At 40.9% G+C, this 144,179-nt stretch overlaps 2 protein-coding genes and 1 pseudogene across 17 annotated transcripts in view; 1 reads left to right on the top strand and 2 right to left on the bottom strand.

Moving 5' to 3' along the window:
• The window catches only part of LARP1B (La ribonucleoprotein 1B), a 157,665-nt gene extending 104,214 nt beyond the window's left edge, over window positions 1–53,451 (bottom strand). For 2 of the 12 annotated variants that reach the window (XR_010126134.1, XM_054485086.2), the window contains exons 1-10: window positions 52,039–52,974; window positions 38,853–38,911; window positions 38,378–38,437; window positions 35,422–35,596; window positions 31,073–31,213; window positions 24,113–24,256; window positions 23,745–23,910; window positions 16,929–17,073; window positions 7,676–7,850; window positions 489–661 (exon numbers count right to left, since the gene is read on the bottom strand). Coding sequence is in view for 11 of the 12 variants with exons in the window: in XM_054485086.2 (XP_054341061.1) it covers window positions 489–661; window positions 7,676–7,850; window positions 16,929–17,073; window positions 23,745–23,910; window positions 24,113–24,256; window positions 31,073–31,213; window positions 35,422–35,596; window positions 38,378–38,437; window positions 38,853–38,911; window positions 52,039–52,567 (1,767 nt within the window). In the remaining variant the exon portion in view is untranslated. Of the gene's footprint in view, window positions 1–488; window positions 662–6,070; window positions 7,102–7,675; window positions 7,851–16,928; window positions 17,074–22,220; window positions 22,459–23,744; window positions 23,911–24,112; window positions 24,257–31,072; window positions 31,214–35,421; window positions 35,597–38,377; window positions 38,438–38,852; window positions 38,912–41,802; window positions 41,854–52,038; window positions 53,010–53,035 lie in introns of those variants that run through there. The other 10 variants (XM_054485091.2, XM_063664118.1, XM_054485092.2 and 7 more) reach the window with 10 other exon arrangements.
• LOC129035287 (large ribosomal subunit protein eL15-like) lies at window positions 42,290–45,138 on the top strand (annotated as a pseudogene).
• Window positions 53,452–73,250: 19,799 nt separating the features above from the next.
• ABHD18 (abhydrolase domain containing 18) lies at window positions 73,251–140,577 on the bottom strand. Of its 5 annotated transcripts, XM_054485085.2 has the most exons (14): window positions 140,441–140,577; window positions 130,629–130,737; window positions 129,231–129,315; window positions 122,240–122,340; window positions 110,310–110,354; window positions 103,120–103,198; window positions 102,927–103,011; window positions 100,430–100,457; window positions 94,648–94,786; window positions 91,973–92,062; window positions 90,897–90,998; window positions 83,311–83,689; window positions 82,280–82,442; window positions 73,251–77,169 (listed from the first exon to the last, which is right to left on the bottom strand). In XM_054485085.2, the coding sequence occupies exons 2-14, from the start codon at window positions 130,718–130,720 to the stop codon at window positions 77,118–77,120; spliced, it is 1,440 nt and encodes a 479-aa protein (XP_054341060.1). In that variant the 5' UTR covers window positions 130,721–130,737; window positions 140,441–140,577; the 3' UTR covers window positions 73,251–77,117. The 5 variants fall into 5 exon arrangements, with proteins under 5 accessions (XP_054341060.1, XP_054341058.1, XP_054341056.1 ...); XM_054485083.2 differs by lacking the exons at window positions 102,927–103,011; window positions 103,120–103,198; window positions 110,310–110,354; ... (2 more) ...; window positions 130,629–130,737; window positions 140,441–140,577 and adding an exon at window positions 102,497–102,559 and having other exon boundaries at window positions 100,430–100,447; XM_054485081.2 differs by lacking the exons at window positions 102,927–103,011; window positions 103,120–103,198; window positions 110,310–110,354; ... (2 more) ...; window positions 130,629–130,737; window positions 140,441–140,577 and adding an exon at window positions 97,817–97,923 and having other exon boundaries at window positions 100,430–100,447.
• Window positions 140,578–144,179: the final 3,602 nt, after the last annotated feature.

Genomic DNA, 144,179 nt, shown 5'->3' with positions numbered 1-144,179 from the left:
GCAGTGGTTCACGCCTCTAATCCCAGCACTTTGGGAGGCTGAGGCGGGCAGAACATGAGGTCAGGAGTTCGAGACCAGCCTGACCAACACGGTGAAACCCCGTCTCTACTACAAATACAAAAATTAGCCGGGCATGGTGGCTCACGCCTATAATCCCAGCTACTCGGGAGGCCAGGGCAGGAGAATCGCTTGAACCTGGGAGGCAGAGGTGGCAGTGAGCCAAGATCGCGCCACTGCACTCCAGCCTAGGCGATAGGGCAAGACTCCATCTCAAAAAAAAAAAAAAAAAAAAAAACACTTTAAAAATTGATACAACTTATTTTCCTCATAGAATAACCCATAAGTGTCTACTGAAGGCCAACAATTACAAATTTAAAATTGTGCTAAACTTTTCCAAATTTTACATATGTACCTAACAAACATAAAATGCACTGACCTTATACTCCACCCAGGGTATGTCACACTTTACTCAGTCTGTAACAACTTACCCTCAATTTCACTGGGGCTGGCTGATGTCTTTTTTTAACTTCTATCCAAGGTTCTGAGTCCAGGTCAGGCAAACTGGTAGACAAACCTCTAGACATTGCTTGAAGAATACTTGTTTCACTGTTTTTCTTTGGGCTCAATGGGCTTCCAATTCTTGGAGAATTTGGGGCAGACTCTAAAATTTTAAGTTAGTTCTATAGTTAAAATGATAATGGCTTTTCTTACTTATAAAATACATTTCATTTTTTCCTTAACTGGGGCTTGATATTTTTTCACAAAAACATGATCAGTCTCAACTGTAAGCTTTCCAGTGATTTTCAAACCTGAAGGGCTCATAAGATTTTACTCAAAAGTGAAGCCACTGAATAATTAAAGAATGTCACCAACTCTTACACAGACAACTACATTCATGTAAACTTCTCAAAAATATCAATGAGTCACTTCCTAATTATGACAGTACAACTATTAGGAAGTCAAGTTCTCTGAAAAATCTTAGATTAAAATCTATAAATTATAAGGAAATTATGGAATCTCAGTTGCTATTAAGCCATAGTTAAGCTAAATGCACATCTTATTCAAGGTAAAATTAGTCTCTTGTTCTACTAGGGTCTATACTAAAGCCATTATTACTCCTACTTTTCACATTTCCTTGGTTCAGCAAGGTTTGCCTACTGCAATAAATGCAGTGTAGTCATTTACTACTTTGGCTCATACTGAAATACTTTAAAAAGTGAAATGTCGACCGGCCTGACCAACATGGAGAAACCCTATCTCTACTAAAAATACAAAATTAGCCAGGCGTGGTGGCGCATGCCTGTAATCCCAGCTACTCAGGAGGCTGACACAGGAGAATCGCTTGAACCTGGGAGGTGGAGGTTGCAGTGAGCCGAGATGGCGCTATTGCACTCCGGCCTGGGCAACAAAAGCGAAACTCCATCTCAAAAAAAAAAAAAAAAAAAAAGAGTAAACGTCACATCACTAACGCACACGGCCCTGGCAATAACATTAAAAGCATTTAAAAATTGCTGGAACTTAAAAGGTCTTTCTATACAGTACACTTCTGTAGGTTTATTTTTAATCAAAATGATAAAATTCAAATTGCAGCCAGGCGCAGTGGCTCACACCTGTAATCCCAGCAGTTTGGGAGGCTGAGCTGAGTGGATCACAAGGTCAGGAGTTCAAGACCAGCCTGGCCAAGATGGTGAAACTCCGTGTCTACTAAAAACACAAAAAAATTAGCCACTCCTAGTGGTGAGCGCCTGAAATCCCCACTACTCAGAAGGATGAGGCAGAGAATTGCTTGAATCCGCGAGGCGGAGGTTGCAGTGAGCTGAGATCCGCGCTCCAGCCTGGGCGACAGAGCAACTCTCTGTCTCAAAAAAAAAAAGAAAAAGAAAAAAAAATCAAATGGCTTCTTTTATAAATATTTTTTCAAAAGTCAAAGATATTTAAATATTTTAAGTTATATTCATATTTAGATCTGAAGATGCAATAATATGAACTTGCTTTGGACACAACGTGTCTTTTAAAAATGTACTCTGTAACATTATGTTGTAAGCCTCAAATATACACAATAAAATTTATTTTTCAAAAATGTATACCATAAAATTCTTAACATCATTAACTCCTCTAAGTCAATTCATTGAAAATATTGAGAAGTTAAATGTTAAATGCAGAAAGCTGAAATAAAATAACACTAGCAATCTTTTTTTTAATATTTACTAAATGAAAGGCACATTTCAAGAATGGGTTTAAGAAGAGTATTTCCAGATTTTACATTCATCTACATGCTAGACATAGATGAGAGTAAAATCAGATAGCTTTAATATCTTCCCCTTGGACACATGGACTCAACCAGGACTCAACTACTAGATTACTGTATTATTTATAAAAGACTATATATTGTTTCATAACAGGAAAAGCTCTAGAACTGTGCTGTTCAATACAGTAGGCACAGCCGGTCGTGGTGGCTCATGCCTGTAATCCCAGCACTTTGGGAGGCCGAGGTGGGCGGATCACCTAAGGTCAGGAGTTGCAGACCAGCCTGACCAACATGGTGAAACCCCATCCCTACTAAAAATACAAAAACTAGCTGGGCGTGGTGGTGGGTGCCTGTAATCCCAACTACTTGGGAGGCTGAGACAGGAGAATCCCTTGAACCAAGGAGGCAGAGGTTGCAGTGAGCTGAGATCTCGCCATTGTACTCCAGCCTGGGAGACACAGCAAGACTCCATCTCAAAAAAAAAAAAAAAAAAAAAAAATAGAGTAGGCATTAGCTATATGCAGTTATCTATCACTTCAAATGTGGCTAGTCCTGAAACATGCTCAGGACAAGAGTAAAATACACACCAGGTATTAAAGACCAGGTACTCCCAACCCTGCTAAAAAAAAAAATAGTGCCATTAATTTTTACATTGAGCATATAACATTTGGATCTACTAAGTTAAATTAAAATATCTATTTAAAATATTAAAATTAATTTCATGTTTTATAATTTTAAGAATACTAAAATTTTTAGAGTTATATATATGGCTCACATTTTTATCGGACACTGGTGCTCTGTAACTTTATTAACAGCACATACATCACCAATTCATTCACAAAAAAAGTACAAGTGAAATACAAGCTTTGGATGAACATTAATAGTCTAGTTATAGGAATGGGAAAAATATTAACTCCAGAGAACACTTTTTTTTTCTCTTTAATGAACCATACATGAAACTTTTTTTTTAAGAGACAGAGGATGGGCACGGTGGCTCTCACGCCTATAATCCCAGCACTTTGGGAGGCCGAGGCGGGCGGATCATCTGAGGGGTCAGGAGTTCAAGACCAGCCTGGCCAACTGGTGAGACCCCGTCTCTACTACAAAAAAAAAAAATACAAAAATTAGCCAGGCGTGGTGGTAGGCACCTGTAATCCCAGCTACTTGGGAGGATGAGGCACGAAAATCACTTGAACCTGGGAGGCGGAGGTTACAGTGACCCACTGCGCTCCAGCCTGGGGGACAAGAACAAGACTTTGTCTCAAAAAAAAAAAGAGGGCCTCTTACAGCTGTACAGTGCCATGATCATAGCTCACTACAGCCTCAAACTCCTGGGCTCAAGCAATCCTCCCAACTCAGCCTGCTGAATAACTAGTACTACACGTACACACCACCACACCCAGCCAATTTAAAAATATATATATTTTGTAGACTGGGTCTCACTTTGTTACCCAGGCTGGTCTTGAACTCCTGGCCACAAGCAATCCTCTCACCTCAATCTCTAAATCGTTGCGATTATAGGCATGAGCTACTGCACCTGGCCCAGAGAACTCTATTTCTAATACTATGAATTATCAATGTTCATACTAAATAAAGCCTTAAAAGTAGATGAAGAGCTGGGCTCGGTGGCTCACGTCTATAATCCCAGCACTTTGGGAGGCCGAGGCAGGTGGATCACCTGAGGTCAGGAGTTCGAGACCAGCCTGACCAACATGGTGAAACCCCATCTCTACTAAAAATACAAAAAAATAGCTGGGCGTGGCAGCACACACCTGTAGTCCCAGCTACCCAGGAGGCGGAGGCAGGAGAATTGCTTGAACCTGGGAGGCGGAGTCTGCAGTGAGCAGAGATTGTGCCATTGCACTCCAGCTTGGGCGACAGAAGCAAGACACCGTCTCTTAAAAAAAAAAAAAAAAAAAAAAAAAAATTATGAGTTTTTGGTATGTCACCCAGTCTGGCCTCGGAACTCCTGGGCTCAAGCATCCTCCAAACTTTGCCTCCCAAGTAGCTGGGACTACAGGTGTACACCCCCACACTCAGATGTTTCTTATAAAATTATCTCTAAATGTTATTTAAGCTTGAATTATGCTTCTACTGGGAAGTAAAGCATTTCAATATATTCGCCAACACATATGCTTAGAAATGAAATGACATTAAAACACTAAAGAATTTGGGTAAGACAAGAAAACATACAATTCTTAGAATAAGACTCGTAAAGGTGTTAACCTCATAATTAATTTATATATATGCTCTGTGTGGTCTGCTGCATCTTTTTTTTTTAATAATGAAAAGATTTCAAACTATACATCTGAACGGATTAAGGGTAATAGTAAACCCCTAATCTTCCAAGACAAAATGAGTTTAAATGACTTAGATTACCTGATATTAAACTTACTTAGATGACTTAGATTACCTGATATTAAACTTACTTAGAAACAAAAAAAAATTTAGATACATATATTTAATACTTGTTTTAATTTGTAAGAACACAGAAAATTTGTCTTTGCTGCTTTTATTAACCGAAAATTATCAGTGGCCGGGCACAGTGGCTCATGCCTGTAATCCCACCATTTTAGGAGGCTGAGGTGGGCTGATCACAAGGTTAGGAGTTTGAGACAAGCCTGACCAACATGGTGAAACCCCATCTCTACTAAAAATACAAAAATTAGCCAAGCCTGGTAGCGCACACCTGTAATCTCAGCTACTCGGAAGGCTGAGGCAAGAGAATCGCTTGAATCTAGGAGGCAGAGGTTGCGGTGAGCTGAGACTGCACCACTGTACTCCAGCCTGAGCGACGGAGCGAGACTCCGTCTCAACAACAACAAAAAAAGAAAATTATCAACTAAACTCTCCAAAGATAAATCACCATATACATTTCATCTCTGGTGTGATTTTTTTTTTCTACCTTGGGAGGATCACAGTTCTGGGTAATTAAAAAGGTTTCCTGAAAAAAGGATTACATATTTTATGTGTGGCAATTTTTAAAATTCTCATTGAGTGGTGCTAAGAGTCAAGGGAAAAAAAAAAAAAAAGAAAGAAAAACCTACATTACAGTGCCCTTGTGAAGATTACTAAAATTTAAAAAAAGAAAGAAACCCAACATTGTCAGGTAACTGACCTTTCAATTCTGATGAATGAAATCCTTTAAGAGTTAATAGTAAAATACTAACAATATCCATAAAACTGCAAAACCTATGTTTCAGAAGTAATCTTACCATTCCCATAATCAATGTTTTCTGGTGCATAAAGGTAGATATCTGCTCAGTTCAACCCCTATTAGAAAATTCAACCTCCAGATAGGAAAAAAAATAGAAATTTTAATCTCTTTGATGAAGAAGACCAATTATGTTAGAATATTTTACCATACAAATCCCTCAGAAATCATAAAGAGTTATGTTGTTAAAATTTTAAGGTCTTCAAATTTGAGATTAAAATGATATATAGTTTCACTACTTTTCTCTACTCATAGATACATATAAGCACAGTCTATGCTTCTTATCCCTATTTCCACTTCAAATTTTTGGTGACATACTACTCTCCACTGACTTAAAGAAACTAGGATTTCTTATCACTAGGAAATTATTAAGGTCAGAAATTTGGGAATTCATGGAAAGAGGTGATTTACACATTTATTCCTATGACCTAATGTGAATCAGCATAATTCTAAGAACCCTCCATCTTCCTATATTTCTTCATTAACCATCTAGTTTCTGATATATAATCTAAATAACCTAAAATTTATGACATTTTAATATATACTGGCTTGTTTCAGGCAATATGTATGTGCATGCATCTGAGTGTATATTAAAAAACACAAAAATGTACAAGACATTATGATTTTATTCTTATAATTTTATTAGCATGCATAAATGGTTAATGGACAGGCATTACCAATTTGACTGACCTATCTTGCCTACCCTGCAGAGAAAGTATATGCTATTTTATCTAACTTACCCAATGCCTTGTGAACCCAATGTTCACAAGCTAGCTAAAACTATCATCTTGGACCCAAGTTGATACCATAAATAAATCTAACTTATATAATCACCCACTATATCTTAACAAAAAATAAATTAAAAACCACTAGCTAAAATAATGTCACTTTTCTTCAGCTTTTAAAATGCCTGTCCAAGTTGCTTACTGGGATTAGAAGCAGAAGGCTGACAAAGAAATATAAGATAAAAATACTGTGAGACTGTCCATCGTCAATGCTTTGTTGATGGGACGTTCTCTCATACTGATGTATCAAAAATATATTTTGAAGAGTAAAGGAAGAAATAACCTCATCCAGTTCTTAAATTCCTTACCCCTTAAGTGTCCACATTAATACGTCTTATGTCCAAGTGAAACATCATGACAATATCTGAGTTTTACAATGTACACTACACTGAAAGGCAAATCAAATAGCGAAGTACTTAAGAATCTGGGAAATGCTACTCAATCCCCTCTTTTTCTGCTTTATTCATCTGGACACAAGTACATAACCCTGGAAACAGAAAACATAATCTTGCGGTATTTCCAGAATAACAATAATTAACTTTCCCACCATGAATATAAGCAACTCATGCAGCCCAGGCCAATTACACAGAAAAAGGCAGCTCCTATAAAAAGAGTAGCAGTCCTCTGGTCTGTCTCTCATTATCGCAAAGGTGGTTATCTCCACTGCAGTGCTGGCCCAACTTCCTCCACCAAGAGGTGGGAATAGACATTCTTGAACAGAAGACAGTCTGATCACTTTCATTTTTGCAGCAGGATTTGTTCCAGTATTTATAATGGCATTTCAGTGAGTCACCTATTCCACTGCATATTCCGATCAAATGACATCCAAGAGCTTCAGAAGATCATCACCCTGACTGAAAAAAGTTTAAGCACACATTTTTTCCCAAGAGGGAATGTCTTAAAAATGATCCAGGAAAAAATTATTAACATTAAATCTTTTGGAAATTCTAAACACAACCAAATTAAACAGAACCCCAATTCTGATTTAGAATGTAGGTCATCTTATCTTTCCAAGACAAGATTAAAGCATATTGGTAACAAAATTAAAGGAAGACTACCCCACTCTTGAGTATAAGACCTTTTTGGAATAATCCAATCATACTATTCCAATTTTACAGGGGAAAACGATACATATCTATAGTTATTTAGTAAAAATAAAAGATAGTTAGAAACTCCATACATGACAAAGTACACATATAATTTAAGAACAAGAAACATAAGACAGCTTTCCTCATAATTCTTAAATCCTTATTTAATTTATACCTCTGTGAGTGAGGCAATATGAATACAAAATGGGACATCAAAAGTCTTTCAGTTAGCTTTAATTTTCCTATCAAATCTAAATAAACTAAAAATAAATAAATAAGTAAGTAAATTGGACCAAATAACCCACTGTTAAATCGTTTGCTCTAGAAGAAAAAATGTTACCTGTATGTGAGCAAAAGGCTTGGCCTGGTACAAACTCTGGACAATCAATCAGTTGAGAGAAGTCTGTTGGTGGCACACTGCGTGGAGGAGGGCCTGGAATTGGCCATTTTTCTGGTTCTATCTTTTTTCTCATTTTCTCATCCACAATTTCTACTTCTGTGCTATCCTTCAGTGCCTATTAACAGAAATTGAGCTATTAAAATTATGAGCTATTTCACTGCCTGTGCCATACTTCTAAGAACCTAAAAATCTGAAAATCTGAAATTAGCAAACTAATTTGCAGTTAATGATTCTAAAAAATCCATAAGTTAACCACATAGAACACAAGTTTTAAAATCATTTGCACCTGTAAAGTAACAAATATCCTGATCTCCCACTTATTTAACTTCAGATGATCTATTTTTCACAACTAGAACAGTCATTTAAGGAATACTGAATCAGCTAGAAGCAAATTGACTTTTACTATTTTCTTCTCTCTCTCATATTTCCTTGTCCTCCATTAAAATATTACCAAATAAAATTTAGGCATTTTATTATTGTAATAATCACCACAATTTATTGAATAATAAGTACTACATGTACTCATGATTCCTCACAATACCTCATAAAGAAGGTATCACCCCTACATATAGATGAGGAAACTGAGGCTCAAAGAAATAAACTTTATCAAAGATCATAGATCTAGTATGAGACAACACCAGGACTCAAACCACTATCTATCTGCAACTAAAAGTCTTAGCCATTAGGAAAAGATGCCTCCCCAATATATACTATAAGGATAAAACAAAACTAGGCCAAAATTTCTTCAGGATACAAACTAAAGCCTTATTGATTTAACTTCTCACTGAAATACAGGAGTACTCACCTTTTAGAAATTAGGATAAATACAAAATGTATAATATAAAAACAATATAAAGTTATATGTACATTAACTTATAAAAATTAAAGCCCACTACACTTTAGCTGGAGAACATGCTGTATATAATTAACAACATTAACCGGGCCAGGTGCTCATGCCTGTAATCCCAACACTTTGGGAGGCCGGGGCGGGTGGATCACAAGGTCAGGAGATTGAGACCATCTTGGCCAATATGGTGAAACCTCATCTCTTACTAAAAATACAGAAATTAGCTGGGCATGGTGGCATGTGCCTGTAATCTCAGCTACTTGGGAGGCAGAGGCAGGAGAATCACTTGAACCAGGGAGTTGGAGGTTGCAGTGAGCCAAGATGGCGCCACTGGACTCCAGCCTGAAGACAGAGCAAAATTCCATCTCAAATAAAAAAAAAAAAAAAAGAACATTATCCATTCAGAAATGAACAGATTTTGAAAAAAGAACCTACTCTTGCTCTTAATATCAGTATGGTACTTAACTCTCAAGTTATATTTTCCATAACTGGGCATTTATTATTAGTATTATTATTATTATTTTTTGAGACGGAGTCTCGCTCTGTCACCCAGGCTACAGTGCAGTGATGTGAACTTGGCTCACTGCAACCTCCGCCTCCCAAGTTCAAGCAATTCTCTGCCTCAACCTTGGGAGTAGCTGGGATTAAAGGCGCCCGCTGCCACACCCGGCTAATTTTTTTGTACTTTTAGTAGAGATGGGGTTTCACCAAGTTGGCCAGGCTGGTCTTGAACTCCTGACCTCATGATCCACCCGCCTCGGCCTCCCAAAGTGCTGGGATTACAGGTGTGAGCCACCGTGCCTGGCCATAATTGGGCATTCCTTTAAATTACAATTAGGACTTATTTTAAATGAAACTCCTTTGAGAAGGGAGTCTGAAATATAAAATGGAAAAAGATAGGAAAGAATCCTACAGTGAAAGCTTTAAATGAGTAAAGTCAGTATATTTTTCCCAACATATATTTTCCTCATTTTGTCCACTGAAAGACCTAGAAGCAATGACGCCCCAGTAGCAAACAGTATGCCCAGCATCCAGACCATGCAACAACATGGATGAATGTCAAAAACTACCAATGAAAAGAACTCAGAGACAGAAGAAATCAATTTACACAAATGCCAGAACAGACTAATCTAATCTATCATATGAAAATCAGAAAAGTTGTTGGAGAGGCTGTTTGACTAGAAAGAGCCATGAAGGAAGTTTTTAGAATAATGAAAGTATTCTACATCTTGCTTGGGGTAATGCTTATGTTTAATTTTCAAAACTCACAGTGAACATCTAAGATCGCTGTATTTTACCATATGTTATCTATCCATGAATGTAAAAAAAAACAAAAACAAAACTCCTTGACTTTCCCATATGTTTAAATTTTCCAAAGTAAAGTTGTGGAAAAAGACTGCCAGTAGTGTTGGTTAGAATGTGAAGCAAGTCAAACTCCCAATAGTGGTGGTTTTGATTGGTTCAATACTTTAAAAAAATGTTTAGCAGTATCTACAAAAGGTAATCACACATTTATGCCCTGTTACCCACCAATTTCCCAGGAAAATAAATGCTTATGTTCACCCAGAAATATCTATGACAATGTTCACAGTAGCATCAAAGACCCAAAGTGGAAATAACCCAAATATGTCTATCAATAGGAGCATAGAAAAATTAACTGTTGCCAGGCATGGTGGCTCAAGCCTGTAATCCCAGCACTTTGGGAGGCCGAGGCGGGTGGATCACCTGAGATCAGGAGTTTGAGACCAGCCTGGCCAACATGGTGAAACCCTGTCTCTACTAAAAATACAAAAACTTAGCCAGGCTTGGTGGTGGGTGCCTGTAATCCCAACCACTCGGGAGGCTGAGGCAGGAGAATCACTTGAAACTGGGAGGTGGAAGTTGCGGTGAGCTGAGATCAGGTCAGTACAACTCCAGCCTGGGCCACAGAGTGAGATCGGTCCCAAAAAAAAAAAAAAAAAAAAAGGAAGAAAGAAAGAAAAGAAAGATTGATTAACTGTTATATTCATACAATGGAAAAACTACCAAAAAACAAAGTAAACAATTGCTATACACCAATATGAATAAATCTCACAGAAATAACTTCAGAAATAAATCAGATATAAAAGTCATAACACCATTTATGTGAAGTTCAAGAACAGGAGAGAGGCCTCTTAAAAGGGAGAGCAGTGGTATTGACTAGGAGGGTACAGAAAGCAGCTTGCTTGGGTCTTGAAAATGTTCTGTATCTTAATCTGGATGGCAGTTACCTGACCGTATACGTAGGAAAAAAAATCATCTCTAATCTTATGAGTTACAATATATAATGTATAAAGGCCAGGCGTGGTGGCTCACACCTGTAATCCCAGCACTTTGGGAGGCTGAGGCAGGTGGATCATGAGACTCCATCTCAAAATAAATAAATAAATAAAATAATAATAATGTATAAATTATGCCTCAATTTAAAAGAAAATATTTAAAGAAAAACTTGTGGGATGAAAAGCTCAAAGTTCTTTATGTACAGCTACTAAAGCCTCTTCCAATACATGCTTTTTATAAAAAATAAAAAAAAGAGGAGGCTGGGCATGGTGGCTCACACCTGTAATCCCAGCACTTTGGGAGGCTAAGGCGGACGGATCACCTGAGGTGAGGAGTTCCAGACCAGCCTGGCCAACATGGCAAAAACCCGTCTCTACCAAAATACAAAAATTAGCCAGGCGTGGTGGCAGGCGCTTGTAATCCCAGCTACTCAGGAGGCTGAGGCGGAAGAATCGCTCGAACCTGGGAGGCAGAGGTGGTAGTGAGCCAAGATCATGCCACTGCACTCCAACCTGGGTGAGAGAGGCTCTGTCTTAAAAAAAAAAAAAAAAAAAAAAAGAGGAAGGGGCATAACAAACATTGTATGTAGTAAGGTATCATAGTATTCTCTTACATAAACAAACTATCTCAGGAGGAAGACACAAGAAAGAAGTAACACTGACCACTACCAAGGCAGGCAATTCATTCATTGTTGGTGAAAAATGGGAAAAAAAATTTTTTTACCATATACCTTTTTCTTCCTTGGACAATCACTGGAAGATAACCATATAACCTTTTCAGTTTTGAATTTTGTGTAATTTATTTCCTATTTAGAAATAATAAATTTAAAAGGGAAATGAAGAACACAGAAAGTGAAACATTCATCACTCAGGCCATAAAAGGATCATATAAAAATTACACCATGCACAAAATTAAGGTAAAGACCTAGAAGAAACAGAGTTACACATATTTTTATTAAAAACCAAGCCTTGGTAATCCTGAACTCCTAAACAATGAGTTACTGGGTACATCAGTATTTTCCACTATCTGAGGTTTTAACTGACTTAGCTATTAATTTTGGTTCTTTTCTTAATGATACAGACCTACTACTATGAATAACTACCAATGCCGGAATACATAGATGTTGCATTCTTACTGCCTGGTAGTAAGAGAGACTTGAATGTGCGAAGACTTGGAGATAAAAAGAAAAGAGCACAAGTTTTGAGGAACCACAAGTTCAGACAATTTAGAAAACAAAGTTTGAGATGAAAGTAGCAGGCACAGTTCTGAGGCTGATATTATATTAATTATTCCTCTAAATCCTCATACTCTATTATAGCTTAAGTATTATTTGCTATATTTTAACAAGAAAATTGAAGCATGAAGATATTACGTTAATTGCTTAGTTATACAACTGGTAAGCTATAGAACCAGGATCAATTTGCTCTAACAAATGGAAGACACAAAAAGCTTTCAATTATGGGGAAGACATCAAGAATGCCGTAAGCTAAAAAATAAATGAGTGGAGAAGAATCAGATTCAACAAGTTTGGTTTGCGTTTGCATACTCAACCAGGGCAGACACGGGTATCAGCTAAAGTATTTTGCTTCTCCTGAGAGTTTTTCAAGAAAGGAAAAACTTGAGCATATTCAAATACATATGAGAAGAAGCTGGCAAAAATGAAATGCATGAAGATAAAGGAGTTATCAATAGAAAGACATCGTTTAAGACTAACAATAATAGCAAATGTTTACTTATTTAGAGCTTACTACATTTGCCAGATACTTTCATTAACACAATTCATCCTCATGACAACCCTAGGAAATATATATTACTGTCTCCAGACACTGACCATAGTCACAGAGCTACAAAGGACATATTCACAGGTCCATGATCTTGATATGTTAACACTGCAATGCCTAATGAAGCCTTACTTTCTCAACAGAAAAAGAACACCTTTCCTACTATTACAAATGGTAGGTGCATAATGAATGTTAAGTGAATGCAGACTTATGTTCTTCTAAATTGCTATGCTTATGTGTTTCTGCTTTTCAATAGTGGTATTATTTTGTAGTGTATCATTAGCTACTGTATCAGTGCTAACCATAACAGTAGCTCAAAGCTTCCTTTTAAAAATCCTTCCTTACTGCTGTAGCTTGTAAAAACAAAATGTCAATGATCTTAAAATTGTGCTTGAGGATTTAATGGGACTACAAACAGACCAAAAAGGCATACAATAATAAAATTACAATGACATTCGTACAGAAGTAGACAAGGAAAAAATGGCAACCATTTCATAAAAAACGGCAGCTGAGTTGGCTACAGCACTTTGCTATAGCACAATGGCAGCAGTTAATAAACTCATTCTAATGCCGGGGGCGGTAGCTCATGCCTGTATTCCCAGCACTTTGGGAAGCTGAGGCAGGAAGATCACTTGAGGCCAGGAGTTCGAGACCAGCCTGGCCAACATGGTGGAGCTCTATCTCTACTAAAAAATGAAAATAAATAAATAAGTAAATAAATAAACAAACTCATTTTACTATGAATCATAATATTTGCTCTAGAGCAAATTTTGCAAAAAAAAAAAAAAAAACTAATTTTCTCCGTTAATTACAATATATAGAAAACTTATATACTTATCTATAAACAAATGCAATAATGACATTGCTTACAGTATTTTCATGAAACCAAGAACCATTAATTATACACCAACAAATCATTATTTTACATTGTTTTCAAAACATGGATTTTACTATAGTAAAATCAATTCTCCTGTCTCAGCCTCCCAAATAGCTGGGATTACAGGCATGTCACCATGTCCAGCTAATTTTTGTATTTTAGTAGAGACAGAGTTTGACCATGTTGATTCCAAGCTGGTGTCAAACTCCTGACCTCAAGTGATCCACCCGCCTTGGCCTCCCAAAGTGCTGGGATTACAGGCATGAACCACCGCGCCCAGCTCTGTAGTTGATTTTTAAAACACGAAGCACATATGTGTTCAACAACTTGCTATTCAAAGAAGCCTGTTAAGAAATGAAGCCAGGCGTGGTGGCTCATTCCTGTAATCCCAGCACTTTGGGAGGCCAACGCAGGTGGATCACCTGAGGTAGAAGTTCGAGACCAGCCTGACCAACATGGTGAAACCCTGTCTCTACTAAAAAATACAAAAATTAGCCGGGCATGGTGGCAGGTGCCTGTAATCCCAGCTACTCGGAAGGCTCAGGCAGGAGACTCGCCTGAACCCAGGAAACGCAGGTTGCAGTGAGCCGAGATCACGCCATTACACTCTCCGATCTGGGTGACAGAGCAAGACTCTGTCTCAAAAAAAAAAGAAAATGAAAAGACGAAAACTAGGAAAAAATATTTGCAAAATACATAATGGACTGGTATCCAGAATGAAGAACTCATACAATTATCTTTTAAAAAACATTTCAATAATAACGAACAAAAAATCTGAACAGACATTTCCACTAATAAGGTATGCAGACAAAAAAAGCACATGAAAAACTGCTAATAACTTTAATCACTAGTGAAATGCAAATTAAAACCACAATGAGTCCAGGCATAGTGGCTCACGCCTGTAATTCCAGCACTTTGGGAGGCTGAGGAGGGCAGATCACAAGGTCAAGAGATCAAGACCATCCTGGCCAACATGGTGAAACCCCCATCCCTACTAAAAACACAAAAGTTAGATAGGCGTGGTGGCATGCGCCTGTAGTACCAGCTGCTTGGGAGGCTGAGGCAGGAGAATCACTTGAACCCAGGAGGCGGAGGTTGCAGTGAGCCAAGATCGCACCACAGCACTCCAGCATGGGTGACAGAGAGAGACTCTGTCTCCAAAAACAAACAAACAAACAAAACACAATGAGGCCAGGCGCGCGGTAGCTCACGCCTGTATTTCCAGCAATTTGGGAGGCCAAGGCGGATGGATCACCTGAAAGTCAGGAGTTCGAGACCAGCCTGGCCAACATGGTGAAATCTCGTCTCTATTAAAAATATAAAATAATTAGCTGAGCGTGGTGGCAGGCGCCTGTAATCCCAGATACTTGGGAGGCTGAGGCAGGAGAATTGCTTGAATCTGGGAGGCGGAGGTTGCAGTGAGCCAAGATCATGGCATTGCACTCCACTCCAGCCTCGGCAACAAGAGCAAAACTGAAGCTTTGTCCCAAAAAAACAAAAAATCCACAATGAGAAACCACTACATATCTATTATTCAAAAAACTGACAATATCAGCAATGATAAGGCTGAGGAATAAGTCCCATACAACATCATGGGAATGCAAAATGGTAAAGCCACTTTGGACAACAGGTTGGCATTTCCTTATAAAGATAAGCATATACTTACTATACTTTCCAGCAATCACAATACTAGATATTTATCCAACAGAAATATATGAATATACGTGTGTGTATATATATATATGCCTATAAAAATCTTCATGCTTTACTCATACTCTCCAAAACCATAAACAATCTGAATGTCCACCAACAAATGAATGGATAAACTGTGGTATATCCATACCATGGAATACTAGTCAGCAATATGAAACAACTACTGCTACATGCAACATAGGTGAATCTCAAAAGCACAATACTAAGTGAAAAATCAGAAACAAAAGGCTACAACTTTTAAAATTTTATGATAGTCTGGAAAATGCAAAACTACAGGGATAAAAAGCAGACTAGTGGCCAGGTGTGGTGGCTCATACCTATAACCCCAACACTTTGGGAAGCCAAGTGGGGGTGGATCACCTGAGGTCAGAAATTCAAGACCAGCCTGGCCAACATTGGGAAACCCTGTCTCTACTAAAAATACAAAAATTAGCTGGGTATGGTGGTGCACTCCAGTTATCCCAGCTACTTGGGAGGCTGAGGCAGGAAAATCCTTGAACCTGGGAGGCAGAAGTTGCATCGAGCCAAGATTGTGCCACTGCACTCCATACTGGGCAACAGAATGAGACTCTGTCTCAAAAAAAAAAAACAAAAAAAAACAGACTAGTGATTGTGGTTACCAAGGGCTGTGTGTAGGGAAACAAATTGGCTAGAAAAAAAGGATGTTGAAAGCATTTCTAGAAACAGGCCAGATGACAGATTTTTTTCCCCCCAAAGTGCTGGGATTACAGGCATGAGCCACCATGCCCAGCCAGAAGGACTATTTTAAATTAGCCTTTCAATAAGTGGGAATGGCTGGGAGTGCTGGCTCACACCTGTAATCCCAGCATTTTGGGAGGCAGAGGTGGGCGGATCGCGAGGTCGGGAGTTCGAGACCAGCCTGGCCAAGACAGTGAAGCCAAGTCTCTACTAAAAATACAAAAATTAGCCGGGCATGATGGTGTGTGCTTGTAGTCCCAGCTACTCAGGAGGCTGAGGCAGGAGAATTGCTTGAACCCGGGAGGCCGGAGGTTGTGGTGAGCCGAGATCGTGCCACTGCACTCCAGCCTGGGCAACAGAGAGAGACACTGTCTTAAAAAATACATATATATACGTATATATACACACACATATATACGTAGATATATACACACATATATATACGTAGATATACACATATGTATATACATATATGTGTGTATATATATACATATATGTGTGTATATACATATATGTGTGTATATCTACGTATATATATGTGTGTGTATATATACGTATATGCGTGTATATATATATACAGGAACACATGCTTTTTTACAGTAACCTGAAGAAATTTTTGTTTGATTGCGCCGTTGCACTCTACCACCCAGGTGTGAGCCGCCGCGCCCAGCCCTGAAGAAGTTTTAAGGACCAGGGATGTTCAAAAGGGTTAAAGTTTGAAGGATCAGGTTTAAAATAGGTTGACTAACTGAGGGGGAGGGGAAGGAGAAAATACATAGTAACATTATTAGCAATACTTTCAGGGGTTTCCAAGGTTAGACATTTATGAAGGTTTTACAAAATAGAAAAACATCATGGAATGCTGTCTGAGCCTCAAGCAACTACAGATTGTTTTTAATACTTTGTTTTTTAGAGAAGTTTTAGGTACAAAGGAAATTTGAGCGGAAAGTACAAATTGTTCTTCAAATGAGCAATTACCTCTAAGATGAGATTAAGGTTTGTAGTGAGAGCCTGAACACGCTGAAAACCAGCAATCAGGGAAATAGGCAAGAAACCTTGTTCATCCATCTTTCCCCGAAGAAAGAAGTCTCGTTCCAAATTTTCTACACTGAAGTAGTATTCACTGAAAAGAGAAATCAGAATTTCATCCATTTATTTAGTAGGAAATAAATATTTCTACTGCTCCCACATTAACTGTGAAAACCAATCATTAACATGAAAATATTGTAATTTGGTTAACAATATGTATAGCTCTAATACAACATAGATAGGGTAAACATATAAGATAGCAAAAAACCCTACTGAATTAATAATTTCTCTTATACTTAAAATACTGATTATTTTCCAAAAAATTAATAACTTCTATTTAGATCAGCTTCACTAAATATAAAGAATTAAGCTGCTCATTTTACCTTAAAATAGTTCAATAATTGATTTTAATGAGTTAATTACATGAAAATCTTTACAAAGCCACTTCTACTTGTTTCATTTAAGCATTAGATAACAAAGCTAATCCCATGTTAGCATAACGCCTTCCACCTTTTTCCCAGTCGCTGAGAAGAGTGGTATACTGGAAGTATCCCTTGTCAAATTCGCACACAGAAAAGTAGTTCATTTTGTTTTCTAAATTGACAAAGTATTGACATGTTTAATACTTCTGAAGCCTAGTAACCAGCACAATTCTTAGTTAAAAACTCAGTGAACATGGCCAGGCGCGGTGGCTGACGCCTGTAATCCCAGCACTTGGGGAGGCTGAGACGGGTGGATCACCTGAGGTCGGCAGTTCAAGACCAGTCTGACCAACATGGAGAAAACCTGTCTCTACTAAAAACACAAAATTATCCGGGTGTGGTAGCGCATGCCTATAATCCCAGCTACTCGGGAGGCTGAGGCAGGAGAATCCCTTGAACCCGGGCAGCAAACATTGCAGTGAGCCAAGATTGCGTCATTGCACTCCAGCCTGGGCAACAAGCGCAAAACTCCATCTCAAATAAAAAAAAAAAAAACTTAGTGAACACACAGGCATATGTGCACATATATATTTTGAATGATTCAAATTCTCCATGCTTCTTTCTTTGATAGACTATAAGACGTTAAGGGTGGCCCGGTGAGGTGGCTCACGCCTGTAATCCCAGCACCTTCGGAGGCCGAGGTGGGTGGATCGCTTGAGGTCAGCAGTTTAAGACCAGCCTAACCAATATGGGGAAACCCCATCTCTACTAAAACACAAAAACTAGCTGGGCATGGTGGCGGGTGCCTGTAATCCCAGCTACTTGGGAGGCTGAGGCAGGAGAATCGATTGCACCCGGGAGGCAGAGGTTGTAGTAAACAGGGACCGTGCCACTATACTCCAGCCTGGGTGAAAGAGCAAGACTGTCTAAAAACAATAATAAGAGACATCAGCCGGGCGTGGTGGCTCACGCCTGTAATCCCAACACTTTGGGAGGCCAAGGCGGGCAGATCACGAGGTCAGGAGATCGAGACCATCCTGGCCAACATGGTGAAACTCCGTCTCTACTAAAACTACAAAAAATTAGCCGGGCGTGGTGGCGGGCGCCTGTAGTCCCAGCTACTCGGGAGGCTGAGGCAGGAGAATGGCGTGAACCTGGGAGGCGGAGCTTGCAGTGAGCCAAGATTACACCACTGCACTCCAGCCTGGGTGATGGAGCGAGACTCCATCTCAAACAGAAAAAAAAAAAAGAAAGACATTAAGGGTGAACAGAATATAGCTAAAGAAGGAATATCCTTGACACCATGAGGCACATGGAGGCAAAAATATAGAAGATGATTAAATGTTTTATCTTCTCTTGAAAAACACAAACCCACTTAACCTTTGCGAGAGAAGTGTAAATGGATGAACTGTCAGTATGATCAGTAACTACAAATCCCAAGATATAAAGATAATATTCACAATACATTTAATAATAGCCTTTGAGAAATACATGTTTATCCACACCACAGGAAAGGTTAAAGAGAGAGAGAGAAATACATGTTTAACTAATAGCCTTCATAGGCTGGGTGCGGTGGCTCACACCTGTAATCCCAGCACTTTGGGAGGCCGAGGCAGGCGGATCACGAGGTCAGAAGATCGAGACCATCCTGGCTAACACAGTGAAACCCCGTCTCTACTAAAAATACAAAAAATTAGCCGGGCGAGGTGGCGGGCGCCTGTAGTGCCAGCTAGGTGGGAGGCTGAGGCAGGAGAATGGCGTGAACCCGGGAGGCGGAGCTTGCAGTGAGCTGAGATTGCGCCACTGCACTCCAGCCTGGGCAACAGAGCGAGACTCCATCTCAAAAAAAAAATTATAGCCTCCATATATATAAATGAGAGTATGAGGATTTTAAAGACAGAGAAGAAGACAAATGGGGAAAATATAGAGAAGAATGATATAAAAGAAATACATAACATCAATGATGATGGGGCCTACAGTTTAATAATCCCACACTATTTCCAAATCACAGATAAAGTTTTCAAACATGGAATACAGGTTATGAGAAAACAAACCAGCTCACATTTTGGGGTATAAAACTCAGTGACTAAAGATGCCCTTCAAGTATATGGGCCAAATTCTATCTTTGAAAAAAAGGCACCTATAACTGGAAACTGGTTTTCAGCTACCTTTTACTGAAGGGGAAGAAAATAAATCAGCTTATTTTAAGAATGTAAATATCCTAATTTTCCTTTAATAGTTTGATATTTACCCAATTGTCAGAGTGCAAAGCTCTCTCAAAGACTACTGAAATACTACTGATATCTCAGTAACACTAGTAAATCATTTACTCTTTTTTTTTTTTTTTTTTTTTTTTTGAGATGGAGTTTCACTCTTATTGCACAGGCTGGAGTGGGATGGCATGATCTCAGCTCACTGCAACCTCCGCCTCACAGGTTCAAGCGATTCTCCTGCCTCACCCTCCTGAGTAGCTGGGACTACAGGTGTGTGCCACCATGCCCGGCTAATTTTTGTATTCTTAGTAGAGACGGGGTTTCACTATGTTGGCCAGCCTGGTCTCAAACTCCTGACCTCAGATGATCCACCGGCCTCTCAAAGTGCTGGGATTACAGGAGTGAGCCACCATGCCCTGGCCTCATTTACTCTTTTTAAACACTGAAGGAAAAAATCTAAGTCTTAAAGAAATGAAGATTCTGATGGTTGTTATACCTCAAAAGCCTTATTCATAGTGTCTGGCATGCGGTAGATACATAATACATGTGTTAAAATTCTAAAATTTCATGCAGGGCGCGGTGGCTCACGTCTGTCATTTCCACACGTTGAGAGGCCATGGCGGGCAGATCACCTGAGGTCAGGAATCCGAGACCAGCCTGACCAACATGGTGAAACCCCGACTTTACTGAAAACACAAAATTAGTCAGGCATGGTGTTGCATGCCTGTAATCCCAGCTACTGGGGAGGCTGAGGCAGGAGAATCGCTTGGACTCGGGAGGCGGAGGTTGCAGTGAGCCGAGATTGCACCACTGCACTCCAGCCTGGGTGACAACAGCAAAACTCCATCTCAAAAGAAAAAAAAAAATTCTAAAATTTCAGACATTAAGACATTTGATTTAGTCACAAGTTACAACTGTTCTTAGCTGTGAGATGTGAACTTCCCTAAATCAATAATAAACTGTCCTGGCCAGGCACTTTGAGCTCAGGCATTCGAGACCAGACGGGGCAACATGGCAAAACCCCATCTCTACTAAAAATACAAAAATTAGCTGGGCGCAGTGTCACGCACCTCTAATCCCAGCTATTCGAGAGGCTAAGGCAGGAGAATTGCTTGAACCCGAACCCGGGAGGCAGAGGTTGAGGTGAGCCGAGATTGCGCCACTGTACTCCATCCTGGGCGACAGAGTGAGACAATGTCTCAAAAAAAAAAAAAGAAAAAGAAAAAAGGAAAAAATCTCTAAAGATCTGCAAATCTGTAAGAGTGCTGTCATCTGAGTGCCAAGAGAGATTATCACAGCTAGAAATAATCAAGATCTTTACATTTTAATGCTGACATCACAAACAATTAATACAAATTTTCACTTAAAATGTTAAAAACAAGTAGGCCGGGCGTGGTGGCTCACGCCTGTAATCCCAGCACTTTGGGAGGCCGAGGAGGGCGGATCACGAGGTCAGGAGTTCGAGACCAGCCTGACCAACATGGTGAAACCTTGTCTCTAATAAAAATACAAAAATTAGCATCTCAAAAAATTTTTTTAAAAAGTTAAAAACAAGTAGAGTGCAATAAAAATTTTTTAAATGTTTTAAAAAAAAAAGGTCAGGCACGGTGGTTCACACCTGTAATCCCAGCACTCTGGGAAGCCGATGTGGGTGGATCACCTGAGGACAGGAGTTTGAGACCAGCCTGACCAACAAGATGAAACCCCGTCTCTACTAAAAATACAAAAATTAGCCAGGCATGGTGGCATATGCCTGTAATCACAGCCACTCAGGAGGCTGAGGCAGGAGAATTGCTTGAACCCGAGAGACAGACGTTGCGGTGAGCCGAGATCGTGCCATTGCACTCCAGCCTGCACAACAAGAGCGAAACTCCATCTCAAAAAAAAAAAAAAAAAAAAAGTTTAAAAAAAAAACAAAACCCTCAACCATTTTGAATACGTTTAGGCCTCATACTTTACAATACATTTTGCATCATTTTTCCACGGGTGTCAGGAAAACTTTTTTTTTTTCTTTTCTTTTCTTTTTTTTTTTTTTTTTTGAGACGGAGTCTGGCTCTTTTGCCCAGGCCGGACTGCAGTGGCACTATCTCAGCTCACTGCACGCTCTGCCTCCAGGGTTCACACCATTCTCCTGCCTCAGCCTCCAGAGTAGCTGGGACTACAGGCGCCCGCCACCACACCCGGCTAATTTTTTGTATTTTTAGTAGAGTCGGGGTTTCACTGTGTTAGCCAAGATGGTCTCGATCTCCTGACCTCGTGATCTGCCCGCCTCGGCCTCCCAAAGTGCTGGGATTACAGGCGTGAGCCACCGCACCTGACCAGGAAAACTTTCAGTGACTTCTTAAAAGGAAAATCAAAATCTCAATCAATCTGCCTATCTATATATTAGAAACCAAATAATACAAAGTAAGAAGCAGGACTCCTTAATCAAAAGCCACATCTCCACTAATCAAAGAATGGTATAAAAATAACAAGCCACACTAAAGCTAGTGCTCTACTAACATTTGCCAAAATCCCTACTGCTAGAACAACAACAAAAAAAGAGGCATGACCAATGCCATGTCTGACATTTTGCTCAGTGTCCTAGGGACATCATCAAGTCCTACCTTAGAGGCTCTGGATTCTACACTGCATGATCAGAAATTTTGTCAACACTGAAGTAGCTCTGCTCCTCCCTCACTTGTATGAGCACACTGGAGGCCGATTATCCTGACATGGAGTTGCATGTCCACTGTCAGGTCTCAGAAGGGACTTGGCAGCAAAAGTTACAAAAAAGACAGTAATAATGGTATGAAGTTGACAGCCACATGTCAAGCACTTTCTGCCCATAAAAAGGCCCTTTTCTTCAGTGTTTGCATCAACTGTAACAAAAGAAGCAAGAACAATATAAACAAGTTGCTCCACACTGTAAGCAAATTGGATCCACCATGAAGGCAACCCAGGAAGGTGCCTGACTGATGATGATAAAGAAATTTTCTAGTAACAGAGTAGAGTCTATTTTATTTTGGAAAAATAGATGATTTTAAAATGCTTATGCCCTTTCAAAAATAGCCCTTTTCCTTCACCTTGTAAGGAGAGAAAAATTTCAAGTTTTAACAAATTGGTTAAACCAACTGCTTGGCAACATTTTTCTCTTGCCTCTATAAAAACATACTATATAAATACGCAAAATATCCTATACAATACTAATATGCATAGGGTTTGTTTTTTCTTTCAGAAAATAGAACTAATATTCTCCTGACTTCACATTCAGTACCCAGAAAGCAACTACTATGAGAACTAGAGTAAGAAATCTGAACTAAAATATAAGGTAGTCCCCATTTAATTGTGTCACAAAGAAAAACTTAGAAGATAAAAAAAAAACTTAAGAATTCAGAAGTCAATTGCTAAGAGGAAATCAAAAGATACCACCATTTTTTATTTATGTTCATTTGCAAATTCTAATATAAACACCTATTGGCAAATAATAAGCCAAATTTTACTTGTTCAATTTCAAGTATATATAGAGAAGCTTTACAGTCTCATATTTATTCATATTTTGCAATAACATTTTACTTAATCTCCTTTAAGGAGAAAAATATCTAAATAATACAGAAGCCAGGAGACTTATATAAACAACATAAACCAAATATAAAATTTTTAAAATACCTATTTTAATCACATTCCCTAAAAATATGTAATCAAAATAATTTTTAACATTTTCCAACCTTTACAAATAAGTAGCTTTAAAAATGTTATAAACAGGCCAGGCACGGTGGCTCACGCCTATAATCCCAGCACTTTGAGAGGCCAAGGTGGGCAGATCAGCTGAGGCAAGGAGTTCGATACCAGCCTGTTCAACATGGCGAAACCCGTTCTCCACCAAAACTACAAAAATTAGCCAGGTGTGGTGGCATGTGCCTGTAATCCCAACTACCCAGGAGGCTGAGGCAGAACAATCACTTGAACCCAGGAGGCAGAGGTTGCAGTGAGCCAAGATCGTACCACTACACTCCAGCCTGGGCAACAGAGTGAGACTCTGTCTCAAAAAAAAAAAAAAAAATTATAACATATTCATTATCAATGACATTAAAGTTTGATATTGCAACAGATTTTGCTATCCCATCTGCTTACATCAAACATCCACTTACATTTGACGCTTAATATACTCTTTAAGCAATGCTTCTTCCACAGGATACACCTGTACACCTGTACCATCATCATAGTAATACATCATACTGGTATTAAGTTCTGTTTGAAATGGTTGATCAGTCCTTTCACCATGTTCTTGATAACCATATGAATAATCAAAGTTCACTTGATGTGAATAAAGAAAAAGAAAGGTAATCACATATTAGAAAAAAATAGTTACTACGGATAAAGTGAAGAACTTCAAAGGTTAACAAACATAAAACCATCTATTATCAGACAAAGAAAATTAGTTAAAACCTAATAGAGGATAGTTGCTCTGTTTTTTTCAAAGTTTATCTAATTTAACAAAACAAAAATTATGTCATACATCGAGGATTTCCTCTGCCTCGTCCTCTTCCCCGTCCTCGGCCTCTTCCTCGACCTCTAAAGGAACCTCGGATATTACCACCCTCACTTCTCACACTGGAAACGTCATCTTGATCGTCTCTTTTTTCTCTATCTCGCTTCCAACCTTTTAAAAATAAAAATATTTTTATATACTTCGATTTGCCAAGTAAAATAACATGATTGTCTTTATGAAAACATAGTCGCCACCTTCTTCCACTTTGTAACTAATTAACAGTAGCCAGGCATTTTTCAGATGGATACAAACTGAAGAGATCCAATAAGAATTTCTCAAAAATATCTCTAGCATAAAACAGAGCCTAAAAGGTACTGACACATGAAGAATACATTCTAACAAGTAAAATAACATACTAGAAAGGTAAAGAGATAGTTTTATTAAGATTGTGCTGTCAAAGATTCAAGAAGTTCCAAGACTACTAAGTTTGTACTACATAAAACTGCTAAAAAACATTTCTCACGAAATATTTAAGGATGGTTCTATTTAAGTAAATGACATTCCTTATAAAGTAAAAATGAAATTAAAACACAAAACAAATTGAAAAAGATATCTGAAGGGAAATATAGAAATTCTATCTAGAGTACATGTAAGAACTCATACCACTCTCTCTCATGCAACACACACAGACACAACCACTCAATGGGAAAAGTGTCTAAAATACAAGCAGGGTAAAAAAATGCAACTGGACAACAAATACAGAAAACGGTGCCTACCAATGGGTCAATAATCATACAAGGCCGGGCGTGGTGGCTCAGGCCGGTAATCCCAGCACTTTGGGAGGCCAAGGCAGGCGGATCAACTGAGGTCAGGAGCTGGAGACCAGCCTGGCTGACATACTGAAATACCGCCTCTACTAAAAATACAAAAATTATCCGGGTGCCATAGCACACACCTGTAATCCCAGCTACTCAGGAGGCTGAGGGAGGAGAATCACTTGAACCCAGGAGGCAGAGGTTGCATTGAGCCAATATTGCACACTGCACTCCAGCCTGGGCTACAGAGCGAGATTCCCTCTCAAAAAAAAAAAAAAAAAAAAGAAATCATAAAAAGAGGCGTGGTGTGGTGGCTCACACTTGTAATACCAGCACTTTGGTAGGCTGAGACAGGCAAATTGCTTGAACTCAGGAGTTCAAGACCAGCCTGGGAAACATGGCGAAACCCTGTCTCTACCAAAAATACAAAAAATTAGCCGGGCTTGGTGGTGGAGTGCCTATAATCCCAGCTACTTGGTAGGCTGAGGCAGAAAAATTGTTTGGACCTGGGAGGCGGAGGTTGCAGTGAGCCAAGACCCTGCCACTGCACTCCAGCCTGGGCAACAGAACGAGACTCTGTCTCAGCATAAAAAAAAAGAAAAACGAAAACAGTGCTCAGCCTTATTGACTGTAAGAAATGCAAATTCAGACAATGAAAGGCTCTTTACCCCAGTACAACAAATATTTTAATGTCTCTAATATGAAATGTTGACAAAGTTTAAAAAGGTAGAACATTAGCCAGGTGCGGTGGCTCACACCTGTAATCCCAGCACTTTGGGAGGCTGAGGTGGGTGGATCACTTGAGGTCAGGAGTTCGAGACCAGCCTGGCTGACATGGCAAAACCCCGTCTCTACTAAAAATACAAAAATTAGCCAGACATAGTGGTGGGCACCTGTAATCCCAGCTACTCGGGAGGCTGGGGCAGGAGAATCACCTGAACCTGGGAGGCAGAGGTTGCAGTGAGCTGAGATCTCACCACTGCACTCCAGCCTGGCTAACAGAGTGAGACTCTGTCTCAAAAAACAGAACATTCATGTATTGCTAATGAGGCTGAAAATAGGTATATCTACTTTGAAAATCAACTTGGAATAATCTAATTAATGTGAAGATATGCAAATCCTAGAGACAAGGTTTTACAACCTCAGCACTTTAGACTCTGGTGTGGTGGCCTGTTCTGTGGACTACAGGATGTTTGGCATCATCCATGACCACCACCCACTAGCTGCCAGTAGCACCCACTCAATCCCTCAGTTGTGACAACCAGTAACAAATATCTCCAGACAATGCCAAATGACTCTTTGGGGAAAAAAAAAATCACCCTCACTGAGAACATTACCCTAGATCCCATAGTTCCATCCTCAATGCTTAGACCTAAAACAGTCTTTTTCAAACATTTTCTTTTTTTTTTAATAGAGATGAGTTCTCACTATGTTGCCCAGGCTGGTCTCAAACTTCTGAGCTCAAGCGATCCAGCCACCTCCCGCTCCCAAAGTGTTGGGATTACAGGTGTGCACCACTGCACCCAGCCACTTTTTCAAACATTTCTGCCTTAATCTGTAAGTAAGCCTTATTTATTTCACACACAAGTACGCTTACAAAAAATTTTATAATTTAAACACATAACATTTAAAAATTTACTATGTGAAGCACTCTAGGTTTTTAAAAACCTGATCATGAACCAATATACTGATTTCATAACCCACTCACAGACTGTAGTCTGCAGTCTGAAAAAATTACCCTAGAGAGCCTCTTGTACTTGTGTGCTGGAAAACATGCATTAAAATGTTCGTGGTAGTACTTTAATATCAAAAAAAAAAACTGGAAACAATCCAAATACCCACCGTTAGTACAGATTTTATCAAATAGTGAAACAGCCTTTCAGCAGGAAAAGAAGACTTACAGTAATACAACCAACATGCATTAATCTAAAGAAAAGTAGGCTGAATTTAAAAAAACAAAAATTCCTGCCAAAGAATGTTGATAAAGTCACATTGCATGGCGATTTCAAAACATGCAAGAAACCAATGCACTTAAGCTCATTTTTTCCGAGACAATGGGATGAAACTGCAGAGTGCACAAAGCGAAGTTTAAAAGTAATAGTAACATACATTTCTTAAACAGGGTGAGTTTCCACTGTTCTTCATCATCATCATCATCATCATCATCATTATTGATTTTAGAGATGGGGTCTCACTCTGTCACCCAGGCTGCAGTGGCATGATCATAGCTCACTGCAGCCTCGAACTCCTGGGCTCTCAAGCAATCCTCCTTACCTCAGCCTACCAAGTAGCTAGGACTACAGGTGAGTGCCACCATACTCAGCTCATTATATTGTTGTTCGGTATAACTTTGTCTATTTTCTTATATATTCAATATTTAATAAGAAAAAAATTAATGAAATTATGAGAATCAATTACTTTTAGAATAAAAACTTAAAATGACATTTTGAAAAACAATAGGAAAAAAGGTCCATTTTTCTATAGACAAGTTTTATACATACATACATATATATCTATGCTCTCCCCCACACATGTATGATCATTGGGCACTACAGCCCCGAATTCCCAGGCTCAAGCAATCCTCCTGCCTCAGCCTCCCAAGTAGCTGGGACTACAGGCTTGCACCACTGCATTTAGCTAAAGTTTTATAATTTAAAAGTCATATTTTGTGGACAACTGAGAAAAATTAACTATTGACTAGATTTTAGATGGTACTAGGAAACTAGTGTGATTTTCTTAGATGATGCATTTTCTTAGGACATTAGTGATAAAGCGTCAACATCTCCAAGTTACTTTCAAGGGATTCAGCAGACGAATGAATTAAATACAGAGAAATTATTAATCTAGATGGTGGCTAGACAGGTATTCACTGAACAATTCTTTTAATTTTTTGTATGTTTAAAGTTTTTCATAATATATTGGAAATTTTTTTAATCAAAATATATTTACCTCTACATAGGTATATTTAAAATTTTTGAATGCTAATATTAAGTCTGTAAAATTTCCTTAGGCCTTCTTATCCATTCACAGGACATGCCTTATCAGATTTCAGCAGAAAACTATAAAAACAAATGCTCATCCTATTGTTTCCACATATCCTTTCCTCTGCTTTCTGAAAATCTGAGCAAACCCTGTGGAAAAATGTATCTGGGCCGGATGCGGTGGATCACACCTGTAATCCTAGCACTTTGGGAGGCCGAGGGAGGCAGATCACTTGAGGTCAGGAGTTCGTGACCAGCCTGGCCCAACAAGGTGAAACTCTGCCTCTACTAAAACTACAAAAATTAGCCAGACATGGTGGCCCATGCCTGTAATCCCAGCTACTTGGGAGGCTGAGGCAGGAGAATCCAGCCTGGGCAATAGTGCGAGACTCTGTCTCAAAAAAAAGTATCTGGCCAATGATTTTAATGAAAGTAAAACCATTCAGTAAAGACTAATGGGCCGGAGTGCAGTGGCTCATACCTGTAATCCCAGCACTTTGGAAGGCAGTGAGCCAAGATCGCGCCACTGCACTCCAGCCTGGGCGACAGAGTGAGGCGTCTCAAAAAAAAAAAAAAAAAAAAAAAAGACTAATGGAATACTTTATAATGGACTGATCAACCTAACACCTGGGCTAACTCAATATTAACACAACTGAAAGTGAAACACACACAGCAGTATTCCAAGCAAAAAAATAACCCTGAACCTAATCAACCTAGCTCTTTCTTATTGCCAGTTATAAAGAGAAAAGACAAAAGGAACAGGCAGGCCAGGTACAGTGGCTCTCACACCTCTAGTCCCAGCACTTTGGGAGGCTGATGCTGGAAGATCGCTTGGGCCCAAGAGTTTCAGACCAGCCTGGGCAACATGGGGAAACCCCATCTCTACAAAAAAATACAAAATTAGCCAGGTACGGTTGTGCATGCCTGTAGTCCCAGCTACTGAGGCGGCTAAGACGGGAGAATCGCTTGAGCCTAGGAAGTGAAGGTTGCAGTGAGCCGAGATCATGCCATTGCACTTAGCCTGGGAGACAGAGTGAGATCCTGTCTCAAGAAAAGGAACATGCAAATGCCAAAGAATACCATGACAAAGCGGCTGGGCGAGGTGGCTCATGCCTGTAATCCTAGCACTTTGGGAGGCCAAAGAGGGCGGATCATGAGGTCAGGAGATCAAGACCATCCTGGCTAATATGGTGAAACTCCCTCTCTACTAAAAACTACAAAAAAATTAGCCGGGCGTGCTGGCAGATGCCTGTAGTCCCAGCTACTCGGGTGGCTACGGTGGGTGAATGGCGTGAACCCGGGAGACGGAACTTGCAGTGAGCCGAGATCGCGCCACTGCACTCCAGCCTGGGTGACAGAGCGAGACTCCGTCTCAAAAAAAAAAAAAAAAAAAAAAAAGAATACCATGACAAAGCAATCAGCCAAATCCAAAATACAGGAATTTCACTAGACATGGGACTTAACACAGCAAAAAGAAAAACAGTTGCTGATGAAAATGTAAAATGCTACAAGTGGCAGTTTCTTATAATGTTAAATATACAGCTACTATATGACCAATCAATTCACTCACAGGCACTTGAGAAATACATACATTCCACACAAAGCCTTGTGAACAACTATTCATCAGCGTTATTCATGAAGACTAAAAACTATAAACGAGCCACTTATCCATCAACAGATGAAAAGACAAAGGGCTATATGCCTTCAACAGAATATTATTTGGCAATAAAGAGGGAGAAGCTAAGTGCGGTGGCTCACGCTTGTAATCCCAACACTTCGGGAGGCCGAGGCAGGAGAATCGCTTGAGGCTAGGAGTTCAAGACCAGCCCAGGCAACGTAGCAAGACTGTCTCTAAATAAAACTTTTTTTTAAATTAGCCAGGCATGGTGGCATGCACCTGTCATCATAGCTACTTGGGAAGCTGAGGTGGGAGGATTGCTTGAGCCCAAGAGTTCAAGACTGCAGTGAGCTATGACTGTCCCACTGCACTCCAGCCTGGGCAACAGAATGAGACCCCATCACTTAAATTAAAAAAAAAAAAAAGAAAGCTAAGGCTTGTTTGAAAAGTCTGAGAAAATTATTATCTCCACAGTCTCAAAGCCTCTCTCCACAAATTACACAGTAATTACAAAGGGAGAAAAGAAATTAAACAAAAAAACTGAAGAAACTTAAAAATTTTTAAAAAGTCTAGAGTACACTACCTCAACCAAGTAATCAAGGTTAATAATCATTGTGGCCAGTTGCAGTGGCTCAAGCCTATAATCCCGGCACTTTGGGACGTCGAGGTGGGTGGATCACCTGCGGTCAAGAGTTCGAGCCCAGCCTGACCAATATGGTGAAACCCCATCTCTACTAAAAATAAAAAATTAGCCAGGTGTGGTGGCATGCGCCTGTAGTCCCAGCTACTTGGGAGGCTGAAACAGAAGAATTGCTTGAACCCGGGAGGCAGAGGTGAGCCCAGATCACACACCACTGCACTCCAGCCTGGGCAACAGGATGAGACTCCATCTCAAACAAAAAACATAAATAATAATAATAATAATCAATGTTGTAATCTAATAAATAAAGTTACAGGGGTAATCAAAGTTAGTATTAATGTTGTAATCAAACTAATAATCAAAGTTACAGGGGTAATCAAAGTTAGTATCTTCAATAATGGGACAAACCAAGGTCATACTCCCATGTGATTCACTAAAAAGAAAATGATATATTTTCTTATACAGTACTCCTGACAAAAATTCACAACCCCAATCCAATCATAAGGAAACATTAGAAAACCCAAAGTAAGGGATACCTACAATACAATTATCCTACAACCTTCAAAAAGATCAACGTCATGAAAGACAAAAGCAAGAACTGTTAGACTAATGGAGCCTAAAGAGAAAAAAAAAATTAAATTAAATGGGTGATCCCAGAATGGATCCTTGGAGCAGGGGAGGGGACGACTATAAAGGACTGTATTGAGAAAAATCTGCCTGTGGACAATCACATTGTATTAATGTTAGTTTCATTGTTGTTAATTGCATTACGGTTATATTGTTCTTATGAAATATACCCTGAAGGTATTTGGGGTTAAAGGGACATGATGTCTTCAACTTATTCTCAAATGGTTTATACATGTGGTTACTAAAATAATGAGCATTAAGACTAAGTCTTTCCTTAGTCATTTTTGTCTTAGAATGGTAACTTACTTCGTGTATCATTTCTCCTATTGTTATGTGTTGGTTTATTTGCTTCAGGTTGACATCTTGAGCTGTTCCGGGATCCAGGTCTTTCTTGACTCTCTGATCTTACAACATCTAAGTGGAGTGGTATCCACTTGTGCTTATTAGCTTGAAGAAAACAAAATAAAATCATTTAAGGACAAATGTACAATTTTCACTAAACCCTTGCAATCTGAAAGCACTCTGAACTTTAATCAAATAAGTGAAACACATAATGTGTATTTTAAGATTATTTGTAAAGAGGCCAGACATGGTGGCTCATGCCTGTAATCCCAGCACTTTGAGGCCACGGTGGGCGGATGACTTCAGGCCAGGAGTTCAAGACCAGCCTGACCAACATGGAGAAACCCTGTCTCTACTAAAAAATACAAAAATTAGCCAGGTGTAGTGGCACACGCCAGTAATCCCAGCTACTCGGGAGGCTGAGGCATGAATAGCTTGAGCCTGGGAAGTGGAGCTTGCAGTGAGCCGAGATCGTGCCATTGCACTCCAGCCTGGGTGATAGCTGGTTGTCCAAGACAGAATCTTAGTTCAACTTTAAATTTGCCTACAGAACCCCCAATCCCCTTGTAAATTTAACTGTTAGTCTAAAGAGGGACAGCTCTTTAGACACTAGGAAAAAACCTTGTAAAGAGAGTAAAAAGTACAATCCCCATAGTTGGCCTAAAAGCAGCCATCAATTAAGAAAGCGTTCAAGCTCGAAGCCCAGCCGCCCAAAAATCCCAAACACACAACTGAACTCCTTACATCACATTGGACCAATCTATCATTTCATAGAAGAAACAATGTCAATATAAGTAACATGAAAACATTCTCCTCTGCATAAGCCTACATCAGACCAAAATACTTCACTGACAATTAACAGTCCAATATCTAGATCTCAAAAAAAAAAAAGGCTGGGCGCAGTGGCTCACGCCTGTAATCCTAGCACTTTGGGAGGCTGAGGTGGGCAGATAACCTAAGGTCAGGAGTTCAAAACCAGCCTGGCCAACATGGTGAAACCCCATCTCTACTAAAAATACAAAAATTAGCCGGGCATGGTGGCACACGCCTGTAGTCGCAGCTACTCGGGAAGCTGAGACAGGAGAATTCCTTGAACCTGGGAGGCAGAGGTTGCAGTGAGCCGAGATCGTGCCACTGCACTCTAGCCTGAGTGACAGAGATGAGAGTCTGTCTCAAAAAAAAAAAAAAGTACATATACATACTATTCCTGTTTAGTACTTGATTCTTAGGCTTTTTAAAAAAAAATCAGTTTAATTTAAAATTCTTAGGCTTTAGAATGGGATATATCTGATAAAACGCTATAATGTATACTTTGGAAAGTTAGGCTTCAGGTTTGCAGCACTTTTAGTTCCAGATCACTGCCTAAAATATTAATTTACCCAGGATTTTTACTAATGAATGAGGTTTCTCAAAATATAAGAGGGAAGAGGGATAAGTATAAAATTTTTTTAACCTGACAGAACTTTTTACAGCTATTACGCATCTTCCTAAGGAAAAAAAAAACACAAGCAGTTTAACTTTTCTTGATGACTAAATGACAATGTAACTAATTATTTATGGTTATTCTATAGTGAAATTCTGAAGACCATCTATTCATGAATGCCATAGCTCAGGTTTCAAAATGTTCAGTATTCTGCCCAATCTATATTTTCTACCAAAATAAAGACTCATGGCAATGAAAAAACTGCCAAGGTAATTTAAAAATAAATATTAGTGTGCAACTACAATATTGATATCCTATAAATCCTGCAAACTATGGATCAAATGAGGAAAAGTGAATATAAATGCATCTAAAAAGGCTTTTAATCTTATACTATAAATTGTCAGTGAGATTCCTTGACATAAAGAAGCCCTTCTTTTAAAGTCAAAAATCTGTACTCTAGATCAATTAATAGCTTGATTATATGAATTGTTCTAACTACAAAACACCTGGGTTTTACTGTTGACTGACCAGTTTTAATTGAAGCAATTAAAGACAAATTGCCAGGTGCGGTGGGTCACGCCTGTAATCCCAACACTTTGGGAAGCCAAGGCGGGCGGATCACCTGAGGTTGGGAGCTCGAGACCACCCTGACCAAAATGGAGAAAACCGTCTGTACTAAAAAAAAAAAAAAAAAAAAAAAAAATACAAAATTAGCTGGGTGTGGTGCCTGTAATCCCAGCTGCTCGGGAGGCTGAGGCAGGAGAATCGCTTCAACCCAGGAGGCAGAGGTTGCAGTGAGCTGGAGATCACGCCATTGCACTCCAGCCTGGGCAACAAGAGTGAAACTCCATCTCAAAAAAAAAAAAAAAAAAGACAAATTTTAGATCAGGATAACAAATCTGTCATCTGTATGGATTCTAGACAGTCAAGAACACTACTTACGTATGTAGGAAGCAGGAAAAAGTTAAGTGACGAAGTAGTTAAGAAATGAGGAGGCCAGGCATGGTGGCGCACACTTCTAATCCCAGCACTTTGGGAGGCTGAGGCAGGTGGATCACTTGAGCCCAGGAGTTCAAGACCAGCCTGGCCAACATGGCGAAACCCTGTCTCTACAAAAAAATACAAAAATTAGCCAGGCGTGGTGGCACATGCCTGTAGTCCCAGCTACTCAGGAGGCTGAGGTGGGAGAATCTCTTGACCCCAGGTCATCGAGGCTGCAGTGGGCCATGAGCATGCCACTGAACTCCAGCCTGGGTGACAGAGCAAGACCCTGTCTCAAAATTTTAAAAACATTTTTAAATTTAAAAATTAAAAAAAAGAAACAGGAAGAAATTTTTCTAACAACCACTTGTCTTGTTGTCACTGTTTTTGAGCAATTAGCCTTTATTCATTGTATCAAGTGAATATAATGCTTATCCTGCACTAAAGATTAGTTATTTATTAAAAAGACAAACTATTCGGCCAGGCCCGGTGGCTCATGCCTGTAATCCTAGCACTTTGGGAGGCCGAGGCAGGTGGATCGCCTGAGCTCAGGAGTTCAAGACCAGCCTGGGCAACACAGTGAAACCCCGTCTCTACTAAAATACAAAAAGTTAGCCAGGAATGGCAGTGTGCGCCTGTAATCCCAGGTACTCAGGAGGCTGAGGTAGAAGAATTGCTAGAACCCAGGAGACGGAGGTTGCAGTGAGTCGAGATTGGGCCACTGCACTCCAGCCTGGGTGACAGAGCAAGACTCTGTCTCTTAAAAAAAAAAAGACAAACTATTCAAGTAAGTGATCAGTCTATGGTAAAAGTTAAAGTGTTAAAGAAGTTGGCAACAACTTTACCATTAAATGTTCCCTCCCATGCCATATCACCTCCAGAGAATCTTGGTTCAATGGTTTCCCATGGCACTCAAAATAGAATTGTAACTCCAAGGCCCTGTATACCATGGACGTTGTCTATCTATGTCTCTAACCTCATCTGCTCCCAGAAAATCACCTTGCTTCAGTCACTGACAACTTAACAGTTTAAAGCCCTTTTCTGCCTAGAAGTGCCTGAAGACACTTTTACCAAGACTCCGACCACTGAATGAGTATACGCTTTTACAAAGCAGGTAAATCATAAACTGTCCCTAGACACACGAAAAGTTCAGAAAAGAAAATGGAAAAGGGTATGAAGACAATATTTTCATTCCTTCAAAGTGTAATTTTGACAGGGGAATGCTATGAGGGAAAAGGTTGACTAAAATTATTCTCACTTTTTTTTTTTTTTTTGAGACAGTCTCGCACTGTCGCCCAGGCTGGAGTGCAATGGCGCGACCTCGGCTCACTGCAACCTCCACCTCCTGGGTTCAAGCAATTCTCCTGCCTCAGCTTCCCGAGCAGCTGGGACTACAAGCGCACACCACGATGTTCGGCTAATTTTTTTTTGTATTTTTAGTGGAGACAGGGTTTCACCATTTCTCCTGACCTCGAGTGGTCCACCTGCCTCGGCCTCCCAGGGTGCTAGGATTACAGGCGTGAGCCACTGCGCCCGGCCTATTCTCACTTTTCTCTTAGGAAAAAAATGTATTTAATTTTCACAGTACTCCCTAAATATAGGGAGCAGTTCCAATGCAGATCTAAAAGAACAATAATTGTCACACAACTTTCCAAGAATGTATCTACAACTGTACCTCTAAGTGGAACTCCATTCCATTTTCTTGCATAGAATACAAGTTACATACAAAAAGGAAAGTCTAATAGTTCAGAAATGTTACAAAAGCAAATGAGTTACCACTGCAGATTGTTTGCCTGAAGAAACACAAACTATACATTTTTGACGACCAGAGATCAGTTAATGAAATACAATTCCTCATTACAACTTTCTTCAAACATTAAAATCAAAATAAAGATATGGACAAACTGACCTCTCTTTCGTTGATTACTTGACTGAGCCTCATCCTCACTGACGTTTTCACCAGGACCATTTAATTTTGTTTCCCGGTTTTCTTTGCTCTCACTGTTACTTCTCTTTTCAACCTTTTCTTCTTTTTCTTTTCTATTTTGTGGCTTTTTATTTCCTTGGCTGAGGACGCTCTGAAACTACAAAAAGGTTTTCAGAATGAAATGATTTCCATTAATATTTTCACTAACATACCCAAAAATTCGTGGCAATATACCTAACCTAAAATTGCAAAACAAATGACAAAAACTGTTATCAAAAGCAAAAAATTACTTTTCAAAAGACAGTTAAAAGTAAAGCTGCAGACTAGGAGAAAGTATTTGCTAAGTATTTGATAAAGAACTTTTACCTAAAATACATATGAACTTTCAAAACTCAGTAACAAGAAATCAATACCACTTTTTTTTTTTTTTTGCGGGGCGGGGGTGGGGGGACAGAGTCTCACTTTGTTGCCCAGGCTGGAGTGCAGTGGCACGATCTCGGCTCACTGCAGCCTCCACCTCCTGGGTTCAAGCAATTATCCTACCTCAGCCTCCCTAGTAGCTGGTATTACAGGCACATGTCACCACACCTGGCTAATTTTTTTTTTTTAGTAGAGAGGGGGTTTCGCCATGTTGGTCAGGCTGGTCTCAAACTCCTAACCCCAAATGATTCACCCTCCTCAGCCTCCCAAAGTGCTGCGATACACGCATGAGCCATTGCACCCAGCCTTCCATTTTTTTAAATGGGCAGATTGATCGGATACTTCATCAAAAAGATATACTGATGGCAAATCTATGAAAAGATTATTGCATTCATTCATCAGAAAAATGCAAATTAAAACTGCAATGGGATACCACTCCACATTTATTAGAATGGCTAAAATATTTTTTGAAACTTGACCATATTATGGGTGAGCAAAGATGGGTTCGGTGGCTCACACCTGTAATCCTAGCACTTTGGGAAGCCAAGGCAGGTAGATTACTTGAGCTCAGGAGTTTGAGACCAGCCTGGGCACATGGCAAAACCCCATCTCTACAAAAAATACAAAAAAATTAGCCAGGCATGGTGGTGCATGCCTATAGTCCCAGCTACTTGTGGGGCTGAAGTAGGGAGGGTCACTTGAGCCCAGGAGGTCAAGGCTGCAATGAGCTGAGATCATGCCACTGTACTCCAGCCTGGGTGACAAAGTGAGACCCCGTCTCAGAAAAAAAAAAAGAGAGAGTGAGTGAAGATGTGGAGTAACTGGAATTCACGTACACTGCTGATAGAAGTGCAAATTCGGCAGTTTCTTAAAAAGCTAAAACAGGTAGCTACTATATGATCCAACCTAGTTACATATCCAAGAAAAAATGAAAAATTTTCTACACAAACGTTCATATAGCAGTTTTATTTGTATCAACCAAAATGTAAAATTAATCCAAATGTCCATTAACAATAGGTGAATGGACAAACTGTGTTACATCCATACTACTCAGTAAGAAAAAGGAATGAACTGCTGACACACAAGTAAATCTCAAAATAATGCTGAGTAGAAGCCAGGAAAAAAAAGGGTACCTACTAAATGCTTCCACATATATAAAATTCTAGAAAATGCAAATCTCAAATATAAGATTACCTCTTAAGAATACAACCAGATGAGGCCGGGCGCAGTGGCTCACGCCTGTAATCCTAGCACTTTGGGAGGCCAAGGCGGGTGGATCACCTGAGGTCAGGAGTTCGAGACCAACATGGCAAAACCCTATCTCTACTAAAAATACAAAAATTAGCCAGATGTGGTGGTGCGTGCCTGTAATACCAGCTACTCAGGAGGCTGAGGCAGGAGAATCACTTAAATCCGGGAGGCGGAGGTTGCAGTGAGCTGAAATCCCACCACTGCACTCCAGCCTGGGCGACAGAGCAAGACTCCGTCTCAAAAAAATAATACAACCAGATGAGGGAAATGTGATGAATTAAATTAGGTGATCTGAAAAGCGGGTAAACTATCAAAAGGATAGCCGCCACGTTTTCAGTGCCTCTTTATCAATATATGTGATTTTATACAAATATAAAAATTTGATTACAATTTATAATATGTCTTCATTATTAAAGAAATAATAGGCGAGGTATGGTGGCTAACGCCTATAATCTCAGCACTTTGGGAGGCTGAGGCCAGCCAATTGCTTGAGCTCAGGAGTTTGATACCAGCCTGGGCAACATGACCCATCTCTATAAAAAGTTTAAAAATCTGCCAGTGTGGTGGCACACACCTGTAGTCCCAGTCACTTGGGAGGCAAAGGTGGAGGATCACCTGAGCCTGGAAGGCCAAGGCTGCAGTGAGCTGTGATCACATCACTGCACTCCAGCCTGGGTAATGGAGTGAGACCCTGTCTCAAAGAAAAAAAAAAAAAAAAAAAAAAAAAAGAAATAAATAATAGGTTAGGTTAAGCTTACCATGAGTAAAGCTTAAGACAAGTTCATTACTAATATTACTGGCAGCAAAGAATAACTGCAAATTAAACTAATAAAATGTAATCTTCTTGATGAATCAAGTTTTTAAATCTGTTCCTCAGCCAGAATGGTAGCTCATACTGTAATCTCAACATTTTGGGAGGCTGAGGCAGGAGGATCACTTGAGCTCAGGAGCTGGAGACCAGCAAAATCCTGTCTCTATGAAAAATACAAAAATTAGCTGTGCACAGTAGTGCGTGCCTATAGTCCCAGCTACTGTGGAGATCGAGGTAGGAAGATCACCTGAGCCTAGGAGTTTGGGGCTACAATGAGCTGTGATCACACCAACTGCACTCCAGCCTGGAGACAGAGCAAGACCCTTTCTCAAACAAATAAAAAAAATCTGTCCCCCAGTATGACAATTCTTTACATTTTAAGTAAAATAAAATTCTGCATGTTGAAATAAATACATTTTCCTTTCTTTAAAAAAAAAACTTTAAAATAATACTCACTCCAGTGTTCACTAATTCACTTGGTGTTGGCCAATTCTCCATATCACTGAAATCACTAGCCTAAGAAGTAACAAATAAGTGTTAGGTCTGCAAATTAGTTTTAGAAATTTTAAGCAGGAAAAAAACATTTTCTAAAAGTGAAAGGAGTTTTAATAATCATTTATAATCAGTTATATGCAGGCATCTGCCAAATTAATCAAAAAGTTTCTGCAAACAATAGAACATTTTGAAATAAGAATGGCTTAATCTTATGATAAAACTTTCACCACTATTTAATAACATTAAATTGAGTTATACATGATAACAAAGGCATATATAGAGATTTGGATAAAGGTTATGATTTTCCATAATATTAACTTTAATCTAATACCAATAATACAATTAGAAGAAAAATACACTTATAATAACCTAAGAGTTCTTAGCCACAATTTTCAAAAATCAATACAGTTAAGAACTATTTCCTATGAAGACATACCTTGTTGGATTTCTTTGTCTTGAGCTTTCCTGCTTTTATAATTTTGAGGGAACCGAACTCTAAAGAAAATATATAGAATTGTTTTTACAACTACTTCATTCAATAAATTCAACAAAATAACTATTATGTCAATTTCAGTAAATCAGTATAATCATCATTTCCAACCAAAATCCAAGGTTCTGAGACTCAAATTCCTAGCAAAAAATCAACTCCATTTGACACATAGATTCAAGGTGATCTTCAGTCTCCAAATCAAGAAGTAAGAAATATTAACAGTGTTGTCGGGCGCGGTGGCTCACGCCTGTAATCCCAGCACTTTGGGAGGCCGAGGTGGGTGGATCACCTGAGGTCAGGAGTTCGAGACCAGCCTGACCAACACGGAGAAACCCCGTCTCTACTAAAAATACAAAATCAGTCAGGCACAGTGGCGCATGCCTGTAATCCCAGCTACTTGGGAGGCTGAGGCAGGAGAATTGCTTGAACCTGGGAGGCACAGGATGCGGTAAGCTGAGATCTTGCCATTGCACTCCAGCCTGGGCAACAAGAGCAAAACTCCGCCTCAAAAACAAAAAAAAAACCACAGTGTATTACACTGAACGGACGGAACAATCCTTTCATTAACAGAATATAGGCTGGGCCTGGTGGCTCACACCTGTAATCCCAGCACTTCGGGAGGCCAAGACGGGCGGATCACTGGAGTCAGGAGTTTGAGACCAGCCTGGCCAACATGGTGAAACCCCATCTCTACTAAAAATAGAAAAATTAGCCCGGTGTGGTAGCACATGCCCATAGTCCCAGCTACTCAGAAGGCTGAGGCAGGAGAATCACTTGAACCTGGGAGGTGGAGGTTGCAGTGAGCCTAGATTGCACCACTGCACTCCAGCTGGGGCGACAGAGCTAGATTCTGTCAAAAATATATATATGTAACAGGAGAAAATTACAAATATAACTCTTTTTTTTTTTTTGAGACAGAGTCTCTTTATTTCTCTCATGCTGTTGGTAAGAGTATGAGGTAGTATTTCTTTCTTTTTTTTTTTTTTTGAGACAGAATCTTCTCACTCTGTCGCCCAGGCTGGAGTGCAGTGGCGCAATCTTTGCTCACTGCAACCTCCCCCTCCCGGATTCAAGCCATTCTCCTGCCTCAGCCTCCCAAGCAGCTGGGATTACAGGCGCCTACCACCACGCCTGGCTAATTTTTTTGTATTTTTAGGAGAGACAGGGTTTCACCATGTTAGCCAGGCTGGTCTCAAACTCTTGACCTCAAGTAATCCGCCCACCTCGGCCTCCCAAAGTGCCGGGATTACAGGCATGAGCCACGGCGCCCAGCCAAGGTAGTATATCTTTCAAGGGTAATCTGTCATCTAAAATGTATATAACTTTTAATAAAAGAATTCCATTTTCAGGAAATTATCTAGGAATCAAGAAAAGGTACAAAGATGTCCATATAGGATGTTCAGTGCAACTTTGTTGATAATCCTATTTAAACAGCCTCTACGTAATAATACACAAAATACTATATAACTTTTAGAAATCAGACAAAGCTGTATATGTATTGACATGGAAAGAAGTCCACCAGGTTTTAAATATAATTTTATATATACAGGCCAGACTCAGTGGCTCACACCTGTAATCCAAACAGCTTTGGGAGGCCAAGGCAGGCAGATCTCTTGAGGCCAGGAGTTCAAGACCAGCCTGGCCAAAATGACGAAACCCCATCTCTACTAAAAAAACAAAAATTAACCAGGTGTGGTGGCGCATGCCTATAATCCCAGCTACTTAGGAGGCTGAGGCAGGAGAATCACTTGAATCCAGGAGATGAAAATTGCAGTGAGCCGAGATTGCACCACTGCACTCCGGCCGGGGCAACAGAATGAGACTCTGATTCAAAAAAAAAAAAATTATATATACGTACAGATTACAGGTAAAAGAAGCCTAAGAAAGGAAATTTTTCATTTTCTCATGTTTTAACATGGAGGAAATCACGCTGCATGTCATTAGAGAACACCTAAGACTGAAATAGCAAGCCAGTTTAGTAAATTGTTTTAAATTTAAAATTTTTTCACATTAAAAAACATGTATATTCTTTTTTTTTTTTTTTTTTTTGAGACGGAGTCTCACTCTGTCACCCAGGCTAGAGTGCAGTGGTGCTCTCTTGGCTCACTGCAACCTCCGCCTCCCGGGTTCAAGCGAATTCTCCTGCCTTAGCCTCCTGAGTAGCTGGGACGACAGGCGTATGCCACCACACCCAGCTAATTTTTTGTATTTTTAGTAGAAATGGGGTTTCACTGTGTTAGCCAGGATGGTCTGGATCTCTGACCTTGTGATCCGCCCGCCTCAGCCTCCCAAAGTACTGGGATTACAGGAGTGAGCCACCGCACCCAGCCTAAAACATGTATATTCAAACAGATGAAACCTGTTTTTTGTTTCTAAGTAAGAAACAAGCCAGGCACAGTGGCTCAAGCCTGTAATCCCAGCACTCTGGGAGGCCAAGGTGGGAGAATCACTTGAGCCCAAGAGTTCAAGAGCAGCCCTGGCGACATAAGTGAAACCCTGTCTTTACAAAAAAAAAAAAATTAGTTGGGCATGGTGGTGTGCACCTGTAGTCCCAGCTACTCAGGAGGCTGAGATAGGAGGACTGCTGGAGCCCAGGAGTTCGAGGCTACAGTGAGCTATGATCATGCCACTGCACTCCAGCCTGGACAACAGAGCGAGATCCTTTCTCACAAACAAATAAAACACCCTGCAAATTTAAGCTACTATAAATATACATGAACAAGCACGGTATCTACATATCTCCATTTTTCAAACATCATTAGTAAGACAGAAACTATATACCAGTACATCTTTTTTGAGCATTATTTCACTATCTTTAAAATGTTATTCTTAGGCTGGGCACAGTGGCTCACACCTATAATCCCACCACTTTGGGAGGCCAACGCGGGCAGATTACCTGAGGTCAGGAGTTCGAGAGCAGCCTGGCCAACATTGCAAAACCCCGTCTCTACGAAAAAACACAAAAATTAGCCAGGCATAGCGGCAGGTGCCTGTTATCCTAGCTACTCTGGAGGCTGAGGGACGAGAATCGCTTGAACCCAGGAGGCAGAGGTTGCAGTGAGCCAAGATTGCACCACCACACTCCAGCCTGAGGAACAGAGAGAGACTCCATCTCAAAAAATAAATAAATAAATAAAATAAAAATAAATAAATAATAAAATGTTATCCTTAAACCCTGGGACCTACAAGGAAATAACTGTAAACAGATAAAGAAAATAATATATTTTTAAGGGCTAGGATACTTTAAACAAAAGCTACAACACAATAAATAGAGCCTATTTCACTCAGCTTAATTCTTATGACCATAATCTTTTGGCAATATTTTAATTAAGAAAATGCACTGATTATATCAATATTTCACATTTTATCGTATTTAAGGGAAAATGTGGTAAAAATTAGTGCTTTTTAAAATGTGAAAGAATGGCTGGGCGCGGTGGCTCATGCCTGTAATCCCAGCACTTTGGGAGGCTGAGGCGGGCAGATCACCTGAGGTCAGGAGTTCAAGACCAGCCTGGCCAACATGGTGAAACCCTGCCTCTACTAAAAATATAAAAACTAACTGGGCATGGTGGTAGACGCCTGTAATTCCAGCTACTCGGGAGGCTGAGGCAGAAGAATTGCTTGAACCCAGGAGACAGAGGTTGCACTGAGCCGACACAGTGCCACTGCACTCCAGCCTTGGCGACAGAGTGAAACGGTCTCAAAAAAAAAAAAAAAAAATGAAAGAAGACAATTCTCAAACTCTAATAGTGGGAGTATCAATTTATACAGTTACTTTAAAAAGCAACTTGTAAAGGCCAGCGCGGTGGCTCACGCCTGTAATCCCAGCACTTTGGGAGGCCAAGGTGGCGGATCACGAGGTCAGGAGATCGAGACCATCCTGGCTAACACAGTGAAACTCCGTCTCTATTAAAAATACAAAAAATTAGCTGGGCGTGGTGGCGGGCGCCTGTAGTCCCAGCTACTCAGGAGGCTGAGGCAGGAGAATGGCATGAACCCAGGAGGCGGAGCTTGCAGTGAGCCGAGATCACGCCACTGCACTCCAGCCTGGGCGACAGAGCGAGACTCTGTCTCAAAATATTTAAAAAAAAAAAAAAATTAAAAAATAAGTAAATAAATAAAAAGCAACTCATAAACTAAAAAAATGCCCTATAACCTAACAATTCTACTTCTCAGCATCTACCCTAGAGAAAGGCACACATGGATATAAGACATATGTATAAAAATGTTGTTTCTTCTAGATACAAAAATGAAAAAATCAAGATAATAGGTAAATCTCTAAATCAACTATGTCAGCCATATTTAGGACCACTCCTTAGCTATTTTTTTTTTTTTAATTGAGATGGGGTTTCACTATAATGCCCAGGCTGATCTCAAATTCCTGTCCTCAAACCCTGGTCACCTTGGTCTCCCAGAGTGTTAGCATTACAGGTATGAGCCACTACAGCCGGTCATCCTCAGCCTTTTTTTTTTTTTTTTTTTTGAGACGGAATTTCACTTGTTGCCCAGGCTGAAATGCAATGGCACCATCTTGGCTCAGTGCAACCTCTGCCTCCCGGGTTCAAGCAATTCTCCCCCCTCAGCCTCCCGAGTAGCTGGGATTACAGGTGCCGGCCACCACACTCGGCTGATTTTTGTATTTTCAGTAGAGATAGGGTTTCACCATGTTGGCCAGGCTGGTATCGAACTCCTGACCTCAGGTGATCTGCCTACTTCAGCCTCCCAAAGTGCTCAGATTACAGGCATGAGCCACCATGCCCGGGCAGACCTCAGCAATTTTTAAAAGGCGTTCAGATTTAGTAAATTACCTTCTTTTTTTTTTTTTTACTGAGACGGAGTCTCGCTCTGTCACCCAGGCTGGAGTGCAGTGGTGCGATCTCTGCTCACTGCAAGCTCCGCCTCCTGGCTTCACCCCATTCTCCTGCCTCAGCCTCCCAAGTAGCTGGGACTACAGGTGCCCACCACCACGCCCAGCTAATTTTTTATGTATTTTTAGTAGAGACAGGGTTTCACCATGTTAGACAGGATGGTCTCGATCTCCTGACCTCATGATCCACCCACCTCAGCCTCCCAAAGTGCTGGGATTACGGGCGTGAGCCACTGCGCCCCACCTCAGTAAATTATCTTAAGGTGACATGAAAGTTTTTCATTTTTGTAAGGAGAATATATTTATGCATTTTTTCTATATAACTTACTTAAAATGGTATTTCATTAGGGTAACAACAGTAAGCTTACTTGAGGTTTCTAGGAACCAAACAGAAAATAGGGTTGATGAACCAAACAGTAGGAGAAAAGAGGTTGATGATGAACATATGGTTCGAGAAAAATAAGAATGAAAAAGACAGAAAAAAATCAGTATTTTTGAAACATCATATTGTTATGAGTAAAAGAATGGAAATTATACTAGAATGCTAATGTTTAATAGGCAAAAAACAACCATAACTACAAGTAAGGGATTAATAAACCCATATTGTGATTTTAATAAAAGAATCTGCGCCCCTTCCGTCTAGCGGCAGCCATCAGGTAAGCCAAGATGGGGCATACAAGTAAATCCAGGAGCTATGGAGAAAAGCAGTCTCATGCCATGCGCTTTCTTCTGAGAGTCGGTTGCTGGCAGTACCACCAGCTCTCTGCTCTCCACAGGGCTCCCCACCCCATCCGGCCTGATAAAGCGCACCAACTGGGCTACAAGGCCAAGCAAGTTTACGTTATATATAGGATTCGTGTTCGCCATGGTGGCCAAAAGCACCCAGTTCCTAAGGGTGCGACTTATGGCAAGCCTGTCCATCATGGTGTTAACCAGCTAAAGTTTGCTCAAAGTCTTCAGTCCATTGCAAAGGAGCAAGCTGGATGCCACTGTGGGGCTCTAAAAGTCCTGAATTCTCACTGGGTTGGTGAAGATTCCACATACAAGTTTTTTGAGGTTATCCTCATTGATCCATCCCATAAAGCTATCAGAAGAAATCCTGACACCCAATGGATCACCAAACCAGTCCACAAGCATAGGAAGATGCATGGGCTGCCATCTGCAGGCCGAAAGAGCCATGGCCTTGGAAAGGGCCTTAAGTGCCACCACACTATTGTTGGTTCTCACCAGGGAGCTTGGAGAAGGCGCAATACTCTCCAGCTCCACCGTTACAGCCAATATAAGTAAAGTTTGTAAAATTCATACCTAATAAACAATTTAGGACAATCATGTCTGCTTACAGGTATTATTTATCTGTTAAAACTAGTCTGCAGACTGTTTCATGAATGCTTTGTCAAATTAAGAAAAGTTAAAGTGCAATAATGCTTGAAGAGAATAAGTGATGGTGTATCTTCTTTCTAATAAGATAAACTTTTTTGTCTTTGCTTTATCTTGTTAGGGGGTTATATGTCAGTGTATAAAACATATTGTGTGATATAACAGATTTAAAATAAATTCTTTAAAAGAGGGAAAAAAAAGGAATCTGCCAGGCCAGGCTCACACCTATAATAGCAGCACTTTGGGAGGCTGAGGTGGGGAATCCTTTGAGGCTGCCAAAAGTTCAAGACTAGGCCTGGGCAATATAGTGAGACCCTATCTCAAAAAATAAAAATAAAAATAGCTTGAGTTCAAGAGTTCTGAGACCAGCCTAGGCAATGTGGCAAGATACTCTCTATTTTTAAATTTAAAAAACAAAAATAAAATAATTTGCCAGGCATGGTGGTATACGCCTATAGTCCTAGCTACTTGAGAGAATCCCTTGGGCCCAGGAGTTCTAGGCTGCCAGTGAGCTACGATTGTGCCACTGTACTCCTACTCTAGCCTGGGTGACAAAGTGAGACCCGGTCTCTTAAAAAAAAAAAAAAAAAAGCCGGGTGTGGTGGCTCACGTCTGCAATCCCAGCACTTTGGGAGGCCAAGGTGGGTCAATCATCTGGGGTCCAGAATTCAAGATCAGCCTGGCCAACATGGTGAAACCCCATCTCTACTAAATATACAAAAATTATTGGCCGGGCGCGGTGGCTCATGCCTATAATCCCAGCACTTTGGGAGGCCGAGGCGGGTGGATCACGAGGTCAGGAGATCGAGACCATCCTGGTTAACGTGGTGAAACCCCGTCTCTACTAAAAATACAAAAAAAAATTAGCCAGGCGTGGTGGCAGGTGCCTGTAGTTCCAGCTACTCGGGAGGCTGAGGCAGGAGAATGGCGTGAACCCGGGAGGCGGAGCTTACAGTGAGCTGAGATTGCACCACTGCAGTCCAGCCTGGGCAACAGAGCGAGACTCCCTCTCAAAAAAAAAAAAAAGGCCGGACACGGTGGCTCATGCCTGTAATCCCAGCACTTTGGGAGGCCAAGGCGGGTGGATCATGAGGTCAGAAGATGGAGACCATCCTGGCTACCACGGTGAAACCCTGTCTCCACTAAAAATAAAAAAATTAGCTGGGCATGGTGGCGGGTGCCTGTATTCCCAGCTACTCGGGAGGCTAAGGCAGGAGAATGGTGTGAACCAGGGAGGCAGAACTTGCAGTGAGCCGAGATTGTGCCACTGCAGTCCAGCCTGGGCAGCAAAGCGAGACTCTGTCTCAAAAAAAAAAAAAAAAAAAAAAAACTAAAACAAACATTATGCAGGCATGGTGGCGAGCGCCTGTAATCCCAGCTACTCAGAAGGCTGCAGCAGAAGAAGAGCTTGAACACAGGAGATGGAGGTTGTAATGAGATTGCTCCATTGCACTCCGGCTTGAGCGACGAGAGCGAGGCTCCATCTCAAAAAAAGAAAAAAAAAGAAAAAAAAAAAAAAGGAGGTATCCAAAATAAAACTAATACCAAGTCAGGACACAGATGGGAGAAGTTCCTTCTGGTCTCATGACTAAATTTCAAGATAAAAGGCCTCTTGGGTGGGCAGCAACTTTGGCTGAAGAGTGCCTCATCTGGATTTCTAGAAACAGCAACACATGATCAAAATCATCCTAAAAGTGGAAGAAAGTCTCTCACAAGGGCCGAGGCATCAAGAATCTGGTTCACTTAGATCTGCAGGTTGTAATGTAGAGAAAATTCATAATTTCTGTCCTGAAATATTCTCCCCTGTGTTTCCTATGTTTTCTAACTGTAGTAATAAACTTCCTGGCAAAATTTTGTGGATGGAATTCCTTTACCTCATTAACAGAGTGACAGTAAATCCAAGTTTGAGCAGGATAGACCTGATTTAAGTCTGTTATTTCAATAAAATTATCTCTCTCAAAGAGCATCCTGTTTTGGAGAATTACACAATTTATATAGTATAAATTATACAATCACTAATAGATAACTAATAGATGTAGAGGTACCCACTGTGAACTTTAAACAACTTCTGGTCCTATTTCTTTACTTCTTAAGTTGCAAATTTGCTTAAGAAAATAGCCTGAGGCCAACCATGGTGGCTCACCCCTGTAATCCCAGCACTTTGGGAGGCCGAGGCGGGCAGATCAACTGAGGTCAGGAGTTCGAGACCAGCTTGGCCAACGTGGTAAAACCCCATCTCTAGTAAAAATTAAAAAAAACATAATTAGCCGGACAACCATGGTTGCGTGCGCCTGAAGTCCCAGCTACTCAGGAGGCTGAGGCAGGAGAATTGCTCCAACCTGGGAGGTGAGGGGTTGCAGTGAGCCAAGATCGCACCATTGCACTCCTGCCTGGGTGACAGAGCAAGACTCTGTCTCAAAAAAAAGGACAAGAAAATAGAAAGCCTGGCCAGGCATGATGGTTCACACCTGTATCCCAGCACTTTGGGAGGCGGAGGTGGGAGGATCACCTGAGGTAGGGAAGTCGAGACCAGCCTGACCAACATGGAGAAACCCCGTCTCTACTAAAAATATAAAAATTAGCCAGGCATGGTGCCACATGCCTGTTATCCCGGCTACTTGGCTGGCTGAGGCAGGAGAATCGCTGGAACCCAGGAGGAGGAGGTTGCGGTGAGCAGAGATCACACCATTGCACTCCAGCCTGGGCAACAAGAATGAAACTCCATCTCAAAAAAAAAAAAGGCCGAGCGCGGTGGCTCACGCCTGTAATCCTAGCACTTTGGGAGGCCGAGGCCGGCAGATCACGAGGTCAGCAGATCGAGACTATCCTGGCTAAGACAGTGAAACCTGTCTCTACTGAAAATACAAAAAATCAGCTGGGCATGGTGGCAGGCGCCTGTAGTCCTAGCTACTCAGGAGGTTGAGGCAGGAGAATGGTGTGAACCCGGGAGGCGGAGCTTGCAGTGAGCAGAGATCGCACCACTGCACTCCAGTCTGGGCGACAGAGCGAGACTCTGTCTCAAAAAAAAAAAAAAAAAAAAAAAAGGAAGAAAGAAAGAAAATAGAAAATAGAAAGCCACCAGGCAGGGTGGCTTACACCTGTAGTCCCAGCACTTTGTGGTGGCTGAGGCAGGAGGATAGCTTGACCCCAAGAGCTCAAAACCAGCCTGGACAACAAAGGGGGCCCCTGTCTCTACAAAAAAAAATTAAAAATAACTAGCCGGGCATGGCTAATTCCATGGAATGACATGCGTGCCTGCCATCCCAACTACTTGGGATGCCAAGGCAAGGGGAATTGCTTGAGTCCAGGAGGTCAAGGCTGCAGTGAGCTATGATCTCACCACTGCAATAGACCAAGACTGACAATCTATCTACCTATTTAAATAAACTAATGTAAAATGTATTTATTTAAATAAATTAAATAATATTAAATAAATATATAAATGGAAGCCAAGGCAGCCAGGTTATAAGTGGCACTCTGGTATTATGAACCAGAAGAGATGAGTCTATCCATGTTATTCATTTATAATGCCCAGAAATCTTGCCAGAAGTCAACTAGCCAGTTAGTGACAATACCTGCACTAGAACCCAAGTCTCTCAAAACACCACAATCTCTTTTATCTAAGTTACCTAAGTTATTTAACTGCAAATAGACTGTGGTCCTGTTTCTTTACTCCTGAAGTTGTAAATTTGCTTAAGAAAACAGAAAGCCAGATTATGTCTGTAATCCCTGCACTTTGGGAAGCAGGAGGATCGCCTGAGGCCAGCAGTTCAAGACCAGCCTGGGAAACACAGAGAGACCCCATCTCATGGGGGAAAAAAAAAAGAAAAGAAAGAAAAATTGTGGGAGAACGGTGCAGAGTCAGTGCTGGGAAGAGACCATGGTTACTACACTATTACTACACTCTTCCAGGTCTGAAAGATGGTCTTCCTGCCAGTGCAGAATGGATTACATCCAAAGACAGAAAGAGTTGCCTACACAAGACAACAGCAAAACTGAAATTTCCGTGAACCATACCATACAACTAGTATCACAGTGTTCTTAATCTCCAGTGAAGACTGGAGAATGAAGGTACCAATAGGTTAACCGTTAAATATTTTTCACAGGTCATTTGCAATTAAAGTTCCCAAGGCTTACCTTGACAGTTTTTAAAGTTCTATTATCATTATTTTTATTATTATTATTAATATTATTATTAGTATTATTTTAAACGTGGTCTTGCTATATTGCCCAGGCTAGAATGCAGTGGCTATTCACAGGCACTATGATAGGACACTACAGCCTCAAACTCCTGGGCAAAACTGATTTTTCCTGTCTCAGCCTCCCAAGGGGCTAAAACTACAGGCACATACTACCATGCATGGCTTCAAAGTTTTAAAATCTATGATACTCGCTTTACGATCAACAAAGAGTTCCTACTTGGTAATTCACTGAATGTATAATTGTCTGTAAGTCTAGAAGTAGAGAGGTGAAACAGCAAATAAGATGATTCTCCAGGGTTTTCTTTCTTTGCTAAATTTTAGAGTGCTTGCCACTGGGTTTTAAAAAAGAAAAACTTTATGAGGTCTTTACTTAACCATGTTCTCTTTAGTTAGTAACAGGAGTAAACAAACAGCTCTTTACAGCGAGGAAGGAATTATGCCAATATTAAATCCGGAGCAAACTTTTTTTCTGCAAGTGTCAAAATTTATCAACAATTAATGAGGAGTATTTCTGTGCAAAGGCAATAAGAATCAATTAACTCAACACTTATCTCCCACTTTGGAGAGCTCCTCTGAAGAAATGTTAACATAACATAATGGGTGCTTATAACAATCACCGTACTTTTTTTTTTTTTTTTTTAGACGGAGTCTTGCTCTGTCACCCAGGCTGGAATGCAGTGGCCCAGTCTTGGCTCACTGCAACCTCCACCTCCCGGGTTCAAGCGATTCTCCTGCCTCAGCCTCCTGAGTAGCTGGGATTACAGGCACGCATCACCATATCCGGCTAATTTTTGTATTGTTAGTAGAGACGGAGTTTCGCCATGTTGGCCAGGCTGGTCTCGAACTCCTGACCTCAGGTGATCCACCCGCTTCGGCCTCCCAAAGTGCTGGGATTACAGGCGTGTGCCACCGCGCACAGCCAATCGCCTTACATTTATACCACCTCTTCATCGCATTTGATTCTCACAAGCCAGTAAACACGCTCAAATATTTCCTATTCTACTGCTAACTTTTAATTTTAAATAAAAATGAAGACTTGCAAGTAAATAGCTGTCATTTGCATATAAAAAGTTCAACTCATTTACAACTTAATTTAGAAAGTAGAAGATACAGTTTTTTGTTTTATTTTTGAGACGGAGTTTTGCTCCTGTTGCCCAGGCTGGAGTGCAGTGGCACGATCTCGGCTCACCGCAACCTCTGCCTCCCGGGTTCAAGCGATTCTCCTGCCTCAGCCTCCCGAGTAGCTGGGATTATAGGCATGCCCCACCACGCCCGGTTAATTTTGTATTTTTAGTACAGACAAGGTTTCTCCACGTTAGTCAGGCTGGTCTTGAACTCCTGACCTCAGGTGATCCACCCGCCTCGGCCTCCCAAAATGCTGGGATTACAGGCGTAAGCCACCGTGCCCGGCCAGATACTGCTTTTTGTCATGGTTTTTAATTTCCATTTTAACTTTCTTTTTTTTTTTTTTGAGAGTGGGTCTCACTCTGTCGACCAGGCTGGAGTGCAGTGGCGCGATCTCGGCTCACTGCAACCTCTACCTCCCGGGTTCAAGCGATTCTCCCTGCCTCAGCCTCCCAAGTAGGTGAGATTACAGGCGCCCACCACCACGCCTGGCTAATGGTTGTATTTCTAGTAGAGACGGGGTTTTGCCATGTTGGCCAGCCTGGTCTCGAACTCCTGACCTCAGGTGATCCGCCCGCCTCGGCCTCCCAAAGTTCTGGGATTACAGGCGTGAGCCACCGCGCCCGCCCATTTGAACTTTCTTAAATTGCAGTTACTACAATCAAAATAAAGCACCGAGGGCCATACAGCATTGGTCAGCATTCAAATACAGTGGCATAATCTTATCTCCTCTAAAGGGAAGGAGAGCTGACAATGTTAGAAAACCATTTACCTAATGTGCAATCCACGCTCGCATGTCAATTATCCTATTTCAATTATTTTCCAGCACACTTATAACTTAAAGCACTTTATTTTTTTTTTTAATTATACTTTAAGTTTCAGGGTACATGTGCACAACGTGCAGGTTAGTTACCTATGTATACATGTGCCATGTTGGTGTGCTGCACCCATCAACTCATCATTTAACATTAGGTATATCTCCTAATGCTATCCCTCCCCCCTCCCCCCATAAAACACTTTAAAACCCACATTTAAAGTCTCATTTTTAATATGACTGCTTAGCAGTATTTTGAAAACCTTGAGATTTTCATCTTATTTCACAAAAGACTACAATCGCACTTCCACTTACGAATAAATCCCCTTGCTCTGACTTGCTTCAATCCTTTTTTGTTATTAAAAAAAAAAAAGTCTACCAAAACTTTCCCATACGAAGCACTGCAGTATCTAAAGTTAGCTACTTTCCCAAGTCACTAACACGTGGGGACAAAACACAATTGCAACCGCGCCAGCAGGGCTGCGCCGCCAAGCTACCACCTCCGTGCCCCCATCAGGCAAGGAGAACCTGAGGTCCCACCTCTTCCTGCCGCTCCCTTCCCAGATGCCCATGTATGTAAATAGGCAGAGTGAATGACACCTTGGAACAAATTACCTCCGACTGACAGGGAGGGGAGGCCTGCCGTTACCCGGGCCTGGTGCCCGCTACCGCCGCCACGCGCCGGCAAGTCCCGCAAGTCGCCCCTGCCCGCACCCTGCCAGTGCCCAAGGAAAAGCAACCACAGACCTGCCTCCAGGGTTTCCAGCGGGGGCGGTGGCGGACCTGTCGTGTCTGGGGACAGGTGCTGGGGAGGCTTTTTGGTCCAGGGATTTCTTTTAGGCGGCAGCGGCGGCGGCTGCCGCTTTTCCGCAGGGCCAGCTGCCGCCTCTTCCCGGGCGTCCTCGGCCGGCGGATCCCGCAGCAACGGCGGCAACGGCGACGGCGGCGGCGGTGGCGGTGGTGGCGGCTCCCCGCCGAAAGGACCCCCGGGCCCACGCACCTTGTGCGCCAGGTGCAGCGCCAGGGGCCTCACGGGGACAGCCGCCTGGGGCACGCTGCGTCCCAGCACCAGCGCCGGCGACGGCTCTCCCCGCGCCCCAGCGCTAGTAGCGGCCGCGGCCCTCTCCTCCCTCACCGCCTCTTTGCCCTCACGTTCGGGCGGGGGCGGCTGCTCGGCCGGCCGGTTCGCCGCGGCCAACAGCGACTCCCTCTCAGCAGTCACCGCAGGCGGCTCCTCCCGAGAATGGGCGGTGGGCATCGGGACGCGAGCAGACATCGTCCCTCTGCCCCAGCCGCCCCAGCCGGGGTGGCCCCGAGGCCAGGGAGCCCGACTGCCCGTCTCTCCGCCGGGACACCGACCGGCTCCAGCTGGGGGCAGACAACCCGAGAGCCCGGCGGCCGTGGCCGCCGCTGCCGCCGCCCGCCGAGGCCGCGCAGCGCCCGGCGTGACGCCCCTCCCCGCACCGAACGGAGCTCCAACCGCCCGCCGGCCCCGTCCTCTCCGCGACGCACGCCCCGAGCCCGCCACCACGCGCCGGGAGCCGCAGCCGGGAGCCGCGAGCCCTCACCTGGCGCAGGGCAGCCGCGGAGGCGCAGCACGCCGAGGCCGAGGAGCTTTACCCGAGTTGGGGAGGCGCGAGCAGCCAGAGCCGGTAACTGCCCGCGGAGGCGTGGAGACGGCGAAGAGGGGCGGCCCGAGAGGACGGGGCGGGGCCTCCCTGAGGAGCGTGACGTGGCTACTCACCGGCTGTTTCCCTCGCCGGGCCTCCCGCGGGAGCTGACGGATTCGCCCTCCCGGGTGCTGCCCGGCCCGAGGGCCTGCCCCGCCCCAGCGGCCCTCCGAGTGCGAGGGAGGACGAAGGGGACGACTCCCGGCTCACTGGCTGAGGCCGCCCCGACTGCAGGCTCAGGGGCGGGGCGCGCACCAGGCCTCTGTGGCTCGCGGCTGGCTCGCGGCCTGCCCCCGCGGCGACGGCGGCTAAGGGCCTGGGCGGGCCGCGCACATGGCGCCGGGAGGACCGAGCGCTCGATTTGCCCTTAGGCTCTAAAGCTGGGTCGCAGCTAAGCTAAGGGAGGGGACGCGGTGTCGACCCCAGGCCTGGGGCAGCTCCCAAGTGAAGTGGGCTCCGCGGCCCGGCCGCTTGGCCCCCTGGCGCACGACGCCTCCCCCAGGTGAAGGTTGCCTCCTGGCGCCTCGGGGCACCGCGATCACCTGTAATCTTGAGCCACGTCCCAGATGAAGGCGGAGTTACCTCTCCGTAACTGTTTAGGAAACCTTTGCCCGAGCGTTCGGCTTAGTGCGCTTCCCCGCCCGGATTCCCACCCACCAACTAAAAGAGTTTTAAAGTGTTCCTGAGTAAATTAAATAGTATTTCGCCGGCTTTTAAAATTTTTTTGTTACCTGTTTCTTTAATTTGGGGAAATAGCACTTAATTACAAATTAACCGTATTCCCAATAGGTTTTTTCTTCCTGGAATGGATGTTAAAATGGTACAAAGACGTTTTGATAAATCGGATACGAGCTTTCTACTTGGCACTCACATTCACTTAGAGATGTTACTCGTTTCATATGCGTGTATTTTTGAGCCAGTGTTTGTGTCCTGGTGCGAGATGGCTGAGAGCAGGTTCCGCCGCTGACTTTTTTCCGAGCCCCCCCCAACCCCATAGCCTTGTTAAATAAATTATCTGTGCGGGCCTTTTGTATGGGCTTACAACCCCCACCCCCACCCCACGCCCAATAAGTCGCTTCAATTACATTCAACTTGACGTTAATATTTTTTGCTTACTCAAAAACTGTATTCGGCACAAATGATTTTCCTAAGGCTAATAACCTATTCATACATAACAGCTATAAACAATAAGGGTTTTCTTGTTTTCCGTGTCAGTGATCTCCACTTTACCCAACCCTGAGCAACCTGGAGAACCTTGTTGCAATTAAACGGGGATTGTACTTCCACCTATATTCCCATCCATCTTTACTAGCTCTGTTATTAGTGGCGCTTTGTATTTTTTATTGGTAGTGGTGGTGGTGGTGGTGGTTTGAGACAGAGTCTCACTGTGTTGCCCAGGCTGGAGTACAGTGACGTGATCTCGGCTAACTGCAACCTCTGCCTCCCAGGCTCAAGAGATGCTCCTGCCTTAGCTTCCTGAGTAGCTGGGATTACAGGCGCGCCACTACCACCCGGCTAATTTTTGTATTTTTAGTAGAGACGGGTTTTCATCATGTTGGCTAGGCTGGTCTTGAACTCCTGACCTCAAATGATCCACCCGCCTCGGCTTCCCAAAGTGCTGGGATTACAGGCGTGAGCCACCGCGCCCGGCTTTTTTTTTTTTTTTTTTTAAGAGGTAGTCTCTCTCTGTTGCCCAGGCTAGAGTGCAGTGGCGCGATCGCGGCTCACTGCAACCTCTGCCTCCCGGGTTCAAGCGATTCTCATGCCTCAGCCTCCCGAGTAGCTGAGATTACAGGCGCCCACCACCACACCTGGCTAATTTTTGTATTTTTGGTAGAGACGGTGTTTCACCATGTTGGCCAGGCTGGTCTCGAACTCCTGGCCTCAAGTCACCCCCCACCTTGGCCTCTCAAAGTGCTGGGATTACAGGCGTGAGCCACCACGCCTAGCCTCACACCTCTGTAAGGTGTCCTGTTAATAATAAACTTAAAATTCCAAAATTTGAGCGTTCCGTCTGATTTTAGTTTCATCTGACTGACCCAATTTGCTGTTATTAACCTCTATCTTGTTACTTCATTCTGCCTCTGCAGCTACCTGCCAGACTCTTCCTCTGCTTCTTGGTTCAAAATTAAGGATAAAAGACTGCTTGACCCTACTTATTTTTTCCAGCCAGATTATACAAGTCATTAGCCAATCTGTGGATTATCTGCCCTTGGGTAGGGTGTTCACCTAGTCTGGAAGAACAAATTGTTTGGTTCAAAACACTGCCATCAGCCAGGCGAGGTGGCTCACGCCTGTAATCCCAGCACTTTGGAAGGCCAAGGCTGGCGGATCACGAGGTCAGGAGTTCAAGACTAGCTTGGCCGGCACAGTGAAACCCCGTCTCTACTAAAAATACAAAACTTTAGCTGGGTGTGGTGTCGTGCTGCGATTACAGGTGCCTGCCACCACACCCAGCTAATTTTTGAATTTTTAGTAGAGAAGGAGTTTCACCATCTTGGCCAGGCTGCTCTCAAACTCCTGACCTCAAGTGATCCACTCACCTCGGCCTCCCAAAGTGCTGGGATTACAGGCGTGAGCCACACACCAGCCATAAATATCTTTCTTTTTTTGTTTCTTTGTTGGTATTTTTTTTTTTTTGAGCTGGAGTCCAGGCTAGAGTGCAGAGGCATGATTTTGGCTAACTGCAACCTCTGCCTCCCAGGTTCAAGAGATTCTCCTGCCTCAGCCTCCCGAGTAGCTGGGACTACAGGCATGTGCTGCCATGCCCAGCTAATTTTTTGTGTTTTCAGTAGAGACAGGGTTTCACCTTGTTGCCCAGGCTGGTGTCGAACTCCTGAGCTCAGGTGATCTGCCCCCTCTTGGCCTCCCAAAGTGCTGGAATTACAGGCGTGAGCCACCGCGCCTGGCCTGTTTTTTGTTTTTTTTTAAGAAAGAGACTCACTTTGTTGTCTAGGCTGGAGTGCAGTGGTACGATTTTGGCTCACTACAGACTCTTCCTCTTGGGTTCAAGCGATTCTCCTGGCACGCGCCACCATGCCTGACTAATTTTTCTTTTTTTGAGACATAGTCTCACTCTGTTGCCCAGGCTGGAGTGTGGTGGCGGGATCTTAGCTCACTGCAAGCTCCACCTCCCAGGTTCAAGCAATTCTCCTGCCTCAGCCTCCCTAGTAGCTGGGACTACAGGCATGCACCACCATGCCCAGCTAATTTTTTGTATTTTTGGTAGAGACGGGGTTTCACCATGTTGACCAGGCTGGTCTTGAACTCCTCACCTCAAGTGATCCACCCTCCTCGCCCTCCCAAAGTGCTGAGATTACTGGTGTGAGCCACCGTACCCGCTGCCTGGCTAATTTTTGTATTTTTAGTAGAGATGTGGTTTCACCATGTTGACCAGACTGGTCTTGAACTCCTGACATCAAGTGATCCGCCCGCCTCAGCCTCCCAAAGTGCTGGGATTACAGGCATGAGCCACTGCGCCCGTCCCTAATTTTTGTGTTTTTAATAGAGACGGGGTTTCACCATGTTTACCAGGCTGGTCTTGAACTCCTGACCTCAGGTGACCTGCCGGCCTCAGCCTCCCAAGGTGCTGGGATTACAGGCGAGAGCCACCGCCTCTGTCTCGCTCTGTCACCCAGGCTGGAGTGCAGTGGCCCGAACTCGGCTCACTGCAAGCTCCGCCTCCCAGGTTCACGCCATTCTCCTGCCTCAGCCTCCTGAGTACCTGGGACTACAGGCGCCCGCCACCACGCCCAGCTAATTTTTGTATTTTTAGTAGAGACGGGGGTTTCACCATGTTGGCCTGGCTGGTTTCAAACTCATGACCTCAGGCGATCCATCCACCTCGGCCTCCCAAAGTGCTGGGATTACAGGCATGAGCCACCGCGCCGGGCTATGAAGACATTCTTACAGTTCCATTTCACTTTTTTATTTAATTTAATTTTTTTTTTTTTTTTTTTTGAGACAGAGTCTCGCTGCATCACCCAGGCCGTAGTGCAGTGACGCCATCTCAGCTCACTGCAACCTCCGCCTCCCGGGTTCAAGCCAGACCCTGTCTCAAAAAAAAAAAAAAAAAAGAGAAAAGGGCCAGGCATGGTGGCTCAAGCCTGTAATCCCAGCGCTTTGAGAGACCAAGGCGGGCGGATCACTTGAGGTCAGGAGTTCGAGACCAGCCTGGCCAACATGGTAAAACCCCGTCTCTACTAAAAATACAAAAATTAGCCGGGTGTGGTGGTGGTGCCTGTAATCCCAGCTACTGGGGATGCTGAGGCAGGAGAATTGCTTGAACCCATGAGGCAGAGGTTGCAGTGAGCCAAGATCACCCCGCTGTACTCCAGCCTAGGTGAAAAAGCAAGACTCTGTCTCAAAAAAAACAAAAACAAAGCATGAGTAAAGATGAGGTTAGAGAGATAGCCTAAGGCAGAGCCTGCAGGGGCTTCTGGATTATGACAGAATTTGAATTCTATCAGAGCAATGGAAAAACACTGAAAAGATGTAAGAGTTAATACCCCTGTTGCTGTAATACGGAAAATGAAGTGGAATGGGCAGTGACAAAATGCAAAATGTGAAAGATATGAAGTTGTAGTATTCCAAGAACGATATGATGATGGTCTGGACTTAAGAGGTGGCAGTGCATAGGACAATGGAATGATTTGAGATACATTTTGGGAATGATCTCATTAACAGGAATTGCTAGTCTAATGGATATGAGAAATGAAATAAAGAGATCAAGTTCTAAATTTCTACCTAAAGCTGGGCACAGTGGCAGCTGCCTGTAGTCCCAGCTACTTGAGAGGCTGAGGCAGGAGAATCACTTGAGCTTAGGAGTTTGAGACCAGACTGGGCAACACAGCAAAACCCTATCTCAGCTCAACTTCTTAGTATTCTCATAATATAATTAAGTAGGAGAAAAAGTTGAGAATTAACTGTAGATAGTGTATTCTGAGTGTAAAATCTGAGAGAATCAAAATGCTTCATATGTTTATATGAAAATCATAGGCTGGGCACGGTAGCTCAAGCCTGTAATCCCAGCACTTTGGGAGGCCAATGTTGGTGGATTGATTGAGCCCAGGAGTTTGAGACTAGCCTGGGCAACATGATGAAACTCGGTCTCTACAAAAAAAAAAAAAAAAAAATATATATATATATATATATATAGCCAGTGAGGACTAAGCTCTCATTTTTTTTATCTTGCCCAAATTCCTATCTAAGGGGTCTGGGGAGTCATGCCCTACAAGCGATAAATTCTCATCAGGTGGGTTTTATTTAACCCTATATATTGTGGCTTACTTTCCAGTGTGACTCTGGCATAACAAAGAAGAAAGTCAAAATATTTTACCCCAAAACATGTTTCTTTGCCATATTTTGTTTTATTTTATTTATTTATTTATTTTTGAGACAGAGTCTCACCCTGTCACCCAGGCTGGAGTGCAGTGGCATGATTTCAGCTCAGTGCAACCTCTGCCTCCCGAGTTCAGGTGATTCTTTTCCTTCAGCCTCCTGAGTACTTGGGATTACAAGTGCATGACACCACGCCTGGCTAGTTTTTTGTATTTTTAGTTGAGATGGGGTTTCACCATGTTGGCCAGGCTGGCTTCAATCTCAGTGACCTCAGGTGATCCGCCCGCCTGGGCTTCCCAAAGTGCTGGAATTACAGGCTTGAGCCACTGTGCCCGGCCTATTTTATTTTTTTTCTTTCCTTTGCCATATTTTGAAATGGCCCTGCAAAGCTGTCCTTTGTAGGGGGGGAAATTTGCATCTGTAAATAATCTATGTTAACATAGCTAGGTATTTTCTTCTAGGCCTTCCAAATCCTAAAGAGATTAACTAAGAGCGCAGCACCTTTTAAAGATCTGAATAGGAAACATTTGTCATCTATTGTCTCTAAGTGTAGCCACTATAAGGCTTCAAAAATAATATTGGTCTCCGTAATCTTTTATCTTAACTTCAACATTTTCTTTCTTTCGAAAGGAAAATGCCTTTCTTTCCCAGGTCTTTTTTTTTTTTTTTTTTTTTTTTTTTGAGGCGGAGTTTCCCTCTTGTTGCCCAGGCTGAATGGCTCGGTCTTGGCTCACCACAACTTCCACCTCCCGGGTTCAAGTGATCCTCCTGCCTCAGCCTCCCAAGTAGCTGGGATTACAGGCACCCACCGCCACACCCGGCTAATTTTTGTATTTTTAGTAGAGATGGAGTTTTACCATGTTGGCCAGGCTAGTCTCGAATGCCTGACCTCAGGTGATCCGCCCGCCCCCGCCTCCCAAAGTGCTGGTATTACAGGCATGAGCCACTATGCCTGGCTGCTTTCCCAGGTCTTTAAACAAACTCAACCAATTGTCAACCAGAAAAGGTTTAAATTTACCTATGGCCTGGAAGCTCCCCCCCCACTCCACTTTGAGTTATCCTGCCTTTCCTGCGAAACCAACGTATTTCTTAAATGTACTTGATGTCTCATGCCTCCCTAAAATGCATAAAACCACGCTGCACCCCTACCATCTTGGGCACATGTTCTCAGGACCTCCTGAGGGTTGTGTCACAGGCCATGGTCACTCATATTTGGCTCAGAATAAATCTCTTCAAATATTTTACAGAATTTGACACTTTCATGGATACCCGGTATTGTGGCATGCTTGTAGTCTCAGCCACTAGGGAGGCTGAGGTGGGAGGATCACTTGAGTCTGGGAGATTGAGGCTGCAGTGAGCTGCGATCATACCACTACACTCTAGCCTAGGCAACAAAGTGAAACCCTGTCTCAAAAAAGAAAAAAAAAATAGAAAGAAACAAAATCATGTTTAACCTCATTAGAAAGCAGGGAAATGGGGCAGGGCGCAGTGGCTCACACCTGTAATCCCAGCACTTTGGGAGGCCAAGACAGGCAGATGACGAAGTCAAAGAGTTCGAGACCAGCCCAACCAATGTGGTGAAACCCCGTCTCTACTGAGAATACAAAAATTAGCCAGGCATGGTGGCGTGTGCCTGTAATCCCAGCTACTTGGGAGGCTGAGGCAGGAGAATTGCTTGAACCCAGAAGGCAGAGGTTGCAGTGAGCCAAGATCGCACCACTGCACTCCAGCCTGGGCCACAGAGCAAGAGCAAGATTCTGTCTCAGGAAAAAAAAAAAAAAAAAGAAAGCAGGGAAATGTAACTTAAAATCACAAAGAGAAAACACTACAACCTGGCCAGGCGCAGTGTCTCACACCTGTAATCCCAGCACTTTGGGAGGCCAAGGCGGGCAGATCAACGAGGTCAGAAGTTTGAGACCAGCCTGACCAACATGGTGAAGCCCAGTCTCTACTAAAAATACAAAAATTAGCCGGGCCTGGTGGCTCATGCCTGTAATCCCAGCTACTCAGGAGGCTGAGGCAGGAGAATCGCTTGAACCCAGGAGGCAGAAGTTGCAGTGAGCCGAGATGAAGCCACTGCACTCCAGCCTGAACGACAGAGCAAGACTCCATCTCAAAAAAAAAAAAAAAAAGAAAGAAAGAAAGAAAACAAACACTACAACTTACCAGATGACATTAAAAAAAAAAAAAGAAAGAAAGAAAAAAACAGTCTGACACTACCAAAATTAATACAACTATTGTGGGAAACTGGCAGTACTTACTATAGTTGAATATGAGCATATCTCTGACCCAGCCATTTTGCTCCAACAGTAATGTGTGCACAAGTGCACCAAAACACATGAACAGAAAAATCCCAGCATTCTTTATCATTCTTCTAGCCCTAGAGTGGAAATAGCCTAAATGCCTACCAGCAGTAGAATACATAAATAGTGGCATGGTATATGTGATCGTTAATATTGAGTGTCAACTTGATTGGATTGAAGAATAAAAATCCTTCAATCCAAGTATTGTTCCTGGGTGTGTCTGTGAGGGTGCTGCCAACAGAGATTAACATTTGAGTTGGTGGACTGGGAGAGGCAAACCCAACCTCAATCTGGGTGGGCACCACCTAATCAGCTGCCAGCATGGCTAGAATAAAGCAGGCAGAAGTGGAAGGACTTGACTTGCTGAGTCTTCCGACCTTCATCTTTTTCCCATGCTGGATGCTTCCTGCCCTCAAACATCAGACTCCAAGCTTTTCAGCTTTTGAACTCTTGGATGTACACCAGTAGTTTGCCAGGGGCTCTTGAGCCTTTGGCCACAAACAGAAGACTGCATTGTTGGCTTCCCTACTTTTGGGGTTTTGGGGGACTGATCTACCACTGACTTCCTTGCTCCTCAACTTGCAGACCACCTATCCTGGGATTTTACCTTGTGATAGTGTGAGTCAATTCTCCTTAATAAACTCCCTTTCATATCCTATTAGTTCTGTCCCTCTAGAGAACCCTGACTAATACAGTATATAATGAAATAATATACAGCTTTGAAAAATTAACTACATCTACAGGCAACAATATGGATACATCTCACAGGCATAGTGTTAGGCTGGTAAACATAAAAGATGGCACACATAAATACACTGTGATTTGTATAGAGTTAAATTTACTTAGAGTTCAAAAAGAGCAAAATTAATCTATTGTGTTAGAAGTAAAGATAGCAGTTATCAGGCCGGGCACAGTGGCTCACGCCTGTAATCCCAGTACTTTGGGAGGCCTGATCACGAGGTCAGGAGTTCAAGACCAGCCTGTCCAAGATGGTGAAACCCTGTCTCTACTAAAAATACAAAAATTAGCCAGGCGTGGTGGCATGTTCCTATAATCCCAGCTACTCTGAAGGCTGACGCAGATAATTGCTTTAACCGGGGAGGCGGGGTGGCAGTGAGCCGAGATCACGCCACTGCACTCCAGCCTGGGTGACAGAACGAGACTCCATCTCAAAAAAAAAAAAAAAAAAAAGATAGTAGTTATCTTTGGGAAAGTCAAAGGAGTTAAGAAAAAGTGTAAGGAATATGATCAATGATTCATGGAAAATTGAGTATGCATCTGTTTCTTCACCTCTCCCTCTTCAGTCCAGTTTCTGGTTCTATCACTCAACCGTGTCACTAAAATATCAAATGACTTACATGTTAATAAGTCTACTGGGTGATTTTCAGTCTTCATCTTTTCCTTTCAGCTTTATTTTTCACAATTAACTACCTAGTGGTAGGTAATAGTTAACACACATATGCTAGACACTAAGTGTTTTACATATGTTAATTCATTTAATCCTAAGAACAACTATATAAAATACAGATTATAATTGCCTCAATTTTTAAATGAGGAAACGGAGGCAAAATGGATAAATGGCTTGCCTAGAATCACACAATTAAAAAGTGCCAGGGCCAGGCGTGGTGGCTCACGCCTGTAATCCCAGCACTTTGGGAGGCCAAGGCCAGTGGATCACCTGAGGCCAGGAGTTCAAGACCAGCCTGGCCAACATGGTGAAACCCTGTCTTTGCTAAAAATACAAAAATTAGCCAGGTGTGGTGGTACATGCCTGTAGTCCCAGCTACTCGGGAGGTTGAGGCGGGAGAATTGCTTGAATCTGGGAGGCGGAGGTTGCAGTGAGCCAAGATCATGCCACTGCACTCCAGCCTGGGTGACAGAACTAACTAGACTACCATGTCAAAAAAAAAAAAAAAAAAAAAAAAAAGGAAGTGCCAGAGCAAGGATTTGAGCCCAAGCAATCTGGCTTCATAGTTGTCCATAGTTCATACTCTTAACCGTAACAGTACGCTATATTGCCTTTTTTTCCTTTAAAGTTGTTCAACAATACTACAAAATAGCTTGTGGTTTTTCAAATACAATTAGCCGCCAGGCGTGGTGGCTCACGCCTGTAATCCCAGCACTTTGGGAGGCCAAGGCGGGTGGATCACCTGAGGTTGGGAGTTTGAGACCACCCTGACCAACGTGGAGAAACCCCGTCTCTACTAAAAATACAAAATTAGCTGGGTGTGTTGGCACATGCCTGTAATCCCAGCTGCTCAGGAGGCTGAGGCAGGAGAATCGCTTGAACACAGGAGGCAGAGGTTGCGGTGAGCCGCAGATGGCGCTATTGCACTCTAGCCTGGGCAACAAGAGCAAAACTCCGTCTCAAAAAAAAAAAAAAAAAAATGCAATTAGCTTATGCATATGGTAACACCAAATGGTACAATATTGTTTATAATGAAAATAAAAAAAACAGTTCTACTTCACAGAGGTACTAATCCCCAAAGTTACCATCTTTCAACTTTTGCCTTGCCACTATAAAATATGAGGATTTAACACACTTACATAAGCCCCTCCTCGATTCTCCTCCCAACTTCTGATATTTTTTGTTGTTTACTTGGAAATTTTAAATAATGTAAGTAATTTGAACATTTACTTAGTATTTCACCAATTTTAGAAAGAGCTTCTTATATTGCCACTCTATAAAATGAGAATATATCATCCTACACTTTGTTCTACCTTCCAACTGTTGTCTGCTTTTCTTTATTTTTACATTCAGCCCTCCTATTAGAACTCCCATGTGTCCCCCCACCAACACACACCATTTTTTTTTTTTTTTTTTTGAGACAAGATCTCACTCTTTTGTTCAGGCTGTAGTGTAGTGCTGCGATCACGGCTCACTGCAGCCTTGACCTCCCAGGTTCAAGAGATCCTCCCACCTCAGCCACTCAAGTAGCTGGGACCAGAGGCATGAGCTGCCAAGCCTGGCAAATTTTTTTTTTGAGACGAAATCTCGCTTTGTTACTAGGCTGGAGTGCAGTGGTGCGATCTCGGCTCACTGCAACCTCCGCCTCCCAGGTTCAAGCAATTCTCCTGCCTCAGCCTCCTAAGTAGCTGGGATTACAGGCACATGCCACCATGCCCAGCTAATTTTTGTATTTTTTTTTAGTAGAGACGGGGTTTCACCATGTTGGCCAGGATGGTCTCGATCTCTTGACCTCGTGATCCGCCTGCCTCGGCCTCCCAAAGTGCTGGGATTACAGGTGTGAGCCACTGTGCCCGGCCCTGGCAAATTTTTTATTTGTTTCCATTTTTGTAGAGATGAGCTATATTCCTGCCTTGGCCTCCTCAAATTTCTTGCTTTTCTTTATGTTTTATCACTAAATATGCATCCCATAGTTTTGCCTATTTTTAAAACTATATGTAGATGGAATCATATGCTACTTTCTGTCTTGCTTCTTTCATTCAAAATTATGTTTTTAAGATTCATATAAGTTGAGAGTAGCTGTAGGTCATTTGTTCTGTTATAGTATGTGTATTTCATTGAATGACTATATCACAATTTTTTATGCTATTGTTGATGAATTTTTCGGCTTCCAATTTGGGACTACTATAAACATGGCTTTTATGAACTTTTTTTTTCTGGTGTGCATGTGCCAACTTATTGAGGGTATCATTTTAGGAATAGAATTTCTGAGTCATAGGATCTGCATATCTTCATTTGTTCCAAATATTGCCAAGTCATTTTCCAAACTCTTGTACCAATTCGCACACCCACTGGCAGCGTATGAGAGGTCTCCACATCCTGGACATTTCTTCCTTTTCCTTACATTGTCAGGAGTAATCACTTATACTCTATTGAGTAACCATAAGGTACCTTTGTGCTTTGTTCATAGATTGGTCAGAAAATTTAAGAATCCACAAACAGCTTTATGTTATTTTGAGTTTATAGCTATCTCTTACTGCAGAACAGTGTAGTATGAGAGGATTGCATTCCCTTCTCTGTGGTTTCAGTGTCATGATCCCCTAGAGATAAGATCAAATGGGGCTGGGCACGGTGGCTCACACCTGTAATCCTAGCACTTTGGGAGGCCGAGGTGGGCGGATCACCTGGGGTCAGGAGTTTGAGACCAACCTGGCCAACATGGTGAAACCCCGTCTCTACTAAAAAATACAAAAATTAGCTGGCTGTGGTGGTGGGTGCTTGTAATCCCAGCTACTCCAGAGGCTGAAACAGGAGAATCACAAGAACCCAGGAGGCAGAGGTTGCAGTGAGCTGGGATCGCGCCCCTGCACTCCTAGGGAACAGGGCGAGACTCTGTCACATACACAAAAAAGAAAAAAACTATTGATAACAAAATAGGTTTACTTGTGCTTAGGTAATTCGGCAGACATTTTCTAAAAAATGAATGAAATGAGGCTGTCACATCAGTGGCAACAACTAGACAATATTTGTTGTCAGTGATAACCTTCAAATTTTCAAGAGAAAATGAGAAGCTTGGAAAACTTGTAACCATTACCATGAACTCAACAGCTTCCTAGTGTTTAAAGATTTTCTGATGAGCTCAGTAGTGATTTTAATGAACCTAATTTTTGATGTTGTGTAATGAAATGTGTCAACATTTTGGAGGTCTACATAACTCAGTGACCCAATATTTTTCTAATTACAAAATCATAGATAGGGAACATGAAGGGTAAGAAAGACTACTGGCTTTTTTTCTGACTTACAATGTTTTTATTACTGTATGTCACATATATGAACAACCACATTTATTACTATAAAACTGCTTGATTCCAATCATAAGCACTAGTATAAATATACTACTTAGAAAACAATTCAATGTCATATAGATTATCTGGATCAGGCCTTGGCAAACTATGGCCCATGGGCCAAATCTGTCTACCACCTTTTTTTTTTTCTTTTTTTAAGACAGAGTCTCACACTGTTGCCCGAGCTGGAGTGCAGTGGCACAATCTCGGTTCACTGCAACCTCCGCCTCCCAGGTTGAAGCAATTCTCCTGCCTCAGCCTCCCAAATAGCTGGGATTACAGGCATATGCCACCACGCCCAGCTAATTTTTGTATTTTTAGTAGAGAAGAGGTTTCACTATGTTGGGCAGGCTGGTCTTGAACGCCTGACCTCATGATCCACCCGCCTCAGCCTCCCAAAGTGCTGGGATTACAGGTGTGAGCCACTGAGCCCGGCTTACCACCTATTTTTATACAGGAACAAACTAAGAATGAATTTTACATTTTTTAATGATTAAGAAAATAAAAAAAGAGGGGCCAGGTACGGTGGCTCATGTCTGTAATCCCAGCATTTTGGGAGGCCGAGGCGGGTGGATCACGAGGTCAGGAGACCGAGACCATCCTGGCTAACACGGTAAAACCCCATCTCTACTAAAAAATATACAAAAAATCAGCCGGGCTTGGTGGCGGGCACCTGTAGTCCCAGCTACTCGGGAGGCTGAGGCAGGAGAATGGCACAAACCCAGCAGGCAGAAGTTGCAGTGAGCTGAGATTGTGCCACTGCACTCCAGCCTGGGCGACAGAGCAAGGCTCTGTCTCAAAAAAAAATAAAAGAAAAAAAGAAGAGTATTTTGTTACACATAAAAAAACACATAAATTTCAAATTTCTTTCTTTCCTTTTTTTTTTTTTTTTTTTTTTTCTGAGATCAGTCTTACTCTGTCACCCAGGCTGGAGTGTAGTGGCTCCATCTTGGCTCACTGCAACCTCAGCCTCCCAGGCTCAAGCGATTCTCCTGCCTCAGCCTCCGAGTAGCTGGGACTACAGGTGTGCACAACCACGCCTGGCTAATTTTTGTATTTTTTTAGTAGAGACAAGGTTTGGTCTTGAACTCCTGACCTCAGGTGATCCACCAGCCTCAGCCTCTCAAATTGCTGGGATTACAGGCATGAGCCACTGCACCCAGCAAAATTCAAATTTCAATTCCATAAATTAAATGTTGTTGGAGCAAGGCCATACTTATTCATTTATGTATTGTCTATGGCTGCTGTCACACTACAACAACAGAGTTGAGTAGCGGTAACAGAGACCTTATGTGGTGCTATCATCACTTTATATTGCTGCAAAAAAGGCAATAAAAAGGCAGTATAAAGAAGGGCAAATATTGGGAACAGAATCAAATAGAATTCTATAAATTGCCTTTCAAATGGTGAATATGTTCAATTAAAAGCATTTCCTGGCCGGGCGCGGTGGCTCACGCCTATAATCCCAGCACTTTGGGAGGCTGAGGCGGGCGGATCACGAGGTCAGGAGATCGAGACCATCTTGGCTAACACGGTGAAACCCCATCTCTACTAAAAATACAAAAAATTAGCCAAGTGTGGTGGTGGGTGCCTGTAGTCCCAGCTACTCGGGAGGCTGAGGCAGGAGAATGGCGTGAACATGGGAGGTGGAGCTTGCAGTGAGCCGAGATCGCGCCACTGCACTCCAACCTGGGCGACAGAGCGAGACTCTGTCTCAGAAAAAAAAAAAAAAAAAAAAAAAAAGCATTTCCTTGGCTGGGCGCTGTGGCTCACCCTTATAATCCCAGCACTTTTGGAGGCTGAGGCAGGCAGATCACCTGAGGTCAGGAGTTTGAGACCAGGCTGGCCATTATGGTGAAACCCCATCTCTACTAAAAATACAAAAACTAGCTGGGCATAGTGGCAGGCATCTGTAATTCCAGCTACTCGGGAGGCTGAGGCAGGAGAACTGCTTGAACCTGGGAGGCGGAGGTTGCAGTGAGCCAAGATGATGCCACTGCACTCCAGCCTGGGCGACAGAGCGAGACTCTGTCTCAAAAAAAGAACAAATAAATAAATAAAAGCATTTGCTTTTAGATTGATATCAGTATTTGGCAGTACCTATCTGTGTGGAGACATTTTCAAAGCTGAAATACATAAAATTTCATTATGGATCAGTATTAACAGACGAATATTTCCAACAGATTTTGATGATAGGGAACACAAATCTTGATCCTCAACTAAGTGAATTATCTCCTCCAAAAAGAATCCCATTCTTCTCATTAGTAGAGCTATAGTAGAAACAATAATTATTATCATATTTTGAATTTCATCAATAAAAATTTGTGGAAATTTATTTTCATCCTCATATAAGTACCTAAGTTATAGCCTCAATTTTGTGTGTTGGCCTGCAAAGCCTAAAATATTTACTATCTGGCCCTTTATAGATGAAGTTTGCCAACCCCTGATCTAGATCATGGTAAATCTCAACATTGACTGTACATTTTTTTTTTTGAGGTGGAGGTTTGCTTTTGTCGCCCAGGGTGGAGTGCAATGGCGCAATCTTGGCTCACTGTAACCTCCGCCTGCTAGGTTTAAGTGATTCTCCTGCCTCAGCCTCCTGAGTAGCTGGGATTACAGGTGCCCACCACCATGCCTGGCTAATTTTTTGTATTTTTAGTAGAGACGGGGTTTCACCATGTTGGCCAGGCTGGTCTCAAACTCCTGACCTCAGGTGATCCACCCGCCTTGGCCTCCCAAAATGCTGGGATTATAGGCGTGAGCTACCATGCCTGGCCTTGACTGTACATTTAAATCACCTCAAGATTTTTTGGGGGAAAAAATGCCCTTGTAGGGGGCCCCCTTCTCTGAGGTTCTGATTTAATTAGTCTGGAGTATAGCTTGGACATCAATATTTATTAAAAGCTTTCTACTGAGACTCAAATCCGTAACCAGAATTGAGAACTATTGGCTTAAATGATGTAGAAGATTGTATACTAGTTGTTTTAGAATGTCATTAAGACGAAAGCATGTACTTTTTTTTTTTTTTTTTTAATGAGATGGAGTCTCACTCTGTCACCCAGGCTGGAGTGCAGTGGCGTGATCTCGGCTCACTGGAACTTCCACCTCCCAGATTCAAGCGATTCTCCCACTTCAGCCTCCTGAGTAGCTGGGATTACAGGCATGTACCACCACGCCCGGCTAATTTTTTGTATTTTTAGTAGAAACGGGGTTTTACCATGTTGGCCAGGCTGGTCTCAAACTCCTGACCTCAGGTGATCCACCCACCTTGCCCTCCCAAAGTGCTGGGATTACAGGCGTGAGCCACCTCACCTGGCCGTAATTTTTTAATTCTAAAAAACAACTCTCAGAAGCATGTGGAACCCAGTTTGAAAACCACTGGAGAAGATCATAAAATTTCTGCTTAAAATTCCTCTCTAATGTGGTTTAAAACTACAAGCTGGAACAGTGAAAAGAACACTACACTTCAAATCATTCTACAAACTTTGATGGAACACTTGGTAATGCCTCCAACCGTGCCAGGCACTGAGGGCATAAAAATGAATAAGATCTGCTTCCTTCACAGACTGGGTATGGAGGGGGTGGGACACAATTAACTATTTAAATATAATGAAATAAGGGCTGTGATAAAGGAAAGTACTAAGTGTTACAGAAATAACAAAATTAGGGCCCTTAGCCCCAGCTAAGAGAAATCTCTGGAGGGCTGATTCAAAAGAAGGGGAAGGAGAAGAGTTCTAGCTCTACCATTAAACTAACAGTGAGGATCTCATCAAGTACCTGAACGCCTTTCACTGTGTTTTCTTTTTATAAAATATAGTTCAGGCTGGGCGTGGTGGCTCACGCCTGTAATTCCAGCACTTTGGGAGGCCGAGGCAGACAGATTACTTGAGGTCAGGAGTTTGATACCAGCCTGGCCAACATGGCGAAACTCCGTCCCTACTAAAACTATAAGAAAATTAGCCGGGCGTGGTGCCATGCGCCTGTAATCCCAGCTACTCAGGAGGCTGAGCCAGGAGAATCGCTTGAACCCGGGAGGCGGAGGTTGAAGTGAGATCGTGCCATTGCACTCTAGCCTGGGCAACAAGAGCAAAACTCTGTCTCCAAAAAAAAATAAAAAAAGAGTTAAAGGATTTCTTAGATGAAAAATTTTGAGAACCATTGTCCAATGTCCTCTTCCTTTCCTAGGCTGTCCTCAAAATCTCACCCATGCCTGTAACATCAGTTACCATCTAAATACTAGTGATTAGGAGTTTTTATCTCCTGTTCAGGCCTCTGCTTTGAGCCTCCAACTGCCATCTTACTGTCTAGTTTTAGACATATAAAAATCTGTATGGGCCGGGCACAGTGGCTCACACCTGTAATCCCAGCACTTTGGGAAGCCTAGGTGGGTGGATCACCTGAGCTCAGGAGTTCCACACCAGCCTGGGGTAACATGGTGAAACGCTGTCTCTACTAAAAAATACAAATAATTAGCGGGGCGTGGCGGCAGGCCCCTGTAGTCCCAGCTACACAGGAGGCTGAGGCAGGAGAATCGCTTGAACCCAGGAGGCAGAGGTTGCAGTGAGACAGGATCGTGCCACTGCACTCCAGCCTGGGTGACAGAGTGAGACTCTGGCAAAAAAAAAAAACAAAACAAAAAACAAACAAACAAAACCCAAAAAAACAAGGTATGTGCCAGACTAGATTTTTAATCTGTATTCTCACACTGGTTTTCTTCCAGGGTTATCTATCTCTTTGAAGAGTACCACCCTCACCCCCGCAACCTACCATCATCCCATCACCTGTATTATCTCTGAATCCATCCAGATTTCTTCATATCCACTGCCACCGTCCTAGTTTTAGCTTTAGCTATCATCATGTTTCACCTGGCCACGTCGATGACCTTCTAGTTGAAACATTTGCATGAACTATAGGCCCTCTTCAATTGGTTCTTCTCACTGCAGCCAGAGTGAATGAGCTTTTTAAGATACATTTTTTCTAACGATCAATTGACGATCTTTTTTTTTTTTAAGTTCTGGGATACATGTGCAGAATGTGCAGGTTTGTTACATAAGTATACACGTGCCATGGTGGCTTGCTGCACCCATCAACCCGTCATCTAGGTTTTAAGCCCTGCATGCATTAGGTATTTGTCCTAATCCTAAATTTGTCCCAAATACACCTTAAAATGTATTTAAGACACATGTTAAATCAATGGAGAAAAACCTTTAATGTCTTCCCGTAGCTCTTTGCATAGAGACTAAAATCCTACAGGACCCTGCATAATCTAGTTATAGCACTTCATTAATAAAGTATTTTCATGAACAAATTTTACTAAACAAGTTAAACTCTGATCAATTTCTTCATGATGCAGTTAGCCCATTTCCACTTTCATACTAATTGGTTTTTTTTTTTTTTTTTTTTTTTTTTTTTTTGAGACAGAGTCTCGCTCTATTGCCAGGCTGGAGTGCAGTGGCACGATCTCAGCTCACTGCAACCTCCACCTCCCGGGTTCAAGTGATTCTCCTGCCTCAGCTTCCCAAGTAGCTGGGACTAAAGGCACCTGCCACCACGCCCGGCTAATTTTTTGTATTTTTAGTAGAAACGGGGTTTCACCATGCTGGCCAGGCTGGTCTCGATCTCCTGACCTCGTGATCTGCCCGCCTCGGCCTCCCAAAGTGCTGGGATTACAGGCGTGAGCCACCAAGCCCGGCTCATACTAATTGTTAACTAATTTTCTTGGGATCAATTCTCATCCCTCTTAATTTTGTATTTTGAGTTTTCTTTGAAAATCTTTTTTTTAACTGATTTTTGTAGGTCAAATTTGCAGATCTAAATTTTGTGAAATTTTGGTGCATCTATAAATTTTTTAGTCAACATCAGTTTATTTTTATTTATCTGGAGATGCAGTCTCACTCTCTCACCCAGGCTAGAGTGCAGTGGTGGGATCTCGGATCACTGCAACCTCTGTCTCCAGGGTTCAAGCAATTCTCCTGCCTCAGCCTCCTGAGTAGCTGGGATTACAGGCGCGTGCTACCGCGCCCAGCTAATTTTTGTATTTTTAGTAGAGACGGGGTTTCACCATGTTGGTTAGGCTGGTCTCGAACTCCTGACCTCGTGACCTGCCCGCCTCAGCCTCCCAAAGTGTTGGATTACAGGTGTGAGACACTGCAACTGGCCTGTGTACTTTCTTAATGGTTGTCTCTAGGATTACGGGTGTGAGCCACCGCGTCCAGCTATTTTTATTTGTTTTTTAGACAGGGCTTTGCTCTGTCACCCAGGCTGAAATGCAGTAGTGCAACCATAGCTCACTGCAGCCTTGAACTCCTGGGTACAAGTGATCCTCCTGCCTCAGCCTTTTGAGTGGTTGGCAGTACAGGCACACAAGACTGCGCCCTGCTATGCCTAACTTTTTTTCTTTTTTCTTTTTGAGACAGAGTCCTGCTCTGTTGCCCAGGTTGGAGTGCAGTGGTGCGATCTTGGCTCACTGCAACCTCCATCGCCCAGGTTCAAGTGATTCTCTTGCCTCAGCCTTCCGAGTAGCTGGGATTACAGGCGTCAGCCACCACGCCCGGCTAACTTTTGTATTTTTAGTAGAGATGGGGTTTCATCATGTTGGCCTGGCTGGTCTTGAACTTCTGACCTCAGGTGATCCAGCCACCTCGGCCTCCCAAAGTGCTGGGATTACAGGCATGAGCCACTGCGCCGGGCCACTTTTCAGATTTTTTGTATCGGTGCTATCTAATAGTTACTAGTTACATGTGGCTATTCACATTAAATTTTAACCCTTGAATGTTAAATAAAAAATTCAGGTCAGGCGCGGTGGCTCACACTATAATCCCAGCACTTTAGGAGGCCGAGGTGGGTGGATCACCTGAGGTCAGGAGTTCAAGACCAGCCTGACCAACATGGAGAAACCCCGTCTCTACTAAAAAAATACAAAATTAGCCGGGCGTGGTGGCGCATGCCTATAATCCCAGCTAGTTGGGAGGCTGAGGCAGAAGAATCACTTGAACCTGGGAGGCAGAGGTTGTGGTGAGCCAAGATCGTGCCACTGTACTCCAGCCTGGGCAACAAGAGCAAAACTCCATCTCAAAAAAAAAAAAAAAAAATTTCAGTACCTCAGTTATGATTGCCTCATTTCACATGATCAATAGCCACATGTGACTAATGACTACTGTGTTGGGTAGAGTGGATGGACTACTTTTCTGTCACTGTATAAAGTTATATTGGACAGTGCTGTTTTATACTCTTATTTAATGGTTGCTCACATGACCTGTTACCTCAGTCTGTCTGGGCTACTATAAAAGAATACCTTAATTTGGTGGCTTAGACAACAGATATTTATTTCTCACACTTCTGGAGCTGGGGAGTCCACCAAGGTGTTGGCTGATTCAATTCCTGGCTTATAATTCATATAGTCATTGGTTTCCTAGGATTTTGTCTATAAGAATATTCATAGAATTAGGCTATTTTACTGCAAAGTGGCCAAATGACCTTTTTCCCCTTTGTCTAATCTACCATAATCTTTCCTCACCTTTCCAAATGCAGTTACTATTATTAACATATAGGAGACTCTATCTAAGACTCCCATTCCCAGTCTAACTAAATCTCTAGATTTTGTTTGCAGTATATTTATTCATGAGTGTACATGTTATCACATTCAACACTGAGCAACATTGAGATAACTATGGTCTGTAAGAATGTTTATTTCCCTCAGATCACACATATTTGGGGAAAATTTTGGTTATTTTTATAGAGATACTGATACTGTTCTGCTAGAGCCTCCCTTGCTTATTTCTGTCTTACCTTGTTTAGGGCATAATAACAAAGAGTTCAAGAGTTTGGGTACATTAATCAAATGTGACATGTGTCTACTGTATTTACAATAATACCTCTTGAAAAGCACAAATGATTAGCTTTTTAAATAGACTTTTATTGTGAAATATAATAAAAGATTTGGAAATGATTTTTAAAATTTTAATTACACTGTTAACAATTCAATTATCTTTGTGAGAGAAAGCACCACATTACAAAAATACAAAGAAGGAATCTAAAATGCACATGCTAAAATGACTTAATAGTAATTACATTAGCAAATCATGAAATTCAGAAGCTTTTTCTAATTACAGATCTAAATCAGGGGTCTCAAACTTAGAGGTCTTCAGGGCTGAGCAGGAACTACAAAGTAGAGAAGTTGTCTGATGTAAGAGGGAAGTCCAGTAGGCTGTGGCAAACTGGGGAATGCATACCCAATCAAAAGACTTTTCAAATTCAAACATTTTTGAAATATTATGTACATCCAATAAAATAACTGTGGGTCAAACTGGCCTATGTGAACTACCAGTTTACAACTCTGGTCTAAATTAATTTCTAATATTTTATGTAGTACCTAAATCTTCAAAATGGCAGACAAATGGCAGACCGCACTTCTTTGAGATTTTATATATATATATACGTATGTGTGTATATATATGTATGTGTGTGTATATATGTATATACGTATATATATATATACATATACGTATATATATATATAACGTATACATATACATATATGTGTATATTTATGTATTTGAGAATACTTAAGCCACCATTTTGGGGGGAATAGATTTAAAAATTCTAAGAAAAGTTATTTTGCACTTTGAATTCTTCAACTGAGGTAGTTTTAGGGATATATATATATTTTTTGAGACAGAGTTTTACTCTTGTTGCCCAGGCTGGAGTGCAATGGCACAATCTCGGCTTACTGCAACCTCCGTCTCCCAGGTTCAAGTGATTCTCCTGGCTCAGCCTCCTGAGTAGCTGGGATTACAGGCATGTGCCACCACGCCTGGCTAATTTTTTTTTTTTTTTAATTTTGTATTTTTAATAGAGACAGGGTTTCTCCATATTGGTCATGCTAGTCTCAAACTCCTGACCTCAGGTGGTCCCCCCACCTCGGCCTCCCAAAGTGCTGGGATTACAGGTGTGAGCCACTGCACCCGGCCTAGGTATATATTCTTAAAACATCTGGTTAAGAGAAGAAATTTTAAAAATACTTTATTTCACACTTTATTTGGGAAAAGTTAGTTATGCCTAAGAATTAATTAAAACTAAATCAAAATTTCATTTTTTTAACAACAGAAATTCACACAACATAGTACATTATTGCTTAGTAAGAAATGTTTATGTGAACAATAATAAAGTATTGGTTTTACTAAAACCATTGTTCAAAAAGCATTCAATCATATAACCTCACTATATACATAATATAAGAAAATCGTAATTCAGTTGACAAGTTTTATTTTAAATAGTATTTTGTGGAAGAACTTTAGTAGATGTTATACTTTTGGTTAAAACTAAAGGTTCTCATCTGAACATGTAAAATTGCTTATAGCTCAAAGAGCTGTACAGTGTTGGCTTGTTGTGCCAAAGTAGTTTGAAAGAAGTTACTACTTTGTCTACCATCAATAACTTCACATTAATAATTTTTAAATATTTGTAAAAAATTAAGATGATAGAGGCATTAGAGGTGACAAATGAAATCTCCTTTAAAAAGACTGCAAAGGCACATTATAATTCAAATATCGCTAGTAGACTAAGAATCCCTATTTAAAAATAATTCACGGCCAACACAGATTTCAAACAAAACTCAAATATACCTACTGTAAAACTTCACACAATACCCTAAAATATTTTCCACTTTTTTAACATTTTAGCTGACAGCTAGAGAAGTTTAACATAAAAAGAAAGCACCAAATCAAGCCATATAAACCCCATTTAAGAGAGTTAATAGCTATTACATAAAACTTTAAATATTTTCTGTAAAATAAAGATTATATGGGACAAATCAATTACATATGTGTCTATTAAATTTTGAAATTAAAAGCCAAAGCTGTTAAGTATTTGGGTAGTTAGATGGTTAGCAATCCAAAGAATAAGCACATAAAAAAATGTAATTAAAAAAACAAAAATAAAATATCAGGTCGGGTGTGGTGGCTCACGCCTATAATCCCAGCACTTTGGGAGGCCAAGGCAGGCATATCACTTGAGGTCAGGAATTCGAGACCAGCCTGGCCAACATGGTGAAACCTCATGTCTATTAAAAATACAAAAATTAGCCAGGCATGGTGGCGGGCACCTGTAATCTCAGCTACTCAGGTGGAGGCAGGAGAACCGCTTGAACCTGGGAGGTGGAGGTTGCAGTGAGCCAAGATCATGCCATTGCACTCCATCAGTTAATGCAACAGGTCTTCCAATGTTTCCATTTTTGTGAATTGAAACTTTTTAGTAGGGAGAAATAAGCTTGGCATTTTGTTTTGTTTTGAGACAGAGTCTTGCTCTGTCTCCTAGGCTGGAGTGCAGTGGTGCGATCTCCGCTCACTGCAACTTCTGCCTCCTGGGGTCAAGCAATTCTCCTGCCTCAGCCTCCCGAGTAGCTGGGATTACAGGTGCCTGCCACCATGCGTGGCTAATTTTTTTTTTTTTTTTTTTTTGAGATGGAGTTTTGCTCTGTTGCCCAGGCTGGAGTGCAGTGGCGCAATCTCAGCTCAGTGCAACCTCCTCCTCCTTGGTTCAACCAATTCTCCTGCCTCAGCCTCCTGAGTAGCTGGGATTACAGGCACACGCCACAATGCCCGGCTAATTTTTTTGTACTTTTAGTAGACATGGGGTTTCACCATGTTGGCCAGGCTGGTCTTAAACTCCTGACCTTGTGATCCGCCCACCTCAGCCTCCCAAACTGCTGGGATTACAGGCGTGAGCCACCGCACTCGGCCTACTGGCATTTTTTTAAAACCCTAATCTTTAGTAAAGTTTTAGTCTAGCAAAGTCTAATGCATTTTATCTGCAGAACATTCATTTTGATTATTATTATTATTATTTTGAGACGGAGTTTCACTGTTGTTGCCCAGGCTGGAGTGCAATGGTGTGATCTCGGATCACCGCAACCTCTGCCTCCCGGGTTCAAGTGATACTCCTGCCTCTGCCTCCTGAGTATCTGGGATTACAGGCATTCGCCACCATGCTTGGCTAATTTTTTGTATTTGTAGTAGAGAGGGGATTTCTCCATATTGGTCAGGCTGGTCTTGAACTCCCAACCTCAGGTAATCTGCCCACCTCAGCCTCCCAGTGCTGGGATTACAGGCGTGAGCCACCGCACCCTGCCACTCACTTTGATTATTAAAAGCACTTACATTCAAGTAGAGGTACATGTTAAAAGAAAAAAAAAAGAAAAAGAAAAGCACTTATCTATGAAGCTATCAGGATTATTTTAGAATTCAAAGTTAACACTGATTTTATATATCATAAGTATTTATTTCCACAGCAGAAAATTAGTTGAACACAAGAACATTAAAAAAATAAACATGTTTCTCAAATCAAGTCAATAGTGAAATGTTATAAGGGTACAAAGTAAATGCTGATATATTAAAATCTTGGTTTGATTTAGCAATTTTATTAAAACCCAGAAAAGTTTCTATTAATAAATTTATTTAATTTAATTATTCATGATTAAAAATTTAGTTTTTCATAAATAGTAACAACAGACTAAAATTGAATATATGGGATTCCAATAAACAATAATAAAAACACTTTAACATTATCTACTTCAAATATTATCTTGAAATTATTCGAATGTATTCAAAGTTTATAGTTAACTGATGTGTAACAATGAATTCCAGACTACATTGATAGCGATTAGATATATTAGTGCTGTCTGCTTGTCCTTCACATGATCATAGGATGAAGCTCCCTTTTGTAAGAAACATCATGGCCACACTGGTTACATATAATAATCCAATTAGTTAGCGTATTTATGGAGGAAGCGGTCAAATGCATCATAGATGGCTTGTCTAAAATTAAATATGAAAGAAAAACTCTAAGTAACTAACAAAAAGGGGGAACAAACAATGCCTTTACCGTAAGTTATTTCCAAATTTATCTGTGGCTTGCAACTTGACATCCTCTCTAAATAGCTATGAAATAGGCAGTTACCCTCCCCAGAATGGGTGTTTGAATCCGTGTAACTTTTTTTTTTTCTTTTGAGACAGGGTCTTGCTCTGTCGCCCAGGCTGGAGTGCAGTGGCATGATCTCTGCTCACTGCAACCTCTGCCTCCCAGTTCAAGTGATTCTCATGCCTCAGCCTCCCAAGTAGCTAGAATTACAGGCATGCACCACCTCACCCTGCTAATTTTTTGTATTTTTAGTAGAGACGGGGTATCACCATGTTGGCTAGGCTGGTCTCGAACTCCTGGCCTAAAGTGATCCGCCTGCCTCAGATGCATGCAACTTTACCACCACTACCGGAAAACCTCAAATATACTTCCAACTTATGATGGATCTAGAAGCATTATCTTTTTCTGAAGCACTTTTTTGTGCCTTAGAATATATATATTCATACACACACACACACACAGAGGCACATGTGTGTAATGTGTGTATAAAATAAATTATGAAAGAAAAAGGAACTGATTTATTGTCTTATCACTTTGTTGAAAATTAATTATGTAACTTTTCAGAATGTAAGATTCTGTTTCACAGATTATGATATAGATGTTTTTCATTTACTATGAACATGTTCCTAGCTACTTAAAATCAGAAGCCTTGGTTTCCCACATAAACTTTACCAAGTATTTTAACATTTCAATTGAAAAGGAATAGACAGGCCGGGCGCGATGGCTCAAGCCTGTAATCCCAGCACTTTGGGAGGCCGAGGCAGGCGGATCATCTGAAGTCGGGAGTTTGAGACCAGCCTGATCAACATGGAGAAACCCTGTCTCTACTAAAATTACAAAAAATTAGCCGGGTGTGGTGGCACATGCCTATAATCCCAGCTACTCGGGAGGCTGAGGCAGGAGAATTGCTTGAACCTGGGAGGCAGAGGTTGCAGTGAGCTGAGATCACACCATTGCACTCCAACCTAGGCAACAAGAGCGAAACTCTGTTTCAAAGAAAAAAAAAAAAAAAGAAAAGAAAAAGAAAAGGAATAGACAAATTTTATCTTCCATAAGATATTTTTTTTTTTTTTTTTTTTTTTTTTAAGAGACAAGATCTCACTATGTTGCCTAGGCTTGAGTGCAGTGGTTACTCTCAGGTGCAATCGTAGCACGCTGCAGCCTCAAACTCTTGACCTCAAGCTATCTTCCCACCTCAGCCTGTTGAGTATCTGGAACTATAGTCCTGCGACACCCTGCCCCACTCGTATTTTTTTCTAAAGCTGTTTTTTTTTCTATTGTATAATACATTTTTATAGCAGAATATTCAGAAAATCCAAAACATAGGAAGGGGAAAACACCATAATCCCATCACTCACATCTACTGTTAATCTTTTCATATCTTTCCTCCAGGCTTTTAAGAAAATGCCTGTCTAGGCCAGGCGCGGTGGCTTACGCCTGTAATCCCAGCACTTTGGGAGGCCAAGGAGGGCGGATCACAAGGTCAAGAGTTCCAGACCAGCCTGGCCAACATGGTGAAACCCCGTCTCTACTAAAAATACAAAAATTAGCCGGGTGTGGTGGTGGGTGCCTGTAATCCCAGCTACTCGGGAGGCTGAGGCAGGAGAATTGCTTGAACCTGGGAGGCGGAGGATGCAGTGAGCCAAGATCGCGCCACTGCACTCCAGCCTAGGTGACAAGCAAGACTCCGGCTCAAAAAAAAAAAAAGAAAAAAGAAAATGCATATCTATATTTTCACTCAGTTTAAATAACTGTCAGATATTAATGTTGTATCCCACTTGTTCAACTAACCATATCCTCAAATCCAAACAAATCTATTAAGACAGTCTTTGGTTGGGTGCGGTGGCAACGCCTGTAATCCCAGCACTTTGGGAGGCCGAGACAGGCGGATCACGAGGTCAGGAGATAGAGACCATCCTGGCTAACAGGGTGAAACCCCGTCTCTACTAAAAATAGAAAAAAATTAGCCGGGCATGGTGGCAGGCGCCTGTAGTCCCAGCTACTCCAGAGGCTGAGGCAGGAGAATGGCATGAACCCGGGAGGTGGAGGTTGCAGTGAGCCGAGATCACGCCACCGCACTCCAGCCTGAGTGACAGAGGGAGACTGTCTCAAAAAAGAAAAAAAAAAAAAAGACTATCTTTGAAACTGATAGCCTGCTAATAGATTATTATTTCCAATATGTTGGGAAGTCACAGTTTTACAACATGCTTGTCTTTCTTTGGCTCAAGTATTTGTTCCCTGTGAATTATAATGAACCATAAGAAGGGAAAAAAATTAGAGGTGGATATTTGCATGTTGGTGTAAACACATAAAGAGATTTTGTTTTGAAGACAGATATGACAGCAATAGGGAAGAAGTAAAGAGGGCTTTGAAATTATTGCCCACTGGATAATTTTTATTTTTATTTTTTTTGAGATGGAGTCTCGCTCTGTCGCCCAGGCTGGAGTGCAGTGGTGCGATCTCAGCTCACTGCAAGCTCCGACCTCTGGGTTCACGCCATTCTCCTGCCTCAGCCTCTGGAGTAGCTGGGACTACAGGCGCCCGCCACCACGCCTGGCTAATTTTTTTCTATTTTTAGTAGAGACGGGGTTTCACCGTGTTAGCCAGGATGGTCTTGATCTCCTGGCCTCGTGATCCACCCGCCCCGGCCTCCCAAAGTGCTGGGATTACAGACGTGAGCCACCGCGCCCCGCCCGCCCACTGGATAATTTTTTTCCTCAGAGTTAGTTCCAGGCACTTGCTCTTGTAGAATGAATCTGAATTTGTTTACTTCCTGGTGCCGAAAGTTACAATATGGGCTTGTGTACATGTGAGAAGGGTTAGGAAATGTATGTCCCTTTTTAATCATGTGAATAGTCTCTTATTCACCTGTATTATCAATAAGCTCTAAATAACACAAAATATTAGAGCACATAAAGGAATGGCTTTATTTATTCATTCATTCATTTTTTGAGACAGAGTCTCACTGTCACCCAGGCTGGAATGTAGTGGTGCGATCTCAGCTCACTGCAACATCTGCCTCCAGGGGAAATGCAGTGGCGTGATAGCTCACTGCAACCTCCACCTCCCAGGTTCAAGCGGTTCTCCTGCCTCAGCCTCCTAAGTAGCTGGGACTATAGGCGTGCACCCACCACACCCGGCTAATTTTTGTATTTTTAGTAGAGACGGGGTTTCACCATATTGGCCAGGCTGGGCTCGAACTCCTGACGTCGTGATCCACCCGCCTTGGCCTCCCGAAGTGCTGGGATTACAGATGTGAGCCACCGCGCCTGGCAGCTTCTTTTATTTTTATGTTTGGTGTGTGAAAAGACTGAATTTTTAAAAATTCTACTATTCCAATGTCATCTAAACTCTGTTAAGTTTTGAAGTGACTGAGGGGGAATGGAAGAGGTCAAATAGCTTAGTAGTGACTCCACTTGAGCAAGTTACTTAATCTTTTTTGTTCCCTTTATTCTGTGTAAAGGGGATAATAACAGAGCAATTGCCCTAGCATCTGGCACATGATAATAGTTAACATTTATCTCTCTCAAATGAAGCCTTCATAATAGCACTTTTGAGTTTTTATATTTGACTTTGATTATAAATCTACTCTTCCTAATACGTCTTAGCTATACTCCCACTAAGATACACAAAAGAGTGAAAGAAATTTGATACTAATTTACTAATGCAAACATGTGGGTCCTCTGCATTCACATGTATAACAGAACTTTAGACTCTTCTTAAGCAATCCTAGCAACCCTAGGTAGTCACGGATTTTTGTTTATTTGTTTTAATTTTGTTGTGCCAGAGGGCCAATGAGTATTGGATAGTCTGCTCACTCACCAATAGGGACTCAAATGCTGCATGAATACTTCTTAAAAGATCATACTATAAAAAGGTTTACTATATCCTTCAAGACATGACAGACTTGAAGAATTGGTTTATTTCTCAAAAGGGTGACATTTATAAGTTGGGCTAGATAAGTAACAACACAGAAAAATTATTTCCTACGTTAACAAGAGCTAAAACATGTCAAACATATCACATACAATTCTTCTATTATATAGCTATCCAGTTGGCAGTTTTTTTTAACACTTATATACAGGGCACTGATGTAACCATTTATGTGAATCAATTTATTTAACCATTAATAATAACATGAGGAATATGTTCCAATAATGCAGAATACCAGAAAATTACAGTTTTAGCATAAAAATTTTTTTTTTTTTTGAGACGGAGTCTTGCTCTGCCTCCCAGGCTGAAGTGCAGTGGCACGATCTTGGCTCACTGCAAGCTCTGCCTCCCGGGTTTTATGCCATTCTCCTGCCTCAGTCTCCCAAGTAGCTGGGACTACAGGCATGCACCACCTACGCCCGGCTACTTTTTTTTTTTTTTGTATTTTTACTAGAGATGGGGTTTTACCGTGTTAGCCAGGATGGCCTTGATCTCCTGACCTCGTGATACATCCGCCTCCGCCTCCGCCTCCCAAAGTGCTGGGATTACAGGCGTGAGCCACCGCGCCCAGCCAGTATAAAAGTTTTTTATAAGTTCTAACTAAAATAGTGGAGTCATATAAGGTTGTTAACATTAAAAGCACTTCTTATTTAAGGTTCAATATTCACTTGCTAACTGAAAAGCATTGCTAAATTATTCCACAGATGTTCAGGCCATTCTGAAAAAACATCAGAACAGAGTGAAAAAACTCTTGATGCACCAAAGCAACTTTAACAAGCCATGATCTTCCTTCTCACATCCTAAAATACCTGGCCATTAATATTTGAAGAGGGGAAAGCCACACGATAAAGCATGCCTATGATATGCATCATGCTTAGTTCTCTAGAAGAAAATAAGATGAAATTCTAGGAAAGAGGGAAAAGTAACTCAATGTGAGATTTGTGGGAGGTGAGAAGGGAATTCAAAGATTGAAACAGACTATAAAAATATCTGATCTTTTATATTTGTTGAAGCAAAAAAATCCAGAAAACAAACAACAAATGAACAAATACCTGTTTAGACCAGCCATCTTACCTGAAGAGTCCTTGTTTAAAAAGATAAGCACTAATATGACCCCCTTCTAAGTATCGGATTTCACAACCAGGCCAAATTTCTTGTAAACTTCGAACTCCTGTTCGTGGAATATAGGCATCTTCTTTGGCTTGAACCACTATAATGAGGCTTGGATCAACTGGGACTAGGTATAGGATTTTTAAAAATTCAACATATACACATTAGAAAATAAAAAAACACCACACAATGCAGTAAATAAAACATTAGTCAAACTAAACATTTTTGATTAAATTAAAAATCAACTATAATATGCTACCTTACTCATCTCCACGCTTGGGATTACAGGCGTGAGCCACTGGGCCCGGCCACCCAGCTAATTTTTACATTTTTTATAGGCACAGGGTCTCACTATGTTGCCCGGGCTGGTGTCAAACTCCTGGGCTCAAGAGGTCCTCCCACCACAGCCTCCCAAAGTGCTAGGATTATAGGCATGAGCCACTGTGTCCAGCTCCAGAGTGTGTGAGAGTGTGTGTGTGTGTGTGTGTGAGTGTGTGTGTGAGTCTTGCTGTCACCCAGGATGGAGTGCAGTGGTGTGATCTTGGCTCACTGCAACCTCCATCTCCTTGGGCTGAAGTGATCCTTCCACTTCAGCCTCCCAAGTAGCTGGAACTACAGGCATGCAACACCACACATGACTACTTTTTTGTATTTTTTTTTGGTAGAGACAGGGTTTTACCATGTTACCCAGGCCAGTCTTGAACTCCTGGGCTCAAGCAATCCACCTGCCTCAGCCTCCCAAAATGCTGGGATTACAGGCATGAGCCACCACACCCGGCTGTCCAGTGTGTTTTTTAATGAATAAGATAATCTTAAATTTTCATAGATAGAATATGATGCATTTAAGTAACCAACTTATCTTTGCAAACATATTCTGGAGCCAACAAAAAATATACTCTTGAAAATATAAAATTATCTTATAAAGCATCCTTTAAAATATTTCACAAATATTTACACATCAGCAAATATTCTCAATTTCATATAAAAATTAGTACCTGAGAAATTTGCTACGTGAGTACATTCATCCATGACTCCTTTCATAAATATTAAAGATTCTTTCCGAAGACTGTTTCTTCTTTGTTCTTTACTAAGCAGGTGGTATGACTGAGCGTTGCGACTTGTATAACTACTTTTGTTGGTTGAAAGTGTTTGATTGAAGCACTTCATCTTAGAGGTATCTTGCAATAAGAGTCCTTCTGATGTCGCACTGACAGATGTTTTACTAGAATTATGGCAGTCAGCAGGTTTTTGGGATACTACTTGGTTTGATATGTCTAAATTTAAAGTTCTGGAAACCAGATTAAGGTTAGTTAGCTTGTCTGCACTGCTACTGAAGTGTTTCACAAACTCTTGTCCCATTTTGAAAGAATCTGTCTGAACATATGAAAGGAAAGAAAACATTATTTAATATAAAATAGGGTTTTATTAACAGCTTTGTCAAAAAAAAAGAGAAAAAAGACAAATGTCCATCAATGAATAAATGGATAAATAAAATGTGGTATATTCAAACAATTAAACATTATTCAGTCTTAAAAGGAATGAAATTCTGACACATGCTACAACATGGATGAACACTGAAGACATTATCTTAAGTGAATAAGCCAGACACAAAAGGACAAATACTGTATGATTCCACTTGTATGAGGTCTCTTAGTAGTAAAATTCATAGCGATGGAAAGAGAATGGCAGTTGCCAGAGACTGGGAGAAAGGAGGAATGAGTAGTTTTGTTCAATGGGTAAGTTTCAGTTTGAGAAGATAAAAATGTTTTGGAGATAGATGGTGGTGATGGTTGCACAACATGTATATACTTAATGCCACTGAACTATACACTCAAAAATGGTTATGATAGTAAATTTTATGTTGTATATATTTACCATAACTTTTTTTAAAAAACAAAGATGTATTAAAATTTAACTCAGGACTAAGATAAATGACTTACACTTTATTGCTGTTTCCTACTAAACAGTAAAGGGTATCATTTAGCCTGCATCATTTTTTTTTTTTATAGCCAAAGTTTTAAAATCCATGATCTGCCTTAACCTTTGAACTTCTAAAAGTCTTACAACTGAGTAATGCAAATTCAAGGACAGGAGGACACCAGCTCCTCCAAATCCCTTTCTCTGGTTGAACTAACCAGAATTTTAAATTACTGGCCGGGTGCGGTGGCTCACGCCTGTAATACCAGCACTTTGGGGAGCTGAAGCAGGCGGATCATGAGGTCAGGAGATCAACACCATCCTGGCCAACATGGCGAAACCCTGTCTCTACTAAAAATACAAAAATTAGCCGGGCATGGTGATGTGTGCCTGTTATCCCAGCTACTCGAGAGGCTGAGGCAGGAGAATCGCTTAAATCTGGGAGGCGGTGGTTGCAGTGACCTGATATCGTGCCACTGCACTTCAGCCTGGGTGACAGAGTGAGACTCCGTCTCAAAAAAAAAAAAAAAAAAAAAAAAAATCAAGAAAAAAAGAAATATTGCCTATTAAAGTCTCAAAACTATATTCTAAGTTTAAGGACTTGTAAATACAGTTATGTGTTGCTTAATGATGGGATATGTTCTGAGAAATGCATCATTAGGTGGTTTCATTGTTGTGTGAACATCACAGTGTATTTACATAAATCTAGACGGTATAGCTGACTACACACCTAAGCTATATGGTATAATCTATTGTTTCTAGGTTACTAACCTGTACAACATGTTACTGTACTTAATACTGTAGGCAATTGTAACACAATTGTAAGTATTTGTGTATCTAATCATAGAAAAGGTGCAGTAGGCCAGGCACAGTGGCTCATGCTTGTAATCCCTGCCCTTTGGGAGGCCAAGGGTGGGTTGATCACTTGAGGTCAGGAGTTCAAGACTAGCCTGGCCAACATGGTGAAACTCTGTCTCTACTAAAATATAAAAATTAGCCAGATGTGGTGGTGGGCACCTGTAATCCCAGCTACTTGGGAGGCTGAGGCAGGAGAATCATTTGAACCCAGGAGGTGGAGGTTACAATGAGTAGAGACTGTGCCACTGCACTCCAGCCTGGGTGACAGAGCAAGACTCCATCTCAAAAAAAAGAAAAAGAAAAGATATAGTAAAAATATGGTATTACAATCTTTTGGACCACCTTATATATGTGACTGAAGCATTGTTATGCAGAACATGACTGTACAATAGAATTTAAGTAAAAATAAACTTTGTTATATGCTAAAACCAAAGTCAAAAGAAAAAAATGACAGCCTGGGAAAATATATTTGCAACTCATATTACAAATGGCAAATCACTTTAATTTATTAAGAGCTAGAATTGAATAATTTTTTAAAAGCCCAGAACCCCCAAAATGAGCAAAGGATATACACATAAAGGTAACAGAAAACAAAACACAAACTGCTCTTTTTTTTTTTTTGAGGTGGAGTCTTACTCTGTCACCCAGGCTGGAGTGCAATGGCACGATTTCAGCTCACTGCAACTTCACCCTTTTGGGTTCAAGCAATTCTCCTGCCTCAGCCTCCTGAGTAGCTGGGACTACAGGTGCATGCCACCATGCCTGGCTAATTTTTTTTTTTTTTTTTCAGAAGAAGTCTCGCTCTTGTCCTCCAGGTTGGAGTGCAATGGCATGATCTTGGCTCACTGCAACCTCTGCCTCCTGGGTTCAAGCAATTCTCCGCCTCAGCCTCCCGGGTAGCTGGGATTACAGGTGCCTGCCACCATGCCCGGCTAATTTTTGTATTTTAAGTAGAGACGGGGTTTCACCATGTTGGCCAGGCTGGTCTCGAACTCCTGACCTCAGGTGATCTGCCAGCCTAGGCCTCTCAAAGTGCTGGGATCACAGGCATGAGCCACCATGCCTGGCCAATTTTTTGTATTTTTAATAGAGATGGGGTTTCACCTTGTTGGCCAGGATGGTCTCAATCTGACCTCATGATCTGCCCACCTCGGCCTCCCAAAGTGCTGGGATTACATGTGTGAGCCACCGTGCCCAGCCAAACTGCTCTTAAACTTATAAAAACTTGCTCAATTTCCCTCATGCTTAAGTTAATTAAAACTATGCCATTTTCCAGTGCCAGTTGACAAAAAATAAAAACTCAAGTTTGATAACACACTGAATTTGAGAACTTATGAAGACACATTCCTGCTGGTGATGTAAACTGACATAACTAGAATTAGACAAAATCTAACTACATTACTATACCCTTGACTCAGCAATCATATTTCTAGGAATTTACACTTATATAACATGAATGTACAAAGTTACTCACTGCAGCACTGTTTATTAATAGCGAAGGATGTGAAACAACATAAACATCTATCAACAGGGTACTGATTAATTATGGTACATCCATTCACATAATAGACTATTATACAGCAGTAAAAAATAATAAGGCAACACTTTGTATAGTCCATAAAAAAAGGAAGTGAGGCTGGGCACAGTGGCTCATACCTGTAATCCCAGCACTCTGGGAGGCTGAGGCAGGCAGATTGCTTTAGCCCAGGAGTTTGAAACAAGCCTGGGCAACATTGTGAAATCCCATCTCTACAAAAAATACAAAAATTAGCCAGGTGTGGTGGTGCATACCTATAATCCCAGCTACTCAGGAGGCTGAGGTAGAAGGCAACAGAGCCAGACCCTGTCTCAACAAAATAAAAAGATTAAAAAAGTTCATATTTTTATTGGTTTGCACATAGACCAACAATTCCCTGAAACACTAAACAATATAGGTTGTTATTTGTTGATGGGGATTGGACCTAAGCACAGATAGGGTAGAAATCTTTTCACTATATGTATCTGTTTATACTTTTTGATGCTTGAATTATATGACCATACAGTTTTTTTTAAGTTAAAGAATTAAAATTGGTTGGCCGGGCACAGTGGTTCATGCCTGTAATACCAGCACTTTGGAAGGCCGAGGTGGGAGGATCACCTCAGGCCAGGAGTTCGAGACCAGCCCGACCAACATGGAGAAACCCCGCCTCTACTAAAAATACGAAATTAGCCGGGCGTGGTGGCACATGCCTGTAATCCCAGCTACTCGGGAGGCTGAGGCAGGAGAATTGCTTGAACTCAGGAGGCGGAGATTGTGGTGAGCCAAGATTGTGCCATTGCACTCCAACCTGGGCAAAAGAGTGAAACTGCGTCTCAAAAAAAAAAAAATTAAAATTGGTTGAAGGCAAGGAAAACAAAAATACCCAACAACCTGGTTACCACAACAAATCACTAAAAGAGAAAGGAAGTTTAGTAACATATGGAAATGTAAAGATCAAAGGGTCCCCAAATTACTCAGAGTGGGACACCAATAAATTGAACTTTTTTTTTGACTGGGAAAATAGAAAGCGTAGGGAAAACATCTTAACATCTATTGAATATTCATTACTGTGAACTGGTTCTAAGTGAGATGAGAAGTGCCAAATAAGACTACCGCTATGGTTTAAATATGTCCCCCAAAGTTCATGTGTGAATAATCCCCAATGTAATAGTGTTGAAAGGTGGGACCTTTAATTAGGCCATGAAGGTTCTGCTCTCATAAATGGACTAATGCCCTTACTGTGGGAGTGGGTTAGTTATCGGGAATGGATTCCTGATAAAATAATGAGTTCAGCCTCTTCCCTCCCTGTATCTCTTTTGCACACACACACATTCTCTCTTGCCCTTATGCCTTCTGCCATGAAATAATGCAGCAAGAAGGCACTCACCAGATGTGGGCCCCTCAACCTTGGACTTTCTAGCCTCCAGAACTGTGAGCCACATATACCTCTGGTCTTATAAATTTCCCAGTCTCAGATATTCTGTTACAGCAACACAAAATTGACTAAGACAACTACATTGCAATTTCAGATGACCAAAATTTATAAACTTCCTTTAAAACATGTAAGTTTCTCATAAGCTTTCAAATACAGGTATTCTTCTGATTATATGTATAGGAACTAACTAGCAGGTAAAGCTTTTTTTTGTTTTTTTGAGACAGAGTCTCGCTCTGTTGCCCAGGCTGGCGTGCAGTGGCGTGATCTTGGCTTACTGCAAGCTCTGCCTTCTGGGTTCACGCCATTCTCCTGCCTCAGCCTCCCGAGTAGCTGGGACTACAGGCGCCTGCCTGCCACCACACTCGGCTAATTTTTTGTATTTTTAGTAGAGATGGGGTTTCACCGTGTTGGCCAGTATGGTCTCGATCTCCTGACCTCGTGATCTGCCCTCCTCAGCCTCCCAAAGTGCTGGGATTACAGGCGTGAGCCATTGCGCCCAGCCTTTTTTTTTTTTTTTTTTTTTTAAGAGAAATGGTCTTGCTCTGTCACCTGGGCTGGAGTACAATGACACAATCATAGCTCACTGCTACAGCCTCGAACTCCTGGGATCAAGTGATCTGCCCACCTCAGCCTCCTGAGTAGCTAGGACTACAGGCGTGCACCACCATGCCCAGCTTTTTTTTTTTTTTTTGTAGAGACAAGAGTCTCACTTTATGTTCCCAGGCTGGTCTCAAACTCCTGGCTTCAAGTGATCCTCTTACCTCAGTCTTCCAAAGTGCTGTGATTACAGGCATGTGCCACCATGCCTGGCCCCGATAAAGCTATTTTGTAATAAAGTTCTTAGGCAAGCAACTACCTTTTGAAGTTATGTAAGATAGAACTACTTTACAAGAGTAAAGTTTACAGTGATTTAATTATAAATAAAAAGTCTTCATAGTAGAAAGATTTCTTTTTTTTGAAGTTTCTTAAGAGTCTCAGTATCTTTCAAACAGTAAAAAATTTAAATTCATGAAAAGGATTGCTGGGAGCGGTGGCTCATGCCTGTAATCCCAGCACTTTGGGAGGCCGAGGCAGGTGGATCACGAGGTCAGGAGTTTGAGACCAGCCTGACCAATATGGTGAAACCCCGTCTCTACTAAAAATACAAAAATTAGTTAAGCACAATGGTGCGTGCCTGTAGTCCCAGCTGCTCAGGAGGCTGAGGCAGGAGAATTGCTTGAATCTGGGAGGCGGAGGTTGCAGTGAGCTGAGAACTAAGATCGTGCCACTGCACTCCAGCCTGGGCGACAGAGCAAGACAGAGCAAAAAAAAAAAAAGAAAAGGATTGGTCACTTTTGAAGAGTAATAGGAAACCAATTCATCATCTTGAAAACTGGTAAATTACAGAAAAAAAATCAAGCATTTATCATAACTGCCTTTCTTATACAAACTGAACTACCATGTAACTAAATAATATATGAGGTAAGTGTCTCCCTATAAAAGTATTCAAACTAATACATGAAAAAGAAATAATAGAATATCAGCAACCTTCAATGAATTGATATAGTCATTAAGCATCAGTAGAGGCTTATATCATAAAAAAAGAGATAATCAGATATTATGTGTTTCCTATATAGCCTTGTGAAAGAAATCAAAACAATGAGTTTAATCAAGCCTTTAGATCCAACTGCCAATTTTCGGGCAATGTAGAGCAATATGCTGAACTGTACCATGAGAACGCAATCAGAAAAATCTAGATTGTGAGAAACCCTACAGGTCAAATAACCTAAATTCTTCATGAAATAAATTATAAGGAAAATAAAGGGATGGAAGGCAACTTATTTTTTTTCTTTTTTACAGACTGATTGATTGATTTTTTTATTATTATACTTTAAGTTCCAGGGTACATGTGCACAACGTGCAGGTTTGATACATAGGTATACATGTGCCATGTTGGCTTGCTGCACCTATCAACTTGTCATTTATATTAGGTATATCTCCTAATGCTATCCCTCCCCTAGCCCGCCACCCCCCAACAGGCCCCGGTGTGTGATGTTCCCCGCCCTGTGTCCAAGTGTTCTCATTGTTCAATTCCCACCTATGAGTGAGAACATGCTGTGTTTGGTTTTCTATCGGAAGGCAACTTATTAAAGGTACTTCAAATAAAAGAACTATAGGGTCTACAGACACACATTTGGATAATAAAATTATTTTAAAGGAAGAAGGAGTAATTACTATAAACATAAGGATAATGATTACTAATAATGCAGGGAGGAAGGCCTTGTGATTAGGACACATTTGAAGGGGTTTCTGGGTTGGGTGGTCAAGTTTTATTTTTGACCTAGGTACTAGTTACAGTGTGTTTGCCTTTTAATAAACGTAGTAAACCACATATTTGCTTTGCATGATTCTCTGTATCTGTGTTTTATTTTGAAAGAATTTTTATTTATTTATTTTTAAGACAGAGTCTCACTCTGTCGCCCAGGCTAGAGTGCAGTGACACAATCTTGGTTCGCTGCAACCTCTGCCTCCCAAGTTCAAGAGATTCTCCTGCCTCAGCCTCCTGAATAGCTGGGATTACAGGCACCCACCACCACACGCAGCTAATTTTTGTATTTTTAGTAGAGATGAGGTTGGCCAGCCTAGTCTCAAACTCCTGACCTCAAGTGATCAACCCACTGCGGCATCCCAAGGTGCTGGGGTTACAGGTGTGACCCACCATGCCCAGGCAAAAATGAACAATTTTTTAAAGTAAAAAACAGTACGTACAGCTATGTTTTTAAAAATTTGCTATTCTCTTTAAAAACCTGAATCATTAAATATACAATCAACTCCCCCCGCCACCAATGTTGGGTGGAAAGTGAAATACTTACTCCACAGTATTCAAGCAGGTGAATAATTTCTTCTTCATAAACTGTCTGGGTATAATATTGCTTTTCCAGCTCCCTCCAATTAATTGATTTACTCAACACACCCTGAAATAATAAGCTAAATTAAGATCAAACCACATCATAAGGCAATTTGCCCAATACTTTTATTATTATTACTGTGTGAGACTACCTTTTTTTTTTTTTTTTTTTTTTTGGCAGACGCAGTCTCACTCTGCTGCCCAGGCTGGAGTGCAATGGCACTATCTCGGCTCACTGCAACTTCCACCTTCTGGGTTCAAGCAATTCTCCTGCCTCCGCCTCCCAAGTAGCTGAGACTACAGGCATGTGCCACCACGCCCAGCTAATTTTTGCATTTTTAGTAGAGACAGAGTTTCACCATGTTGGCCAGGCTGGTCTTGAACTCCTGACCTCAGGTGGTCCACCAGCCTCAGCCTCCCAAAGTGCTGGGATTACAGGCGTGAGCCACCACGCCTGGCCTAAGACTACCTATCTTTAGCCTGCTTGTAAGGTTGGCCCTTAACTGGAGTCTGGGAACTTGACGAGTAAACAGCTTTCTATACTTATATAAAACTTTTCCTAAATGATAAGAGTGGGTCACTGTACCTAAACTGCTTATATAAACAATGCAGTTTCTGCTGAATACCTGCTTTCCTTCTGAATTTTTGATGCATGCTAGGCAGAAGTTATCTAAGTCACTAACCCCTGATAAAAACTCTGGACTGCAAGGCTCAGGGGAGCTTCACTGATGGACAGCACTTTGCACTTACTGTCAATAATTATTGCTGGAAGAATTAAGCATGAACTATAACACTCCACTAGGAGAAGACTCTTGGAAGCTTGTTCTTGGTTTCCTTTGGACTCTACCTCATGCGCTTTTTCCTGCTGTTGACTGTGTTGTATCTTTTGCTGTAGTTAAGGCTTAATCATGATTATGACTATATCCTGAGTCCTATAATTCTTTCTTTGAATCACCAAAGCTGAGGGTGGTTTTGGGGACCCCCCAAAACAATTACCTCTAATTATATATAGCTACCTAATATTAATTACAATTAAATTACCGTAGTGAAGACCCCAGATGCTGTGGACCAAGACAGGCATGGAATCAATGGCATGGGCTTAGGCCAGTTGGATACCGCTAAGGAAGCCATCTGTAATATAACAGATAGTTTAGAGAGCTTCTATTTAGAGTTTCTATTCATTAAAATAAAAATATTTAATATTAATAAGCATTCCGTGCGGTAAATAGTTGGTCAGATAAACACAAAGTCTGCAAACATTCGTGAGAATATCTAGCCACCTCATTAAATATCCCAAATCATAAATTCAACAACATTTAATTTCCCCCTTAGAAAGCAATAAAATGTAATGCAAAACTTTAAGTAACCTCAAGACCATTCACTGAGAGCTACTTTCTACTGTGTAAATATGGAGCAAAGATGCTGAGATGTAGATGCTGGGCAGCAGGGTAAACACACTCATTACTTAAGTGACTTGCCAGATAGAGCAAAATCACAACTATAAAACATCAGACCATTGAGGTTGACTGAGTATGCCAAGAATTTGGTGAACCACAAAGCAGATTATATAACAGATCTAAAATAATGTAATGTGTGTGATTAGAGAAGGTAAAATTACTCTCCCTTTTGGAGAAGGGAAAACTTTATCTTCTGGAAAAGTTACTTTCCCTTCTGGGCTAGAGGAATCAGAAGGGAAAGGCAGGCTTCATGAAATGGCTGAGTCTTCTAGAGGAATGAAAGATAGGGTCTTGTCTTCCATAGAAAGAAATCAGTATGATCAAAGGCAAGACTGTGAGAATGCACAGGGTCTCATAGGGAAACAGCCAATATACTTCAGTTGGGATGGTCAATAGGCACACGTGGCCAATGGAGTGAGGGAGATAAGTAGGGCTAGATTGATCAAGATCAGATTAGAGGTCCTTTGTTCTATAGATAATCGGGAATAAAGAGGTCTGAGCAAAGGAGTAGTATTGTCAAAGAAGTGATTCAAAGAAGGTAACATGATAGTAGTTTACAGGATTGAATAGAGAAGGGGAGAGCTGAGGTAGGAAGACCAGTTAATAGGCAGTAATCCAAGTGAAAGTTATAAGGACCTGACCTAGGTGATAACAATGGAAACACTACTAGGTAGGAAAATAAATCCTTTTCCATCTTTTGCTTCACTGTCAGGTAGTTGTTTTGAATTTTTTTTTTTTTTTTTTTTTGAGCTGTAGTCTCGCTCTGTTGCTCAGGCTAGAGTGCAGTGGTGCCATCTCAGCTCACTGCAACCTCCGCTTCCTGGGTTCAGGCGATTCTCCTGCTTCAGCCTCCTGAGTAGCTGGGATTACAGGCGCGTGCCACCACACCCAGGTAGTTTTTGTATTTTTAGTAGAGACGGGGTTTCACCATGTTGGTCAGGCTGGTCTTGAACTCCTGACCTCAACTGATCTGCCCACCTTGGCCTCCCAAAGTGCTGGGATTACAGGTGTGAACCACCGTGCCCAGCGTAGTTGAATTTGAGTAAGTTTTGAGCTTAATTTTCTAATTCAAGAGACATACAAAAACTTCATATAATAATAATTATTGTTTTGAGATAGAATCTCGCTTCTGTCTGGGTCACCTAATCAGGAGTGCAGTGGTATGATCACAGCTCACTGCAGTCTAAAATTCTGGGGCTCAAGTGATCCTCCCACCTCAACCTCCCATATAGCCACAACTACAGAGATGTGCCACCATGCCCGGTTAATTTTTTAAACAATTTTTTTTATAGAGACAGGGTGGGTCTTAACTACTATGTTGCCTAGGTTGGGGTATGATTATTTTTTAGGCCAGGTGCAGTGGCCCACACCTATAATCCCAGCACTTTGGGAGGCCAAACTGTGTGGATCACTTGAGCCCACACACAAACAAAATACTAATAATTTTTTTAAAATGTACTGAGTGACTAATATGTGCCAAGTAATAAACCAGAGCATATTCCTGGCCCTCAATATCTCAAATGCTTCATGGAGAAAACAGACTGCTAAACAAGTCAGTAAAATACAGAAAAAAGTTACTAATCAGAGTTTGAAGTATAGTCTGGAGGTAAGGCTGGGTGTCACAGCTGAAACAGAAGGGTAAGCTGTTACTCAGCTAGGTGAAAGAGAATAAGGGAGCACTAGAGGGATGCTAACACGTGACACAGCTGGAGCCCAGTGTGCATGCAAGCTTTTGGCAGGTTTTGAACAAGACAGAACAAAGACTAGATTTAGAAAGATCACTGTAGTTAGGGTGTGGAGGAGAAATGGTTAAGACAAAGATTAATAAGAGAAAAGACTAGAGACAGAGAAAGCAATCAGGAATCCATTTTAGTACACTCTAAAAGGCAGACAAAAAGTAAAATAGGTTGGTGGTACTAGGGAGACAGATAAATGGAAAGTATTTTCCAATTCAGCTATCTTCACCAATGTAACAGCAAAATTGGACATTTATACTTGAGATTTGAAAAGTTAAATTTTATAATTAATTTGTGTTAAATCTAATATCTGAGATACAACTGTGGAGTAGTACAACCAATAAATCATACAAAAAATTAACATCATTACTTTGTAATTGGAGTAAGAGTTTGGAATCTGTTTCTGCTTCCTACTTTTACTAAAACTAATTCTACACCTAAAGTGAATTTTTAAAATAACCAGGTTCTCTAGATCTTACAAACATAAACATAATTAAATGTAAGCAGAAATAAAAAGGCTTACGTGTCCTCCCATGGATATTCCAGTCATTCCTAAAGGGCCGTAACCTTCCCTCTCTAGCCAGTGCAAGAGAGCTGCAGATTCTAAAACAAGAGCTCCTCCCATCACAAAAAGGTCAGACACATTTTTTAAGCTGGACCTTCTACCCTCACAAAACAAAATAGAAAATGATTATTTTATGTATTTACATGCTAATATATGCAAATTTACAACAGGCTGCCAGACTTCATGTATTTCTTCTAAAGGACCAGATAGTTAAGTAAAACAATGTAATAAATTGGAATTAGGGCCAGGCCTGGTGGCTCATGCCTGTAATCCCAGCACTTTGGGAGGCTGAGGCAGGGGGATCGCTTGAGGTCAGGAGTTCAAGACAAGCCTGGGCAACATGGTGAAACCTTGTCTTTACTAAAAATACAAAAATTAGCAGGGCATGGTGGCGCATGCCTGTGATCTCAGCTACGTGGAAAACTGAGGCATGAAAATCGCTTGAACCTGGGAGGTAGAGGCTGCAGTGAGCTGAGACTGCACCACTGTACTCCAGCCTGGGCAACAGAATGAGACCCTGTCTCAAAAAAAACAAACAAAAAAATGGAATTACACAGCTGCCAACATTGAATTACATATCAAATCACCTAAAACTTAACAAAAAAAAGTGTTCCTGTTCTATAGCACATAATCTTTACTGAAATTATTATAATAGAATTTAAAGCATAACTTTTTATTTTTCTTTGAGACGGAGTCTTGCTCTGTTGCCCAGGCTAGAGTTGCAGTGGCATGATCTTGGCTTACTGCCACCTCCGCCTCCAGGGTTCAAGCAATTCTCCTGTCTCAGCCTCCTGAGTAGGCAGGATTACAGGCATGCACCACCACGCCTGGCTAATTTTTGTATTTTTAGCAGAGACAGGGTTTCACCATGTTGGCCAGACTGGTCTTGAACTCCTGAGCTCAAGTGATCTGCCTGCCTTAGCCTCCCAAAGTGCTGGGATTACAGGCGTGAGCCACCACGCCCAGCCTTAAAGCATAACTTTTTAAAAAGGCAATATAAATAAAGAGTTTAACCAAACACTAGGCTCAGGTATTACTGAAATCTCAAATATGTTGCTTATTTTCACAAAATACATAATTTATGAATATAATAAAATATAAAACAAATACGTTTTTATAAATACACGTTTTAAATAAAGACCAATTCAACTGGAATTTCATTTTTAGAAGCTAGTTTTACACAGAAGTATATTTCCTTATAAAAAGTATTTAAGCTGGGCGCAGTGGCTCACGCCTGTAATCCCAATACTTTGGGAGGCTGAGGTGGGCAGATCATGAGGTCAGGAGTTCGAGACCAGCCTGACCAACAGGATAAAACCCTGTCTCTACTAAAAATACAAAAATTAGCTGGGCGTGGTGGCACGCGCCTGTAATCTCAGCTACTCAGGAGGCTGAGGCAGGAGAATCGCTTGAGCCCGGGAGGTGGAGGTTGCAGTGAGCCAGAGATTGTGCCACTGCACTCCAGCCTGGGTGACAGAGTGAGGCTCCATCTCAAAAAAAAAAAAAGTATTTAACTATATCTTTTTGGGTCCTAGAACCATCCATATATACTGATCAAAATAAATATATATTATTACTAAAATGACCAAATTAGAATCTACTTTTCAAAATGTAACTTGTATTAAGACACACATAACTGGTTACTGAATGAAACCTTGCCAAAGTGTACAAAAATTCATTTTACCAATGATTATCATATGCCTACACATAATATGTGCAAAGAACTAGGTGCCAGAAGGAATGCCAAGTGTGAAAAACAAAATCTTGGCTCCCAAAGAGCTTACTTCCACTATCCTACCAAGTCCTCTCAGAGCTGTAAGTCCAGAAGGGAGGGTTTCTTTTTATGGAAACTATGCTATCCTTCGTCCAAACAGATCATAGTCATGCTTCATCAGAAAAAAAAAAAATTATCTTTGTTTCCTATCCTCAAGTCATTTTTCTATTTATGATTACACAATTTCCCCAACTTTTTCTTTTAGCCTTGTATGGGAGCCTTGAATTCTCAGGTCCCCCAATTTGCTCTTTTAGTAGAAGTTACTGATATGAAATTCTGGGACAGTAGTTATTTATAATGGTAGACTCGGTCTCAAATTGTTTCAGCACTTTTGATGAAAACAGACTTAAGATGGCTTTTTAAAAAGAGAGAGCAACAGAGGGAGAAGTATCTGTGATTTAAATTGCAAACCATTTCTTTTTTCTTTTTTTTGAGGCAGTCTCACTCTCATTGCCCAGGCTGGAGTGAAGTGGCTTGATCATGGCTCACAACAGTCTCAACTTGCCAGGCTCAGGTGATTCTCCCACCTCAGCCTCCTGAGTAGCTGGGACTACAGGTGTGCACCATCATGTCTGGCTAATTTTTTTTTTTTTTTTTAGATGGAGTTTTGCACTTGTCACTCAAGCTGGAGTGCAATGGGGCGATCTTGGCTCACTGCAACCTCTGCCTCCTGGGTTCAAGCGATTCTCCTGCCTCAGCATCCAGAGTAGTTGGGATTACAGGTGCCCACCACCATGCCTAGCTAATTTCTGTATTTTTAGTAGAGACAGGGTTTTACCCTGTTGGCCAGGCTGGTCTCGAACTCCTGACCTCAGGTGATCCACCTGCCTCGGCCTCCCAAGTGCTGGGATTACAGGCGTGAGCCACTGCACCTGGCCATTTTTTTTTTAGGGGTGGGAGGTATATTTTGTAGAGACAGGATTTTGCCATGTTGCACAGGCTGGTCTTGAACTCCTGGACTCATGCAATCTGCCCATCTCAGCCTTCCAAAGTGCTGGGATTACAGGTATAAGCCACCGCATCCAGTCAGTAAGCCATTTCTTATGATGAATTATTACAGAAAAATCAAACAAATACATAGGGCCATTATTATATTTCTTGACTTGAGTATACAGTATGTGATAGAATATTTTATAAACATTATAATTCTCACAACACTTCTACATGGAAGAAATTACATAGTATTCCCATTTTATGAATGAGGTAATTAGTAAACAACATGTTACAATTCCAACCTATGTCTGTATGACTCCAAAGTCAGTCTTTCTATTAAATCCAGGCTACCTCTCACTAGACCTCAATAAACTCCTCTTGGTTTTTAACCAATTTATGGATAAGGTAAAAATTACATACCTAATTCTGAATTCTGGGCTTGGTTCCAAAGTGGAAATTCTTCAGCCGGGCGCGGTGGCTGCTGCCTGTAATCCCAGCACTTTGGGGGGCTGAGGCGGGAGGATCACCTGAGGTTGGGAGTTCGAGACCAGCCTGACCAACATGGAGAAACCCTGTCTCTACTAAAAATACAAAATTAGCCAGGCATAGTGGCACATGCCTGTAATCCCAGCTACTCGGGAGGTTGAGGCAGGAGAATTGCTTGAACCCAGGAGGCGGAGGTTGCAGAGAGCAGAGATCCCGCCATTGCACTCCAGCCTGGGCAACAAGAGCGAAACTCCATCTCAAAAAAAAAAAAAAAAAAAAAAAGTGGAAATTCTTCAACTACTTAGCTTGGCCTGTAATTTTTCACAAGGTTTCACAAAGTTCATTATAAACTATCAAGGTTCATCCTTCATAGTATACCGGTTTGCCTCCACCCCATCCTACTTTTATCTATACCTCTTTCATGCTATGACCACATAGAACATGGGACTTACAAATCTACATCTCCAGCACTTTCCAACTGCCTACTTGATTTCTCCACTTGCAGGTTTAACAGAAATTACAAATTTGACACATCCAAGTCGGAACTTTTTTTTTTTTTTGAGACAGAGTCTCGCTCTGTCGCCTGGGCTGGAGTGCAGTGGCGCAATCTCGGCTCACTGCAAGCTCCGCCTCCCGGGTTCACGCCATTCTCCTGCCTCAGCCTCCTTAGTAGCTGGGACTACAGGTGCCCACCACCATGCCCGGCTTTTGTTGTATCTTTAGTAGAGATAGGGTTTCAGCATGTTAGCCAGGATGATCTCTATCTCCTGACCTTGTGATCTGCCTGCCTCGGACTCCCAAAGTGCTGGGATTACAGGCGTGAGCCACCGCGCCCGGCCCAGAACTTCTGATTTCCCTCCCACACCATCCAATTCATACACAAGTCCTATCATTTAAACTTAACTATATCTTGAACTCAGGAAAACTTCTCTCCATTTCCACTACTACCTAGTTAAACTAAAGTGACTACTCTTTCCTGTATCATTGCAATAGCTTCCTATTTGTTTTCTCTGCTGCTGCTCTTGCCCCAGTAAACCAAAGTAGCCAAAGTAGGTTTTAAAAAATATAAATCAGGCCACTCATCTGCTTAAAGTCCTTCCCATTGCACTTTCAGATCATTCACATTCAAAGCATGATGGCTTTTCACCATCGGGTCCTTGTCTTTTTTTTTTTTTGGGGGGGACAGAGTCTTGCTCTGTCGTCTAGGCTGGATGCAGCAGCATGGTATCGGCTCACTGCAACCTCCGCCTTCTGGGTTCAAGTGATTCTCCTGCCTCGGCCTCCCCAGTAGCTGGGACTACAGGTGCATACCACCACGCCTGGCTAATTTTTGTATTTTTAGTAGATACAGGGTTTTACCATGTTGGTCAGGCTGGTCTCGAATTACTGACACCAAGTGACCCACCCACCTTGGCCTCCCAAAGTGCTGGGATTACATGTGTGAGCCACTGCACCCGGCCCTTGCCTATCTTTCTGACCTCATCTTGTACTACTCTCCCCTCCTGATGCTTACATTGGGCTTTTCATTTACTTTTCCTTCTCTGTGGCTGATCTTCTTCCAAGTCTTCATGCAGGTGGCTCCTTCTCATTATATCATGTTCTCATATATAATACTGTTACTACACCGCACCCCATATTACTCTTTATACAATTGCCCTGCTTTACTTCATTCACTGGGCATTGATAAATATCTGAAATCACCTTATTTATTGTTATCTATCTCCCACACTAGAATATGAACTTTATGAGAAAATGTTGTCTTATTGTTGCAGTATTCCCAGTATCTAGGGTCAAATATTTATTGACCGAATCAAACCAAACACAATATAGATTATGGAAATGCCTTGGAGTTTATCATTTTAAAAGACTGAAAAGAGAAAGTTTATCTTCAGATTTTCTATACTATGCATTGTAAGAATAAAGTGTCTAATTACACAAAGTAAATGTACCTTAAAAAGGAAAAGGTAGGCTGGGCACGGTGGCTCACGCCTATAATCCCAGCACTTTGGGAGGCCAAGGTAGGTGGATCACTTGAGGTCAGGAGTTCGAGACCAGCCTGACCAACATGGTGAAAGCCCATCTCTACTAAACATACAAAAATTAGCCAGGTGTGGTGGTGCATGCCTGTAATTCCAGCTACTTGGGAGGCTGAGGCAGGAGAATCACTTGAACCCAGGAGGCAGAGGTTCCACTGAGCTGAGATTGCACCAGTGCACTCCAGCCTGGGCGACAGAATGACTCCATCTCAAAAAAAAAAAAAAAAAAGAAAGGGTTTTATCATTTCTTTATTTACAGTTTCACAACTAAACTATACATTAAGTCTACCTGTTAAAATTTTTTATTGTATTTCCTTAACAGACATTAAAATGCAAAAATCTTAAAAATAAAAATTAAAGTCAGTATTCATACTACAGTTTTACAACAGAACTCCCCCCCCATAATATTTAGGTATTTAATTTAGAAATGGTTAACTGAAGGCAACCAAAATTTTAATACTGCTGGATACTGGGTAAAAAGACTGCAAAAACGAAGGTGATATATACTTACACTTGGTCCTTGGGTTTCCTGCAGCCATTTAAGAATGTGGGTCAAAGAGAAAGTTTTAAAATAATTAAATAATTTTGTCTGAGAGTACATTAAATAGTTAAATTTTACACAATTTAATACTGAAATAACTCCATTCTAATTATCTTAAGTAGGCTGTTTAGAAGTTCTTAAGTTTTCAACTTAATTATTTTCCTTTTTTAAAAAAAAAACCAGCTTTACTGATATAATCATATATCACATAGGCCGGGCGCAGTGGCCAAGCCTGTAATCCCAGCACTTTGGGAGGCCGAGGCGGGCAGATCACGAGGTCAAGATATCGAGACCATCCTGGCTAACACGGTGAAACCCCATCTTTACTAAAAATACAAAAAATTAGCCGGGCGAGGTGGCGGGCGCCTGTAGTGCCAGCTATGCGGGAGGCTGAGGCAGGAGAATGGCATGAACCCTGGGGCGCGGAGCCTGCAGTGAGCCGAGATGGCACCACTGCACTCCAGCCTGGGCGACAGCAAGACTCCGTCTCAAAAAAAAAAAAAAAAAAAAAAAAATCATATATCACATAATTCAGCCAATAAAGTATATCTATTAATGTTTTCAGTAAATTAACAGGGTTGTACAACCTTCAATTTAAATTTAAAATGAAGTTTATTGATTTTTTAATTTCATTTATAAAATTTTTATTATAGAAAATCCAAAAAGTACAAAAAAGCAGATTAAAGAACAACTACTTTATCTACAGACAACCATATTAACATTTTGGTGTATTTCTCTTTATGCACGGTTTTTTTTTTTTTTGAGGCACAGTCTTGCTCTGTCGCCCAGGCTGGAGTGCAGGCGGCTCACTGCAACTTCTGCCTCTTGGGTTCAAGTGATTCTCCCGCCTCAGCCTCCCAAGTAGCTGGGATTACAGGCACACGCCACCACGCCTGGCTAATTTTTGTATTTTTAGTAGAGATAGGGGTTTTGCCATGTTGGCCAGGGTGGTCTCGAACCCCTGACCTCAGGTGATCCTCCTGCCTCGGCCTCCCAAAGTGTTGGGATTACAGGGCGTGAGCCACCGTGCCAGGCCAATGCACAGTTTTTGCTTTGGATTTTTAGGGTTTTTTGCACACCTGTACCACACCATAGAGTTTTATATCCTATTTTCTTTTCATTTTTTTTTTGACACAGAGTTTCACTCTTTTTGCCCAGGCTGGAATGCAATGGTGTGATCTTGGCTCACTGCAACCTGTCTCCTGGGTTCAAGTGATTCTCCTGCCTCAGCCTCCTGAGTAGTTGGGATTATAGGCATACGCCAGCATGCCAGGCTAATTTCATATTTTTAGCAGAGACGGGGTTTCACCATGTTGGCCAGGCTGGTCTCGAACCCCTGACCTCAGATCATCTGCCCACCTTGGCCTCCCAAAGTCCTGGGATTACAGGCGTGAGCCACTGCACCTGGCCTATATCCTATATTCACATCAGAAATACTGGTCATACATTATTGTAAACTTTTTAATAATAACAGTTAAAACTTACTGAATGCTTATTATTTATCAGGCACTGTTCTAGACAGTATAATCATTTAATAATCTCAATAACCTAAGAGATTATTCCCATTTATCAATGAGAAAATTGAGGTACTAAAAGGTTATGTAACATGTCCAAGGGCACAAAGGTGGTAAGTGGTAGAGAAATAAATATAACACAGATAGAGAAATAAATGTAATACAACCAATTGCATAAAATTCCAATATTATGAACCACAGTTTATATAACTATTTCTATTTTAGACATTTAGCTATTTCTAATGCTTTACTAACATGTTTACTAAAGCTATACAAACATGTTTTTGTTATTTAATTTTTTCTTAGTTTTCATCCTTAGAATAAATTTCCCAGAATCAAAATCATTTTGTCAAGGGATGTGATGTTTCAAAGCTCCTGATACATATGGTAAAATATGTTTTCTCAAACGGTTGAACTAATTTTCAGTCATTAGTAACAAGAGTGCCCATTTCAAAGCAGCCTCACCAGTACTGTTTTTTTTTTAAATATTTGATCATTGTTGTTTTAACTCTACATTTATTACCAGCAACGTTGAACATTTCTTTATATCTGTGCATCAGTTTCATTTCTTCTTCTGTGAATAGTCTGACGTCATCTTGAAAATTAAGTTAAGAACTGTCTAAACCTCAACTGATACTGTAAATGCATTTAAAACATGAGTGTTTCCTTAATAGCAAACATTTGACTTACTAATATTAAAATCTAGCATAAGTCTCCCAAGAAATGGAAGTACAATTTCTTTACTGCACAATAGAAGTACAATCCTTATGTTAATTTTTAAAAGGCATGAAATAGTCTTTCACTCCTTTTGATTCTTGCTCCTTAAGTATTTTCTGAACTGATGACTAAATTTAACTGGTTTAGAAAACTTGGTTACTATCATTCCTTTTGATGACTAAATATATCAATAAATAAACAAGGCAAAAGATTTCTTAGATATCACAAAAGGATATAATAAGGGTTTTCTAACAATAAAGAAGCCATTCGGGCTTCTTTAATCATAGGACGGGCCATTAGTGTTCGTCGCCTCCAGTAATGCTAAGGAAAGAAAAGAACACATACTCAAAAGAATATAGTAGCCACATCTGTTAAGGAGAATATGTTAACAAATTATCTAGAGATTAAGGCATTATAATAAAGTCTTACATGATCTCCTGTTCCAGCAAGATGAATGCATACAGGTCTATATTTGCTGTTCCATTCTTTAGGCACAATAAATTGGAACCTATTTTTAAAAGCACAGACTTATCAATAAAATTCTCTTTAAAGGACTTTCAATAAAAACTTTCAATTCTTAAAAATTTTACATTTAAATTATCTGAGAGAAAAGATCAATCGAAATTTTAACATTCAAATTGTAATTACCTAAATTAAGTTGCCCAAACGCTACAAAGATATTGTAAATCTGCTGTTAGGATATTAAAATATTCAATACAACACAAACACAGAATTTATTGTCCCTATTCTTTACCTTGTTCAATATCATAACTTAATAAATACATAAAGAAATTTTCTTATCTTGTAGAGACACCACCATATATGAGTAAGTCTTAAAAGAAGTAACTATTGGCCAGGCGCGGTGGCTCACGCCTGCAATCCCAGCACTTTGGGAGGCCAAGCTGGGTGGATCACCTGAGGTCAGGAGTTCGAGACCAGCCTAATCAACATGGAGAAACCCCGTTGCTACTAAAAATATAAATAAAATTAGCCAGGCATGGTGGCACATGCCTGTAATTCCAGCCTCAGGAGGCTGAGGCAGGAGAAGCACTTAAACCTGGGAGGCAGAGGTTGCAGTGAGCCGAGATCGTGCCACTGCCCTCTAGCCTGGGTGACAGAGCGAGACTCTGTCTCAAAAAAAAAAAAAAAAAAAAAGGAACGGAGTCTCACTCTGTTGCCCAGGCTAGAGGGCAGTGGCACGATTTCGGCTCACTGCAACCACCGTCTCCCGGGTTCAAGCGCTTCTCCTGCCTCAGCCTCCTGAGTAGCTAGGACTACAGGCCCACACCACTGCGCCTGGTTAATTTTTGTATTTTTAGTAGAGATGGCGTTTCACCACGTTGACCAGACTGGTGTCTAACTCCTGACCTTGTGATCTGCCCGCCTCAGCCTCCCAAAGTGCTGGGATTACAGGTGTGAGCCACCATGCCTAGCCAAAAGAAACAACTCTTTAGATATAGCTCCGACTTTTTCTCTTTGCAAAAGAAATGCTTGGCTGTACAAGCTGTTGATATATCAATAAGATAGTTTATGTTGTCTTTTTTTTAAACTTTTAGTATATGATAGAATCTGATTCATTAAAATGTTGATACTTACAAGTAAAGTCAATCCATGCCAGAAAACAAAAAACACAAACGCACATAGTTTTCTCTATTTGTCTATTTTTTTTTTTTTTTTTTTTGGAGACAGGGTCTTGCTGTTGCCCAGGATGGAGTGCCGTGGCATGATCATAGCTCACTGCAACCTTAACTTCCTGGGCTCAAGTGATCCTCCCACTTCAGCCTCCCAAGTAGCTGGGATTACAGATATCTGCTACCAAGCCCAGCTAATTTTTCATTTTTTTTAGACATGGGGTCTCAATATGTTGCCCAGGCTGGTCTCAAACTCCTAGACTCAAGTGATCCTCCCGCCTTAGCTTCCCAAAGTGCTGGGATTACAGGCATGAGCCATTGCACCTGGCCTTTGTTTTTTTCTTATTGTAGTATTTTGGTCCTCATTTAATGTTTTACGTTTTTTCTTTTAACCTATATGACTTCTCTTTTTTTTACTCTGGTGGAATACACATTTTAACTATTTTTTTTTTTTTAGAGACAAGGTCTCACTTTAGCCCAAGGTGGAGTGCGGTGACACAATTACGGCTCACTGCAGCCCTGACCTGCTGGGCTCAAACAATCCTCCCACCTCAGCCTCCCAAGCAGCTAGGACTACAGGCATGTGCTATCACGCCTGGCTAATTTCTTTATTTCTTTTTTCTTTGAGAGATGGAGTTTTGCTCTTGTTGCCCAGGCTGGAGTGCAATGGCATGATCTCGGCTCACTGCAACTTCCACCTCCCAGGTTCAGGTGATTCTCCTGCCTCAGCCTCCCAAGTAGATGGGATTACAGGCATGTGCCACCACGCCCGGCTAATTTTGTATTTTAAGTAGAGATGCAGCTTCTCCATGTTAGTCAGGCTGCTCTTGAACAACTAATTTCTTTTAATTTTCTGAAGAGACAGAGTCTTCTTATGTTGCCCCGAATGGACTTGAACTCCTGGTTGAAGTGATCCTCCTGCCATGGCCTCCCGAATAACTGTGATTATGGACATGAGTCACCACACCTGTCCGTTTTAATCATTTTTAAGTGTATGATTCAGTGGCATTAAGTACAGTAACACTGTTGTGCAACCATCACTACCATCTATCTTCAAAACATTTTCATCTTCCCAAACTGATTTCTCATTTTAATTTCCTTAGCAGTTCATATTTTAGAACTACTATCATAGTAAAAGACTATACTCTGTCAGCTGAAGGTTTGACCTGAGGTGACTGGATTCTTAGGCAACATAAAACCTCAATTCTGAGCTGAAAACTTTGCATGGACAGAAGGGGTAATATCACCCCTTATCCACTGTCAATAAATTGCTGAATAGAACAAAGACAAATAAATTTAGAATGGTTTAAGAATTATTTCTGTGTTGTGCTCATGGAAACTCTTAATTTTCAATCTCATAATGAGAACTGCCACCGTTAACTAACACCTTTGCTTCATTTTGCATTCTCAGCATTGTCCAGTTTCCTGATATTTTAAAGATTTTGGGGAAATGAAAACACTTAAGAATTTTTTCAGTAGAAAGCTGGACATCTCTGTTATTATTTGTACTTTCCTTTTGTTCCATAGCAATGCATGTAGTGACTTCATTATTGGATAATGGCTTTAATAGGAATTTTTTATTGGAGTATTAACTAACTACCCACCTAATTAATTTCAGTAATCAGTCTCTCTGCTCAAATTCGACTATCTTCTAACAGTCTTCCCCAGTGTCCCATGATGAATGGGTACAGGCCATGTGACTCCTCTGCCACAGCTGACTGGGCCAAGCATAAGCCAAATTAGGGCAATGAGATTTGCTCTTTTGGTATTATGGAATTGGGACAGACTATAGTTAGATTCTGTTGAGCTTTTGGATATGAAAGCCCTGTGGGGCTGTGGTAGCTATGTTTTGTTAGCTGTATGAGAAATAAGGAGGCCAGACTGCCCATGACATAGACATAGGGCATAAAACAGAGACAAGAGACTGTGCAACAGGGAAGAAGATGAGATAAGGGAAGTATCCCCTTGGATCTTGATGGCTTCCCATTTCCCGCTTCTAAAATCTCATGAGGTAGAAAATGCACACAGGAGGTCAGCCTCAGTGGCTCATGTCTATAATCCTAGTGCTTTGGGAGGCCAAGGCGGGAGGATCTCTTGAGGCTAAGAGTTCAAGACCCTATCTCTGCAAAACTAAAAATAAAAAATATTAGCTGGATGTGCTGGAATGTTCCTGTAGTCCCAGCTACTCAGGAGGCCAATGCAAGAGGATCACTGGAGCCCAGAAATTTAAGGCTGCAGTGAGCTGTGATCAGGCCACTGTACTCCACCCTAGGTGACAGAGTGAGACCCTGTCTCTTAAAAAAAAAAAAAAGAAAGAAAGAAAAATGCATAAAGTTGATTTGCTTTTCATACCTTTACTGGCATGAAGGCAATAGCAACAGCATTTAAAGGAATAATAAACTAGATGACCTCTATAGGCCTTTCTCAATTCCAGCTACCTATGAATCTAAGTAATAGGAAATCAGCTGATGATAGCACAAATAGGGCAGGAAACAACAAACAGACTTTATACCAAAGTTTCAACATGTTTTGGATATGTATAATTTTTTTTTGAGACAGAGTCTCACTGGTTGCAAAAGCCGGAGTGCAGTGGTGTGATCACAGCTCACTGCAACCTCCGCCTCCCAGGTTCAAGTGATTCTCCTGCCTCATCCTCCCAAGTAGCTGGGATTACAGGTGTGTGCCACCATGCCCAGCTAATTTTTTGTATTTTTAGTAGCAACAGGTTTCGCCATGTTGGCCAGGCTGGTCTTGAACCCCTGACCTCAGGTGGATCCACCTGCCTTGGCCTCCCAAAGTGCTGGGATTACAGGTGTGAGCCACTGCGCCTGGCCTCATGTATAATTTTTGTTTTGTTTTGTTTTGTTTTTTGAGACGGAGTCTCACTCTGTCGCCCAGGCTGGAGTGTAATGGCGCAATCTCAGCTCACTGCAACCTCCACCTCCCGGGCTCAAGCGATTCTCCTGCCTCAGCCTCTCAAGTAGCTGGGATTACAGGCACGTACCACCACAACCAGCTAATTTTTGTATTTTTAGTAAAGACGAGGTTTCGCCATGTTGCCCAGGCTGGTCTCGAACTCCTGACCTCAGGTGATCCACCCGCCTTGGCCTCCCAAAGTGCTGGGATTACAGGCGTGAACCACTGTGCCCGGCTCTCACGTGTAATTTTTAACAAGGAGCTAAACATAAATTTACTGAATAAACCTTATTACTAAGATGAGTTTAAAGTTTTTCAGTTGAAGAGCTAGAACAATATTTGAGAACAGACATAGGAGATGGCTGCAGCAGAGGCAGAAGTTATTTATTTATTTATTTTTTTTTGAGATGGAGTCTTGCTCTGTTGCCCAGGCTGGAGTGCAGTGGCATGATCCTGGCTCACTGCAACCTCTGCTTCCCAGGTTCAAGCAATTCTCCTGCCTCAGCCTCCCAAGTAGCTGGAACTACAGGCATGTGCCACCACATCTGGCTAAGTTTTGTATTTTTAGTACAGACGGGGTTTCACCATGTTGGCCAGGCTGGTCTTGAACCCCCGACCTCAGGCGATCCGCCCGCCTCAGCTTCCCAAAGTGCTGGGGTTACAGGCCTGAGCCACTGCGCCCGGCTGAGCCTCACATTTTCTAAAAAAACAAAAAGAGGCAGGGAAAGTAGAGACGAACAAATAGAACAACTGATCTTGAAGGAAACAGATGCTATAAAAAGAATAATTTTAAAAAATTATATTATGGGGATAGTTTCATCACTAGGTAAAGTTATTAAAAAATCAGTGAATTCTACAATTGAAATGGTTTTTTTGTGTGTTTGTTTTTGTTTTTGTTTTAAATCGAGACAGGGTCTTACTCTGTTACCCAGGCTGAAGTGCAGTGGCATGATCTCAGCTCACTGCAACCTCTGCTTCCCAGGCTCAAGCGATCCTCAGCCTCAGCCTCCCAAGTAGCTGGGACCACAGGCACGTACCACCACACCAGGCTATTTTTGCTATTTTCAGTAGAGACTGCTGTCTCTGCCCAGCCTGAAATGAGTAAATTTTATATGTAAAATATACCTCAATAAAATTGTTTAAAAATTAAAATATACATACACATTCTAATTTACATGCCAGAAAAACAGAATACTTCCAAATATATAAAAAATAATGTTTTTAAGAGAAAAGAATAAGCTGGATAATAAAAAGATCTTGGAAATTATGATAAAAAGCCATTTGCTTTCCATCTGTTATCTCTTTATTCTTTTTAAAATTCTTTTCTTTTTTTTAGATTAATTGGGTGTTTTTCATTCTATTTTATCCCTCTTATTAGCTATACTTCTCTCTTTATTTGGTAGTTTCTCTATGGTTTACAATATGTATTTTAATTTAACAGAATCTGTATTATTTGGATTAAAATTTTTTTTTTTTTTTTTTTTTTGAGACAGCGTCTCACTCTATTGCCCTGGCTAGAGTACAGTGGCACGATCTCGGCTCACTGCAACCTCCGCCTCCTGGGTTCAAGCGATTCTCCTGCCTCAGCCTCCTGAGTAGCTGGGACTACAGGCACGCGCCACCATGCCCGGCTAATTTTTTTATTTATAGTAGAGATGGGGTTTCACCATATTGGCCAGGCTGGTCTCGAACTCGTGACATCATGATCCGCCCACCTCAGCCTCCCAAAGTGCTGGGATTACAGGTGTGAGCCACCGTGCCTGGCTTATTTGGATTAATTTTTACAATGACCAAATAATGAAGGTGAAGGCTAGAAGAAAAACGTCAAATGTCAAACAAATGGCGAACAACAAAAATTCAGAGAGAGAAATTAGAAGAGTTAAAAGGTGTAGATAATATGGCCGGGTGTGGTGGTGGTGGCTCATACCTGTTATCCCAGCACTTTGGGAGGTGAGGCAAGTGGATCACCTGAGGTCAGGAGTTTGAGACCAGCCTGGCCAACATGGTGAAACACTGTCTCTACTAAAAATATGAAAATTAGCCAGGCATGGTGGCACCTACCTGTAGTCCCAGCTACTCGGGAGGCTGAGGCAGAAGAATCACTTGAACCCAGGAGACAGAGGTTGTCGTGAGCCGAGATCACGCCACTGTACTCCAGCGTGGGTGACAAAGCAAGATTCTGTCTCAAACAAACAAACAAAGTATTAATCTAGTAGTTCCAACATCTTTCTTTCTTTTTTTTTCCTTTTCTTTTTTTTGAGACGGAGTCTTGGTAGAGTGTGGTGCCTCACACCTGTAATCCCAGCACTTTGGGAGGCCAAGGCAGGCAGATCACCTGAGGTCAGGAATTCAAGACCAGCCTGCCAACATGGCACAACCCCGTCTCTACTAAAAATACAAAAATTAGCCAGATGTGGTGGCGAGTGCCTGTAATCCCAGCTACTTGGGAGACTGAGGCAGGAGAATCACTTGACTCCAGGAGGCAGAGGTTGCAGTCAGCCGAGATTGCAGGGCCACTCCACTCCAACCTGGGTGACACAGCGAGACTCCATCTCAAAAAAAAAAAAAAAAGAGATGGAGCCTTGCTCTGTTGCCCAGGCTGGAGTGCAGTGTCACGATCTTGGCTCACCACAACCTCCATCTCCTGGGTTCAAGTGATTCTCCTGCCTCAGCCTGCAGAGTAGCTGAGATTACAGGTGCCTGCCACCACGCCCAGCTAATTTTTGCATTTTTAGTAGAAATGGGGTTTCGCCATGTTGGCCAGGCTGGTCTCGAACTCCTGACCTCAGGCAATCCACCCGCGTCGGCCTCCCAAAGTGCTGGGATTACAGGCGTGAGCCATCATGCCTGGCTCCAACATGTTTCTAACAGGAATCTCAGAAAAGAATGGAGACAAAACAGGAGAAAAAAATTGCAAAAATAATAGATGAAAATTTATCTGTTTTTTTCAAACTGAAAGGGTCTTCTGAGTGGCAGGCACAAAGAATTTAAAAAAAAAATACCCAACATCTAACCACTAAGGATACAGAAAAGACCACAAAAGTTTCTAGAGAGAAATAACTGGTTACCTACAAAGGTAGAAGAATCAAGTTGGTATCAAGCATTTCATCAATAATCCTGGAAGACAGAAAAAAACACACCAAAACCTTCTAAATTCTGAAGGAAGTTATTTTGAACCAAGAATTGCATAAGTAGGCAAGGGGTTAACTAAGTATGAGGGATAATAAAGTCATCTTTACATATGAATAACTCAGAAAATTTACTATCTACAGAACCTCAATGAAAAAAGTATCAGAAGCTATAAGGACAACACTAGCACATCAACAAGTTATTCACCACAATCAGGTGGGCTTTTATTTCTGGGATGCAAGATTGGTTCAATATATGCAAATTAATAAATGTTATTCACCACATAAACAGACTTACAAAAACCACATGATCATCTCAATAGATACAGAAAAGGCTTTTGATAAAATTCAACATCATTTCATGTTAAAAACCTTCAATAAATTAAGCATCAAAGGAAGACACCTCAAAATAATAAGAGCCATCTATGACAAACTCACAGCCAGCACCATACTGAATGGGCAAAAGCTAGAAGCATTCCCCTTGAGAACTGGAACAAAACAAGGATGCCCATTCTCACTACTACTATTCAACACAGTATTGGAAATCCTAACCAGAATAATCAGGCAACAGAAAGAAATAAAAGGCATCCAAATAGAAACAGAGGAACTCAACTATCTCTCTTTGCAGACAATATAGTATTATACCTCAAAAACCCCACAGGCTCTGCCAGAAGCCTCCTAGAACTAATAAATAACTTCAGTAAAGTTTCAAGATAGAAAATTAATGTATACAACTCAGTAACATTTCTATACACCAATAACATCCAAGCTGAGAGCCAAATCAAGAACACAATCTCATTTATAATAGCCACACAACCACACACACAGAAACCTAGGAATACAGCTTACCAAGGAGGTAAAAGATCTCTACAATGAGAATTACAAAACACTGCTGAAAGAAATCAGAGACGACATAAACAAATGGAAAAACATTCCATGCTCGTGTATAGGAAGAATCAATATTGTTAAAACGGCTGTACTGTCCAAAGCAATTCACAGATTCAATGCTATTCCTATAAAACTACCAAAACCATTTTTGACAGAATTAGAAAAATTATTCTAAAATTCATATATAGAACCAAAAAAGAGCATGAATCACCAAAGCAATCTTAAGCAAAAAAAGCAAAGCTGGAAGCATCACATTACCCAACTTCAAAATATACTACAAGGCTATAGTAACCAAAACAGTATGGTACTGGTATGCTGGTATAAAAACAGACACATAGACCAATGGAATAGCATAGAGAATGCAGAAATAAAGCCACACACCTATAACCACCTGATCTTCAGCAAAGTCAACAATAACAGACAAAAGAGAAAGGACTCCCTATTCAATAAATGGTGTTAGGATAGATGGCTAGCCATAAGCAGAAGATTGAAATTGGACCCATTCCTTTCACCACAAACAAAAATTAACTCAAGATGGATTAAAGGCTTTAATGTAATACCTAAAACAATAAAAACCCCAGAAGAAAAACCTAGGAAATTCTGGGTTCAGCCTTGGTGATATGGTTTAGCTGTGTCCCCACCCAAATCTCATCTTGAATTCCCAAGTGTTTTGGCAGGGACCTGGTGGGAGGTAGTTGAATCACGGGGGCAGGTCTTTCCCATGTTGTTCGTGTGATAGTGAATAAGTCTCATGAGATCTGATGGTTTTAAAAAGGGGAGTTTCCCTGCACAGACTCTCTTCTCGTTTGTCACCATATGAGATGTGCCTTTCACCTTCCGCCATGATTGTGGGGCCTTCCCAGCCACGTGGACTGTTAAGTCCATTAAACCTCTTTCTTTTGTTTGCCCAGTATTGGGTATGTCTTTATCAGCAGCGTGCAAACAAACTAATACACTTGGCAAAGAATTTATAAGTAAGTCCCCAGAAGCAATTGCAACATAAAGAAAAGAGACAAGTGGGACCTAATTAAACTAAAGGGCTTCTGCACAGAAAAAAAAAAAAAAAAGTATCAACAGGTTGAGACAACCTACAGAATGCAAGAAAAATATTCACAAACTTGCATTCAATAAAGGTCTAATATCCAGAATCTATAATAAACTTAAACAATTTAACAAAAACCAAATAACCCCATTGAAAAACAGGAAAAAGATACAAACAGGCAGCCTTCAAAAGAATAATAATCCCATCACCCAGGTCATGAGCGTAGTACCTGATAGGTAGCCTTCCTAAAGATTCCTCCAGAATCTGTATTATTTGCACTCATTTTATAATGACCATGTGTTATTTTGTAATTTTAAAACAATCTAAATGAGTGCTTTAGCTAATATGTTGTCATTGTTCTGTCTTTAAAGAGAGTAAAAAATCCCGTTTTTTTCCACATCAGCAACTCACCTTCACCTAGGAGCCTCTTTCATTTTAAGCTATGGTAAGAACTAAGCCACCAGAAGGCTACTTTCTTACTTTTTATTTCTATTTTTGAGATGCAGTCTCACTCTGTCGCCCAGGCTGGAGTGCAGTGGCGCGATCTCCACTCACTGCAACCTCCACCTCCCAGGTTCAAGTGATTCTCCTGTCTCAGCCCCCTTAGTAGCTGGAATTCCAGACGTGCACCACCAAGCCCAGCTAATTTTTGTATTTTTAGTAGAAATGAGGTTTCACCATGTTGGCCAGGCTCATGTTTTTTTACAAAATGTATATATTTTATATATTTAAATGAAAGTCTGAGTATAATAATGAACTCCTTCATCTTGAGTAATCAAGAAATCAGTCAACAACTGTATCGCTTCCATAGCTGCATAACTGCTTTGCTTTGGATTCTAGACTCTAAAAGCCCAATATTTCATCCCAATAATCATTCAAAAGATGTTTAAAGTTCCTAAGTATGTAAAGTACCATAGTGGCAGAGTTAAAGACAAGCTACAGACTTAGATAATTCATATAATTTAAAATGTAACATTTATAAGTTACTAGAATAAACTGTTTTGCTTTTATCTTATTTAGTTCTTTGCCTTTTGGGGGGGCTACATTTAATAATGGCATTTGTAGAGAGAGGGGAGTGGAGAAAAACCAGAAAGACCTGAAGAATTAGAGCTGGATGCAATGGCGCGCCCCTATAGTCCCAGCTACTTGGGAGGCTGAAGTGTAGAATCACTTCAGTCCAGGAGTTTGAGACCAGCTTGGCCAACAGTGAGATCCAGTCTCTTAAAAAAAAAAAAAAAAAAGTTGGCCGGGAGCAGTGGCTCACGCCCATAATCCCAGCACTTTGGGAGGCTGAGGTGGGCGGATCACGAGGTCAGGAGATTGAGACCATCCTGGCTAACACGGTGAAACCCTATCTCTATTAAAAACACAAAAAATTAGCCGGGTGTGGTGGCGGGCACAGGAGGCTGAGGCAGGAGAATGCAGTAAGCTGAGATCGCACCACTGCACTCCAGCCTGGGCAACAGAGCAAGACTCCATCTCAAAAAAAAAAAAAAAAAAAAGAAAAGTCTTGAAAAATTTACAAAGGATAAGACAAATGAGACCATGTCAAAGAAAGAGAGAGAGAGAAAAGAGGAAGTGAGATAAAGAAGTGAAGCTGGGCATGGTGGCTCATGCCTATAATCCCAGTACCGTGGGAGGCTAAGGCAGGAGGATCCCTTGAGCCCAGGAATTCAAGACCAGCCTGGGCAACATAGAGAGACCTTGTTCTCTACAAATAAAAAAATTATTAGTTGGTTGTGGTGGTGCATGCCTGTAGTCCCAGCTACTCAGGAGGCTGAGGTTGGAGGGTCACCCAAGCCTAGGAGTTCAAGACTGCAGTGAACTGTGATTGCACAACTGTACTCCAGCCTGAGCAATAGAGCAAGAATCTGTCAAGAAACAAAAAACAAAACAAAAAAAAAAAACAAGGAGGAGGAGGAGAGGAAGAAGGTGAAGGAGGAGAAGGAGGAGACAAAGAAAGGAGAAGAAGGAAGAATAAAGAAGTGGAACAGAAAGTAAGGAGGGAGGAAGATAAGAGCTATTAAGAAATGATTAAGTTTTTCTCTGAGCCAACAGCTGCTATGGTTACACATCTTTAATCACATATTTGCCTACTGCTGCCAGGTGGTACACTGCTTTTCTTAATCACTTGTTGCCTTTGACAAGGCTGAAAGCAGTACTCTTCAAATTTCAAACTACACATTCCAAAAGGCAAATATCTAGCTTTTTGAGTCTAGAAGAGAGGCAGACTGAAGAGGGTTGAGATTCCAGGAAACTAATTTAAGTCATATGAAATCAGTATTCCTTCTACCGCACCCTCAAAGAACTTCTTGTACTGAATTTGCCTAGTCTTTTGTTGTTGTTACTTTTTTTCCTTTTTAAAATAAAAATATCCTTTTGACTGCCTAGTCTTTTGAAATGTAAGTCTTTAACACTCTTTCATCATATTTCCTGATCTCCAGAGAGTACAGTAAGATTGTGTATGTACATCTGATTAGACGCAAATCAATTAGAAAGTGTGTTGCGGGAAGTCAGGGACCCTGAACAGAGGGACCGGCTGAAGCCAAGGCAAAGAACATAAATTGTGAAGATTTCATGGACATTTATCAGTTCCCAAAATTAATACTTTTATAATTTCTTACACCTGCCTTTACTGCAATCTCTGAACATAAATTGTGAATATTTCATGGACATTTATCACTTCTCCAGTCAATACTCTTATAATTTCTTATGCCTGTCTTTACTTTAATCTCTTAATCATGTTGTCTTCGTAAGCTGAGAATGTATGTCACCTCAGGACCACTGTTACACAAATGGATTGTAAAACGTGTGTTTGAACAATATGAAATCAGTGCACCCTGAAAAAGAACAGAATAACAGCGATTTTCAGGGAACAAGGGAAGATAACCATAAGGTCTGACTGCCTGCAGGGTCGGGCAGAATACAGCCATATTTTTCTTCTTGCAGAAAGCGAGTAGGAGAAATATCGCTGAATTCTTTTCCCAGCAAGGAATAACCCTGGGGAAGGAATGCATTCCTAGGGGTAGGTCTACAGACAGCCACTCTGGGAGTGTCTGTCTTATGCAGTTGAGATAACAGTACCCTCAGGTTTACTAGGATTGGGAAATTCCAGCCTGGTAAATTCTAGTCAGACCATTGTCTGCTCTGGAACCCTGTTTCCTGTTAAGATGTTTATCAAGACAATGCATGTAGAGCGGGACACAGACCCTCATCAGTAATTCTAATTTTGCCTTCGCCTGTGATCTTTACTGCCCTTTGAAGCATGTGATCCTTGTGACCTACTCCCTGTTCGTACACCCCCTCCCCTTTTAAAATCCCTAATAAAAACTTGCTGGTTTTGTGGCTCGGGGTCGCCGTCACTGTCCTACCAATATGTGATGATACCCCTGGAGGCCCAGCTGTAAAATTTCTCTCTTTGTACTCTTTCTCTTTATTTCTCAGACCAGCTGACACTTAGGGAAAATAGAACTTATGTGGAAATATTGGGGGCTGGTTCCCCCGATAAAAGTGAAAAGGTGAGTGAATACTATTTATTTGAACAGTTAAATTTTGGCTCTGCTCAGGTCATATCACATTAGTTTTATAAAAGATTTTAGCTAAATACTGGTTTTCCAGCACATGTAAATGAATATGTAGCTGTTTACTCCTTTTCCTCTACTTGTCCACACTCCTTTCAACTTTAATTTCTTTATTCCTGCCTGTATCTTTCCAGCAAGCCCTAATTCAGAAGTGGGAAGCCATTAAGTACCATACAGTTAAATAAACTGCCCAAGGGCAGGGAGCTGAGTGGCTGAGTCATGGCCCATGGCTCTTCCTTATGTTAGACACAGGGAATTACCAGTACCTTCAAAGAATTTTCTATAGCCAAGGAAAATTTTTATACAATTTTTTTTTCCTTTTTAGAATGAGTAGAGAACTACTGAATGCCATTTATGCCATTTAAAGATAGTAAGAATGATTTTTAAAACATTGGCAAAAACTATTGCTGTAATCATTAGAAAAAAGCTGAGTATAATATTAAAGTATTATTTTTCCTGCTTATAATATTGAATATACTTAGTTACATACTTATATTTAAAATCACACATAAATATATTTAGATTTACTGCTGTTAAAACCATCAAAATAAAGTAGCAGTGAAAATTAAAGTATTATTTTTCCTGCTTATGTTTATTTTATTGATATATATTTAAAATGTTGTAAAATTTAATTTTAAAGTTTAACATACATATTTAAAATCACGAGTCTATTAATTTAGAAATACTGATCTTTCTACTCTCTAATAAACCACTATTCTTTTAAAAATAAAAACTAGATCAGTAGTAAGCATGAAATCAGAACAGGAATTATCTACATTTTGTTATTTTAAGTAATATCTTACTTCTTTGGTTCAATTTGGAATATGGCATAAAAGTAATGCTTGAAGTAATGCTGAAAATGATAGCTGTTTTTGTTACACATACACACACAGATATATACCTACACATACACACATATTTCTATAAATGGAATAAAATATCATGAAAGCCTGGAGCAGTTTATTTGCAAGTATGCATAATTTAAAATGAGTGCCTGGCCAGGCCAAGTGGCTCACGCCTGTAATCCCAGCATTTTGGGAGGCTGAGGCAGGTGAATCACTTGAGGTTAGGAGTTTGACACCAGCCTGGACCACATGGTGAAACCCCATCTCTACTAAAAATACAAAAATTAGCCAGGCGTGGTGGCATGTGCCTATAATCCCAGCTACTAGGGAGGCTGAGACATGAGAATCTCTTGAACCCAGGAGGCAGAGGTTGCAGTGAGCCAAGATCACGCCACTGCACTCCAGCCTGGGCAACAGAGTGAGACTCCATCTAAAAAATTTAAAAATGAATAAATACATACATAAAATGAGTGCTTTATCCCTAAATATTTGAGGAACCTAAACCCAATTATGTGAAAAATATTTTTTACCTCTGATGCTGGGAAATGAAAATCATATAGAAGGACAGATAAACTATCTTCAAAGGAATATTAATATTTTACCAGAAGGTAAATACTAAATTTTCCTGAACTTGTATTAGAATTCAATCTTGGGTAATATTTGAATACTAAACTATGCCATGTTACCATAAAATTATTTAAGGTTGCTCAAATGGACATTTTGTTTGTTTGTTTCGAGATGGAATTCTCGCTCTGTCACCCAGGCTGGAGTGCAATGGCACAATCTCGGCTCACTGCAACCTTTGCGTTCCAGGTTCAAGCGATTCTCCTGCCTCAGCCTCCTGAGTAGTTTGGATTACAGGCACCCAACATCATGCCCTGCTAATTTTTGTAGAGACAGGATTTCACTATGTTGGCCAGACTGGTCTCGAACTCCTGACCTCAAGGTGATCTGCCCGCCTCGGCCTCCCAAAGCGCTGGGATTACAGGCGTGAGCCACCACGCCTGGCCTGAATGCTATGTTTTAAAATATTATAATTCACTTGGAATTTTGACATAAATACATTTCCAATATAGGCTGTCCAGAAGATACATCACAATTCATGAGCTATTTTACATTACATAGGGAAATCCATATTTTGTGGTCTATAAAACCTGTCACCACAGATCTTAAGCAGTCTTAAAACTATTCTTTAAGGGAAAAGAATGCTTGCAGTTCCCTTATTTCATTTACCTGATATACTTTTCTCTACCTCAATTAAAACAGAAAGTGTGAAAAAGAGACAGAATCATGAGTAATGGACCAAATGACAATAGGACAAATAGGTTTCTCCCTGTGGATTAATCTATACTTGGCATAGCCTTAAACTTTTCCTACTTATTTGGCAATATGATCAAAAGTTTAAAATCTGCGCAAATCTTATAAATCCAGAAATTCCATGTTTAGCAACTTACGGCACAAAAATAATCAGAGAAGCAGGTAAGGAGATGTATATAAGGATGTTCATTGTGTTGTTGTTTATAATAGTGAAAAACAATGCAACTTAAATGTGCACCATAAGGAATTAGTAAATTATGGTAGAGCCACAGTATGGAATACCAAAGAGTCGTTAATGATAACCAACTGCATATTCACTGATTAATTAGGTAAAAAAAAAAATAAGTACAGTTGTATGTGAACACACAGGAGAAACACTAGAATATACATAAAATAGTGGTTAACACTCATTGGTGGAATTTTTTTTTTCTTTTTTCTTATTTGCATTTTCTAATGTTTTAATGCAATAAGATAAATTGCTGCACAAGAATGACAGGGGGAAAGAAAGGAAAAATAGATGTCAATGTGCATCATCTGGGAACTTATAGTATTTCACCAAAATAAGTTATGCTTCAAATCTGACTAGAAATTGTTGAAAAAAATATTAATTATGTTGTAAAAATATGCCACTGCAGAGACAGGAAGTCAACTTGTTTCCCCATTCCTGTCACTAACTGGAAAGAACCCTTCCTCAATTTCCAACAGATGTTGAGGAGTATTTCTGAGTAAAAGCACATAATTTTCCTCCTTTCTTTATGTTTTATAGCTTGTATAACTGTCCAGATAAGGTGGAGAATCTATGAGAAAGGGACACATAGTTCCAGGGATTGAAGTGATGATATATAGAAACTGAAAGATTCTTTTCCTTCTATATCCTTTAGCATACTGGCTAAAAAGCTACACATTCACTTATGCTTTACAAAAAAAATTTTTTTTTTTTGACACAGGGTCTTGCTCTGTCACCCAGGCCGGGCTGCAGTGGTACAATTATAGCTCACTCTAACCTCAATCAGGCAATCCTCAGTATATAAGACTATAGGCACGTGCCATCATGGCCAGATAATTTATTTTCTATTTTTTTGGTAGAGACAGGGTCTTTCTATGTTGCCCAGGCTGACTTAATGCTTTCAGTAAAGCATTAATAAGATAAAGCATATCTAAAAGAGTTAAAGCTGGGTGCAGTGGCTCAAGTCTGTAATCTCAGCACTCTGGGGAGCAAAGGCAGGAGGATCACTTGAGCCCAGGAATTTGAGATCAGCCTGGACAATGTAGTGAGACCCCCCCATCTCTACAAAAAAAAAACCTAAAAAAAATTAGCCAGGTCTAGTGACATCAGTCTACAGTCCCAAGTACTCAGGAGGCTGAGGTGAGAGGATCACTTGAGCTGGGGAGGTTGAGGGTGCAGTGAGCCAAGATAGCACCACCGCACCCTAGCCTGATTGACAAAGCAAGACTCTGTCAAACAAATAAATAAATACATAAACGAGCTACATGTTTATGTTTTTTATATTCCCTACACACTATTTTCATTCCTTTTTTTTTTTTTAAGATGGTGTTTCACTCTTGTCACCTAGGCTGGAGTCCAATGGCGCGATCTCAGCTTACTGCAACCTCGGCCTTCCAGGTTCAAGTGATGCGCCTGCCTCAGCCTCCTGAGTAGCTGGGATTACAGATGTCTGCCACCACGCCTGGCTAAATTTTTTTGTATTTTTAGTAAAGACGGGGTTTCACTATGTTGGCCAGGCTGGTCTCGAACTCCTGATGTCAGGTGATCCGCCCCCCTAGGCCTCCCAAAGTGCTGGGATTACAGGCGTGAGACACCGCGCCCGGCCTCATTCCTTATTTATCACTTTTAACAACCCTACGAGATAAGTGTTATTAGTCCTATTTTATAAAGCCTGGTTCAGAGATTAAGTAATTGACATTAGGTCTATAAAGAGTAGATTTAGGGTTCAATCCCAGATCTGTTTAATCCAAAGTTCTAGCTCTTTCCACTACATGACATTGCTTGCCTTTCATTCTGAGGTTATCAACAGAAAAAAATATAAATTTAAAATAATGCCTTAGGGGTAACAAAATAATGGACAGCTGACTACAACTTTTAATCAGGTCAATCAAACCGCTCTTCTGTTAGTTCGCACCTTATAGGTTCATTTATACGGTTCTGAATGTATTGGAATTCAGGATTCCAATACATTCACTTAAAAGGTTAAGTAGGTTTCCATTACAGAATAATCTCTTCTTGACTGAAGAATTTTTCAAATGCCCATACATGTATCACTATTTTATCATTGCTATTACAGACAAAATCTTAAAAGTAGAAAACACCTACTAACCAGAAGCAGCAAATAGTTTATTATCAACAGTGTAGGGGAAAAAAGTACAGTAGTTTGTTCTTTTTAAATAAAATTAGCTAAAACATAAAATAGAAAACTGTGTAAAAATCTAGGTTCAACACTGATTTAGAATTAAAAACAACTTAAAAAACCCATTATCAGGCCAGGCACAATGGCTCACTCCTGTAATCCCAGCATTTGGGAGGCTGAGGTGGGCAGATCGTTTGAGGTCAGGAGTTCAAGACCAGGCTGCCCAACATGTTGAAACCCCGTCTCTACTAAAAATACAAAAATTAGCCAGGTGTGGTGGCGGGTGCCTGTAATCCCAACTACTCCGGAGACTGAGGCAGGAGAATCACTTGAACCCAGGAGGCGGAGGGTGCAGTGAGCACCACTGCTCTCCATCTAGCCTAGGCAACAGAGTGAGACTCTGGAGACTCTGTCCCTACCCTGGGAGACAGAGTGAGATTCCATCTCAAAAACAAAACAAAACAAAACGAAACACAAATCATTAACAGTGGCCGAGCGTGGTGGCTCATGCCTGTAATCCCAGCACTTTGGGAGGCGAGGCAGGTGGATCCCTTGAGACTAGGAGGTGGAGAACAGCCTGGCCGACATGGCAAAAGCCCATCTGTACTAAAAATACAAAAATTAGCCGGGTATGGTGGCACATGCTTATAATCCCAGCTACTCAGGCGGCTGAGACATGAGAATCGCTTGAACCTGAAAGGCAGAGCGTACAGTGAGCACCACTGCACTCCATCCAGCCTGGGCAACAGAGTGAGACTCTGTCTCAACAAACAAACAAAAAACCATTAACAAGACTGGGCTAAGAATAACCTCTGTACTCTAACAAAGATCCAAAAAGCCAGTTTTCAACTATTGTATAATTAACCACTTAGGAAACTCAGGTATTTCAGAACATCTATTTACATTCTCAAACTGATATGCTAATTACATACCAATCCTGAGGCACTTTACTTAGCTGAACTATGTAGTCTGTCTTGTCTAAGTTACCACTTTTTTTAGTTTCTTCACTTAAAAGTACTTCTTCTTCCTATTATAAAATCAACACATGTACATTGTAAAAATTTAAAACTAAAAAAAAAAATTTTTTTTTGAGATGGAGTCTCACTCTGTGGCCCAGGTTGGAACACAGTGGCACAATCTTGGCTCACTGCAACCTCCGCCTCCTGGATTCAATAGATGCTCCTGCCTCAGCCTCCCAGGTAGCTAGGATTACAGGTGCCTGCCACCACCCCTGGCTAATTGTTTGTGTTTTCAGTGGAGATGGGGTTTTGCCACGTTGGCCAGGCTGGTCTAGAACTCCTGACCTCAAGTGATCCAACTGCCTTGGCCTCCCAAAGTGCTGGGATTACAGGCATAAGCCACCATGCTTGACCTAAAACTAAAAATTTAAAAGCCAAAAATCTCTCCACTCAGAGATAAGCAGAGTTTGTATATTCATATATATCCTTTGGAAACTTCTGTGTGATTGTGTGTGCATACTTGTGTGTTTACAAAAATGGTACTAAAAAATCGTTTGTATTATCTTCTTAAACTTTCACACATTGTGACCATATTTCCATGTCACTAATGGTATCCACAGTATGGAAAATTAATCGCCTATTGTTGAACATTTAGGCATTATCTATTTTTTGCAACTATAAACAATGCTTCAATGAATATCCTTGTATATATACTCCTTATGTTCTTTGAAGAATTAAAATATCTTCTAATTCAGCCTTTTCAATAATTTAGGCCTGCCTTGTTACTCCTAATTTCAAATAACATAGTGTTGATATTATAATTTTAATGAACACAAATAATGTATTAATTCATCTTTTTGAACAAAAAATTCTTACCTTGCAATAACAGATTCAATTGGCATGATATCAGGCACATAGTGAGCCATGGGGGAAACAAAGTGTCCATCTAAGATCTTACAATCTGATTGCTCTTCAATCTAAAAGAAAATCAAAACCAAGATGTATGCAAGAAAACTAAGATATCTTGGTCTATCATGGATGTTCTTCTAATAAAAAGTTCTATTCAATTAAAATCATGTTTTCAGCACCTACTATGTAAACTTTTTATGCCACTGTACTTTATTTTAAATTATTTTGTGTGCATAATCATTGAATGTATTATGGGGTACATGTGATGTTTTCATACAGGCATATGACTTGTAATGTTCAAATCAGGGTAATTGGGGTATCCATCACCTGAAGCACTTATCATTTCCTTGTGTTAGGAACATTCCAATTCCACTCTTATTTCAAAATATACAATAAATTGTTGTTAATTATAGTGACTCTATTATGCTATCAAATACTAGATCTTATTGATTCTAACTGTACATTTGCACCAATTAATCATCTCCACTCTATCTTCCCCTCCCTGCTACTTTTCTTAACCTCTGATAATCATCAACCTATTCTTCATGAGTTCAATTTTTAAAAATATTTAGCTCCCACATATGAGTGAAAACACATGAAATTTGTCCTTCTGTGCCTGGCTTATTTTACTTAAAACAATGTCCTTCAGTTCCACCCATGTTGAGCAAATGACAAGATTTCATTCTTTTTTATGGTTCAATAATATTTCACTGCATATTTGTATATTTTCTTTATCCATTCATCTGCTGATGGAACACGTAGGTTGATTCCGCATCTTGGCTACTATGAATAGTGCTACAATAAATATGGGAGTGCCGATATCACTTTGATACTGTGATTTCCTTTCTTTTTCATATATACCCAGTGGGGGGATTGCTGGGTCATATGGTAGTTCCAGTTTTAGCTTTTGAGGAAGCGCCATATTGTTCTCTGCAGTGGTCGTACTAACTTACATTCCCACTAACAGTGTACGAGGTTTCCTCTTTCTCTTTCTCCACATCCTCACCAGCTTTCATTACTGCCTGTCTTTTGGATAAAAGCCATTTTAACTAGGGTAAATGATATATCACTGTAATTTTGATTTGCATTTCTCTGATGATTAGTGATGCTGAGCATTTTTTCATATACCTGGTTGGCCATGTGTATGTCTTCTTTTGAAAAATGTAAAATGTTGGCCAGGTGCGGTGGCTCACGCCTGTAATCCCAGCACTTTGGGAGGCCAAGGCAGGCAGATCACCTGAGGTCAGGAGTTCGAGACCAGCCTTACCAACATGGTGAAACCCTGTCTCTACTAAAATACAAAAAATTAGCTGGGCGTGATGGCGTGCGCCTGTAGTTCCAGCTACTCGGGAGGCTGAGGCAGAAGAATCACTTGAACCCAGGAGGCGGAGGTTGCAGTGAGCCAACATCGAGCCACTACGCTCCAGCCTGGCAACAGAGCAAGAATCCGTCTCAAAAAAAAGAGAAATATAAAATGTCTATTCAGATCTTTTACCCATTTTAAAATCAGACTATGATTTTTCCCTGTTATTTGAGCTCCTTATATTCTGGTTCTTAATTCCCTGTCAGATGAGTAGTTTGTAAACATTTTCTCTGATTTTGTGGACCACTGTGGTTTTTAAAGACATGGTTCCTGCCTATACACATTTCTTTTCCTTCTATATCCTTTACTATAATCTAGTTGAGAAAATAAACTATAAATAAATCACATTCATACACTGACATACAACAACTCAAAATAAACTACTAGTTAATTCAACAACATTCAACAGTATAAAAATAATTGTTTACAAATTCCAAAAATAATTTACCATAATCAAATAAGCGTTGACATCAAATGTTACAATGGTTCAGTGTCAGGCAATCTCATGTAATGAGTCATGTCAACATAGTAAATAAGAAAAAATGTAATTTCTACACATATAAAAAAAGCATTTGCTAACATTCAACACCTAAACTTATTTTCCTCTCAAATAAGTATTTCTTTTCTTTTTGTAGAAACAGGATCTCACTATGTTGCTCAGGCTAGTCTGGAACACCTGGCCTCAAGCCTCCCAAAGTGTTGGGATTAAGGCATGAGCCACTGTGCCTGGCCTAATTATTTCTTAAAAATTTCAGGTCAATAGTAAAAGAATTAAAGTAGCATTGAATTACCACATATTTTCATTCAAATCAGAAACAAAAACATATCTGTGGATGATGTATATATCTAACTTTAAAAAAAATTAATTAACTAATTAATTAATTTTTGGGGAAACAGGGTCTCACTCTGTCACCCAAGCTGGAGTGCAGTGCTGCCATCCTGGCTCACTGTATGCTCCACCTCCCAGGGTTCAAGCAATCCTCCCATCTCAGCCTCCAGAGTAGCTGGGACTACAGGCATACCACCACACCCAGCTAATTTTTACATTTTTTTTGTAAAGAGAGGGTTTTGCCATGTTGACCAGGATGGTCTCCAGCTCCTGGACTCAATCAATCTGCCTGCCTTGGCCTCTCAAAGTGCTAGGATTACAAGCTAGCTTTTTTTGTTTTGTTTTGTTGAAACAAGAGTCTTACTTTGTTGTCCAGGCTGGAGTGCAGTGACGCGATCTCGGCTCACTGCAACCTCTGCCTCCTGGGTTCAAGCGATTCTCCTGCCTCAGCCTCCCAAGTCGCTGGGATTACAGGTGCACACCACCATGCCCGGCTAATTTTTTTGTATTTTGAGTAGAGACGGGGTTTCACCATGTTGCCCAGGCTGGTCTCAAACTCCTGAGCTCACATGATCCACCCATCTTGGCCTCCCAAAGTGTAGGATTACAGGTGTGAGCCACTGCACCCGGGACAAGCTAGTTTTTTTAAAAAACAAATTCTAGGTCAGGTACAGTGACTCACACCTGTAATCTCAGCACTCTGGGAGGCTGAGGTGGGCAGATCTCTTGAGCCCAGGAATTCAAGATCAGCCTGAGCAACATGGCAAAAACTCTGTCTCTACAAAAAATACAAAAATTAGCTGAACGTGGTGGCATGTGGCTGTGGTCCCAGCTACGTGGGAGGCTGAGGTGGGAGGATCACCTGAGTCCAGGAGGTCACGGCTGCAGTGAGCCATGACTGCATCACTGCAGTGCAGCCTGGGTGACAGAGTGAGACTCTGTCTCAAAACAAAACAATATTTTGTTTACAAAAAAAAAAAATGTTTTTTTTGTAGTCAGTTGGACAAATGTCATCTATTAAATAACCCACATATTTTTGCAACTGACTTAAAACGCTACTATTATCATGTACTAAACATCCATATATTTCTGCAAGTTATTTTCAATCCTTCATTAGGTCTTATTTGCCTATCTTTTATTTCTCCACCAATATCATGCTGTGTTGACAACTGCAGCATTTTAATACTCATTGTTATATGACTGAACTAGTCTTTGTTTACTACTCTTCCTTACCAGAGTATTCCTGATCTGATTGTACTCTCAAGTATTTTCTCAAAATAATTTTAGGATGCTTGTATGGATCTAGGTTCTATGTTCAATACTTTAATTGAAATTGTATTGCATTTTAAAAAATGATTAAGGAGACATAATATCTCTATAAAACTGAATTTTTAATCCAAAAAACTTTCCAATTTAGTTTTTTATGCCTATTAGCATAGTTTTAAAGTGTTCTTCTTACGTATTTATTTTTATGTATTTATTTTTATTTTTTGAGTCTTGCTCTGTCACCTAGGCTGGAGTGCAGTGAGTGCTATCTCGACTCACTGCAACCTCTGCCTCCCAGATTCAAGCAATTCTCCTGCTTCAGCCTCCTGAGTAGCTGCGACTACAGGCATATGCCACCATGCCTGGCCAATTTTTTTGTATTTTTAGTAGAGATGGGGTTTTGCCAGGTTGGCCAGGCTGGTCTCGAACTTCTGACCTCAAGTGATCCATGCTCCTCAGCCTCCCAAAGTCCTGGGATTACAGGCGTGAGCCACCGCACTCAACCCTCTTATGTATTTTATAAGAATAAGTTATTTGATAAAGCAGCAGCACAAACTAATACATTATTATTACTATTATTATTTTTTGAGACTGGGTCTCACTCTGTTGCCCAGACTGGAGTACAGTGGCATGATCTCGGCTCACTGCAACCTCCGCCTCCCAGGCTCAAGCAATTCTCCTGCCTCCGCCTCCCAAGTAGCTGGGATTACAGGCATGTACCACCACACCCAGCTAATGTTTGTATTTTTAGTAGAGACGGGGTTTCACCATGCTGGCCAGGCTGGCCTCGAACTCCTGACCTCAAATAATCCACTGCCTCGGCCTCCCAAAGTGCTGATATTACAGGCGTGAGGCACGGCACCCAGCCCATTATTAATTATTAATAAAGGAAGCAGAACAAACTAATGTTAAAGGGAAAAATAATGCAACAAATTAGTGTTCTGATAGCTGGCAACTTGGTAAGAATAAACAATTTTAGAATTACACTTATTATACATAACATGGATTTTAAAATTAAACAAGATACAATCCAACAATAAAAAGATGGATAACTCAATGTAAAAAGGAGCAAAGGGTTTGAAAAGACAGTTCTCCAAAGAAGGTATACAAATGGCCAATTCACACTTGAAAAGATGTTCAGCCTCACAGTCATTAGGGCATAGCCAGAACCACAAGGAAATACTTTTATACCCACTATGATGGCTCGGACAAGTACAAGGTTGGCGAGTATGGCAAAATTGGAAGGTTTATTCACTGCTGGTGGGAATATAGAATAGTATAGTCACTTTGGAAAACAGTTTGACAGTTCGTCAAAAAGTTAAACTTAGAGTTATCATCACATGACCAATAATTAAACTCTTCAGTATACACAAGAGGACTAAAAACATGTTCACACAAAATCTCATACTTGAGTATTCATAGCAGCATTATTTATAATAGCCAAAAAGTGAAAACAACCCAAATGTCCATCAATTTATGAATGGATAAGCAAACTGTGGTATACAACACAATAGAATATTATTTAGCTATACAAAAGGATAAAGTTTTTCTTGAATGTTCTGATGCTGTAAAAACAAAAACAAAAACAAAAAGAAGTACTGACACATGCTACAACATGGATGAACCTTGAAAACATTATGCTAAGAAGCCAGACTAAAAAAGCTACATATTGCATGATTCCATTTATAAGAAATGTCCACATTAGGCGAATCCATAGAGACAGAGAGTAGACTAGTGATAGCCAGCAGGTGGGGGAAGAGGCAATGGAAAGTGACAGCTAATGGATACAGGGTTTCTTTTTAGGACAATGAAAATATTCTAGAATTAGTGACAATGTTGATGGCTGCACATCTTGGTAATATAATTTAAAAACCATTCAATTGTATATTGTAAAAGGGTGAATTTTATCTCAATTTTTTTTTTCTTTGAGACGGAGTCTAGCTCTGTTGCCAGGCTGGAGTGCTGTGGCGCGATCTTGGTTCACTGCAACCTCCGCATCCTGGGTTCAAGCAATTCTCCTGTCTCAGCCTCCCGAGTAGCTGGAACTACAAGTATGTACCACCACGCCCAGCTAATTTTTGTATTTTTTTTTTAGTAGAGATGGGGTTTCACCATGTTGGCCAGGATGGTCTCGATCTCTTCACCTCACGATCCGCCCGCCTTGGCCTCCCAAAGTGCTGGGATATCTTTATCTCAATTTTTAAAAACTAAGGGTAGTGGATCAGTAAGAATGCATTCCAAAATCTTAACAGCAATTCACTCTTGGGAGGGAAATGGAATTAGGTGGTGGAAAGTGGCAGAGATTAAAGGAGATTTTTTTTTTAACTTGGTATGTTTTAAGTTTTTTGTTTTAAGTTTAATTTTTTAATTAAAAAAATAAAGAAGATAAAAATATTTAGCAAAATTTGAGGGTCAGGGAGAAATGTTATTAATTCAGAAGATACAGAAAGAACTTCTATGATGTAGAGGAGGAGTTTTCAATCTATAAAATTTTGTCCTTAGCAGTCGAACTCTTTTGAAAAGAGAAATCTAAAGATATCCAAAACATATGAGATGCAAGTACAGTTACTTTGGTTGAAGGCGACTGAGGGATGTGTGAAACTTGCCCATTTGTATCCTCTCTCCAACAATACCTTAAAGTATGCAATTACATAAACCTAGAAATATTTTACAGAAAACCAGGTGCCTCCTTAAAAAAAAAAGATTTCAAAAACATCCTTGCCTTCTCTAATTTTATAGCATTTTCTTTCTACCATTCTCTCAGGAATTAACTGTATCCCATAATATTTTTCCTGGTGTTATTTAACAGTTGTTTGCTAATAATTTCTTATGTGCTGATTCTCCAACTAGATTATTCCCCTTTAATACTCACTATTGTTCTGTAATGTTGAGTAGTTTAACCCTCCTGAGCCTAAAGACAGAAAATGAAATCCAGAAATATCCAGCCTAAATACTTCTCTATATATTTAGGCAAGTAATAAACATATGCTCCCAATATATGTGAACGTAGTTATTAAAAACATCCAGTTAACGCACAAATAGTATTATTTATTTATTTATTTTTGAGACGGAGTTTTGCTCTTGTCGCCTAGGCTGGAGTGCAAAGGCGTGATCTTGACTCACTGCAACCTCCGCCTCCCGGGTTCAAGTGATTCTCCTGCCTCAGCCTCCCGAGTAGCTGGGATTACAGGCATGTGCCACCACGCCCGGCTAATTTTGTATTTTTTTTAAGTAGAGACGGGGTTTCTCCATGTTGGTCAGGCTGGTCTGAACTCCCAACCTCAGGTGATCCACCCGCCTCTGCCTCCCCAAGTGCTGGGATTACAGGCGTGAGCCACCACACCTGGCCCACAAATAGTATTCTTTAAATATGAAATGAAAAATCCATACTGCACTCATATTTTAGTGTTTATTGTTGTTATACTCCAATATGTAATTATTCTTAGACATATTTATGTCAAACCACAATTCCTATAACTGCGTTTCTCTCATTTGAATACCTTATCAATGTGTACTGGATAATCGCTTGAAACCAGATTCTGGCATCTTTCCCGATTTCCGATCATCTTTCTGAATTCAAAGAGTCTATTATGGGAAAGAAGACAAAAAGGAAAAAATTAATCTTTTATATCACCTACTAAGCACATTATAATTGAGACTGATTAACAGTAATTAAAAATTAGCAAATCCAGTTCATAAACCATATTAAAATTTAATTTTGATCACTGAAGAAAGAGATTAGGCTGTTGTTTTTTCCCAAACTGAACACTTTTTTCAGAAAAATGTGAGAAAATATATTTTTCAGAAAGTAATTAATACATACAAGACTCAAAATTAAAGGCACCAATCCTGAAAATTCATTTTCTTTCTTTCTTTTTTTTTTTTCCCCTCGAGACGGAGTCTTGCTCTGTCACCCAGGCTAGAGTGCAGTGGCGCGATCTCAGCTCACCGCAACCTCTGCCTCCCGGGTTCAAGCAATTCTCCTGCCTCACCCTCCCGAGTAGCTGGGATTACAGGCATGCGCCACCACACCTGGCTAATTTTTGTATTTTTGTATTTTTTTAAATTTTTTTTGAGATGGAGTCTTGCACTGTCGCCCTGGCTGGTGTGCAGTAACGCGATCTTGGCTCACTGCAACCTCCACCTCCTAGGTTCAAGCAATTCTCCTGCCTCAGCCTCTCGAGAAGCTAGGATAACAGGTGCCCGCCACCACGCCCGTCTAATTTTTTGTATTTTAGTAGAGAAGGGATTTCACTATGTTAGCCAGGCTGTTCTCGAACTCCTGATCTCGTGATCTGCTTGCCAGAGGCCTCCCAAAGTGCTAGGATTACAGGTGTGAGCCACCACGCCCTGCCAATTTTTTAATTTTTAGTAGAGATGGTTTTACTGTCTTGGCCAGGCTGATCTGGAACTTCTGACTTCGTGATCCACCCACCTTAGCCTCCCAAAGTGCTGGGATTACAGGCATAAGCCACCGATCCTGGCTGAAAATTAATTTTCTTAAGTCCAGATTTTCCTATGAGCTACAGAGTATTCCACTTTTAGAGTCATTACAAATTCTGGTTATCTAAGACGACTCAATCCTTGGAAACTATGTACAACTCTAATCAGCTTAATAATTATTGAACTCAAAAATCTACTCTGTGTTTCTGAGAGTTCTCTATTTTAAAAATCTGAATTATTTTTAAAACAGTATAATTTATGATATGGGCTAAAATTTAAGAGAAATAACTAAAAAGACAAAAGTAAAAAGGAAATAATTACATTTTACATAGTTTAATGTTTAATTTGCTGGACAATTGCTCTGTATTTGAGAGTAAGGAATTTTATAACAAAGTTTTAAATGTTCATTAAAACAACAAATTCAGACCAAGTATTCAGGAAAAAAAATTGCTTGCCTTTTGAGGTCTTCTGGCCTTCCCCATCCTCTGATAAAAAGTTTTGTTAGGAGAAGTCTCCGGTATAGAATATCTAACTTGCTCACACCCATCAGTAGCAAACAAGCATCTATAAAACAAAATTTAAAATGGCTTTAAAATATTTTACTTGTTTCAAGGCAGCAGGTCAATTTTCTAACCATTTCTTTGACTATCATGTAAAATTAAAGACTGAGACTTGAATTAATTCCTTTAGAAACAAAATACAAGATTTGGGGGAAAAAAAGAGCTGAATTGAAAATAGAGAAGATGTACAACTTTGAACTTCACTAAACTGTGAATTTCTCCAGGGTAGGATCTTCCCACCCTCAGTACAGTTGCTGAAATAAGTACCCTCTATTTGCTGGATAAAAATAGTAGGGGATAATATGTGATAGTGTATTATTTGCCAGGCACCACTATTTTAAGAACTACAAACACACACACAGGTTCTCATTAAACCTACCAACAATTTTGAGGAAGGATTTATTATCCCAATTACACAGACAAGAAAACTGAGGCACAGAGAGTATAATTTACCCAAGGTCACACAGCTAGTGGGAAACATAGCTAAGATTCAATCCCAGGCACACAGCTCAACATCTAACTACCACACTACACTCTCCTCTACTATACTACAGTGAATGAAAAATAATAAATAATCACTGCTACTACTTTTATATCATTTATCTATCTTCTCAAATATTTCTAAAGATTTTTAAGTATCTACCTTTATCTTGTCAAACTGAATGGTATCGTTTTGATTTGCGGGTGAAACCTGATTCAGATTCAGGGTTTACTCTACTTAAATAAATGAAAAATGAAAATCTGCATTTCCTTTTTCAATTGTTTTTTATTTTTTTCTCAGATCTTAGGAAATCTGCATTTCCATCAATGGGCTTTAAGAAGTACTTATCCATTGCTTCAGATTTTTTTTGAAACCATCCCTTTTATCTTCTATTTTTACTTTTTCATTTTTTAATAACCTGCAAGGTCAACTTAATATTCCTCTGTTTGCCTAGGTATAGAATGTAACCCACCACCAATTGGGCTGGCATTTAAGTTGATTTTATGGTTGGACCAGCAAAACCAAGTCTTTCATACTGCCTCTCATAATTCTCAGTACCAAGAAGAAACATTTACTAGCTAATGTACTTGTCAGACAAGACAACGTATAGCCAGAGTATAGGATTAAGTGTTTTTTTAATAGCACCCATCTCTCTTTTTCCCAGTTTCCATGTGCTCTTCAATGGCTCTTTGATAAATGTGGGGTTTTGACACAATAATGTTCAAAAAAAGTATTGCATATACAGTTTTGTTATTATACTATTTGTGTCTACCACTATGCATAAACTGGTATTAATTACTAGATTCCTATAAATTATCATCCATCCAGTGTTAAGTGCAGTTCACCATAGATGAACCATCCCTGGGTGGGTTAATAAGTTCCTGCACTTGTAAGAATATGCATGATTTTTTTCATTCAACAAATATTTATTAACTGCTTATTATATTCCAATCATTATTTTAGGCCCTGTGCCACAAAAATGACAAGGAATGGTCTTGTTCTCATTGATCTTATATTTTAGTGAAGGAAAAATAATTAAAAATTTAAAAAATCTATCTAACTATCAAAATAAGTAAGAGTAGAAGATAACACTACGATGAAAATGAAACAAGGCAATGTGGTAACAACTAAAGGGCTCTTCTGGTAATTTAAAAAAATCTTTGAAGAGGTACCAAAAATACAGATGCTCCTTGACCTACAATGGGATTGCATCCCAATAAACCCATTATAAGTAAAAAAAATCATCTGTGGAATATACATTTAATACCCTGACAAACCTGTGGTCAAGTCAAAACAATCATAAGTCAAACCATCATAAGTTAGAGACTGTAAGTATTTAAGCCAATAGCTACATGAAAAGGAGCACCCAAGTCTTTAAATTGCAAATCTCATTAAAATCATACACCCCTTGAAATCTTCATTACTATGTTCCAATGAAATTTGTTGAAAATTATCTACCCAGTGGGTAAAGCACAGGTACAGATAATTCATATAAGGGAAAGGCAAGAAAAAATAATTACATACTCTGTTTTTAAATTAAAAAATGCTCACTGTAAAATTTTTAAATTCAACAATACGAAGGTATGTATAGTAAAAATGGGGAAAATAATCCCCTTCCAATCACTTCTCTTTTTTTTTTTGAGATGGAGTCTTGCTCTGTTGCCCAGGCTGGAGCGCAGTGGCACAATCCCAACCTCACTGCAACCTCCGTCCCCTGGGTTCAAGCAATTCTCCTGTCTCAGCCTCCTGAGTAGCTGGGACTACAGGCACTCACCACCACCCCCAGCGAATTTTTGTATTTTTAGTAGAGACGGGGTTTCACCATGTTGGCCAGGCTGGTCTTGAACTCCTGACCTGAGGTGATCTGTCCGCCTTGGCCTCTCAAAGTGCTGGGATTACAGACGTGAGCCACTGTACCTGGCCCCCTTCCAATCACTTCTAATTTTGCTTTTCACGCATATCTAGTGCTAACAGTTTGGATTCTACTCTTTCTGATCTTTTTCTTGTTGATGTTACTTATTTACCTACACACACTGTCTTGCTCTGTTTTGTGTTGCTGTAACAGAGCAACACCAGCTGGGTAATTTATAAAGAGAAATTTACTTCTTAAAATTCTGCAGGCTGGAAGTCCAAGGTTGAGGGGTAAACATTTGGTGAGGACCTTCTTGCTGCATCATAACACGGTGGAAGGTATCACATAAGAGAGCAATAGAGAATTGACCTCACTTTTATAGCAAGCCCACTCTCCAGATAACTAATTCACTTCCAAAATAATACCATTAATCCATCCATGAGGATAAAGCCCTCATAACCTAATCACTTCTTATTAGGACCCACCTCCCAACACTATTGTATTGGGGATTATGTTTCCAACACGTGAACTATGGGGGACACATTTAAGCCACTGCACATACTTTTTAAAAAATTACAAAAGTAATGTAACACATTTTTGGCAGAATTAAGACAATATAAAAATTTTATGAAGTGGAGAAACTTCTCTTCATCACTTCTTCGTCTCCTCCCATTGGTTTTTTTTGTTTGTTTTTTGAGATGGAGTCTCACTCTGTCGCTCAGGCTGGAGTGCAGTGGCACAATCTTGGCTCAATGCAACCTCTACCTCCTTGGCTCAAGTGATTCTCCTGCCTTAGTGTCCTAAGTAGCTGGGATTACAGGCACACAGCAGCACACCCAGCTAATTTTTATATTTTTAGTAGAGGCAGGGTTTTGCCATGTTGGCCAGGCTGGTCTCAAACTCCTGACCTCAGATGATCCACTCGCCTCGGCCTCCCAAAGTGCTGGGATTACAGGCGTGAGCCACTACGCCCGGCCGCCATTGTTAATATTTTAATACCTTGTTCTATCCATTTAATACCTTGTTCCATCCATTGGTGTTTTTGTTTTGTTTTGTTTTGAGACAGAGTCTCGCACTGTCGCCCAGGCTAGAGTGCAGTGGCGCAATCTCGGCTCACTGCCAGCTCCGCCTCCCCGGTTCAAATGATTCTCCTGCCTCAGCCTCCCGAGTAGCTGGGACTACAGGCGCCTGCCACCACGCCCGGCTAATTTTTTGTAGTTTTAGTAGAGACGGGGTTTCACCATGTTAGCAACGATGGTCTCGATTTCCTGACTTCGTGATCCAACTGCCTCGGCTCCCCAAAGTGTTGGGATTACAGGAATAAGCCACCGTGCCCAGCCTTTTTTGGTGTTTTTTAAACTTGGAAAAGAGTAACTACTAATTATTTTTTCAGTGCTGTTCCTCCTCTTGTTTATAAACAGCTGCAAAGCTCTTTCAAATTCAGGGTATACAGATCCACCTCATTTTTTTCTTTTAACAGGTAAATTTAGGACATTTATATTTATTATTATGATAAATATTTTGTTTCAGTTGTTTTTTATTGATTCTGTAGGTTGTTTACATTTAGCTATTTTACATTTACTTTGAATAAACAGTTTGACTTACATACTTACCATAAAGTTGATGTTTCAACTTTATGATGAATTTATACAACGTAACCTCATCATAAACTGAGGAACATTTAGACTTACAGAGGTTCAACTTAAAATTTTTCAACTTTACAGTGGGTTCATTGGAGTGTTAAGTGCATTTTCAACTTAACAATATTTTCTGTTTACAATGGGGTTTATCAGGATGTAACTATATCGTAAGCTAAGGAGCATCTGTATTTAACATGTGATATATCACTGTGGCTAAGAGAACAGACTCCAGAGCCAAATTGGGTCAAATTCTTACTATAAGACTTTTAACAAGTCACTTAGCCTTTTTGTAATTCATTTGTAAAATGGAAGTAATGATAATACTTACCTCAAATAATTGGTATGCAATTTAAATTAGTATATAGAAGGCACTTAAACAGTTCTTTGAAAATTTAAGTGCTACACCTAGTACAGAATCGGGATTTTAAGTCTTTATCAGATTTATAGCAAAAAGCTTCTACCATTCCATTAATTTTACAAATTATATTTACATGTATTCGATATGCTTAAATGTTTATATAATCAACCAATCCATCTCATCACATCCAGTAGAACTCCTCGATACACTGTAAAAGTATTCAAATTTAGTTCTTTAAAATATTAAATTCCTTCTTCTCATTGGCGGTCATTGTAAAATGGAGTATTTTTCTTCTCTTTACTAACCATTTTTCCAGGAACATTTTCTCTCTACTGTTTTCTAATTCCTATTTTTAAAATCTAGAAATCTATAAATCCATACATCTACTATGTACCCACAAAAATTTTCAAAAATAAAAATCTAGAAGTCTTTCATAAACTTGGATTAAGTTCTAAAATCTATATTGTTTTAAATTTCTTTCAAATAGCTCTTATTAACTACAACTGTTGTTTTCATGTTTAAAATTCTACAATGAGTTTTCCATACATATTCAATTTATGTCATGACTTATAAACTACACCACTGACAATGTAATTATAGAGTGTTCAATCCATATATTAACTCGATAGCATTGTGAGTTTTAGTCTTCTCATCAAGAGATGTACCTATTTATTCATTAATCCAGTTTTGTTTCTCAGTTAATGTTTATGCTATCCTTTAAGTATCTTTACTACACACATTCTGCTACTAATAAATTATTTAGTATTTGTGATAACTACCATAAGATTCCTTTTCTTTGTATTTTCTACCTAGATGCTTATTACTAATTCATAAAAAAAAAAATTTATTCTAAATGTTTCTTCTGTCCAGTAAGTTTTGTATTAGAATTGCAAATGAATACATCATTTAGCAGAGACTTATTCGTTTGTAATGCAATATGCATCTTTCTACTATACTATGCCACTCCTCTAATTTCTTCAAAGTTAAGCCTATCAGAAATCCAAGATGAAAAATCATAAAGAAAGTTCTATGCATGTTACTACCTTTATAGGAGTAAGCTTTTCAATCTGTATTATCCTAAATATTTTTATAACTGTCTTTAAAACAGATTTTTTATTTTTTTTATTTTTTATTTTTTTTTTTGAGATGGAGTTTCACTCTTGTTGCCCAGACTGGAGTACAGTGGCATGATCTCAGCTCACTGCAACCTCCACCTCCCAGGTTCAAGCCATTTTCCTGCCTCAGCTTCTCAAGTAGCTAGGATTACAGGCATGCGCCACCATGCCCAGCTAATTTTGTATTTTTAGTAGAGACAGGGTTTCTCCATGTTGGTCAGGCTGGTCTCAAACTCCCAACCTCAGGTGATCCACCCACCTCAGCCTCCCAAAGTGCTGGGATTACAGGCGTGAGCCACCACGCCCAGCTCGTTTTTTTTTTAAACAGATTTCTGATTATATCTGAATAACATTTTTCCAAAACAGCCTTAATAATATACCTAATTGGGAGAAAATACTGATTTTAAGGTGCACAAAAACTAAAGGATATTTTATTATTTATTTATTTTTATTATTATTATTTTTTCTTTGAGATGGAGTCTCACTCTGTCGCCCAGGCTGGAGTGCAGTAGCGCGATCTTGGCTCATTGCAAGCTCTGCCTCCCGGGTTCACGCCATTCTCCTGCCTCAGCCTCCCAAGTAGCTGGGACTATAGGCGCCCGCCACCACGTCCGGCTAATTTTTTGTATTTCTAGTAGAGATGGGGTTTCAGCGTGTTAGCCAGGTGGTCTTGATCTCCTGGCCTTGTGATCCACTTGCCTCAGTCTTCCAAAGTGCTGGGATTACAGGCGTGAGCCCCCGCGCCTGGCTAAAGGATATTTTAAAAACAACTTATACTAAGTATATCCAATGACTGGTAGGATACCTAGTAGAATTCCTCATGGAAAAACAATAAATAGATGATATAAACATAAAATTTTAGTTTCCATTTTAATATGTTTCCAAATAGTATTTGAAAAGAATGCTATAAAAAGACTAGAGGAGAGACCCTGCAAAGTTTTTCCACAAACTTGATAGGCCTTGTAGGACAAGAGGCAAAATTAAGGATATTATGTAGGTATTTCAGATAACATTTTTTTCATTTCAGAGTCACATTTTTTTCATTGAGGAAATTCAAAATGTCATAAAAATAACTGAGTATAATTTTTTGTAATGTATAATTAATGAGAAGAATAAACTTTTTTTTCTTGGGCGTTTGCTTAATTGAGATTCAAAGTTAGTACCCCATAATGAAATTGGGTACAAATGTTCACCTGTAAAATCTATTCTTAACTTGAAAGACACAGAAAAACAGGCAGGTTGACCAACAGGCCATAGCTTACTGACCCCTGGGTTAGAAAATCAAATAAATCACAGGTATGACACAAATATAACACTAACGTTATAAATGTAAAGATACAACTATAAATCACTACATTAAAATTACAAGCCACACGTGGTGGTTCATGCCTGTAATCCCAACACTTTAGGAGGCTGAGGCAAGCGGATCACTTGAGGTCAGGAGTTCAAGACCAGCTTGGCTAACATGGCAAAACCCCATCTCTACTAAAAATACAAAAATTAGCTGGGTGTGGTGGCACATGTCTGTAATCTCAGGTACTCAGGAGGCTGAGACAGGAAAATCACTTGAACCCGGGAGGCGGAGGTTGCAGTGAGCCGAGACTGTACCACTGCACTCTAGCCTGGGTGACAGAGCAAGATTCCGTCTCAAAATAAAATAAATAAAATAAAATAAAGTAAAATAAATAAGTAAATTATCTCAACCCTATAAAATGGGCATAAATATAATAGAAATATTGATTTAAAAAATTCTATATGCCATAAAGTAGACCTAAAATTAATATTCTATCTAAAGTAAACACTAGTTATCTAATCAGCCATGCTTTGTTTTCCTCCATAAAATTTAGAATTTGGCAGAAGCTTCTTCACTTCCTAGGTAATAAATACATACATAAAAGGGGGGAGCTTTTAGTGTCCATCGGCAGATGAATGGATAAGCAAAGTATGTACATACAAACAATCACAAACACACACACAATAGGAATATATTCAGTCATACAAAGGAAGGAACTTCTGGCATATGATACAACATGGATGAACTCAGAGGACATTACACTAAATGAAATAAGTCAGCCACAAAAAGACAAAAATTGTATGATTCAATTTAAACAAGATACCTAGAGTAGTCAGATTCATAGAAGCAGAAAGTAGAAGGATGGTTGCCCAGTACTGGTGGGACGGGAAAAGGGGGAGGCTATTGTTTAATGGGTATAGAGTTTCAGTTTTGCAAGATGAAAACTGGAGATGGATGGTGGTGATAAGGTTGCACAACAATATATATGTACTTACCTTTGAACTATAGAATTAAAATTATTAAGATGGTAAATTTTGTTACTGTATTTTACCACAAGAAAAAAAACTGAGAAAACAAAATAGAATTTGGGGTTCAGTCTCTAAATAAAATTTTGAGGGGAAATAAATTGATGCTTTCTTTTCCTTTTGACAACTTTGTCAGTAAGCAGAAATAGTTTGCTATTTTTTTTTTTTTTTTTTTTTTTTTTGAGACAGTGTTTGCTCTTGTTGCCTAGGCTGGAGTGCAATGGTGTGATCTTGGCTCACTGCAACCTCCATCTCTTGGGTTCAAGCAATTCTCCTGGCTCAGCCTCCCAAGTAGCTGGGATTACAGGCGACAACCACCACATCCAGCTGATTTTTGTTATTTTTAGTAGAGACGGGGTTTCACTGTGTTGGCCAGGCTGGTCTCGAACTCCTGACCTCAGGTGATCCACCCTCCACCCTCCTCAGCCTCCCAAAGTACTGGGATTACAAGTGTGAGCCACCGTGCCCAGCCAGAAGTAGCTCACTATTTATCTCAGAACAGAACTTGCCAGATGCCATGGCTCACACCTGTAATCCTGCACTTTGGGAGGCTGAGGCGGGTGGATCACTTGAGCCCAGGAGTTCAAGACCAGCCTGGGCAACATGGTGAAATTCCATCTCTACAATAAATACAAAAAATTAGCCAGATGTAGTGGCGCATGGCTGTGGTTCCAGCTACTTAGGAGGCTGAGGTGGGAGGATTGCTTGAACTGAGTAGGCAGAGGCTACAGTGAGCCAAGATCATGCTACTGCACTCCAGGCCAGGGTGACAGAGTGAGACCTCATCACACACAAAAACAATACAGTTGGGTGCAGTGGTCCACAGTGGTGTGCACCTGTAGTCCCAGCTACTCATAAGGCTGAGGTGGGAGGATAGCTTGAGCCCGGGAGAGTGAGGTGGCAGTGAGCTATGATAGTGCTGTTGCTCTCCAGTGTGGGCGACAGAGTAAGACTGTCTCAAAAAAACAAAAAAAACAGAACTTAAGGTTAATATTCTCTTCAAAAAAGATCATTGCATAATTTAAATCGTTGGAAGCTTTTAATAACTAAGACCTTTAAAGAATATAATTTGAAGAACAAATCTCTTGCATCTAGTTTGTTTCCTCCATCTTCTTCCCTTTTCCTTGAGGATTACCTTCCAAGAACCCAGCCTAGTTGGGTTCTCTGCTTCAGAATCTCATCTGGCTTCAATCAAGGTATCAGCTGGGCTTCATTTTCATCCACGCTTACTCAGGTTGAAGGCAGAATTCATTTTTTTTTTTGTGGCTGTGGGACTATGAGCTTCAATTTTTTTTTTTTTTTTTTTTTTTTGCTGTTCATCAGCCAGAGGCCAGCCTCTGCTCCTGGAGGCTATCCACAGCTCCCTGTCACATGGCTCTCTTCATAGGAAGTTCACAACATGGCAGCTATTTCTTCAAGGCCAGCAGGAAAGTAAGTATGAGCCACAGGAGCCATACCTTTGCCATATAACATAATGTCATCATGGGAATGACAGCCAGTCACCTTTGCCATATGCCTGGTTAGAAAGCAAATCATGGGTTCTGCCCAAACTCAAGGAAAGGGATCACACAAAAATATGAACATCAGAATTTGAGGATCTTGAGGGCCACCTTAGAAACTGCTATACTGAGAGAAACAATTGTACTTCTCAGCATTTGAGTAGAGTATCTGGGCTGACACTCTCAATACCAGGTGTTACTTACTTTCTTCACATTTTCCTACCAGTAAGGGGGAAAAAAAACCCAAACTCCACAGACTTGAATAAACATTTGTTTATCAGCAAATTTTGAAAGTTTGTCTAAATCAGCAAGGCGTGGTGGCTTACATCTGTAATCCCAGTAGTTTTTGATGCCAAGGTGAGAGGATTGCTTGAGTCCAGCAGTTCAAAACCAGCCTGGGTGACATGGGGAAACTCTGTCTCTACGAAAAATACAAAACTTACCCGGGCGTGGTGGTGTGTGCCTGTGTAGTCCCACCTACTCGGGAGGCTGAGGTGGGAGGATTGCTTGAGCCTAGGAGGCAGAGGATGCAGTGAGCCAGGATCACACCACCGCACTCCAGCCTGAGTGACAGAGACCCGGTCTAAGAAAAGAAAAGAAAGGAAACGAGTGGGGAGGGGAGGGGAGAGAAAAGATTGTCTAAATCATGTTTATATATTTTCATTCACTTAACACCTTTGTCAGAAACAATAACAAAAAAAACCAAAACAAAGTAAAAACACTTGCCTCTTAGAATTTTGTTTTTTAATCATGAAACAAATGGTAAAAGGCAAACTAACTTCTGAAATGTTGTCTTCATTATATATATATTCTACTTTAGTGCAATTACAATCATGTAAGTATATGTAGTATATATTTAAACTGCTTGACTAGTGTTTTTCTCGTAGAGGGCATGTCACTGTGGAATAATAAAGAGTATATCTGGGCCAGTCACAGTGGCTCACGCCTGTAATCCCAGCACTTTGAGAAGCCAAGGCGGGTGGATCACTTGAAGTCAGGAGTTCAAAACCAGCCCGGCCAACATGGTGAAACCCTGTCTCTACTAAAAATACACAAAAATTAGCCAGAACGAGACTCTGTCTCAAAAAAAAAAAAAAAAAAAAAAAAAGAGTATATCTGGTCTTTGACCTCAGCTCCTGGCATGAAGTTCCTAAAACCCTTGGTATTTCTTAAGTGATGAGTGTCTGTTATGCTAAACAAGCAACTCCCTGTGGGCCCCCCGAAAGTTTCAGAATCAGGGCTGGCCACCAGAAAGGAACTTTGGGACCCTCTGACCTCCACAGAGGGGAAGGGAGCTGGAAAGTGAGTTCAATCACATGGCCAAAGATTCAATCAATCATGCCTATTAATGAAACTCCAGTAAAAATTCTGGACGCTAAACCTTGGTGGAGCTTTCTGGTTGATGAACACCTTGGTGCGTTGGGAAAGAGATGCTCCCTGAGTCCATAGGAAGAGGCCAGGTAGTTCCACATTCATTCCCATACCTTGCCTCATGTTTCTCTTCATTGGGCTGTTCCTGAGCTGTATCCTTTATAATAACCAATAATCATAAATATAGCTGTTTCCTGAGTTCTGAGTCATTCTAGCAAATTATAGACCCACAGGGCTCTCAGGAACTCCCAAATTTTTAACCAAGTTGGTCAGAAGGATGAGAGGCCTGGAGACCCCTGAAGTGCATCTGAAGAACTGAGCCCTTAACTTGTGGAGTCTGAATTAATTCTAGGTGGTTAGTGTCAGAATTGGGAACTCAAGTACACCCAGTTGGAGTGGAAATGGAATAGATTATTCTTTACCAAAATTCTGCTTAGTGTTACATATTCCAAATAAGATGCCAACTCTTAGGCCAGGTGCGGTGGCTGACGCCTGTAATCCCAGCACTTTGGGAGGCCAAGGTGGGCGGATCACGAGGTCAGGAGATTGAGACCACCCTGGCTAACACGGCGAAACCCCATCTCTACTAAAAATACAAAAAATTAGCCGGGCGTGGTGGCGGACGCCTGTAGTCCCAGCTACTCAGGAGGCCGAGGCAGGAGAATCATTTGAACCAGGGAGGCAGAGGTTGCAGTAAGCCAGAATCACACCACTGCACTCCAGCCGGGGCGACAGAGCAAGACTGTCTCAAAAAAAAAAGCCAACTCTGGATATATTCAGGGAGTGGCGGGGGGTGGGGGTGCTATGGCATGAGGGAAGATAATTCTAGGTGATAATTTTAATTATTTTATTCCCTGGGTCTTTCTGGAATTGTTAAAATATACAGCATCAATATATCTTTTGCATACATTTATTAAAGTACAATAGAACAGTGGCATGTCATTGGAATGCAAGACTTCATTGTCTTTTTTTTTTTTTTTTTTGAGACAGGGTCTTGCTCTGTTGCCCAGGCTTGAGTGCGAGTGGGGCAATCATGGCTTACTGCAGCCTCAACCTTCTCAGCTCAAGCAATCCACCCAGTGCAGCTGCTAGAGTAGCTGGGACCACAGGCACACAGGCCACCTTCCTTGCCTGGCTAATTTCTTTCTTTCTTTTTTTTTTTTTGAGACAGAGTCTGGCTCTTGTCACTCAGGCTGGAATGCAGTGGCACGATCTCAGCTCACTGCAAACTCCACCTCCCAGGTTCAAGCAATTCTCCTGCCTCAGCCTTCCAAGTAGCTGGGATTACAGGCATGCACCACTACTTCTGACTAGTTTTTGTATTTTTAGCAGAGACGGTATTTTACCATGTTGGTCAGGCTGGTCTCGAACTCCTGACCTCAGGTGATCCACACACCTTGGCCTCCCAAAGTGCTGGGATTACAGGCGTGAGTCACCACGCCCAGCCTAATTTATTTTTTGTAGAGATGAGGGTCTTGCTGTGTTGACCAGGCTGGTCTCGAACTCCTGAGCTCAAGCAATCCTCCCACCTCAGCCTCTCAAAGTCCTGAGATTACAAGCATGAGCAACTGCATTTTGCAATATATCACAGGTAACTTATTTTCTTTCTTTTTTTTTTTTTTTTTGACAGAGTTTCACTCTTGTTGCCCAGGCTGGATTGCAATGGCACGATCACCGCTCACCACAACCTCCGTCTCCCGGGTTCAAGCAATTCTCCTGCCTCAGCCTCCCGAGTAGCTGGGATTACAGGCATGCGCCACCATGCCTGGCTAATTTTGTATTTTTAGTAGAGACAGGGTTTCTCCATGTTGGTCAGGCTGGTCTCAAACTCCTGACCTCAGGTGATCTGCCTGTCTTGGCCTCCCAAAGTGCTGGGATTATAGGCGTGAGCCACCACACTCGGCCCACTTATTTTCTTAACATCGGCATGAAATGAACCAGGGGCATCATCTTCCTTTGTAACATCCAGGGCATCAATAACAATAAGTGGAATCCATGATAGTAAAATAAAATTTAATTAAAAATCCTGGCTAGGCTGGGTGTGGCGGCTCACATCTGCAATCCCAGCACTTTGGGATGCTGAGGAGGGAGGATTGCTTGAGCTCAGGAGTTTGAAACCGGCCTGGTCAACATAGTGAGACCTCGTCTCCTAAAAAAAAAAAAATCCTGGCCAGGCGCAGTGGCTCATGATTGTAATCCCAGCACTTTGGGAGGCCAAGACGGGAGGACTGCTTGGGCCGAGGAGCGCAGGACAAGCCCTGGCAACACAATGAGACCCCGTCTGTACAAAAAAATTTTGAAATCTAGCCAGGTGTGGTGGTGCACATCTGTAGTCCCAGCTACTCAGGAGGCTGCGGAGGAGGATTGTGTAAGCCTGGAAAGTTGAGGCAACAGTGCGCATGGTTGCACCACTGCACTCCAGCCTCGGCAACAGAGCAAAATCCTGTCTCCAAAAAAAAAAAAAAAGAATTCCAACACCTATATTTTACAGTAAGAAGAAAAGTAATATAGTGCTCATGAGATACTCCATTTTCCTAAACTTTGATATTCTTCTAGATTGGTAGACAAAACCAAGGTAAAGCAAAATATAGAATTAGAAAGTTGCAAAGGAAGCAAGAAAGGACCTTAGAACAATGAACTTTTCAAATATTTTGTAAAGTACTATATTTATTGTTTGCCTAAATTGTTTACTTATTTCTAGTTTTCAACCCAAACTAGAAAACCTTCCCAGTGGCTCATGCCTGCAATTGCAGCACTTTGGGAGGCTGAGGCAGGCAGATCACCTGAGTTTGGGAGTTGGAGACCAGCCTG

This window comes from Pongo pygmaeus, chromosome 3 (assembly GCF_028885625.2).
Source record: "Pongo pygmaeus isolate AG05252 chromosome 3, NHGRI_mPonPyg2-v2.0_pri, whole genome shotgun sequence".
In the NCBI taxonomy this organism is placed as follows: Eukaryota; Metazoa; Chordata; class Mammalia; order Primates; family Hominidae; genus Pongo; species Pongo pygmaeus.
This window is presented reverse-complemented; position numbering and strand designations above follow the sequence as displayed.

What these genes read in the sequence shown, in the direction of transcription:
- ABHD18 (XM_054485085.2), bottom strand. Translation starts at nt 130,720, where the DNA reads ATGGGTGTGAGCAAGTTAGATATTCTATACCGGAGACTTCTCCTAACA. An exon ending in CATCTGGGGTCTTCACTACG is followed by an intron (nt 90,999 to 91,972) that starts GTAATTTAATTG and finishes TTATTATTTCAG; the next exon opens with GGTGTGTTGAGTAAATCAAT. An exon ending in TCACGTAGCAAATTTCTCAG is followed by an intron (nt 82,443 to 83,310) that starts GTACTAATTTTT and finishes TCCTATACCTAG; the next exon opens with TCCCAGTTGATCCAAGCCTC.